The 144,179-nt window shown below is 42.8% G+C and overlaps 2 long non-coding RNA genes across 4 annotated transcripts; one reads left to right on the forward strand and one right to left on the reverse strand.

Annotated features, from left to right (window-relative positions):
• The first annotated feature begins 10,586 nt into the window (after positions 1–10,586).
• Positions 10,587–99,109, forward strand: LOC102450964 (uncharacterized). Of its 3 annotated transcripts, XR_016348039.1 has the most exons (4): positions 10,587–11,832; positions 34,604–34,829; positions 82,080–82,113; positions 91,868–99,109. It is a non-coding gene; the product is annotated as an uncharacterized LOC102450964 (long non-coding RNA). The 3 variants fall into 3 exon arrangements; XR_016348038.1 differs by lacking the exons at positions 82,080–82,113; positions 91,868–99,109 and adding an exon at positions 40,158–42,105; XR_012898096.2 differs by lacking the exons at positions 82,080–82,113; positions 91,868–99,109 and adding an exon at positions 41,679–42,105.
• Positions 30,056–32,733, reverse strand: LOC142821105 (uncharacterized). The gene is made up of 2 exons (XR_016348040.1): positions 32,074–32,733; positions 30,056–31,428 (listed from the first exon to the last, which is right to left on the reverse strand). It is a non-coding gene; the product is annotated as an uncharacterized LOC142821105 (long non-coding RNA).
• Positions 99,110–144,179: the final 45,070 nt, after the last annotated feature.

The following is a 144,179-nucleotide window of genomic DNA, read 5'->3' on the forward strand; positions in this document are numbered from 1 at the left end:
TAAGTTGTCAGTAACATGATGGATTCTTCCTGATTTGTCAGGATCTATATTCCATGCTGTTCAATGCAGCTCAGCCAATATGCAAACAGTTCATTCACAAGTATGTATGACATTAAGGAGCTAATGCTTTGACTGTTCTTCTGTGCTCCCTTTTATCTAACAGAATATTTAATAACTTTAATGTGCAGCAGAGTACAGTGCATCCAACATGTTAGTATGCCAGGCATACGGTACTAGGATCACTTGAATTAGCTCACTGTTTGACTAGAATATGGACAATTCTCCATGTTAACATAATATGAAGATCCTTTCCTGGAAATATTCATATAATTTACACTACAGGCAGTCCCCGACTTACGCGGATCCGACTTATGTCAGATCCGCACTTACGAACGGGGCTTTTCTCGCCCCGGAGCTCACGGGTGGCTTTGCTTGGGTGTCCCTGGTCTGCTGGGTGGGGGGGTCCAGCGGCTTTGCTGGACCCCCCCAGCAGACCAGGGGGACAGGAGCAAAGCCGCCCAGGTGGCGGCTTTGCTCGGGTGTCCCTGGTCTTCTGGGGGGATCCAGCGGCTTTGCCTGTGCGGCTTTGCTCGGGTCTCCCTGGTGTGCTGGGGGGGACTCCCCCCAGCACCCCAGGGAGACAGGAGCAAAGCTGCACGGGCAGCGGGGTCCCTCCGCCTGTGCGGCTTTGCTCGGGTCTCCCTGGTCTGCTGGGGGGGGGGGCCAGCTAGTGCCCCCCCCAGCAGACCAGGCTTTTGTTGCGGGACGCCTCGGGTAGAGCAGCTGAGGTGCTGCTGGGTTGGTCCTGTGGGAACCTACCCGGCAGCGCCCCATCTGTTCTGTCCCAGGCTCCAGACTCAGCAGCTGTTGAAACTGATCAGGCTGATTCCAGGAAGCTGGGGGCAGAGCAACTCTGCCTCAGGCTTCCTGTAATCAGCCCCTGGTCAGTTTCAGTGGCAGCAGCTGAATCTGGAGCCAGTTCTGACTTACATACAAATTCAACTTAAGAACAAACCTATAGTCCCTATCTTGTATGTAACCCGGGGACTGCCTGTATATTTCAGAGTGAATGAAATATCTAATTTGTTGCTTAGGGTTTAAAAGCCACTGATGTCAATAGAAAGACTGGTACTAACAGGGAATTTGTCAACCTATTTGGAGTTACTGTGTAATTTAATTTTCTATCTATCTATCTATCTATCTATCTATCTATCTATCTATCTATCTATCTATCTATCTATAGAAATAAGGTATTTAAAATTATAAAATGCAAAAATTTGTGATTCACTACTGACACATAAGATTAAGGAAAACCAAATTATTATTTTCCACCTTCTCTGAATAGATTTGCAAGCAGTCCCCTAACTCTATGGGTTTTTGTGTCAGGTGCAACTATTTGAAATCAATTATTTGGCATCTTTATTTAGAAGCATTAAATAAGAGATTTTCCCCAGCTTCATAAAACACATATGGAGAGATATATGAGTGGTTTATTCCTGGCAATATTTCATCTTGGAATTTAACTACTACTAATGACTTAGGGCCAAGTTCTACCCTCAGTAACTCCTGATGATTTCAGAGAGAGCTCTACATGCATATCTAAGGGCAGAATTTTGTCTTTTCAAAGGTTAATAATAATTAGGCAGCAGCTCTGGAACAAGTCAGCTAGGATACTATTTTTAGTTCATTCTTCGTGACTGTTGTGTGTTCAGACCATGAATTCATGAAAACAGAGCTCAAATGATACATTTGAATTTTTACACCCACAAGTATATTATCATATGTATATTATCTATCCTGTATATAGATGCAGGGAAATAAAGATATTTGTTGGGTGCATATGTGTGTGTATTCAAGCATCACAGCCCATTCAAGGCATTTTTCAATTGATGATTGCAATGTATTATTATACCCATTATTACAGCTATAGCAAAAGAAATAATTTTCCAGAATTGGCTGCTCAGAATATGTTTTTTTCCAGAAAAGGATTGTAATGGACAGAATGAAATCAGTTAATTCTGTTCAGTGTTTGGCTTGATATTTTAACATCTTGAATCCATGGAAAGCATTAATCTATAACTCATTTTTTCTACTAATTGCCTTTGGAATATAACTTGAGAAACACTCATGAATCAGCTTGATTGAGCAGTGATTGCTCACAGTGTTCTGTTTCATATAAACAGAGCTCTAGCAATTAAAGCGGTGCGCAGTGCTACTATATTTTTTCCTTTTTTCCTCCCCTAGTCTTAAATTCCCCTTATCGTGTAGGCAAAGCTTTCTGGTAGTCCCCAAGCTCCTGTTGTGCTGAAAAGCCTCTGCATTCTGTACTGTGAATAGCTGAAATACTGCAGTGAGAGTTTTTACATTGGAAAAGAGATTTTACCCGTTTCGCTTTTGTCAAAATCTTTATGAATGATATTTTTGTAATATCACTTGCTCCAGTTTGGATTTAAAATTATAATTAGAGATGATGTGTGTTATCTGAGTTGCATTCTTCTTGAACCTTAATATTTAGGCAGAGGGATTTTCACACTGAAAATCAGTAAAAGAGAGAATGTTTATAAAAAAAGCAATTTCCTCTTCCTTTCCCACACTATATCCTTGATGCTAATATTGAAACTTATCGTAAGCAGTGTTCTCCTTCACAGTACAGCAAGCTCTGCTACTTTAGTGTCCACTGAAGTCACACTGGTCACTTTGGAAAATTAATAAATGGAAGGGAAATGAGCTTATCATTACATATGATATATGTTAAAATTTTTCCCACCATGAAGTCAGCATTTGGATTTGTTTGGATCCCATATGCAGCACAGATACTCTTGGGATTATGTATTTTTTGGGTTAGAAGAAGGTAAAAATATTGGCTGAGATTCTGCTCTCATTTACATGTATGAAACCCACATAATGTTATTTCAAGTGAAACGGCATAATGAGGCTTCATGTACCTCGTGGGTAGCAAAATTTGGCACAATAAGTCATCATGTCTCACAATTTTCTTTCTTCAAGAAATAACAACTCAATCATAGAATAATCATAGAACTGAAGGGATCTTTTGAGAGGTCATCAAGCCCAGGGTCCCTACATTCATGGCAGGGCCAAGCACCAACCTTTGCATTCGTAGGCTTGGATTGTCAAAGGAGATAATAGACTTTCTTTCCCAATTCCCAGTCAGGCTCAGGTTATGTCTGATATATTGGAAAAAGGTATGCAAATTGTGTTTTTTTGGAAGAGGCTTTTCTGAAATTTTGCCTGTCTACACTGGACCAAATTTTGGAAAAGCCTCCTCTTTCGGAAGAGCCCTTGTTCCTCATGGGAGAAGGAAGACTGCGCTTCAGAAAGAGCGCGTCTGTTCTTCTGCAAAAAAAGCAGAAGAACAGACACGTTCCCTAGACGTGGCACAGTTTTTCTGGGATACTGGAGGTGTAAACATAGCCTCAGGAGGGACTGACACCTAACTTCTTTTTGCTCCTTTGACAATCCTGGCCATAAATGTTAATGGTAATTGTAGTAATTAAGAACTAGTGGTTATAATTGGGAATACTCATGTGACTCATGATGAGTATTTATGGGAGTAAAAGCTGTGGGGCTTGACCTTCATTATCTTTTCTCTGAAAGATAGGCCTTTAAAAGCATAAGAGAAAACTTGACAGAAGACAGAAATTTGTTGCCCTTGTAGTGTTTTGGACACTGTCAGACATGGCTAAAACAAAATGCTATTTATTTTGCTTAGTTGTATCTCCTTGTCTCAATATGAACATGATGATAGCTGCCATTAGTCCATATATTTATTACTCTTCGATTTTTAAGCCCAGAAGGGACCAAAATATCATCTAACCTGAATTCCTTTATAATTCGGGCCATAGAGTTTCACCCAGATTCTTCTCTACCGAACCAATAATTTATGTTTGACTAAAGCACAATTGCCAGAAAGGCACTAGGTCTTGATTTGAAAATGTCAATAGATGGAGAATCCATCTATTCCCTTAATAGATTCTTCCGATGGCTACTCACCCTCACTGTTAAAGAGCTTATTTAAAATGTAAAATTGTCTTTAAGTTCCCATCAGTGCTTTTTGTTATGTCTTAGCTAGATAAGAGCCCTTTGGCACCTGGTATTTTCTCCCCATGCAGATACTTACACACTGTAATCAAGTCACCTCTCAATCTTGTGTGTGTATGTGTGCAGGCGAGGGAGAGAGAGAAATTAGCTAAACAGATAGAAGTCTGTAAATCCCTCGTTGTAAGGCATTGCAGCCTTTGAATGCTTTTTTGGCTCTTCTCTGTATTCTGTCAATTTTTTTCAGCATTTTATAAAAATGTGGACACCAGAATTGGGTAAAGTATTTCAGTATTGGCCTCACCAGCACTGCATACAATTACCAGTAAGCTTCTGGAGCAGACTTGCCAGGCCCCATAGCAAGGTGGGTGGCGTGTGTGTGGGGGGACTCTGCACTCCTGGAAAGGGTGGGGCTGGTTAGCCAGCCCTCAGCACAGCCTGGACCACAGCGCCTTTCCTCCCCTCCCTCCCCCAGTCCTCCACACTGCTGGAGCACTAGGCAGTGCTCCAGCATTGATTTAAAGGGCAGGGGCTACAGGTGCAGCTGCTACCATTATAGCTGGAAGCCATGGGCCCTTTTGAATTGCTTGGGCTGGTTGGTCCCTCTCCTCTCCCTGTCCCCTCCTCCCCCATAGGCAGGCTTGCAAGTAACATACAAAATCGCCTCTCTGCTTTTATTTAAGGGTTTCATTAGCCCTTTTTGCAATAACACTGAGCTGGGGCCTCATATTGAATTGCTTGTTTGTTCTGACTACTATCTTTTTTCAGAGTCTCTGCCATCTATAACGACTTCCATCCAGTAGGTGTGGCTTGTGCTTTTGTTCCTAGACAAATGACCTTGTACTTGTCTGTATTAAAATGCATTTTGTTTTAAAGGGCCCAGCATAAAAAGTAATCCTGGTCACTCTGTAGTATCTGCCTTTGTCTTCATTATTTACCACTTTGCCAATATTTGTGTAACCCACACATTTTATGCACAATATTTTATATTTCTTCCACTCCCACTGGCATCAATGAGAGCTGATCATGCAGAAAGTAGTTTTCACAGAGCAAGATGTGCAATGATTCATTTGTATAGTTATCTAAATACTCATTCGCTATTTCCTTCTGCTAGTTTCCCAGCTTTTGCAATTCAGAGTTTTGTCCAGAATGCACTAATGAGACGTACATTACATTCTACAAGCAGAAAGCCAATTTAAGTTAGTCCAAATCCACTGCTTATTATCTGCTAAATTTCAGCAGTGCACCATATGGTGAGGAAACAGCAAGGGTGAATTATATGCAATACAATTATGATATGAAAACACAGTCGTTTTTGTTACTGAATAGATCCTAAGTGGAGATTTGTATATAAACTATATATTTTTTATTTTGCATATGAAAATGCACCTAGATATTTTACCATCTATGTCTTGTCAGAACAATGTACTTTAGTGTCATAAAAGACTGACCAAAGCATACAGCCTTTTCGATGGCATTCTTAACTTTGTCTTTTTTTCTTTAAGTTTTAGTTAATTCTATAAAAAAAGATCACTTACAACTGTATATTTTAAATCCATAGTGGAGTATCAATTCATACTACATGTATAATGAAACCTACAGAATCTTGCTGCAAGCAGAAGATATGCGCTAGATCAGGGGTGTCCAAACTTTTTTCAAAGAGGGCCAGATTTGAAGAAGTGAACATGCGTGAGGGCCGTCCCCGCACTCTCAGCCCCAAGGCGGAGGGCCCGCAGGGTCGGAGGCAGGCGGAGAGTGCAGGGCACGCCGGCCTCACGGCGGCCCGGGGGCAGGGCGAACCCGCAGCCGAGCGGGGGAGCGGGGCTGCGGACGTGCCCTACAGGGCAGGCTCTAGGACCGCGGAGGCCATGGGCGGCGGCGGCGGCAGCGCGGCCGGAAGCGGCGCGCTGGGCGCGCCAGTTCAAAAGAACGCCGGGGAGCCAGGAGAGGAAGCGGGGGCCGTATTAAATCGGAACACGGGCTGCAATTGGCCCGCGGGCCAGACGTTGGACATGCCTGCGCTAGATGGTCCATGATTTGTTAGATGTCATATGTAGGTGCCATAAGGAAACCCATTATCAAATTGCAGTAGCATAGGACTGAATTTAGCATTCTAGTCTGCTTACCCACAAAACCCACAGCAAAGCTGCTCCAGATAGTACTGTCAAGATAGGAGCATTGCACCACAGAAATGTGCAGAACTGGAAGGTGCCTTGAGAGGTAATGTAGTCTACTCTTCCCTTTACTGCTTTGAGGAAGGGCTAAGTAATACCTAGATCAACCCAGAGAGGTATTTTTCTAACATGTTTCGAACATCCAGTGATATGAATTCTACAGTCTCCCCTGGTAACATATTTCAGTTCTGAACTATCCTTATAGTTAGAAAATATTTCCTAATATCTAGCTCAAATCATCTTTGCTGCAGAGTTAGTCAATTACTTCTTGTCCTACTTTCAGTGGTCCTGGAGAAGAATTGATCTCTATCCTTTTATAACAGCCCTTCATATATTTGAAAACTGTTATCAGGATCACCATCGGTTTTCTTTTCTCAAGAGTACATATGCTCAGTTATTTTTAATCTTTCCCCACAGGACATGCTTGCTAACTTTTTAGCATTTTTGTTGCTCTCTTTTGAACTTTCTCCAGCTTGCCTTTATCTTTCTCAAAGTGTGGCATCCAAAACTGAATAATATATGCCCATGGAGGCTTTACCAACTGAACTGTGTGGAACAATTACCTTCCGTCACTTCCACATGACGTAACTGTTAATGCACTCCAGAATGACATTTGTCTTTAAGGGTACATCTACACGGCGACATTATGGATGTCTTACTCTGACTCCTGAAACCCTCATTGTATGAGGAGTAAGGGAAATTGGATGAAGAGCGCTTTATCTTAAAATAAGTGCTGTGTAGATGCTCCCAATTTCGAAATAAGCAATTTTATTGTATTTTGAGTTAAGTCCTGCGGTGTAGGCACACCCTAAGAGAGAGTTGGCCAGGGTGAGCGCATTCTCACTCCAGCCCTGGAGGGAGAAGGACCTAGCTGCCTTCTAGCTGAGGAACTATATACAGAGCACTACTGAGGAAAGGCAAGGTGAACCAGGGGAGCTCCAGCCTGAATAATCCCAGGCTGAGATCCATCAACAGAGGCCTGAGGGGCATTAGGGCTGAAGAGAGGCAGCTAGGGCAGCCAAAAAGGCAGCAGGTCCACACCCCTTTGCCTATGATGAGTGGCCATGTCAGACTGCACTTTGCCCCTGAGGTAAGGGGCTAGATGATGACTGGCAGTAGGGTCACTGAGGCAAGTTGGATATAGGGGGTTCCCTGAGGGGAAGGCCCCCAGAATGTGATCTGGGAGGGATGTGGGTTCTAATGAAAGGTGGCAGAGCCATTAATAGAAAACCGGGAATAGCAGGGGAGACACCAGCTGGAAAAGGGTGCTCTGATGCTGAGTGGAGCTAATTCACAGAGTGACAAGGAGGAGACTTCAGGTGAGTCACACCATGTTACAGTGTCTCATATACAGTCTGTGAGCCACTGTATCCACCAGATAGTTTTCTACCCAACTGCTGCCTAGCCAGTCCTTTCCCATTTTGTAATTATGTGTTTGATTTTTTCTTTTCTAAGTGCAATACTTTGTGCTTTATTGAATATCATCTTGCTGATTTTATGTCAATTAATCAATTTGTCAAAGTTGTTTTGAATTCTAACCCTGTTCTGTAAAGTGCTTGCAATACCTCCCATCTTTCGTACCATTTCCAAATTTTATAAGCATACTCTCAACTCCGTTATCCAAACCTGTAATGAAAATATTAAATAGTACTGGACTCATGACAGACTCCTGTAGAACATCAATAGATGCATCCTTCCAGTTTGACAACAAAACATTAATAACTATTCTTAAATGATCAATGTGATCTTTCAACCCATTGTACACACTTTATAGTAACAATGTAGACCACATTTCCCTAGTTTGTTTTTGAGAAAGTCATGTAGAACTTCAGCTTTACTAAAATCAAGATATGTCAGAACTAGTACTAGTCCCAACCACTAAGACAGTAACCCCATGAATGAAATTAGATTGGTTTGGAATGATTTGCTCTTGACAAATCCATCCTTGTTATTTATCACTCTGTTATCCTCTAGGTGCTTACAAATGAATTGTTTTGTAATTTGTTCCAGGTTTTTTTTTAAGATATCAAAGTTAGGATGACTGGCCTATAATTCATCAAGTCCTCTTTGTTCTCCTTCTTAAAGATACATACTATGATTGCTCTCTTTCAGTCTTCTGGGACCTCATCTATCCTTCATGAGCTCTTTTAGATAATCATTAATGGTACCAAGATTGATTCAGCTAGTTTTTAAAGTACCTTATGGTGATTTCTGTCAGGTCCTGCTGACTGAATACATTTAATTTATGTAAATATTTTAACACATTCTTTCTCTAGTCTGTGTTATGTTCCTTTTCCCTTGTTAATATTAATTGTGTTAAGCATCTGGTCACTATTAATTTTGTATTAAAGATTGATACAAAATAGGCATTAAACACATCAGGTATCCTGATGTCTTCTATCCTTAGCTCTCTCCTTAATAAGTAGTGGACTACACTTTCCTGCATCCTTTCTCTCCCTTCTAGTGTATTTATAGAATATATTTATAGGCATTCTGGAATGAAACCTAGAAGTCAGCATGAATGGTCTATATGTCTATGCAGGTCCTGACCCCTCTAATTCAGGTCAGGTCTAAACTAAAAGGAAAAGTTGAATCAAGATATGCAACTCTAGCTGTAGTTAATTAAATAGCTGGAGTCAATGTACCTTGTTTCAAATTTTCCCTTTGTCTCCACAATAAGAACAAATTATCCCATTGGCTTCCTTATTTCTCGCAGAGCAGGAGGCATCCTCTGAGTTTGATTTAGAGTCTTAACTAGACCCACTAAATTGAACTCTGGAAGATTGATCATGGAGCATCAATCATCCCTTTAGTGACGATATGGCCTTGGCCTTGACTTTTTACCCATATCCCCATGAACATGTAGTTTAAAGAATCTGCATGGGGATTTGTATTTTCAGGGTGTGCTTCTGCAGAGTAAGTGTGTGCCCACTTTGGAGGCCATCTTGCAGTTTCAAAATTTGTCTTGAAGATCATTAGGATGTGTATTTCCTGTAAAAATGATTGTTTCTAATATCCACAGATGCCATCAAAGCTCCAGCTGCACAAGGAGCAAGAAGCTAATGGAAAAATAGACTATCTGCATTGACAGAGTGAATGTGAATTTCTGAAAAATAGTGGCACCAATAATGGGCATGCTCTTCAGTTGCATAGTCATTCATGATAATATATGGCTGGTGAGTCATTTAATGTAAGAAATTGTATTCTGCTTTGTATTCCTCAGTAATCAAAGCATCAATGTACACTAATACTCATGCTGTGCACTGTAGGTTTCCTACATATTTGTCATCTCAAAATTGATATTTTAAAATAGCCCCCACAAGGTTTTTATCCTTGTTATTAAGAAACAGATATAGTTATTATACTCCTGATGGAGGTGTGGGAACCCATAGTTTTTAAAGGATTAGCATCAGCCAGTCAGAGCTCATGCATTCTGGACAGCTATGAACTGATATCTGTATGTCTATTCCCTTTTGTATGTGATTCCCTGTACTCTGACTTGGGGACGAGTTCGGAGATGCATGACAGCTATGTAGTTATTTCTCAATAATATGGAAATGCCTATGGTCTGTTTGGCCAATAATAGCTCCAAGTATCAAAGCACAATGGCTATTTTCAGTAGCATTATCAGTGGAGTTATAATTGGCTTTTCTCAGCAGGGTACCGTATCCATACCTACCACACGCATTGGTAGCCTCAGCTGTGGAGCCTCTTCCCACCTACTCACTCCACAGCAATAGATATAACATACAATTTTAAAAAACGAATTAATTTTCTTGGGAAGAATTTTCTTTGCCTTATTCTATTGGCATAAAGGAGAAATCAAGATGGCAGAAGTTACATGGGTGACAGTGCAGAGGGAGTAAAGCTGGAGTATTAAGAGTAAACATGAGTGTCATCAACAAATGAAAGAAACTGTTAGCTTATTAGAGCAGAGGTATTTACAGTAGCTTGTTAGGATCAATGTGAAGAACCTGCAGAGCATATTTTATTATAATAATGGTATTCTACTGCTATACCTTCTTTATGCTGTAATGATTATGCTGAACTAATAAACTCCTTGCTCCATTGGTCTAGGAATTTGCCTAGCCTCAGATATAGTTATCATATCAGAAACAAAAAGCATGTTACTCTTTAAATAATGCATACATTATATTTAATGACATTAAATATATGTAGAAACTGACATTGACAATGAAAAATCTGTGATGAAAACATGAAAATCTTATGAGTTACCATGCTTTTTAGCAATTGGTAGATATATGCTATTTGGGATCAAGATTTTAGAGAAGAGTAATACTATTTTGAAGGATATTGTGCCAGTTTTAATACATCCTAAATTTTATATTTCCGAATTTTAGGGTGGATTAACAAACAAAAGGCAGCTCAATAATTCTTTGTTGATGCATAGCTGTTCATCTTGAGAAAATGTACGTCGTGGAGTTCAAATGGATGTCAGATCCAGACTGCACTCTATACATAAGGATCCAAGAAATCATTGAGAGGCAATTAGATAGTAAGCCCCTCTCCAAACTTCTATAGAAACAATAATTATATATGTTCTTGTTATCCAATGAGAGCAAAAGCATTTATAAAAAGAGGCCACAGGGCAGTAAAATAATCCCTTAACAAAAAGCTAAATTTCCATAAAATTTTATCAGTTTTGTTAAAATCAAACTTGTTGGGCTACATGGACCAGAAGATTGCTAATGTACTACAGAACCTTTTGCCACTAAGTTGTTATTTCAAATTCAACCTACTAGTTGTCCTGTGCCGTCTTGCTGTGTAGATTTAGAACAGAAAACAATGTTATAGCCTGAAATACTATAAATAAATACTATGGTCCTGATCTTGCCATCCCATTCATGCAAAAACTCCACTGAATTATGCATACAGGGAATTGTAGGTTCTAGCCCTTGTATGCAAATTAATGATTAGTAAGTTTATATCACCTATTGTCTGGCATGTTCAATCCAGGTAACTTTTTTCAGAAACATTCTGGTTGCACTGTGTGTGCGAGAGAGTTTTTTGATGTGTAGGTTATGCTAATGTGCAATAGTTCTGATGAAATATCAGACCAAGAAATGAGAAATCTATGTATTTTCTCCTGTAGTCCTCTAATTTGAACAAAAACGCATACAGGGATAAGTATGCACAGATATTTATGATCCTAAATTTAACACAGGGGATAGATTCCGAAAAGCATTAGCAAGTTTTCTCAGTGTTCTCCATTAACGCACAAGTATGTTTGCATAAGCTAACTTGCAGTGTGGGAGATATACACCTTCAGGTGTTGTAGGAAAGGCCTGAAATTTCTCCCCTCATCATTTATTCACGCTTGCTCTACAAATTACACCTTGCTATAAATGAGAAATAATGTGCCTCTCCAGTTTACATATACATATTTTATAAAGCCAATGGGAAGTACAGAAAAGCCATAGTTTTATAAATTAGGCCTTCAGTATGTGGAGATTCTGTGCAGTGATAAATAACAGCTCTATATATTTAGCAGAGCAAGTTATGACATATCTGTTAACCTCCCTTTCAGCATTCTTTTTAGTGAGAAAATAGATTTCCACCAGGAGAGACTGGGAGAGTGCAGGTCAGTTTACACTTTTTAGTTAGCATTTACGTGGCTTATGGGTAAGTTTTCCTCTGTTCTTGTTATCTAATGAGAGCAAAAGCATTTGTATTAAATAAAGAAGAAAAAAGGACCTTTGTTTTCAGAAGCAAGAGGACATAGTATGTGAAGTGATTAGTTCTGCAGAGCAGTCTGAGTCTATGTGTTCTGCTTTTGTCCTCGCTGCTTCAGAGTGGCAATTTGATGATTTGGAAAGGAATGAGTGGATATGTAATTATCAGAAAATTAGGAACTAGGAGAGAAGACGAGAATGAGAATTTTCAGTAGAATATGAGGGAGCGATTTACAGTATGTATTAATTCTGTAAAAGAAACTTCATTGCTGTTAATATTGTGGACCATGCAAATGTATACAGATGGGCTGTTGTAACATAACTTTTATGTCTACTTGTGTTGCCTGCAAGACAATTGAAGGTATGCTAGTTATTTTTTCATAACTTGTGGCAAATTAGGACATATTCTTTTAGCATGTAAAACACACAGGTCCTCTGTCTGTTCTCTTATTCAAGTGGGCAATGTTTGTGAAGATGAATAAAACATGGAAACAAACAATTTAAATGGAAACCGGATTTTTTTTAAATGTTGCATGGGAATTTAGTGATTGTGAAAGTTTCAGGGTGGCCATCCCCAGAGACTTAAATCCTTTATTTAGCCATGGAGCATTTAAAGCATGGAGAGTGGTAGTGCAAGCTTTCTTACACTGTCAATGTGTCTCAACTCTCACTTGGAGAGCTCTCACTGATTTGACAGTTGAGATGGTAAGCCATTTTCTATAGTCACTTATTCCTTCACCTCTCTGCTGCAACTACCAATAAGTTTGCTAATTGATTCCATTTATGGTGGTAATTTGGATGATATGAACCTTTTTTCTCACACTTGGACTGAGACCATCAATTTATTTTATGTAGCCCATCCAATAACCAACCAGTAGCAACAACTTTCAGTCTCTGTTGGTCTCAACACTGCTGGCCCAGATGCAAAAGATTATATATCCCAGCAACACTACTCTAGGTCATCCAGTCCTCCAGGAATTGTATTTTGCAGGCAGACATTTTGCTTTGAATTTTGATAAGGTGTCAATCCTTCAGTAAGTTAGCAACGGCAAATAGACATGGAAATTAACAAAGCTTATCCCATTACTGTTGAGATATGTATTATTGATTTCTTCTGTGTCTCTTAATTAGATGGGCAGGGCTAATAATAAGTTTATTTAATATGATCTATAATTTGAGTTGGATATGAATGTTGAGATGTTAAGCATAGACTGATCCCTTTCTAGCTGTGGAATTTTGATAGCTGATTCAGGGTTTAGGCTAATTGGCATTAGCAAGAGTCTAATATTTACATCAGAGTTGACATGAAAAGATTCCTGTTTCTGCCAGCCAGGGATTTCAACGACTTTGTATTTAAAAGTTTAGAGCCCACAAGTACCAAGGCCAAAGGTAAGGCAATGCATTTACCATGGCACAGTTTCAGAGAACACTTAGTTTCAAGCATAGTGTACATTGTTGTTTATGGAACATCTGAGATATTTTGAAAATATGTTTTAGAGCTGACTAAGAGGAGCTGTTCAAAATGACTGCAGTTTGCTCTACAGTCTGAAAAAAGAAACAGACCCCTCTGTTTCAGTAGAGTCTGATGTTTGTAGGAATTTGAGCAGCAAAAATATTGGATACTGAGGATTTTTCCCTCAGATTTTAGTTAGATGTTTCCATTTTATTGTCTGCAGTTACACGATATTTATGCAATTGCCCAACAGAGTTAGAGCTGGGAGTGAAACCATCTAATTGACATATAAACATTAGTTATTTAAAAATCACTATTTGTCATACTGTGACCTCTGAATAGTTTTAAAATTCGGAAAGCTTCAAAGTATTCCTAGCACCAAGTACTATTTACAAAGGGTAGTTCAAATCGATTCTGGAAAATATTAATCAATTCGGATGCCCTAGGGTCAAACATTCTGAATGGTACAAATCTCTTTAAGGTGCAGTTTCTTTTAAATGCCCTTCAAGTTCGTTAGAGATCATGAAAAGCTTGATTTGACAGTTCAGCTATCATTGGTCCACTGAGGTATAAGACAAGCACTGACTGATGGAAGATGATCTACACTGTGGTAAAGTAGTGCAATCAAAATGGCAGTATTGATGAGTTTGCAGATAGTGAAAGAAGACGAGCATGAAAGAAAAAAGAAAAGTCCTGGGAGCACAATCAGAATGCTGGGAGCAGAAGTGGGACCTGGATGCGGAGAAAAGGAGGAAAGAGGCTTACCATAGGTTCTTGGGAGGCATGCGAGAGACTGAGAAGGGGTATAGGTAGACAAAGATGCAGCCTCAGAACTGCAGGTGAGGACCATATGTGCTTCAGTTCTGTAGTACTGAGGAAATTTTGGTGATAAAAGGGCTCTCTCTCTAACATTTCCTAAGATATCTGACCTTAAAATTTATGAGTGATATTCATTTTCCCAGTCTCATAATTTCTCCTTGAATATTTTTTATCTTAATTTTTTCTTTTAAAATATCTCACCTTTTTCTTTCTTTCAATCACCTGCTATTCACTGTCTAAAAGTACTTTTTACAAATTGGTAATTTAGGTGGCCTTAATTATTATTTACCACTTTCATTGCTTTAATGAGGATATTAAACAGGTAGTCTCAGGCAGAGGGAACTCTAATAATAAGGTCTTGAGAACTTCTATACTGTTCACTCAATGGGAAGTACAATACATCACAGCAATTTGTATCAGCTGGAACATGGAAAAGGCAAAGAGAAAGGGAACGAAATAAATGAGGTTGCAAACACAAATATCTGTTTAACATTCATGGTGGATAGCACTAGGGTTTTTTTTTCACCTTGCAACTATGGAGAGTTGGTTCAAAAGAATGTAAAAATACATTTGTGCATGTTCTGTCCAGGTTTAATGCTGGTTACAGATGCACTGCATGGCTCAAAGAGAACATAGGAGCAGACAGTCTTCCCCCAGATAAAACATTGGTGTGGGTGAGGAGAGTCCTCTCCCACATCCCCAGATTGTTCTGTTGAGAAATGGGGTATGCCTCACACTTTTCCTTGGTCTGGCCTCCATAAACCATGGATCCCATTAATATACTAGAGTCCTTGATTACCATTACCCACTACTGGCCCCACAGCCAATGGGCTGTCAAGGAGAAAGATGCATATAGCTCACCCTTGCTCTTCCCTTTCTTCTCCCTCTGCCTATGAGCTCATGCTCACACAGTCAGAGTGCCCTGCCTAGAACTGGTACACTCCATGATCAGAATGTCCCTTCTACATTAGATTTCACAGAGAATGGCATACACAGAAAACAGTATGGACAACAAATGCCGTAAGTGAAATCTTATGGATAGTGGTGGGGCTCTGGGCTAGCCCAGGGAATTTTCATTTGACTTCACTTTGGGTAGCACAGTTCAGGAGCAACTCTGCAATTCTCTTTTCTATATTAGCAAGGTCTTAGTCTCTTTCCTATAAAAGTGTGCTTAGTATGCTGGGAAAGGAGTCAGATACTATAAGGGGCAAGAGGAATGATAAAATGATGGGTAGGTTAGTAAAAACCAGCTGCTTTCTTAGATAAGTTCCTGTTACCAGTGTCCCCTATATCTTTTAGACAATGTCAGTGGAAGGGGAAAGGAGAAAGAACAAGGGGAAAGAATAATCTCTGTTGTAATTCCTGATGTCTTCTCATAATTAATATTGAATAAGAAAAATGTAATAATAAAAAGCAGCACAGGTTAAACAGCCTAAAATATTCATTGAGCTGAAGCTCTGGCCTAATGAAATACAAGAGAGAAAAACTCTTTTAATCAAATATAACTTTAACAGGGACAGCATTTGCCCCCTTAATAGCATTTTTCATTTTGTTTCTATCAACTGTCTGGGGGATGTGCTTTGTAGTGACACATTAGTGTACTCCAACTAATTATGTGCCTTATCAGGATGTCTAAACACAGGCATTTACAACACTGTATAACTGCTGAAAATATCAAAACATGACTGGTGTTTGCTTTAATTATGAGATTGCAAAGACTGGAATGGGTATTTTGGTCAAAGGTAGAAGACCCATTTTATGAACATGAGCTCAAAACCCTGTGTCTTCCAAGGATTCAATGTAAATTTCTAGTATTTTTAATAATGCTGAAGAACAGGCCTGGCTAGTAGGAGGCAAAGCACAGCAATTTATTAAATGATATTTGGGGAGATTAAAAATGGATATTTAAGAAAGTCAGCAGAGAGAGACAACTAATTTGATGCAGTCTGATGATGTGGAAACCTCAGATCAATCCAAGTGACATTTTAGCATATTGTTGAAAGACATCTCTGGATCATAAAAACAGATAAACTGAACTTTATTTCAAAACACTCCATCATAAGTACGTGTCAATAGCTAACATAAGCTGGTTGACCTTTAGGAGCTAAAACTGGGATTTGTTTTTGACATGCTTTTAACATGTACAATTTTACCAGGTTTACCAGCAGGCTTCATACAGCCAGACTTCAGAGGAAAGTCTATTCAGAAGAGGATTCTGGACAAAGGGGTTTAATTTATCTTGTACAGAAAAAAGATAATGTATTAAAATGTAAGTGGAGTAGAACCTTGCTAATCTGCATATTATGCTGTGTACCCATTAATATGCAGTTTTTGCCTACTTCTCAACAAAGATGTAATGGCAGTATGTTGTAGTGTGGTCTTACTGTTAAGATTTTGTGATTTTTTAAAAATAGTATTTACTACACTCAATATTCCAGTACAGTCTTCTGAATTATTAATATAAATTGGCAAACTAAATGACTGATATAAAAATAAATGAACAAAGAATATTATGTGATGCATTATGTCTGCTTATTTCTTGTCTTTGTTCACTTATTTATTAACTTGCAAATGATAGTAATTCATAGTTCATCTGTCAGCCAGTAGTGTGAATTAGTAAGGTTCTACTGCATGTCTTATGTTTGTTTACTGCACTAGTAAATAGGCAATGTATGTTCAGTCGTAGGATATATAACTGTATTTGTTGCTACAGGCAGTCCCCGGGTTACGTACAAGATAGGGACTGTAGGTTTGTTCTTAAGTTGAATTTGTATGTAAGTCGGAACTGGTACATATTGTAGGGGAAACTCTAGCCAAACATTTTTTTTAGTTTTGGATAGCATAGGGAAAGGTTAACTCCCCTCTAATGTTTGTTTTGCTGTCTGTTCCCCTGTTCAGAAGATTTCACATCTATTTCTGTCCCTGTGACAAACTCAGGACTAAAGGAGTAACTCATCAAATACCAAACAGCTCTGCACCATGCTTTGAGCTAATAGCTTTATTTCCACACACCACCCAGGGTTCTAGGAGGAGGGTCCTTTTTTTGCTAACACAATGAGGCCAGCACTTTGTTTGTTTTGGTGGAGTCTTTGTTTGCCCAGGGAGCCCAGCATGTATAGGGGGAGGAGGGGCGGAGAGGCTGCTTTTGTCTGCTGTTGGGCAGCCTGTTGCTCAGGGGAGGGGGCAGCCTGTTGCTGGCAGGGGGGAGGGGAGAGGCGTGCAGGATGCGAGGCCGCGGGGAGGGGGCAGCGGGCGTGGGGGGGGAATTTTCCTCTGCCCAGCAGCTCTGCGGGATCCCTGTCCCTGTGGCCAGCTGCTGCAGGCAGAGGCCAGTTGGAGCTGGTGGAAGAGGAGGAGGAGGTGGATTCTAGGACCCAGGTGAGCGAGCCCCGGGGACGCTGCTGCGCTCCGGGAGCCCGGCATGTATAGAGGGGAGGAGGGGCAGAGAGGCTGCTTTTGTCTGTTCGGCAGCCTGTTGCTCAGGGGAGGGGGCAGCCTGTTGCTGGCAGGAGGGTGGGGGGGGGGCAGCGGGCGTGGGGAGGCACTTTTCCTCTGCCCGGCAGCTCTGCGGGACCCCAGTCGGAGCCGGCCCGAGGAGGAGGAGGATCCTAGGACCCAGGTGAGCGAGCCCTGGGAATGCTGCTGCGCATGTGCGGGAGTTGCCTCACCCCGTTCGTATCTAGGGATCCGACGTAAGTCGGATCCACGTAAGTCGGGGACTGCCTGTATTTGTAATGATGATAAAATTGAGGTCTTTGCATGTCATTAGAACCTCAAGATGAAAGTAAAACTTAAGGATGCTCTCTGTATTTTGGATATACTTTAAAAATACTCATGAAACTAGGACTAGCCTTATGATTTGTGATGCTTAAAGAGAAACTGTGGCTGCGAGTTGCCTCCACGTTTTGAGCAACAATGTTTAAGTAGTACATTTCTCCACTTTCCAGTCCCTGTTATCAAGGAAGGGAGGGATTTTAAAAGAATGTGGATTTTCTCCTTCTCTGGCCCAGTCACAGGCTACGGCTACACTGTAGCCTTCTTGCAGAAAAGCTTGTGCAAATGAAGCATGGCGTGGAATATGACCGTACTTCATTTGCATAATTAATGAGCAGCCGCTTTTGTGCAAAAAGGAGCTGTGTAGACAGCTCCTTTTTGTGCAAAACCCCCCTCTTGCACAAGAGACATTCTTTCTCATTCCTTGAGAACAGCTCTTGCACAAGAGGAGGTTTTTGCACAAAAAGGAGCCGTCTACACAGCTCCTTTTTGCGCAAAAGCCTCTTGCGCAAAAGCGGCTGCTCATTAATTATGCAAATGAAGCGTGGTGATATTCCATGCCGAGCTTCATTTGCATAAGCTTTTCCGCAAGAAGGCTACAGTGTAGCCATAGCCACAGTGTACACACTTGACTTGTCAAGTGTATATACATCTACAAAAATACACGGCTCTGAGCAGTCATGTGCACTGTGTATGTTTAAGGCCAGCTGTGTGGATGACAAGAATGAATACATGCCTAATATCAACTAATGCCTGTCTGTATTCATTGGTTTAGATAAAATCCTAGGGTTGGAAGAGACCTCAGGATGTCATTGAATTCAACCCCCTGCTAAAAGCAGGACCAATCCCAACTAAATCATCCCAGCCAGGGCTTTGACAAGCTGAGATTTAAAAACCTCTAGGGATGGAGATTCCACCACTTATCTAGGTAACCCATTCCAGTACTTCACCACTCTCCTAGTGAAATAGTTTTTCCATTGCTCCATGTTCTGTCATCTGTCACCACTGAGAATAGCCTCTCTCCATCCTCTTTGGAACCTCCCTTTGGGTATTTAAAGGCTGCTATCATATCCCCCCTTGCTTTTCTCTTCTGTAGACTAAATAAGGCCAAATCCCTCAGCCTCTCCTCATAAGTCAAATCATGGGCAACTGGTATACTAGGCGGGGTCCAAGACAGGGGAGGTTGAGGCTGCATGCTGTCCACCTTCCCCATGCTCTTTGGTGCAGAAACTAGGGGTGTGTGGCACACTGCCCTGCCTTCCCGTGGCAATGGTGGGAAGGCAGTGTAGAAGCTGTAGAAACCATTTTTATATTTAGCTAGAAGCCATCTTGTATATCAGAAACCATTTCAGCTTTTCTCTCAAGCACGTAGACCAGAGTGAACTTTCTGTCACCCCGTGAGAAGAGGCCTACAGGATGGGCTATTGGTATGTGTTAATTGGGCTGGTTGGGACAGGAGATGTACTCCCTCGCACCTGTCCGCCATCTTGTTGATAAGGCTTTGTTTTTCCAAATTTAATTAAGGATTTCTGTAATTGGATGCCCTGACGTCAGACTGTTTGGTTAAGGGTATAAAGATACTAGAATTAATTGTATTAGCAGCCTTACTGGGTCTGGCTCTGCTGTGACCACGTTTGGCTCATGCTGTGCTTTATTAATTAATAAAGCTGTTTGTTAGCTGCCTAAACACAGAGGAGCGTGTTTTTGCTTCGACAATTTGGAGGTTCCACCGAGATTCCTAACGCGCCACTTGCCCGTATGGACGGACCGGCACTCCACTTCCAAACCTCTCAGAGCGCTCAAAAGAAGGTAAAGGGGATACCTGTTACGAAATCTCCTGGTTGAGGGCTTGGGATTTGGAGTAACGGCCGGCCATCGGAGTAAGGGGAGCTACGGAATTCAATTTTGTGGAGCGGCTAACATTTTTGTTTGTCTGTGTCTGTCTTTGTCTATTAGGCCTGTCTTATGTGTCACAGTTCCAAAAGGGCACACCGGTGTCTCTAGTGAGGCAGCCATGCGCTGGACCCTCTGTGTTCGGACGCTAAAAGCTGGTGTGGTGCCATTACTCTCTCTCGGCACACGGAACTGTGGGGAAGCTTTGTTGTCTCTCTCTGTTATTTGTGGGCGTAGTACTGACCTCTGAGGCTAACCCCAGGCCATAGTGCCCCATTCCGCCAGGCTGTCTCCAGGCGCCAGGACGTGGTGTTCTGCCGGGCTGGGGCAGGTGCCGGAAACCCCTGCAAGGCAGGTGGACCTTGAGTCCAGTGCTTCGCAACAAAAAGGGGGGGGACCAGTGCGAGCAGGTGAATTCTTGATTCGGTGACTCGCAGAGCAAGCAGGCGGATCCTAATTCAGTAACTCGCAGAGCGAGCAGGCGGATCCTAATTCGGTGACTTGCAAAATATGGTGTAAGCAGGCGGACTTTGGTTCGGTGTCTTACAGAATTAAGCGCGCGCAGAAAATGGGGGTAGGTCAGTCTACAGGAATTCCAGTGCCTTTATGATAAGTGTTTTCTGGTATAGAATCCTAATGAAGTCTAATATTAAGTGCCGGGTGTCTTAGGGCAGCGTCGCTTAATAGAAACCCATGGGAACAAGACAATAAATAAAAATGCATCTAGATGTGAAAACTATAGAAAAAATGTGAAAAAGAAGAAAAAAATGTGTGTAAAAAATAAGTATGAATGTAATAAGTAAAAAATAAATGCCGTTGCATAGGTCTGAGACTTAAGCTGATCCCAGCTGCACCAGGGCTCTCCCACAAGGGAGCTCTGAACGCAAGGGGGGGGGTCAGCTGAACCTCGAGACTCAGCGGATATGTAAGGGAGTAACGACTCCCCTTATTTCATGAGCTGCTAAGGTCTGACACTCTAGACCCGGCAGACTCTTTCTTTGAAGTGTGTAAAGTTAGTTTAAGTGGGGGTTAGTCTAAACACCCCCCACACTGCCAAAAGGCACCCCTGTATACTACTTGTAGATGCATAATGGTCCAAGGACCTGTAAGCATTTAACAAATTTGAAAAGAAAAAAAATTAAAGCCCTGAGGGATGAAAGTAAAGCTCAAAAAAGCAAAAATCCGCCCTGCAGTAAAATAGGTAACTTAAAAGTTGCTGCAGTGCCTCTGTGCCAAAATAATGCATAAGAAGTGGAAAAAAAAAAAAAAAAAATTCTCAGTTGGCACACCCATATCAACCAAGCTTGGGGGGAAAATCTGGCACAAAATCACCCCTCTATCCCTCTTTATAACGCATACACAAATAAAAAGGAAACATAAAAAATAACCAAAAGGAATTAGCTCTTCCCTTTGAAAACACGGGCTCCTGTAACAAACTTGCCCGATCCAAAGCAAAACACAAAGTTTAAAATAAGTTTAACAGTTTAAGGAAAGTGTTCCTCCAAATCCTAAAGGGGAGAAAAAAACAAACAAACAAACAAACCTGCTTTAAAAAATAACTCCTTGTTTCTTGCAGCCTCTTTTAATCATCTTAGCAATAAAACAATCAAGTTAAACATTTGGCTACAGACACTTTGTTAAATCTATTAAAAAAAAAATAAGAAATTCTACTAAAACTTAATTGGTTAACCGCATAAAAGAATAGAATCTTTACATTGTAAATTTGTAAAACCTGCACCCTAAGGGTTAAATGTGTCTTCCAAGAACCTAATTATTGTTTAAAAAAATCCAAGCCCAGAAACTTCACAGTGTTTCTGGTCAAGGCTGAGCTGATAGCACTTTTGGCTTGCTTTCAGATCCAAGGTTGTGTGTGTCTGCAAACTGCCTGTCTGTTCTGGAAGGGGGGGAGCACTGTCCCCCATAAGTAAGTCTGTAACATTGCATGTAATTCTTTTCAAAAAAGGAAAACCTTTTGCTTGCTGGAATAGTAACTAGCAAGCACCTTGTTCTAAAAGTTTCTGTGGCAGTAATAAAAAAAAAAAAAAAAGCCTGGTCTGCAGTACAAGAGGGAAACTAAGGCATGCCACCTTTAACTTAATAATTAAACAATAAAGTAATTTACTCAAACCCTCTGAAGCTAGTGTTCAAAATAAAAGCATACCATTGGGTAACAGCAGGCTGATCAAAAAGTAGCAAAAATCTGTAAAAAAAAAAGTGTTCTAAAATATAATGCACCACCCCAATGTGGGTAGAAATGTTTTCTTTGTCTTTCAGATCATCAAAAAGTGCTAATATCAGCTAAAAATTAACTAAAAAAACAAACAAACAAACAAACCATGGTTCCGTGTCATAACATAATAAGTTTGTGTTCTGTGTTCTGTCCAAATTTGTCTTGTGTGTGTCTTAATTGTAATATATGTATTTCAAACCTTGTGTGTACAATATTGTTGTTTTAATAAAAAAATAATTTAAGTCCCTTAAATAATCTTAACATTGTGCTTTATATAAATGGTTCTTGCCTTTATAATTTTAGTAAAGTTTTAGTAGCAGGCTATGCAGTTTGTACTGTCTGGAATGTAGCGAAATCTGCTCCTCTACCTGCTGTTTTTCCCTTCTCTCCTACCATCGTCAGCTCCTATGCCGTCTCTTTCAGAACTGGCCCTCCTGCAAAACCAAGCCCCAGAATCAGAAAAGCAGAAGTGGAAACTGGCAGGGTGCACCTTGCGCCCAGACCACTTGTGGTGCAGCTCTGATGGCCACATTGTTGCCCCAGTGGTCTTGCTACCTCACCTTGCCCCCGTGCTCCCTAAATTGTCGCACGTTGGCAAAAGGGGGGATGGTAGCAATCCTAAAACAAAATTGGTTTGCTCCCAAATTCTCCCAAGCAGCCAAAGATTACTGTCTGGCTTGCCCTGTCTGCCAAGCCCACAACGTGGGTAAACCTGTAAAGACAGTTCCGGTAACCAGACCTCCGCCTTTGGGACCATTTCTGAATTTACAAATGGACTTTATTCAATTGCTTAAATGTCAATCTTTTGAATAATGTGCTGGTTATTGTTTGCTTGTTTTTGGGATGGGTAAAAGCTTATCCCTGAAGGAAACATAATAACATCACAGTAGCTAAGAAACTTCTAAATTATTACATCCCATCATGGGGAATACACCTTGTGATCTCTAGTGATAAAGGTCTCCACTTTACTGGGCAAATTGTTCAAAAAAACTGGAAAAGTACTACTCTACCAAACAAGCACTGCACTGTGCACGACACCTGGAGAGCGCAGAAACAGTAGAAAAATAAAACAGGATTTTAAAGAACGAACTTGCTAAAATATGTGAGAACTCTGGCTTAACATAAATAGTAGCTCTCCCAATTGCCCTAATAAGCATGAAAGCCACTCCTAATCAGAAAACTGGACTCAGCCCACATAAAATTGCACGTGGCCAACCTATGAAACTGTTAAGCAGCCCAAAAATTAACCTGGCTGATGCCACACTTGTTAAAGGAAGCATAGTCAAGTATTGACAGGAACTTATGAGGTGTGTACAGTCTTATCATTTACAGGTTAAGAACGCCTTCCAGGAGGCCCCAACTGAGCTGTGCCTTAAACTACAACCAAGAAACTGGGTTTGCGTGAAAGTTCACCAGCGGAAGACTGCCCTGAAACCCAGTCCCTACAGAGGTTGTCCCCAACAAGGAGCACCGCAGACCTGGTACCAGAGACCCAGGTCCAGAAGCAGATGGGAATCACCACAAACCTGGTACCAGAAACCCAGGTCCAGAAGTAAACGAGGATCAGCACAGGCTTGGTACCGGCAATCCAGGCCCAGAAGCAGACGAGCCTAAGAAACCAAGGCTAAGGTACCAGCTGCGGCCCAGAAAAACCTGCCAGCAATAGTAAAGCAAACTACGAAGTCCTGAAGAACAGCCAGCATAAGGCTGGACAAACAATTAATGTTAAGCTTATGCTTAATCTTGTTTTTAATATTTAGTAGTTATAACCTATATGGTTCAAATGTGTTTATGCTTTTAATGAACCAAGTTTCCCAAGAATTTAATTCTACAGGTTGCTGAATATGTGCTCACAGTCCGGTATATTCAGAAGGAGGCACCCCAATGATTCCAGTCCCACTAAACAACACTCAAATAAACGGCACACTGTTTAGTAAACTAAGCCAAATAATACTTGGCAGGATAAAGGGTTTACTAACCCAGGGTATATCCGCCTAGCCTTGACCCCAATTGAAAAGTACTGCTGGACATGTAACGGTTCAGGAGCCAGGGTAAGAAAAAGCCAAAACCGAATGGCCCTAAACCATGTCCTAGCTAGTAAAAGCGGGGTTTGTGCCTTAGTAAAAAAAAAATGCTGTAAGTATATTTCTAACACCAAAAAAAAAGTAAAGAAAAATGCCTCAAAAATTAAAAGAACTGTAAAACGCCTAAGGCAGGGGGAAAACTGGACCCTCTGGGATTAGTTGGGAGGCTGGTTTGAACATGTAGAAACTTGAATTTTGCAAAAAATAGTTTTAGTATTGGCTATATTCTTTTGTGCCTATTTTTGTTTCTTGCTAATCAAATGCTGTATTTCTTGTATTCTGGAAAACACAAAACAAACCCTTACCAATGGAAATGTGAAACTCGTAATGTTAAAATAGGATAAGCAGAAAAAGAAACAAAAAATGTACATAAATACTTTAATAAAAAATGAAGGTATAAAATGGTTTCAAGGTTAGCCTTTAAAAGGCTAAAAGGGGGGAGTTGTAGAAGCTGTAGAAACCATTTTCATATTTAGCTAGAAGCCATCTTGTATATCAGAAACCATTTCAGCTTTTCTCTCAAGCACGTAGACCAGAGTGAACTTTCTGTCACCCCGTGAGAAGAGGCCTACAGGATGGGCTATTGGTATGTGTTAATTGGGCTGGTTGGGACAGGAGATGTACTCCCTCGCACCTGTCCGCCATCTTGTTGATAAGGCTTTGTTTTTCCAAATTTAATTAAGGATTTCTGTAATTGGATGCCCTGACGTCAGACTGTTTGGTTAAGGGTATAAAGATACTAGAATTAATTGTATTAGCAGCCTTACTGGGTCTGGCTCTGCTGTGACCACGTTTGGCTCATGCTGTGCTTTATTAATTAATAAAGCTGTTTGTTAGCTGCCTAAACACAGAGGAGCGTGTTTTTGCTTCGACAGCAGCTTGTCTTCTGTGGGAGGCATGGCCTCAGCAGAAGGGGTGGGGTTGGGGGTGGGGCTGGAGGCTTACCTTCCCCAGCCCTACTTTCACCGACCACTCATGAATCAAATCATCACCTATTTCCATTTGCAGCATGGTTGCATGATTGATAGTTCACACATTTTCTGTCTGATTTCCCAGTCCTGTAGTAAATTTTGGCAAGCAGAGGACACTTTACTACAGCATGGATACTGATATTCCTTCCCCTTTTGGAAGCTATACTCTTCTCTTCATTCACCACTGTACCATCCGCTGACACTAACAGCAAATGACAGAATAAATTAAGGCCCGGATTCAGCAAAGCACTGAAACACATGATTAGCTGTAAGGGCATGTTTACACTAGGAAATTATTTCAAAATAACTTATTTCAAAATAATAATTCCCAGAATTTGGGCCGGCATGTGTCCTTTCTCCACCAGGCTGGCAGCCATACACATCTGCCTCTTGGTGTGGAGATCCTGGAGGTTGGTCTTCTCCCCTCATATCTTGATGAGTCCAGGATCTCTGCACCAGTCCAAGCAGGAGCCCTCTTTCGTTCCTGGCCAGAGGCATCAGGAGGTGCTGCAGGAGTGCTGGCAGCTGTGAGGGGCACAGAGGGAATGCTGGGGTAGGCAATGGCTCCTACAAAGCATGCTGTGTGGCACAGGGCTGGCAAGGCTGTCCTGGTGCCACAAGCCTTTTCCCTTCTGTCTGCAGCTTTAAGCTCTGCAGGGAAATGGGAGCATTGGAGTTGTCAGGGGTATGTCCAGAGAGGCCACAAATGCAGCTGTGAGAGGCCTCTGGAGGCCAATTATTTCAAAATAGCAGCAGCTGAGCATCCACACTCATGCTATTTCGAAATAACTATTTCAAAATAAATGTTATTCCTCATGGAAAGCAGGAGTTATTACCTCACAATAACCAGCCTGTTATTTTGAAATAACAGGTTTGGTAGTGTGGACACTCTGCTTGTTATTTCAAAATAAGGGGAATTATTTTGAAATAACTCCCTAGTGTGGGCCAGTATGAGACTAGTTCCATTAACTTTATAAACCCATGTTTAAGTGCTCAATTGAGGCTTAAAAGAACAAATCCCTTTCTGTCATCATCTTCTAATACCCTGTATTTGTATCATACGGCTCACGTCACACTATAAACAAAAAGCTCTAAAAGCCTTACGTGGTAAAGCTGACATATAGTTCAGTATGTATTGGGTAGCAGGCACCATGCCAGCATTCAGCGTAATCGAGTTTACATGAAAACTTTAATCATAACCATTCTGCTCAGAACTTCACAAACTCTCAGGGTGGAACTGCTCTGCATGGAAACAGCTGGGTTGCTTGCACTTGATTACAGAGTAGAGAGAGTCTTTCTTGCTGTGAGGAGTTGTCATGCTACTTTAGGGTGAAAAATCACTTTGATCTGGATGAGCTGCTTTCTCCTATTGCAGAAAGCTTTTGCAGGTTCAGAACTCCAGGCTTCACTTGTAGGTATTAATTTTGTTCCTTTCACAGGGCCTGCTGAATTTCCAGAAAGTGCTGAGGAGGAGAGAAAAGGTAAATATAGCAACCAAGTCTCCTCTGGTGCGGGTGCCAGCTAGAGTCAAAAGGATTATTTGATATCAGTTGGAACTCATTGATCCAAACTCATTGATAGGTGATTAAAAAATACAAAGACTATGAACAGTGGCCTCAAGCTTCTAGTCCCTGCAGCAGTTAGTAAATGGATTTTAAATTCCAGAACAAGAGCTGAGATTTCCTCTCCTTGCATTGTTGTGTAATGTACCACACACCAGATTGTAGTTCCCCTCTATCCATGAATTTCAATTTTACCATAGGCATACCATTGTAAAACACTTCGGGAACTTTGCACTGAGAGGTATCCTCATTTCTGCAATGGATATTGTAAGCCATAATATCTCCTGGCATGTCTCCAAAACCCTGTGAGCTTTACTATCTCTGGAGTCCAACAATGAAAGAAACCAGATTTCAAATATCAGGTTCCCCCTTGAGAATGTCACCCCTCCATCTCCTTTAATCGAACAGTGGCAGGATGATCTGTCAGTGAGGAGTCCAGTCACAACACACTGATTCACACTCTGGCAGTGGGACCAGACTGCAGCATTGGTGGTGTAGTGGTTAGCTGGGCTGTTTTCCAAACAGTTGGTTTGGGTGTAATTCCCAGCCAATGCAGGCTGTGGTGCAGCACTTCTCTTCATAATAGCAGTTTTTAAGTACCTAAAAGGGTGTTACAAGGAGGAGGGAGAAAACATTGTTCTCCTTGGCCTCTGAGGATAGGACATGAAACAATGGGATTAAATTGCAGCAAGAGAGGTTTAAGTTGGACAGTAGGAAAAACTTCCTGTCAGGGTGGTTAAACACTGGAATAAGCTGCCTAGGGAGGTTGTGGAATCTCCAACTCTGGAGATATTTAAGAGCATGTTAGATAGACACTTATCAGGGATGATCTAGACAGTGCTTGGTCCTGCCGTGAGGGCAGGGGATTGGACTTGATCTGTCAAGGTCCCTTCCAGTTCTTGTATTCATGAGTCTATAGTCTGGTCTCCAGGGCTCCTTCCTACCACAGTCTGGGTGTAAGGTCCTGTGGTCCAAAGATTCCCCTCTCTGCTTGGAATACTCAGCCACCGGTAACTCTGGCAGCTAGCTCCTGGAGGGTCCTTATCTGCCTTCTCTGACAGCAAGGTGGCATCGGCTCTCTCTGAGGCTGGGCAGGGCTCTTGCAGAGGCATGTGCTACCCAGAAGAGGTGTCTGGTTTCCCTTGTGGTTCAGCAGCAACTGAGCTTGAGGGCTCTCTTCTTCTATTTCCTGCCTGCCCTGGCATTTCCAGTGAGGAAGGTGGGGTGGGCTTGGCTCCTCTCCCCCTGCAAGGGAGCATGGTGGTCCTTCACACTCCAGTGTGGAGAGAGGGACATTCAACCCTTCCTCAGGGCTGGAGCTGTGGCCCTGGTGTTGTGCGGGCTGCATGGCGGGCATCAGCTGCTCTGGAGGCCCTAGCTAGAGCTGCATGGCAGGCAGCGGCTGCACTGACTCTGTGCTGGGTACCGAGAGGTGACAGCTCCTCGCCTCCACTCGGGGATCTGCAGCCCCAGCCCAGCATAGGGGGCCCAGCCACACCCTGCTCTGCCTTGCCACCACCTGCTGCCTCCTCTCTGGGCTGCTCCTGCCACTGCCAGGTACTTTGCAGCCACCAGTCCACCCCCCACCTGTGGCACCCAGCCTGATTCCCTCCTACCCTGCTGCCAGTTTCCCTCCACCCATGGCACCCCTCAGTCCTCTCCCTGTGACTGGACCTTGGGGGAATGGCACCTGGCCAGGCTCCCCCCACCCATGCCTGGGACACCCATCCCAGCTGCAGTGGTGGGAGAGGGGGGCGCTCACTGCTCTCTGCCTGCTGGGGTGGGGGGCCCTGCAGATGCTGCCCTCCCCACCAGTGGCAGCTGGCCCCAGTTACCCCACATTGCCTTTGGGGAACTGGCAAGGTGAGGTGGGGCTGGAGCATGGCGCTGTCACCACCCCATAGGTTGGAGCCAAGGCCGACACAGGGCAGGGCAAGATCTAGACTTCCCCTTTCCTGGGGAGTTCAGGGGGTGCCTGGCTCCAGCTCTCTCATTGCCTGGACCCAATCCTGCCCTAAACACAGGGTTGTGGGTGATAAGCAAGTCACCTTGCTAAAGCCACCATGAGGCAGGACTAGGTCTGCAGAGGGAAAGGATCCCTTAGCCAGGGCTGTTCAGCCAAGCTCCCCCAGGGAGAACGGCTCTGGTCTGGGTGTTAATGCCTCTCCCTGCCATCCTTGGAATAGGTAAACTGCATTGATCAATAGCTTCCAAACTTCTTAGAGCTTTCCCAGTAACAGTCTCCACCTAGACCCATCTCAGATGAGGGATTGTAGGACCCTATGATTGGATTGTCCAGGCTTACTAAATAAAATGCAGTCAGGGAGCATTCAAGAAAAACCCTGCAATGCCAGACCGGAGCTTGCCTATCACAAGGGGGTGCGCATGCCTCATCTAGACCCTTCTGGCTGGGGCCAAGTCATAGATCTTCAAGCTATAGATATTGCTGCTTCTACTTTCTACCCCAGGGTGCTCTCCCCTGCTTCTTGCAACTCTTTTAGACTCTTTACAACATACATCAGTGAGTGCTGGACGAGACACTGCTACTCATGGAGCTGATTGGTGCCCTCTGATTGTTTCCTTGTACACCCCTGTTTGCTTCTTATCCCGTGTGCTCCCCGAGGCTGGGATTGTTCTCTGTCTACATCGCTGGAGCTGCATGGCGGGCAGCAGTTGCTCTGGTTTGGTTTGTCCCCAAATCCCTATTTTTGCTATAAATCTTCAGAATTGTAGCTGACTGTTTTATTATTATGCTGAACTAAATAAAATGCAGTCAGGGAGTACGCAAGAAAAACCCTGCAATGCCAGACCAGAGCTTGCCTTCCAAGTGGTGGCAGTTACGAAAATATAGCTACATGATTGATTCCACATCAAGTAAAATGTAAAAGTAATCTCAGTAAAAATGTCATTGTCAAGTAAAATGTAAAAGTAATCTCAGTTCCAAATAAAAGGAAAATACAGTTAAAACTAAAGTGCGCTAAGATCATCATTAACTTGAACTTTGTAACTTATGTGACGGCTAGAAACGGGAGCATGCCACAGATCAGGACATTTGCCTTTTGAAGGTCTTAAAAGAGCACCCAGTTTAGGCTCCTGTCTTTCAGCTGTCACCTCTTTTGGGCAGATATCTACATCTCTCCCACTGCTGACTGGAATATTAAGGCTTCCTATCTCCTTGGTTAGTGTGATATCCCCAAATGAAAAAGTCAGTGCTCTCACCAGAGGCTATGCCCAGTGTTTTGCCTACAGTCATAGGTTATAACACTCGAAGCAAGCAAATGTGTTGTGTAGCAGTGCAGCACAAGTCTTTAAAGAAAAACAGCTTATTGTTCAAACTTTGCAGGGGTGTGTGTGTGTGTGTGTGTGTGTGTGTGTGTGTGTGTGTGTGTGTGTGTGTGTGTGTGTGTGTGTGTGTGTGTGTGTATGTATGTATGTATAGGGAGGGTGTTGATGTCTTTTTACCTTATCTGTAATTGATGATATGATACAGTACATTGGCACTTAGGGTCAGCTATAATAATGAGGATGGTTGGGTGAAAGTTCAGATTTAACAGCTCTTTTTATTCTTTGTGGCTGGGAAAGAGTTGTTTTAGTATTTTTTCTTCCATAACATTTAAATTGTATTATATATGTAAGAATACTATAACTATAACTAATATATATATAATATAAATATGATATTTGTTTGTATCTGGTGTACCTGTTGGGTGCAACGGGTGCACACATCCATACAAGTGCACATGACCTCAATATTGGTGCACAAAACAAAACAAACTCTGGTCATCGATGGAAAATCTTAGAGGGAACACTGATGTCCAACCCAGTGAAATTGGTGCATGAGAATCATTGCTTCAGAGCTGGTGACATTAACTACAATGACAGTGCTGATGTTAGTGCAGCAATCTTTCCACTTGATGTGAAGGGTCTTTAGGAGGTATCATCGATGGTACCTCTCCAGACTCTTGAGGTGCTGTCAATAGGTCATTCAGGTTTTACATCCATAAAGGAGGGTAGAAATAACAATTGTCTTCTGGACCTGAATCTGTGTGTCTTATCATAGGTCACAGTCCTGAAAACATGTCAAAGCAATTTCCCAAAGGAAGCACTTGTACACTGGATCCTGTGCTGGATCTCACTGTCAATTTTTGCATGTTGAGAAAGTTGGCTACTGAGGTAGCAGAAGTGCCTGACCATCTCCAAAGTCTGTCCCATGATGGTGGTTTGTGGTGAGTCATGTGCAAGGACTAAAACAGGCTGATGGAGCACTTTAGTCTTCTAAATATGGAGTGAGGGTCCCAGGCTTTGATAAACTTGTGCAAAAAACTCTAGTGAGGACTGAAGGTCATTCTCAGGAGGCATGAGGATGGCACAGTCATCTGCATATTGAAGATCAGTACTGATTGCCCTATGGACTTTAGTCTTTGAGTGGAGACATAGAAGATTCAAAAGCTGCAAATCCATTTTGCAGTGAATGTCCACTGGGAAGGCGGTCTTTAACAAGGAACCAAATGACTGCTAAATAGATGGAGATCATGGCTGGGGCGATAATGTATCCTTGTTTAACCATAGTTTTGATGACAAAAGGGTTAATCTCCAGGACAATACAGAGAATGGTGGCAGTCTTCTGATCATGTAGAGGTGTTTGGATCTTAATTAATTTTGGAATGCTGCCAAATCTGGCCAGCATCTTCCACAGGCCTTTGTCAGATCCTGATTTTGCTACCAAGACAGTAAATAATATGTTAGTGATAGTATTGTTTCCCTAAAATTACTTGAATTTTCATTATCCAGGGACCCACACCAGCAAATATCCTTTAGGACTGCATTCATTTTTACTTTCTTGCCAGGAATCAATAGGCTTAAGTGCATTCTGGTTGTAGTAATAACAGACATTTCTATTTAAGCACATACCTGATACTTTCACCAAAGGGTAGGTCTACACAGAATTCTCAGACACACCATATCCCAAATACAGGTCTAGCTTCCATCCAGTCTAACCTGAATATGATGACACTTATTTGTCTGGGTAAGTAAGGAGTTTTGTGTTCTAGTTTGTCATTAAAGCAGAAAGAAAACCCTTTTCATATAGGATCCCAAACCATCACATTGCAGTAATTTTGGAAGTAGGTCACCAGATTCCTTCACAGGAAAAGGTACTTAAGCTTAATCCAGGCAAGTCTCAATTGTTAGTAGCAGCAAATCAGACCAGATATCCCTGGGTATGTCCGATAGATACACAATAACTAAGTAAACATGGACTACATGATACAGTCCATCCAATACACTGGATGTTTTATAGATGAATATATGATCTGAAAAACAGCAAGCTCTGTTCAGACCAAGTATTTTTCCATCAGCACTTACCAACATTGCTATAGAGTGAAGAAGAATCACTTCCCGCCCTTTACAGAAATAGAAGATAGCACAGAGAAGATATTTTTCCTTCTGTGGTTGTTTTGGAGAGAAAAGTTAAGAGTTTTGGTAAGCTGTTACATCTAACTCTGTTAAAAGGGACTTTGATCTACAGTATGTCAACATTGTGCAGAAGGCTTGTGCAAACTTCAAATATATCTTTGCTATTTTAGTCATCATCAGTGTTATTATTGATAAACATGTTTAGGCAGTATGTAAAGAGCAGTGTAGCAAAGTATCTGTATATATAGTCTAGCTGTCATATATTTACAGCACATACATCATTATCTGAGCTAAAGCACAGTGAATTTGTTCTCTTATAGATCCTCCATCTTAAATAAGGAAACTGGCATGTGAATGTTTGCAGGCTGATCAGCGTTAGTATATATATTGCTCTGCTACTACCACTGATGTTTCCCTTTGCATGCTATAACTATATAGCAAGCAACCATTTTTATATTTGATCTCTACAGTTCTTATGAAGATGAATGAGCAAAAGGTGTCCAATGATTGCTCTGCCCTGCAGTGAGTAGGAGACACTAGCAGATTCTTCTCTTGCTAGTGTCAACTGGATGTAGATTATATTTATTCATGCATGTAATATTTTATATAATGAGAACACAAGAACAAAAGAGAGTGAACCAGAAGAATCTCTACTTGTAACTTCATACACCTACTGACTGTCGCCCTCCCTGTCGGCCCAGCTGTCGTTTCTTTCTTTCTTTCTTTTTATTTTCAGAAGGCCCAAATTAACCTGTTCTAAAATGTGCTGAACATTTGTAGTCCTTAGTGAGTTCAATGCGCTTTTGAAAATCAAGTAAAAAAAATCTACTCCTCGTGTAAATAGGGGATAAATTGTGTATTCTCATCCAGTGATCTGTATGAGATAAATGTTTACGAACAACCTATTGTTGCATAATACCTTTAAAAAGATGACATCTTCAGTTTTTGTTCTAATTCTAAGTATTGTTTAACGTTAGTCGAAAGAGATGGCAAAGCCTTAACTATTTTTGGACTATTTCTAAGGAGTCTATGATAGCAGTGACCATAAATTCCCTTGTGTACAGGCAGTCCCTGGGTTACATACAAGATAGGGACTGTAGGTTTGTTCTTAAATTGAATTTGTATGTAAGTCGGAACTGGCGTCCAGATTCAGCCGCTGCTGAAACTGACCAGCGGCTGACTACAGGAAGCCCGAGGCAGAGTTGCTCTGCCCTGAGTTTCCTGGAATCAGCCGCTGGTCAGTTTCAGCAGCGGCTGACTTGGGGGCGCCTGGGGCAGAGCAGCTGGGGTGCTGCCGGGTTGGTCCAGTAGCGCCGAGGAGTGGCGCTGCGGGACCAACCCGGCAGCGCCTCAGCTGCTCTACCCCAGGCTGCGCGCCCCCCCCCCAGCAGACCAGGGAGACGCGGGTGGCGGGACCGCCGAGACGCGCCGTGGTCCCGCCCGCATCCTCCGCGGCTTTGCTCCGCGTCTCCCTGGTCTGCTGGGGGACTGCCCCCAGCAGACCAGGGAGACACGGAGCAGCTTTTCTCGCCCCGGAGGACGTGGGCGGCGGGACCGCGGCGCATCTGGGCATCCCGCCACTCCCGTTCTCCGGGGCGAGAAAAGCCCCATTCGTAACTGCATGAGTTATATACATACATGAGTCACTCTGTGTATCTTTCTTCCACCAAACAAGACTACAATAATTAATCTTGATCTGATGTTCATATTTGAAAGCAGCAGACTGTACAAGGCTATGATTATAGGCATACGGGTCATATTCCACCTTGAATAGTTTGGCTAGTCCTGTTGTTCTGGATAACATCTTCAGAAAGCTTTTCATATAGGCTATGGCTACACTACCTTTTTTTGCAGAAGAAGATATGCAAATCGTGCTCACATTTGCATATCTTCTTCCGATTCTTTTTGTGGAAGAGGTTTTGCTGAAAAAAAGCCCTGTGTAGATGGGGCCATTTGTCAGAAAAAAACTCCCTCTTTTGCAAGATCCTGTAAACCTCGATTTTTGAGGAATAAGGGATCTTTCGAAAGAGGGGTTTTTTTCCTGACAAATGGCCCCGTCTACATGGGGCTTTTGATTGGCAAAACGTCTTCCGCAAGAAAAATCAGAAGAAGATAAGCAAATGCGAGCACAATTTGCATATCCTCTTCCGCAAAAAAATGGCAGTGTAGCTGTAGCCATAATGATAACACTCATATGGTGTTTCACATGTTCAGAATAATATCCACATATCAGCTAATTAATCCTCACAACCCTGGGGGAGGTGAGTTGGAATGTATTAACACCAAGGGGTTAAAGTAAGGGAGAGTTGGAGGGAAGGAAAGCAAAGCTCCAGCTCTTTGGATAAAAGGCATGGGGAACTCCCTCTCTAGTTTGTATAAGCACTGCTCCCTCCCCACTTCCCTTCCTCATTCATTGTTGCAGTGGGGATTCTACCTCCTATTTCAGTCTTCTTTAACTCCTATTATCCCTGTTTTTCAGAGGAAGAAGCCAACTGAGAGATGAAGAGAATTGCCCATGGCCACTCAGTGAATCAGTGGCACTAACGGGCTTACAACTCAGGACTCTCATCCCTGTTCTCATTGCATTGCACGCATCTCAGTGTGTAGGTGGCTAAGGTGCAGGTACCAAATGTGAGTTGCACTGGATTAGCAACAATGATTTAATCATTTTTGGGACTCGGTTACATCCTATATATCAACCAATGGTAAGCCAGTCAAAATATATGTAAAGAATAAATCTACGTATGCCTTTTAAAATATAGATGATTACTTTAAAGAGAGTTTTGCATTCTGAGTACAAAAATATACTGGACTTTGTTTACATACAAGGACTTCTGTGGATATACAATGTGTCCTTTTAAATTTCAAAAGCAAGTTCTATAAAAACAAACTGTCCTCAATAATGTGTTCATACTGGGGCTCTCAGTGGTTAACTTTTGGACCTGAATATAAAAAGGCCAGGTTTTATGCTCTTATCAAAGAAGTATAAATGCTTTTCTACTTCTCGTGAAACATTGTGTGCTAACATCTACCCTTTCTCCACTGCTTGAAGTATCTCCTGGTGGCTAATGCATGAACATACAATATAAGTGTGAGTAAGGTAGAATATTGATTGGATGTATCCTGAAATAGCTGCCCTGCGTCTACACAGTGCGTTATTTTGCCAGCCTGGTAAACCTCGTTGCACGAGGGATAAGGGATGGCTCGAAATAACGCATTGTTTTGAAATTTGGCGCTGTGTAGATGCACCAAATGTCAAAATACACTATTTCAAAATAGTTTTGAAGTAAGATATGCAAGTTGCGTATCTTATTTCAAGGTAAGGGTGCTGTGTAGATGCACCCATAGTGTTAAATTCACCCCTGTTCAGAAGGCCAGTTAAGTAATCAAAATAGGGCCTTGTGCTGCTAATAATTACTGACTAATAGGCTTTTGGATTAAGCTCTATAGCAGGGGTACAGAACCTGTTTTGGGTTGGTGGTCTCTTATCCACAGAAAAATCAGTCAGGGGCCACACACAAGTGAAAAGCAAAAAAACAGAAAAACCCCAACCAAACCCTCACTGGCATGGCCCCTGACTAAGAAGGAGAAAAGACACTTCCCACATTCCCCTCACACACCAGAGCCTAGGGGTAGCCAGTTTAGTAGATTTTGTCTGCTCCAGCCCCGCAAGGGGACAGCAGGGGGGCTGGAGTGCTAGAGAGGGCTCCCCAGTGCTGTGGGGGGGGGAGGCCTGAGCCTCGAGGGCTGGATCCAGGCAAGCAGACAGCTGCATCTGGCCCCCAGGCCTTAGGTTCCCCAGCCCTGCTCTATAGCTTCAATCCAGAATACTGCTTAAACACATGGGCTATGTCTACACTATGTGCTTATTTCAAAATAATAATCCCCAAAATAATTATTTCAAAATAGTGTATCCACACTGAATATCTCCAGTGAAATAGTGCAGATTTCTATCGAAATAGCGTGTTCACACTGATTGGAGCTTGAATTGCATTTAAAGCCCCACCGGGAAGCACTCTGGGCAGGGCATCAGGACAGCAGTCACTTCCTGTAGCTGCTGCCTGAGGCTATCTGAGGCTTGCGTTTAAAGGGGCTCCTGTCTACCACCGTGTTACAGACCCTTCGCCATTGCCTACCTCCTTGAGGGACAGAAAACTCACACTGTGTGCTCTGGTTGCCCTTGTGGATGCTACAGCACTTCCACTACGGAGCTGGGCCTGCTGCAAAGCAGTGTCAGGCGCTTAGATCTCCTGCTGCAACTCCTGGCATAGTTTATGCAGGCTGACCAGCTCATAATGGGGCACCTCCTTACCCCAGCCCGGGTGCTCCTCATGCCCCACACCCCTTCCATTCTCCCCTGCACACCGTGCACTGCCACTTTTGACACCAGCACACCAGTTCTGACTGGTGGGGCCACATCATCATGGAGTGGTGGGATGACCAGCAGTGGCTCCAGAACTTCTGCATGCAGGAGGACAACTTGGAGCTCTGCGAGTGGCTCACCCCACCCTCCAGCAACAGGACACTTGCAAGTGACCCACCATTCCCCTTCAGAAGCATGTTTCCATCACCCTCTGGAAGCTCACCACACCGGACCCATTGGGAACCAGTTCAGCATGGAGAGAGCAACTGTTGGGACCGTGCTCATGCAGATTTGACTCTCTTACTATTATTCTAGGGGGGTGTTGAACAACTCAAATGGGTTGCCAGGGGGTGGGCAGTGGAATCTCCATTCCGGGGAGGGGAGGGGAGAGTTGCAAGGGGCGGTGTGCTCCTTGCTCGGCCTTCTCAGCTGAGGCTCGTGCATGTGGGTGCATGTGGCGTGCCAGTCTGGAGCACCCAGCCCCATGAGGCTGTTATACAGGAACCCGTCGCTCCTTCTCACAAGGTTCCAGGACAGGTTTGCCTTATTCCCGACTCCATGGTGGGACACCTTCTCATGACAAGCCACCACTAAGGAGGCCGGGGTCATGGAAATACACAGCAGTGTCGCACACTACATAGGCTCATGCCTGCACTCTCAGGCAGCATCTGCACCCAGTCAAGCGCAGTGAGGCAGAGGACACCGAACCCGTGCATGGGAGCCTGCCGGACAGAGGATGTGCAAGGGACTCCAGTACTACCCTTCCTGGCAACATCCACCATTCATCTATTAATCTCTATCTCTAGAACAATACCACTTCAGCATTTACTTTTTGAATGCTACAATCAGCTTCCACAATGGAACCCTACAGACAACCATGCAAAGAACCTTTGGATCACCACACTTACCTCCACAGACCCAGTAACTGCCCTAAAGCATCAAGAAATCTGTTATCTACAGATACCAGGCACTCAGATACCAAGAATATGCTCCAAGGAGAAAGTCTGATACATACTTCAGCACACCTAAAACTGCCTTCACCAGACAAGGACATACCATCAGAAAAGTAGATTGCATTATGGAATAAGTCATCCAAATACCCTGAGAGAACTTGCGTCAACACAGAACTCCCTCCCCACTACTGACCTTGCCTGTCTAGTTGTCACATACCAACCCACGCTATAACTCACAGAGTGTCATTACACAGTTACAACCCATACTCAAAGGGGCCCATATCATGAAAGAAATCTTTTCCAAATCCCTTCCTCTGGTCTTCACACAATGTCCCAACCTTGTCAAATTCACTATCAGAAGCAAGCACCACACAGATCAGGGCTCATCAACTCCAAGTGGCACCAAACCTCTCCAAAATGTCAGACACAAACCTTACAGACATATCTCCAGCTCCACGCTGAACAACTCCTCTCCCAACCATATACCTTTCAAGATCTATCAGTGCTACACATGCCTATCACAACATATGGTGCACCTCATCTAGTGCATCAAATGCCCCAATAACAGCTATGTGAGTGAAACCAGACACTCATTACACTCTTGAATGAACTCACAGGGTATGTCTACACTGCCACCCTAGTTCAAACTAGGGTGGCTAATGTAGGCATTCAAACTTGCAAATGAAGCCCAGGATTTAAATATCCTGGGCTTCATTTGCATGTTCCCGGGTGGGTGCCATTTTTAAATGCCCGTAGTTCGAACTACCTGCCTGTGGCTACACGCAGCACGGACTAGGTAGTTCGAATTAAAGCTCCTAATTTGAACTACCGTTATTCCTCCTGCAAGGAGGTTTAACGGTAATTCAAATTAGGAGCTTTAATTCGAACTACCTAGTCCGTTCCACGTGTAGCCACGGGCAGGTAGTTCGAGCTACCGGGCATTTAAAAATGTCACCCACCCGGGAACATGCAAATGAAGCCCAGGATAGTTAAATCCTGGGCTTCATTTGCAAGTTCGAATGCCTATATTAGCCACCCTAGTTTGAACTAGGGTGGCAGTGTAGACATACCCGCATAGAAAAAAATGATCAAAGAAACAACACCTTATCACTCAGAATGAAAACTTTTCACAAAGTGAGCACTTCAGATCTGACCCATCAGTCCTCATCCTCAAAGGAAACCTGCATAACATCTTCAAAAGACAAGGCTGAGAATGTGCATTCATAACTCTGCTAGACACTAAAAATTATGGTCTCAACAGAGACTGGTTTTATGGTTCATTGCAGAAATTTGAAATCTACTAATCCGTCTTTATCCTATAAATATAGAGGTGTTCATTGCCAATGTTAAGTGGTTTCTTGCAACATGTGTTGTTAACCCCCATGCTTAACAATCTGCACCCCCTCCCACCCTGTATTTAGCTGTGACGCTTGCATTGCATTTTCTAAACCAGAAGACAAGCTCCGTGAAACTCAAAAGCTTGCTCTTTCATCAACAGAAGTTGGTCCATTAATTGATACTGCTTTATCTACCTTTATCTCTCTAATTGTAAATCAAAAGTGGTTTTCAAACCTTATTTAAAGCTCTCACATTTCCAAACCAAATTATTCACCACACAATCTTTGTCATCCTGGCTAAAGAATAATTTTCTTTTGAAATTTATTTATCTTACCACACACCATCCACTTGCCACTGAAATCAATCCAGTAATTTATTTTTCTGATAGGGGAGTTACTGAACTCAGACCTCAATTGTAACCTGAGTTATATTTTGTTTCCTTTGTGGTTAAAGCTTTTCCTCCTGCACACATTTATAATATCATGCAACAGATTACGATAATGATTCTTAAATGGACAAAAGGAATCTATTCAACTACTTATAATTAGCACAGAGCTTCCAACAATTGCATGGATTTTGGCACTTGATACATTTTCAGATCTCTTTCATTAGGTCTGTTCTAGAACTGTGCTAACTTTAAAGTGGCAAGAGGAAATCATAGTGATTTCAGTTTGGAAAGAACATCCCCAAAAGGTTGTATCACCTCACGGTGCTTATTTTTATAATCCATGCTGTGGTGGCAGTGAGAAAAGGATCAGATTATTTTGAGGAAGAGGCTCTTATGCTATTTACCTATTGCTATTTATAGCCTCTAGGGCTACGTCCACACTGTGAGTTTTTGCAGCAGAAAATATGGACTCATTAGCATAAGTTGTGATACCTTTAGCATATTTTCTGCTGCTTCTTTTTGTGCAAGGGATTTTTGCATAAAAAGAAGCAGTGTAGCCACTTCCATTTTGCACAAAAAAACCCTGTTTTGCGCAAGCTCTTTATGCCTCTTCCGGAGGAGAGATCTTGCGCAAAACAAGGCATTTGCAGAAAACGGAAGCGGCTACACTCCTCCTTTTTGCACAAAAACCTCTTGCACAAAAATAAAAGGCAGAAAATATGCTAATGATATTGTGATTTAATGCTAATGAGTTCTTCATTGGCATATTTTCTGCCACAAAAACTCATAGGGTAGACGTAGCCTAGGACTACAGTGTTTGTGCTTTAAGACAAAAAGAAAATATAGAAGATTGTGAGAAACATTCTCCCATTTTTGGCATTTTTGTGATGTTAGTTAATGCTTGTAGGTTGCAACCCTTATGTAGTTACTTCTCTCCACTGTGAAAAACTGACAATTTATTTCTACCTTTTGTTTCCTATCTTTTTCCCAGTAACTAATCCATGAGAGGATCTTCCCCCCTTATCCCATGACAGCTTACTTTGCTTAAGAGCCTTTGTTGTGGCACCTAATCAAAGATGTTCTGAAAATCTAAGTACACTGTATCCACTGGATCACTGTTGTCTACACATATTTTGGCTCTTACAAAAAATTCTAATAGATTGGTGAGGTATGACTTCCCTTTACAAAAGTCATTGATTTTTCCCCAACATGTTGGGTTCATTTATGTGTCTGATAATACTGTTCTTTACTCTATTTTCAACTAATTTGTCTGGTATTGAAGTTAGACTCACCAGTGTGTAATTTTCATGATCACCTCTGGAGCCCTTATTTAAAAAATTGGCATTGCATTAGCTACCTAGACATTTTGTACAGAGTATAATTTAAGTGATAGGTTACACATTCCACTTAGTAGGTCTTTAATTTCATATTTGAGGTCTTTTAGAACTCTTGGAGGGAATACCATCTGGTCATGATGACTTATTACTGTTTAATTTATCCATTTGTTAAACAAGCAATGGAACAGAAAGCCCAACAGATTGCAAAGAAAGTGACCTATTTTGTGCATTGAAGACAAAAACATAGCAAAATGTGGGTTACTCTTATAGCTAGTGGAATAAGATGAATATTTCTGAATTATTTTTCCATTGAGCATGAGATAAATTGTATGTGACTATTTTTCCATTATTTCACACACACTAATTTTTATATCGCAATTATCCCAGATCTGCAATACAAAAGACAAACCAGAAAAGGTCATATGCAGCTCTTAATGACCAGACATGGGCCTTATGTTTGGACAAACAGAATTCATCATGGGTATGTGTAAATTAATGTGCAATGTCAGCAGCCCCCGGGAAAGAACTAGTATCATACCTCAAGCTGTTTCAGACCGTTGCCTAAGGGCACAACTTATTCAATCATTCATGAAGTAACACAAAGCGATTCCTCTACCCAGAGCAGGCTGTACTCTTCAGAGCTCTTTGCCCTTGCCTCTGTCAGCCCCATTAGAAGACACACCCATTTCTCATATCCCCCACTGAGTCATGTGACAAACAGGCTGCTCTGTTCTGACAATTGTTTATACATTTTGCTTGCTTAGGAATTTATCATGGAAAGTAGGTTAAGTTATTTTTATTAAAGAATGTTATAAACTGGTGCAAGGGAAGCAGACAGGAAAGAAGAGAAAGACTAAATTAGTCCAATCAAAAAAGCTACATTGATGTAATTCCAGGATTATGTTAAAATCATATTTGGTAAAAACAGAAGCTGTGGAGACAGAAATCAATGTTAAAATTGGTGTGTTGGATATTAGTCCTAATGGGAGGGAGGAGAATGAAGGGATGACCTATACTGCCTATTTACCCCTGCCTCCTCATTTGGGGGTCCTTAAAAAGGAGACTTTGAAAAAACATGGCAGCTGGCCTGTCGGCTTCACACCCCAGTTCAGTTCTTTGCATTCAGCTCCGCATTGCACTGCAGCTTAGCTGATCTCATCTTCCCCAACCTCCAGACGTAAGAACAGATGGACGCTATTGGAGTGAGCTTCATCATCATGCCTGACACTCCTGCTGTTCCATGGGACACTGAGACTTTATTATCGTGGTCCTGAGAGGTGTCCTGACTCGACCAATACAGAGAGAGGGACTCAAATGACATCACCATCGCTGGTGGCATTAGCTGAATCCCACACACCACCTGGGATGTGAGGTATAGCTGCTCTCTCTTTTCCTCTTTGTGTTCTTTTTGCCTTTGTGTTCTTTTTCTTCCCCACCTTATTTCTTTTCTTTCTCGTCTTTTCCCTTCTTTCTAACAGGAGTTTCTTAGCCAGCTGCAATAGTATATTCTGCAATGCTGCTGTGAGCCTATGACCAAAAAAAAGGCAGCTAGGTGTAATGCCCTAAGTAGCCTGCTGCTGGTATGAGTTTGTCAGGTCTGAGAGAAGTTACAAGACTGCATGCTGGGCCTATATTTTTCCAGGAGTGAGGTTGCAAATGTTAGTTTGCTCCAGAGACAAAAGTAGAACATTTTCTATTTTCCATATTCTTTACTCTCCCTTTGTGTACATGTCTGTCTTCCAGATTGTAATTCCGACCGACAGGGGGAGTCCATATAGAATTATTATTCCTTTGGTGTTGATAGGGGGAATCTGGTAGGTCGGATTGATGTTCATTGGTGGTTTGGAAATATTCTCGGAGGCAGAGGTGGCAAAAAAAAAGCCTCAAGGTCACCACAAAATTGTATCCAGTTTGTGGGTGATGTGGGGCAGAAAGAGAGACCCCGGGACAAGACAGACTCTCTGCTGGATTGAGTTTGTAGCTGGAGAGGTACATGTTTGTGTTGTTTTGTCTTGCTTTCTTCAGGACAGGACTTAAAAAAAACAAAAAAACACTAGCCCATTTGACCCAGCTTACCATTTTTAATAGCATCTAAGATCCTGTCAAACTAGGGGGGTTTTTCCTTTTAAAACTGACTTGAACCGCAACAGCATTGACAGTTCCAGCCCATCTCATTTAACTTCTTTTCTTGTCCTTTTGGGTACAGTTATCACATCTTTAATGCCATCTAAAATAGGGGGAAGAAGTTCCTTCTCAAATGCTCTCCAGCTAAAAGGAAAGGGAACAGGAAAGGTTAATAAAATAAAATTAAAAAACCCTGATTTAATACTTCGTATTTTACTGTAAATAAAAAAAAATACTTCTTTCCTGTATCTTTAATCAAAGGCTCAGAAGATACTAAATGGGATGTTTGCCATAGTACAAAGGAGGCTGAGGTCTCCATAAACCAAACTCTGAACTTTGTTTAACATCGTGTATTGGACACCTTTGGCTTGTATATTCCGTCTAAATTAACACAACAAATCTTAGCCCTTTCTTGCCCGTTTCACCTTTTGTCGCTGTGTGATTGTGTGCACATACCAGGCTGGTATATGGGGCCTGCTTATCTAATATCTTTTATACTTTGTATTGCCATGTACATTTGTGCACAGTGTTAGCTATTTATTACCAACTAGGGTTTTAGTAATGGTCATATCTAGTCAGATATTAAAGAGACCTCAGACTCGGTCAGCTTGATTGAATTTAATAATTAATTAGTTAATTAGCACATAACAGAAAGAGTATAATTACTGCAGTCTGTGAGAACCAATCCTGCAGTCAGTGACAGGTAGCTTGTACTCTTTAGTTCTAAATTTGGCTGAGGGCTTAATGTTTTTATAGAGGAGCTATGTACAAGTTAATACCTAGTATTTCCTCCTTTTCACAGACAGACATATTTTTAGCATATTTTCCAGTAAATTTCTACACAATCAGACATCTATTATTGACTTATACCTTTTCAGTACGTAAATGTCACTAATAAAAGCTTTTGTAATTGTTGTTAGTATAATGCTTTGCCAAAATGCACCTCTTAAGCTGATAAGTTCTAGCAGCCCAGCAAGTTCTCTTTTTAGCACGATTCCCAAAGTATTATGGAAAACCTGACTCATAGGAAAGCTATAGACTTTATAAAAATCTGGTTCATAAGTCAATAAAAGAGGGTTTACAATACTAACATGATCAAAATGATAGCATTTAGCCCCACTTTGCATAGATATAAATGACAATACAAAGTGTAAGGCAGTGGAAAATCAGTTCCACAGCATTCTCCAGATAGGATACTGAATACAACTATGGTTAGGAAAATTGTTTGTATGGAAACATCTGAAATGGCCTATCCATGGTTTGCAATTGCCTAACCAAAGCTGACCATTGCTTTTTTCCATTTGGCAAACATTTGCATCAAAATGCTATGAGGAATGTAACCATACTGAAATATTGCTGTGTAATACACCACAAACCGCAGCCCTACTCTCAGCATGGAATTAGTGTGGCAAGCATGCCAGGTAGATTGGAAAGCAGTCAGTACGGAATAGCATGCTGTTCAGGAGGACAGGCCAAGACTTGGGACTAAGTTGCTTCCCAGTGAGGACAGTCAAGATTTCAATGTTACAGGAATCTATCTCCAGATCAAAGTGAGATATTGGTTTTAATGGCTGATAATTCATACATGATGAACATGTGAAATACACATAGAATAGAATTATAGAATACTAGAACTAGAAGGGACCATGAGAGATCATCAAGTCCAGTCCCCTGCCTTCATTACAGGACTAAGCACCATCTAGATCATGCCTGATAGATGTCTAGCCAAACTTCTAAGAAGTATCTCTAGTGATGGAGATTCCACAAACTCCCAGCAATTTATTCCAGTGCTTAACCACTCTGATAGTTAAGACGTTTTCCCTAATGTCCAATCTAAATCTCCTTTGCTGCAATTTAAACCCATTGCTTCTTGTCCTATCATCAGAGGCCAAGTGACATGGAAGACACTGTTGCAAAACTTGCCTTTTTTTCTTGGAAGGTCAAGGTGTCAATGTCCCGCTATTTTCAACATCTTAAAGAACTGTAGAAACATCATAATGTCAGTGTGGCTGAGATTAGAATATACATGCAAGAACTTGCACCAGAATTTTCTGTCAGATTTCAAGATTTCCAACGTTCTAGCTCAATGTTTTCCTTTCTAATCAAACCAGACAACTTTGATACCAGCAACACAGATTTGACAGTGTTTCAATTATTACCTATCACCTTATTATCTTCCAGTTGATGGCAGATGAATGCCTTAAATATATGCTCCATTATCTTTTCTGGCATAGAAGTTAAACTGATTGGTCTATAGTTTCCCGGATTGTTCTTATTTCCCTTTTTATAGATGGCACTATATTTGCCCTTTTCTAGTCCTCTGGAATCTCTCTCAACTTCCATGACTTTTCAAAGATGATTGTTAAAGGCTCAGATGCCTCCTCTGTCAGCTCCTTGAGTATTCTAGAATGCATTTCATTGGGTCTTGGTGACCTGAAGACATCTAACTTTTCTAAGTAATTTTTAACTTTTTCTTTTTTATTTTAACTTCTAAACCTTCCTGGTTTCCACTAGCATTCACTATTTTAGGCATCCTGTCACCATCAATTTTCTTGACAAAAGCTGAAACAAAGAAGTCGTTAATCACCTCTGCCATTTCCAAGTTTCCTGTTATTGTTTCTCCCTCTTCACTGAGCAATGGGCCTTCCCAATCCTTGGTCATCCTCTTGCTTCTAGTATAGCAAATATAGAATGTTTTCTTGTACCCTTTAAATCTCTAGCTAGATTGAGCTCATTTTGTGCCTTCACCTTTCTAATCTTGTCCCTGCATCCTTGCAACTCCTTTTTGATTTTTAGATCATGTAAGATCTTCTGGTTAAGCCAAAATGGTCTCCTACCATACTTTCTATCTTTTCTACATAGTGGAATTTGTTTTTTCTCTTAATCTTGCTTCCCATGGCACTTTACCTACCATTTCTCTGACTATACTAAAATCAGCCTTCCTGAAATCCATTATCTCTATTTTGCTGTTCTCCCTTCTACCATTCCTTAGAATCATGAACTCTATGATTGCATTATCACTTCTACCTAAGCTGCCTTCCACTTTCAAATTCTCAACCAGTTTCTCCCTGTTTTTTAAATTCAAATCTAGAACAGCTTCCCCCCAGTAGCTTTCACAACCTTCTGAAATAAAAAATTGTCTCCAATGTAGTCCAACAACTTACTGGATAATCTGTGCCCTGCTTTATTAGTTTCCCAACAGATATCTGAATAGTTGAAGTCCCCCTTCACCACCAAATGCTGTGCTCTGGATGATTTTGTTAGTTGTTTAAAAAAAGCCTCATCCACCTCTTCTGCCTGGGTAGGTGGTCTGAAGTAGACACCTAGCATGACATCACCTTTGTTTTTTACCCCTTTTAATCTAACCCTGAGACTTTGATCAAGTCTGTGTCCTACGTCCATCTCCACCTCAGTCCAAGTATATACATTTTTTATATATAAGGCAACATCTTGATATATAAGGGTAGGACACATGTCTTGGAGGCCAAATTTAGGTTGCTAGGAAAGAGACTGAAATCCAGGACCTCTATGGTGGCATTCTCGGAAATGCTTCCAGTTCCACACGCAGGGCCAGGTAGGCAGGCAGAGCTTCAGAGTCTCAGGGTATGTCTACACTACCCTGCTAGTTCAAACTAGCGGGGTAATGTAGGCATACCGCACTTGCAAATGAAGCCCGAGATTTGAATTTCCTGGGCTTCATTTGCATAAGCGGGGCTCCGCCATTTTTAAATCCCTGCTCGTTCGAACCCTGTGCCGCACGGCTACACGCGGCACGAACTAGGTAGTTCGAACTAGGCTTCCTAGTTCGAACTATCATTACTCCTCGTAACGGTACGAGTAACTCCTCGTAATGTGGAATGAGGAATAACGGTAGTTCAAACTAGGAAGCCTAGTTCGAACTACCTAGTTCATGCCGCGTGTAGCCGTGCGGCACAGGGTTCGAACGAGCGGGATTTAAAAATGGTGGAGCCCCGCTTATGCAAATGAAGCCCGGGAAATTCAAATCCCGGGCTTCATTTGCAAGTGCGGTATGCCTACATTACCCTCCTAGTTCGAACTAGGAGGGTAGTGTAGACATACCCTCAATGAGTGGATGAGACGATGGTGTAGGGAAGAGGGGTTTGGATTTATTAGGAACTGGGGACACTTTTGGGAGAGGGGGAGCCTATACAGGAAGCATGTGCTCTACCTAAACCAGGGTGGAACAAGACTACTGGCACTACAGGAGCAGCTGAGAGGGAGTTCTCCAGGTAAAAGAGGAGTAAATACGGGACCCTTGTAGTAAATGGTTGTCTGTAGTGTGTGTTTGTGTGTGTGTGTGTGTGGGGGGGGGTTATTTGCTGTGTGCTGAGCCTGTGTTTGTCTGGTTGGTTGGTTGGTTGGTTTGAAGGAGCTTCTAAAAGGTTTGAAATCTAGAAGCCTCTGTTAATTGGCTGAGCCTCAGCCAGGGGGAGGGGCTACCAAAGCTTTATAAGCCTGTGAGTCAGTGACCAGGGAGCTTGCAACCAGCAGCAGCTAACAGGGAGTTTGGAGAGGGAGGTTAGAGGGCATTAGTGACTTCTGACCTTCTTTAAACATAATTTCTTAATAATCTATATTCCAGAGATTTAAAAAGAAGTCCAGTTTATACTTAAACTTATTCATAAGAAAAATGGAGACAGAAGCCCAGCAGCAGAGCGGGGGCGATCCTGTTTATTGCGTTGAGTGTAACATGTATGATTACCTGCCCTGTGGGCGGGTGGCATATGTGTGCACCCGTTGCAAGGAGCTCCTGACCCTCAGAGACTGAGTTCAGGCTTTGGAGGCCAGGGTGGCTGAACTGGAGAAGCTAAGGGAGGTAGAGAAATATGTTGATGAGACTTTCCGGGACATTGTTGTACTGTCCCACCTCCACTCTGAGAGCCCCAGTGCTCTTAAGGAGGATGCAAGTCTCAAGGGAACAGAGCATTCAATGGGAGCAGAGGGAAACCATCCCGTAGTTGGGACCCTCCTTTCAGAGGGTGTTGCGGTATCATCTCGCACTGAGGATACCTCTGAGGGGGAGGGAATACCAGTTGTTAGGAAGAGGCAGGTGTTAGTAGTGGGTGATTCGATCGTTAGAAACATAGACAGTTGGGTTTGTGATGACTGGGAGAACCGTATGGTCACTTGCCTGCCTGGTGTGAAGATTGCAGATCTCTCGAGGCATCTAGATAGACTTATATGTAGTGCTGGGGAGGAGCCGGTGGTCGTGGTACATGTAGGTACCAATGACGTAGGGAAGGGTAGGAGAAATGTCCTGGAGGCCAAATTTAGGCTGCTAGGAAAGAGACTGAAATCCAGGACCTCTATGGTGGCATTCTCGGAAATGCTTCCAGTTCCACGTGCAGGGCTAGGTAGGCAGGCAGAGCTTCAGAGTCTCAATGCGTGGATGAGACGATGGTGTAGGGAGGAAGGGTTTGGATTTATTAGGAACTGGGGACACTATTGGGAGAGGGGGAGCCTATACAGGAAGAATGGGCTCCACCTAAACCAGGGTGGAACCAGACTGCTGGTACTAAACATTAAAAAGGCCGTAGAGCAGTTTTTAAACTAAGAGATGGGGGAATGCCGATTGGTGCGGAGATGAACGTAAATCGGAGGGAGACTTCTCCTAGAGGAGAATCCATTGATAGAGATTCTCTAAACTATAGTCAGAAAGAGAGGAGGGGAGAGGACAAACCATGGGCCAGAGCAGACAAATAACCGCATATAAAGAAATCCAATGCATCAGGGAAGAGCAGACAAATACAGATCCTGGAAAAAATTTTGAAGGAGAAAGTAGTTAGAGACATTGAGGCTAATGGCAATTGGGACAAATTACAACATGGTTTTACAAAAGGTAGATCGTGCCAAACAAACCTGATCTCCTTTTATGAGAAAGTAACAGATTTTTTAGATAAAGGAAATGCAGTGGATCTAATCTACATCGACTTTAGCAAGGCATTTGATACAGTACCACATGGGGAATTATTGGTTAAATTGGAAAAGATAGGGATTAATATGAAAGTTGAGAGGTGGATAAGCAACTGGTTAAAGGGGAGACTACAGTGGGTCATATTGAAAGGTGAACTGTCAGGTTGGAGGAAGGTTAATAGCGGAGTTCCTCAGGTATCAGTTTTAGGGCCAATTTTATTTAATCTTTTTATTGCTGATCTTGGCACCAAAAGTGGAAGTGTCCTAATAAAATTTGCGGATGACACAAAGTTGGGAGCTATTGCCAATTCAGAAAAGGATCGGGATATCATACAGGAAGATCTGGATGACCTTGTAAATTGGAGTGATAGCAATAGGCTGAAATTTAATAGTGAGAAGTGTAAGGTTATGCATTTAGGGATTAATAACAAGAATTTTAGTTTTAAGCTGGGGACACATCAGTTGGAAGTAATGGAGGAGGAGAAGGACCTCGGAGTCCTGGTTGATTATAGAATGACAATGAGCCGCCATTGTGATATGGCCGTGAAAAAGGCTAATACGATCTTGGGATGTATTAGGCGAGGTATTTCCAGTAGGGATAAGGAGGTGTTAGTGCCATTATACAAGGCATTGGTGAGACCCCATTTGGAATACTGTGTGCAGTTCTGGTCTCCCATGTTTAAGAAGAATGAATTCAAACTGGAACAGGTACAAAGAAGGGCCACTAGGATGATCCGAGGAATGGAAAACCTGTCTTATGAAAGGAGACTCAAGAAGCTTGGCTTGTTTACTTTAACCAAAAGAAGGCTGAGGGGGAGACATGATTGCATTTTTTAAATATATTAGAGGGATAAATACCAGGGAGGAAGAGGAATTATTGAAGTTTAATACCAATGTGGGCACAAGAACAAATGGATATAAGCTGGCTAGTAGGAAGTTTAGACTTGAGATTAGATGAAGGTTTCTAAACATTAGAGGAGTGAGGTTCTAGAACAGCCTTCCAAGGGAAATAGTGGGGGCAAAAAATCTATCTGGTTTCAAGATTAAACTAGATGGGTTTATGAAGGGGATGGTTTGATGAGATAACATGATCTTGGTAACTAATTGACCATTCATTATCAGTGGGAAATAGGTCAATGGAGGGATGATAGGAGTTACTATAGAGAACTTTCTGGGTGTCTGGCTGATGAGTCTTGCCCACATGCTCAGGGTTTAGCTGATCGCCATATTTGGGGTCGGGAAGGAATTTTCCTTCAGGATAGATTGGCAGAGGCCCTGGAGGTTTTTTGCCTTCCCCTGTAGCATGGGGTACAGATCACAGCTAGAGGATTCTTTGCATCTTGGGGTCTTCAAAGTATTTGAAGGCTTCAATATCTGAGCTATAGGTGAGAGGATTATTCTAGGAGGGGTGGGTGTGATTTTGTGGCCTGCACTGTGCAGGGGGTCAGACTAGATGATCATAATGGTCCCTTCTGACCTTAAAGTCTATGACTCTATGAGTCTATAAATAAGCAGTGACAAATTTTTAAAGTGCTTCTACACAAATGCTAGGAGTCTGACTAATAAGATGGGTGAACTAGAGTACCTCGTATTAAAAGAGGAGATTGACATAATAGGCATCACTGAAACCTGGTGGAATGAGGAAAATCTATGGGACACAATCATACCAGGATATAAAATATATCTAAAGGATAGAGCAGGACAGGTGGGTGGCGGAGTGGCACTGTATGTGAAAGATAATGTAGAATCAAATGAAATAAAAATATTAAATGAATCAACATGTTCCATAGAATAACTATGGATAGTAATTCCATGCTCCAATAAGAAGACATTAGCAGTAGGGATATATTACTGACCATCTGACCGGGACAGCGATACTGACATTGAAATGCTGAGGGAGGTTAGAAAGGCTACCAAAATAAATAACTCTATAATAATGGGGGATTTTAATTATCCCCATATTGACTGGATACATGTCACCTCAGGAGGAGAAGCAGAGATAAAATTTCTCAATGGCTTAAATGACTGCTTCTTGGAGCAGCTGGTGCAGGAACCCACAAGGGGAGAGGCAATTCTCGATTTAGTCCTGAGTGGAGTGCAGGATCAGGTCCAGGAGATAACTGTTACAGGACCGCTTGGGAACAGTGACCATAATATAATAACATTTAACATTCCTGTGGTGGGAAGAAAACCTCAGCAGTCCAGCACCCTGGCATTTAATTTCAAAAAGGGGAATTACACAAAAATGAGGAGGTTAGTTAAACAGAAATTAAAAGGCACAATGACTAGAGCAAAATCCCTGCAAGCTGCTTGGAAACTTTTTAAAGACACCATAATAGAGGCCAAACTTAAATGTATACCCCAAATTAAAAAACATAGCAAGAGACCTAAAAAAGAGTCACCGTGGCTTAACCACCACGTAAAAGAAGCAGTGAGGGACAAAAAGGTATCTTTTAAGAAGTGGAAGTCCAATCATAGTGAGATAAATAGAAAGGAACATAAACAATGTCAAATCAAGTGTAAAAATGTAATAAGAAAAGCAAAAAAAGATTTTGAGGAACAGCTAGCCAAAACTCAAAAAGAAATAACAAAATGTTTTTTAAGTACATTAGAAGCAGGAAGCCTGCTAAAAAACCTGTGGGTCCCCTAGATGATCGAATTATAAAAGGAACAATCAAGGATGATAAAGCCATTGTGGAGAAATGAAATGATTTCTTTGCTTCAGTCTTCACAGCTGAGGACGTTGGGGAGATTCCTGAATCTGCACCGTCCTTTGTGGGTGATGAATCTGAGGAACTGTCCCGGATTGAAGTGTCATTAGAGGAGGTTTTGGTACAAATAGAAAAACGTAATGTTAACAAATCTCCGGGACCGGATGGCATTCATCCAAGGGTTCTAAAAGAACTCAAATGGGAAATTACTGAGCTATTATCTGTGGTTTGTAACCTATCCTTTAAATCGGCTTCCGTACCTAATGACTGGAAGGTAGCCAACGTGACACCAATATTTAAAAAGGGCTCTAGAGGCGATCCTGGCAATTACAGACCGGTAAGTCTAACTTCAGTACCAGGCAAATTAGCCGAAACAATAGTAAAGAATAAAATTGTGAGGCATGTAGAAGAACATAATTTGTTGGACAAAAGTCAACATGGTTTCTGTAAAGGGAAATCATGTTTTACTAATCTATTAGGGTATGTCTACACTACCCTCCTAATTCGAATTAGGAGGGTAATGTAGGCATACCGCACTTGCAAATGAAGCCCGGGATTTGAATTTCCCGGGCTTCATTTGCATGAAGCCGGCAGGCGCCATTTTTAAATGCCGGCAGTTCGAACCCCGTGCCACGCGGCTACACGCGGCACGGAGTAGCTAGTTCGGATTAGGCTTCCTAATCTGAACTAGCTGTACTCCTCGTGGAATGAGGAGTACAGCTAGTTCGGATTAGGAAGCCTAATCTGAACTAGTTATTCCGTGCTGCGTGTAGCCGCGCAGCACGGGGTTCGAACTGCCGGCATTTAAAAATGGCGCCAGCCAGCTTCATGCAAATTCAAATCCCGGGCTTCATTTGCAAGTGCGGTATGCCTATATTACCCTCCTAGTTCGAATTAGGAGGGTAGTGTAGACATACCCTTAGAGTTCTTTGAAGGGGTTAACAAACATGCGGACAAGGGGGATCCAGTAGATATAGTATACTTAGATTTTTAGAAAGCCTTTGACAAGATCCCTCACCAAAGGCTCTTATGTAAATTATATTGCCATGGGATAGGAGGAAAGGTCCTTTCATGGATTGAAAACTGGTTAAAAGACAGGAAACAAAGGGTAGGAATAAATGGTAAATTTTCAGAATGGACAGGGGAAACTAGTGGGGCTCGTCTACACTGGCCCCTTTTCCAGAAGGGGCATGTAAATTTCACCAGTCGTCGTAGGGAAATCCGCGGGGGATTTAAATATCCCCCGCGGCATTTAAATAAAAATGTCCGCCGCTTTTTTCCGGCTTTTAAAAAAGCCGGAAAAGAGCGTCTACACTGGCCCCGATCCTCCGGAAAAGGAAGTAGGAATAAGAGCCTCCGGAAAAGGGCACTTTTTCCGGAGGATCGGGGCCAGTGTAGACGCTCTTTTCCGGCTTTTTTAAAAGCCGGAAAAAAGCGGCGGACATTTTTATTTAAATGCCACGGGGGATATTTAAATCCCCCGCGGATTTCCCTACGACGACTGGTGAAATTTACATGCCCCTTCCGGAAAAGGGGCCAGTGTAGACGTAGCCGTGGTGTCCCCCAGGGGTCAGTCCTGGGACCAATCCTGTTCAACTTATTCATAAATGATCTGGAGAAAGGGATAAGCAGTGAGGTGGTAAAGTTTGCGGATTATACCAAACTGTTTAGGATAGTCAAGACAGAAGCAGACTGTGAGGGACTCCAAAAAAATCTCACCAAACTGAGTGATTGGGCAACAAAATGGCAAATGAAATTTAATGCGGATAAGTGTAAAGTAAAGTACATTGGAAAAAATAATCCCAACTATACGTACAGTATGATGGGGGCTAATTTGGCTATGACAAATCAGGAAAGTTCTTGGAGATATCGTGGATAGTTCTCTGAAAACTTCCACACAGTGTGCAGCGGCGGTCAAAAAGGCAAATAGGATGCTAGGAATTATTAAGAAAGGGACAGAAAATAAGACCCAGAATATCTTACTGCTTGGCTACATCTAGAGTGGCCCCTTCTCCAGAAGAAGCATGCAAAACACGCAAGTCAGAATAGGGAAATCCGCGAGGGATTTAAATATCCCCCGCGGGATTTAAATAAATATGGCTGCTGCTTTTTTTCCGGCTTGGGGAAAAGCCAGAAAAGAGCGTCTAGACTGGCGTGATCCTCCGGAATAAAGCCCTTTTCCGGAGGATCTCTTATTCCTACTTTCATGTTGCAAACTTTCAAGTTCTTTTCCCCAAGCCGGAAAAAAAGCGGCGGCCATGTTTATTTAAATCCCGCGGGGGATATTTAAATCCCCCACGGATTTCCCTATTCTGACTTGCCTGCTTTGCATGCCTCTTCCGGAGAAGGGGCCAGTCTAGACGTAGCCCCCCTGTTTAAAACTATGATACGCCCACATCTTGAATACTGTGTACAGATGTGTTTTCTTCACCTCAAAAAAGATATTTTGGCCTTGGAAAGGGTTCAGAAAAGGGCAACTAAAATGATTAGGGGTTTGGAATGGGTCCCATAAGAAGAGAGGTTAAAGCAACTGTGACTTTTCAGTTTAGAAAAGAGGAGACAGAGGGGGGATATGATAGAGGTATATAAAATCATGAGTGGTGTGGAGAGGGTGAATAAAGAAAAGTTATTTTTTAGTTCCCATAATAGAAGAATTAGAGGACACCAAATGAAGTTAATGGGTAGCAGGTTTAAAACTAAAAAAAGAAAGTTCTTCTTCACACAGCGTATAGTCAACCTGTGGAACTCCTTGCCAGAGGAGGCTGTGAAGGCTAGAACTATAACAGAGTTTAAAGAGAAGCTAGATAATTTCATGGAGATTAGTTCCATAAAAGGCTGTTAGACAGGGGATAGAAATGGTGTCCCTGGCCTCTAATTGTCAGAGGCTGGAGAAGGATGGCAGGAGACAAATTGCTTGATAATTGTCTTTGGTCCACCCTCTCTGGGGCATCTGGTCCTGGCCACTGTCGGCAGACAGGCTACTGGGCTAGATGGACCTTTGGTCTGACCCACTACGGCTGTTCTTATGTTATGTTCTTATCTCCTCCCTTTCCCCGCTTCTTATCCTTCCTGATCAAGCTGTACCCTTCTATACAAATATTCCAATCATGTGTATTATCCCACCAAGTCTCTGTGATGCCAGCTATGTCATAGTCATGTTGATTTATTAGAACTTCAAGTTCTTCCTGCTTATTTCTCATTCTCCTTGCATTTCTATACAGGCATCTAAGATATTGATTTTGTTTTTTATTTAACGTTACTCCTCATTTTTTTTGAGGAGTAACGTTAGTTCGGAGTAAGGGCTTTAGTCCGAACACACACATCCCGGCGCGCACTTCCTGGTTCGAATCAGCTGTGATTTGAACTAGCACGCCGGTGAGATCATGTTAATGAAGCGCGGGATATTTAAATCCCCGCTTCCTTAACTACTTCGGTCGTCTCCATTTGCATCCCTAGTCCGAACAAGGGATGCAGTGTAGACGTACCCTGGATTACCATATGAAGTAATTTGAAATTCCAGGTTTAGAATTTCCAAGCTAGATAGGGGGGATGCAAAAAGACATAGGGAGCATAGTAGTCAGTGTAGAACATACAGACTATTCAATTTCCTGCAAAAGAAACCCCAAATATTGCATTGTTGAAATGCTTGTGTAGCCTCTATTTACATGATGATGATGTTCTGATAATGAACTCTGTCACATTGTTAATATAAAAATTATCACCGATTGGAATACCAGAATGAGGGAAGACTTAAGACACCTGAAACAAGAGATGTATCATTCTGACAGGCTGGCTGGCTGAGAAGGACAGAAAAGAAAAAAGAGAATCATAGTATCATAGAATCATAGGACTGGAAGGGACCTCGAGAGGTCATCGAGTCCAGCCCCCCGCCCTCAAGGCAGGACCAAGCTCCGTCTACACCATCCCTGACAGATGTCTATCTAACCTGTTCTTAAATATCTCCAGAAAGGGAGATTCCACCACCTCCCTTGGCTATTTATTCCAATATTTGACCACCCTGACAGTTAGGAATTTTTTCCTAATGTCCAATCTAAACCTCCCTTGCTGCACTTTAAGCCCATTACTCCTTGTCCTGTCCTCAGAAACCAAGAGGAACAAATTTTCTCCTTCCTCCTTGTGACACCCTTTTAGATATTTGAAAACCGCTATCATGTCCCCCCTTAATCTTCTTTTTTCCAAACTAAACAAGCCCAGTACATGAAGCCTGGCTTCATAGGTCATGTTCTCCAGACCTTTAATCATTCTTGTAGCTCTTCTCTGTACCCTTTCCAATTTCTCCACTTCTTTCTTGAAATGTGGCGCCCAGAACTGGACACAGTACTCCAGCTGAGGCTTAACTAGTGCAGAGTAGAGCGGCAGAATGACTTCACGAGTTTTGCTTACAACACACCTGTTGATACAACCTAGAATCATATTTGCTTTTTTTGCAACAGCATCACACTGTTGACTCATATTCAACTTGTGGTCCACTATGACCCCTAGATCCCTTTCCGCCATGCTCCTTCCTAGACAGTTGCTTCCCATCTTGTATGTATGGAACTGATTGTTCCTTCCTAAGTGGAGCACTTTGCATTTCTCTTTATTAAACTTCATCCTGTTTACCTCTGACCATTTCTCTAACTTGCTAAGGTAATTTTGAATTATGTCCCTATCCTCCAAAGAAGTTGCAACCCCACCCAGTTTGGTATCATCTGCAAACTTAATAAGCGTACTCTCTATCCCAATATCTACATCATTGATGAAGATATTGAACAGTACGGGTCCCAAAACAGACCCTTGCGGAACTCCACTTGTTATCCCTTTCCAGCAGGATTTAGCACCGTTAACAACAACTCTCTGACTACGGTTATCCAGCCAATTATGCACCCACCTTATCGTGGCCCTATCTAAGTTATATTTGCCTAGTTTATCAATAAGAATATCATGCGAGACCGTATCAAATGCCTTACTAAAGTCTAGGTGTATGACATCCACCGCTTCTCCCTTAATGACTCCTTTTTTATTTTGAGATCATGCAAGACTCCTACCATGACATCACCCTCATTTTTTACCCCTTTTAGCTTAACCCAGAGACTCTCTACACAGCTATCTCCTACGTTCATCTCCACTTCAGTCCAAGTGTGTACATTTTTAATATACAAGGCATCCCCTCCTCCCTTTTTTCCCTGTCTGTCCTTCCTGAGGAAGCCGTACCCTTCCATACCAACATTCCAATCGTGCGTCCCATCCCACCAGGTTTCTGTAATACCAATGATATCATAGTTGTATTCATTTGTTAGCAATTCCAGTTCTTCTTGCTTATTACCCATACTTCTCGCATTTGTATATAGGCATCTAAGATACTGATTTGATCTTGCCTCCCTGTTGTGCCCTGACCCTCCTTTCTCCTTGCCATTATAGGCCGTAGTCCCCCCCATTTCCAACCCATCTCCCAGTCCCGCACATTCAGCACTTACCTGTGGGCTTTGCTCACCTGTCCCCGTCAAACCTAGTTTAAAGCTCTCCTCACAAGGTTAGCCAGTCTGTGTCCAAACAAGACCTTCCCGCTCCTGGAAAGGTGAACTCCATCTCTGCCAAGCAGTCCTTCCTGGAAGAGCACCCCGTGGTCAAGGAAGCCGAAGCCCTCCTGACGACACCATCCTCGCAGCCAGGCATTCACCTCCAGGATGCACCTCTTTCTGCCCAGGCCCCTACCTTTGACAGGAAGGATCAAAGAGAATACCACCTGCGCCCCAAAGCCCTGTAGTCATGCTTGATCTGCTCAGTGTCACACCTGGCAGTATCGTTTGTGCTCACATGGATGAGTAGCATAGGGTAGTAGTCAGAGGGTCAGATAATCCTCGACAATGCCTCCGTAACATCTCGGATACGGGCCCCTGGCAGACAGCATACCTCTCGAGATGAACTGTCAGGGCAACAGATGGGTGCCTCCGTTCCCCTCAGAAGAGAGTCTCCAACCACCACTACCCTACGTTTCTTCCTCGCAGTGGTGGCAGGAGACTGCTCAACCTTGGTGGTGCAAGGCCTGGTCTCCTCCACTGTGGGGGGTGACTCCTTGTCTCCTGCAGAAAGTATAGTGTAACGGTTATGTAACAACAGAGTGGGAGGGTTAGGAGCAAGGGTGGAACACTGCCTGCTGCCAGAAGTAACCAGCTGCCAGTGCTCACCCTGCACCACCTCCTCCTCCATAAGTGGTGGGTCAGCAGTCCCACATCCTAGGACAGTGACCTCAGTGGACTCCACAGGAATACTGTCCAGAAATTCCTTATGGCCTCGAATGCTCCTCAGCCTGGCCACCTCCTCCTGTAGCTCTCCCACCTGCTGCCTGAGAGATTCCACCAGCAGGCACCTTTTACAATGGTTGTCTCCCCCAGCCTAAATATCAGTCTGTGGGAATTGCAAGCCACAAATACTGCAACACCACAGCAGGACCTGGTTAGAGGCATCCATGCTCAGGTTCTCTGTCTGGATACAGGCACAGGTGAAGGAGACAGGAGAAGTACTGGCACAAGCGCTTCGGGTCCTCATCACCATCAGTCACTCCCTCTGCTCAACTCCCTCTTCAACTCCCCTGTCTGCAGTCTGTAAGGTTCAACTTTGATATTTTCCTCCCTTCCTTCAATCACAAAATCTCTCTCACCAATCTCCAGCCTTGCTCAAAATAATCTCTTCCTCCAGTCCTGTTTCCATGATCGTTCCAGCTTCTATTAAAAGATTATTATGCCCTGATCTCCCTCACAGAACTCTCTCTCCATTCCCACATCTCTGCCTGCTTCTCTGCTTTCCTAGATGTGTCAACATCAGCCTAAACTTATCACCAAAAGTGAACTAGTGATGTTTCCTCCAAAAACCTCTCTATTCAAACAATTCTCCATCTCTTTTGACTTCCACACCATCTTCCCTTTCAATCAAGCCCCTTTCTCCCTCTTCTCTTGCATATCTAGATCGTGTGCAAAAGCTTCTTTTGCCATGACATTTCCAAGATTTGTCTTTTTGTCCAGTTAGCCAAAACTCACACATAGGTCTTCATCTGTTGTCTTGATAATCATAAACTCTACTTCTCCAAACTCTCCAATACCCACATCCTATACTGCTCCCCAACACCAATCTATTCAGAATGCACCCTCTAAAACATTTCTTGTCTATCATTATGACTATATCACCATCCTCTTTCTTGTTCCTTTCCTGAGTCTCCTTTTTTTCCCACTGCATCGAGTTCAAGTGTCATGTCCTCAGCTCCAAAGCCTGTAGAACTACCGCAGTGAAGCAAAAAGAGAGCTTTGGCAGCAGTATTTCTAAGGCACTTTGCATCTATGCTCGCTGAGTGATGGACTATTTGTCACTCATTTAACTCTCAGATAGAAACTCGAGCAATAAGTTAATATTATCCTCCAACCTCACTTGCATTATCTTCTGGTATTGTTTTCAGCAAACTCTACAGCTGAGGTTGGAGTACTGTAATTTTATGACAGATTGTAACCTGTAAACTTATTTACTAGCGCATACCACAGATTCTTGCCAAGTTTCAAGGGTAATCAGCAATTCATCACTCCCAACATTCCAGTATCTCTAAATTCCATCTAACAATTTCTCATTCTGCTCTGTTTTATTAATCTATAAGAGTGCATCAAGAATTTGCTTTGGATCCCTTCCCAAAGAAGAGCACAGACTGCCAAAAGGAACCCCTCACATATGGGCCTCTAGTCTTCTTGTGCTCACACTTGCAGCTTCCCACACATTCAGTGAAGCAAAAAAATCACAGCCTGCGCGTGAGTAGTGTTCTGCCAGATTCTCCGGCGGTTACTGTACAAGACTGCACTTGCAGAAGGTTGAAGTGCAGGCTTAGTTAAAGAGTGCCCATGGTAAGATGCAAAATTAATTTCTCTGAGGAGCAAAGATATTTTTGATTTAGACTTGTACAATTTTTAACCTTTAAATCCTTTCTAGTAAAGAGCCTGGCTGTGAAGTGAAACTTCTTCCTCACCCTTACTGACCTCCCATTTCTCCTCCCCATGTCACATCCCCCTAGCTTTTCTTATATTCCTACCCTCATCACTCACCTCGTAGGCACGAGTGGGTGGAATTCTATAGTGGCTCCCTTTTTAGGGGTTGTTTATAAACAATCTCTGCAATGTTAATATCCAAAGAGAAGCTACTCTCCAAATCCCTTAGAACTTAAGGGAGCATGGTCCATACTTTCCATTCATTTTCAATCATACCATCTCCCAGACAGCTCCACTCCGTGCAGCTTACTCCTGCAATGGATAGATAGAAAGAAAGACTGCTGAGGACTATGCATGATTGCAGAGAAAAGGCTCTAATTAGTGTAATATTTGCAGCCCTAATGCAACCCTTCTTGTGGGACAGTTATACAAATTTCATTTCTGAAGGAAGTTTCTGACTCATGCCACTGTTGACCACAAATGGATTTTAGCAGGTCAAAGGTTAGTGTGTGTTGTACTCCTTCTGCTTACAGGTCAAGAGCAAATTGGTAGTAAGTCTCTTCACATTTTTATTCTGTTTTTTTTCTGAATGTTTTATGAAAGACCATCTAAGTCCCCAGTCCTGTATCCACTTATGTATGTACCAAACTTGATGCGTGTGAGTAGTTGTATTGACTTCAGTAGACCCAGAATCATAGGGTTGGAAGAGACCTCCAGGAGGTCATCAAGTCCAACCCCCTGCCCACAGAAGGACCAACCCCAACAAAATCATCCCAGCCTGGGCTTTTTCAAGCCATATATAGCTGGAGAGTCCACCACCTCTCTAAGTAACCCATTCCAGTGTTTCACTTAATAAAATAGTTTTTCCTAATATACAACCTAGACTTCCCCTACTGCAGTTTGAGACCATTGCTCCTTGTTCTGTCATCTGTCACAATTGAGAACAGCCTCTCTCCATCCTCTTTGGAACCCCCCTCAGGTAGTTAAAGGCTGCTACCAAATGCCCTCCTAAGTCTTCTCTTCCCTCAAATCCCTCAGCCTCTCCTCATAGGTCATGTGCTCCACCCCCCTGATAATTTTGGTTGCCCTCTGCTGGAACTCTCTCCAATGTTTCCATATCCTTTCTATAATGGCGGGGGATGGGGGACAGAATTGGATGCAGTACTCCAGATGTGGTCTCACCAGTGCCAAATAAAGGGGAATAATCACTGCAATGCTTCTCCTAATGCACCCTAATATGCCGTTAACCTTCTTGGCTGCAAGGGCACACTGTTGACTCATATCCAGCTTCTCATCCACTATAATCCCCAGGTCCTTTTATGCTGAGCTGATGCGTAGCCAGTCGGTCCCCAGTCTGTAGCAGTGCTTGGAATTCTTCTGTCACAAGTGCAGGACTTTGCACTTGTCCTTGTTGAACCTCATCAGATTTCTTTTGGCCCACTCCTCCAAATTGTGTAGGTCACTCTGGATCCTATTTCTACCCTCCAATGTATCTATCTCTCTCCCTAGATTAGTGTCATCTGCGAACTTGCTAAGGGTGCAATCCATCCCCTCATCCAAGTCATTAATAAAGATGTTGAATAAAACTGGCCCTAGAACTGACCCTTGGGACACTGTGCTTGATACCAACTGCCAATCAGCCATTGGACCATTGAGCCCAACAATCTAGCCAGCTTTCTATCCACCTTATAGTCCATTTATCCAATCTATACCTTCTTAACTTGCTGGCAAGAATATTGTGGGAGACCATATCAAAAGCTTTGCAAAAGTCAAGGTATATCACACCCGCCATCCTTCCCATATCCACAGAGCCAGTTACTGCATCATAGAAGGCAATCAGATTGGCCAGGCATGACTTGCCCTTGATGAATCCATGTTGATTGTTTCTGTTCACTTTCCTCTCTCCCAAGTGCTTCAAAATGGATTCCTTGAGGATCCCTGTAGAGGGGTGGACTAGGCCTGATGCCTTCTTGCTGGAAGCCTTGCTGTACCGTGTCCCAGGGAGAAGAACAGAAAAGAGGTCCTCCAAGTAGACTAGAGTGTCTGCTTCTCCTGCAGCCAATCAGGGCCCAGCAAGTGGATATAAAATAAGCTGTTGAGCCAGGGCCTGGCAGTTTCTTGCTGGAGCTTGACCCAGGCAGACCTAAGGGCTGACTAGGAGGAAGACAGCACTGTGGACAGCTTTGAGTGGGAGTTGGACTTCATACCTGGGCATAACCCAGGTGCAGAGGCTGAAGACTAGCCGATAACTGATACCAGCACCTTGCAGATCCCTGGATAGGGTCCAGGGAGAACTTGACAGCAAAGCCTGAGAGAAAGGGCTGGACAGAGCAGCTTTTCAGGGAAGTAGTCCATGAAATGTGACTGCAACAGACTCCATTGATATTCAGCGGGCAACTGCTACTTGTAGGGTCTCAGGGCTAGGACCCAGAGGAGTGAGCACGCCTGAGCCCTCCCAACACCCAGCAGCTGCAACGGGGGTAAGAAGAAGCCTGGTCCCAGGCAATGGACCGGAATGCCTTCTGGGACCCCTCCATCCCCAGAGAACAGCCAGGCAGAGTAATTGCAGACATGCCCTTGACCACAAAGGGGCTCTCACCAAAGGGTGAGCCCCTTCACAATCTCCTCCATGATTTTTCCATGGACTGACTGTTATAATTTACAGCAATGAAACTGCATTGTTTGGGATGATTATTGCAGGGTTCATTTGTTTGTGTTTTTAATATGGAATATTTTTTTCTATAGCATCTTTGATACTTGGGGCATCCCAAAGCACTGTATAGGTTTCCATGAATTTCTTGGTTTCAGTGAAGCTGCACTAATAAACTCCGAGACAACTGGAAATTGTGTGGCAATATTAACACAGCACAGACTCATTGCAGAAAATATTATTTTAATTAAATGTATCGAGCCATGCAGCACAGTGTCAAATTCCAAGTAGAAAACTTTGAAACACTTGCTTTTTGATCAAAATACAAGAACTGTTTCACAAACCCTTTTATTACTGGCATTGCAGCAAAGAAATACCACTCGGTATGGATGGCCTACAGAGAGCTCCCACTGCCACCTCCCAGTACAGGCATGCAGACTGCAAAATGCTTCCTTTATTCCTGGAACGTGACATGGCAATGTTAGATTTTTGCAGTCCATACACCAGGTGTGAACAAAGGCAGGCAAAACCATGGGAAATGAGTGTGTATCCCCAGGGAGAGAATATACAGTTTATAGCCAGATGGGGGAAGTGAACATGTTTATATGCCAGTAAACTATACATTGGCATAGCTTAGAAAACTAAAATTTCAAGTAAAACATAAAGTATTAAAGAGAAACATTTTCAATAGGAAGTTAAAGGAAAAACTATATAAACAGGATTTTTGTTTTTTAAAAAAATAGACTTCTAACATGGTGGCTCTCCACCGTATAGCTTTCTCTTTGACTCTTGTAGACTGCAAGCGAGGGTGTGATTTGTGGCATTGATAGGCAAACACATCTTAGTTTGAATCTAGCTAGCATGTGTAACAATACTAGTGAAAGTGCAATGGCATAGGCTTCAGCTTGGGGTAGCAATGCAAGTGTGTACCCAGGGATCCTAGTAAGCTTGCACTGGGACAGCTGTCCTGTGCCAAAACCCAGGCTACCATGCCTTCACTTCTTCTTTGTTACTCATGCTAGAATTGCAATGTTGCTTGCATTGCAGTAACATTCCGACACCACATAGCTAGGAAACAAACTTTGAACCCTGATAGTTTATAATTTGCTAAAATCCCCTTTGCTTGCTGACTGACTCTAAGTATCAACTAGCTGCTGAAACTACCACAAATTCCAAAAAGGAGTGCTGTGGCAGGAGATTTTCCACATCCGCTGAACTACAGAATAAATTCTGCTAAAGAATTCCATGCCTGTGGCCACAGTGGAATATTAGCTATTGCTATTTTCATATGTAGATTGAGTAGATTGTGAATAGGGATCATAGAAATACTCTAAATTAGAAAGGCTACATTAGATTAAGTAGCTGCAATTATAGGATTCTGAGGAGGAAACAGGTTTTACCAACGATTGTTAGTTTTTATATCCATTGGTCTGACAAAAGGAGGAACTGGCATGATCACCAAAGCACTGTATCATATTTTCGATGATTTGTGGGAAATTAGTTTGATGGTTTCAGTTTAAGTTCCTAGTAAACAGTTATCCACATCACAGTAAGCACCGACTGACAACCTTAAAGGCATCCTATATTGATTGCCTAGAACTTAGTAGGTAGCATAAGTCTATGCTACTAATAGAAATATGTTGGGCAACATAGTCACAGTGTTGCAGTGTAGCCTAACTACAAAAAGAGAACTCTAAAAGCAAAATGTGATCCATGTTTGTAACTGAAATATGGGGCAACCATCTCATTAGTAAGTTCCCTGTTGGCAGCGTCTTAACTATCTTCTTATTCCAGTGGTGGTTAATCCAGGTCAGTAAAGAAGCAGGTTGTGATGAGACATTTGTACTGGCTCGCTTTGTTGCATGTATTGTGTGGTTCAGTCCTCAGTTTTGCTAATCCAGCACTGCTCCCAGATTAAATTCACAACAAAAGGCATCAGTCATCTTCTGCAAAAGAGGTAGGTGGAACTAGAAGCTAGGTCTACACTACAGCTTTTTCCAATTTTTTTTTGAAGAAGCTTTTCTGAAATTTTCTATCACAATTTTATAGGGTGAACTGTTGGACCTTTGTCATAATTAAATGATTTCTTATTTCCTCTCATCTTGTTTATTGAAAAACTTTTCCAGCACAGATGTTCACTTGAATAAGTGTTAGCTAAAGTATCCTTCAAAGTGGTAAAAACAAATTAAACTGTTCACACAGAAGAGTTTACAAACTTGCGGATCGCAGGAATGGTTTTCACCTGCCAGCCTGCAATCTGTACTAATAAAAATGTGCAATAGAAAAAAAAGCAAATATGTAGAGTCTGCTCAAGTGTGTTAGGACAGGGTAGGAGACCTGCTAGAACTTACAAATTGTATGTGACAAGTGAACACAGCACCATGCTTGCATGGAAATAATGAATTGGACACTTGCCTGAGTTAGCAAAGAAATTGTCCTTATAATTTACATTTCGCCTATATTTTATCTGCCCTTTATTTTTATTTCTGATAAGATGGCATTAGATAGGACACTTTTTCCCACTTTCTCCAAAATTCATTTTAAAACATCTTTTAAATTAAGGATTTATTTATTTGTTTTCAAGAAAAAAAATCAGTTCAAGATGCTTATTTCTGATATCAAACAGTACTAAAGTATTGAATAAATGGGTATTATTGAAACAATGTACCTAATCAGTTGGTCTCCAGTTTGTCCCCAGAAACAGGTGAAAATTTACAATCTATGAAATGTCAGATAAAAAACTGGACTTTGAAGCACATGCCAGTATAGAGCTGTTTTGAAAGAAGTGCAATATCAACAACAAAACAAAAGGCATCAGTCATCCATTTAGGGTGTGTCTACACAGTACCCTAAACTTGAAATAAGATATGCCATTTGCACTACGCAAATTGTGTATCTTATTTCAAAACTATTTTGAAATTTGAAATTTGGCATGTCTCCACAGCACCAAATTTCAAAATAACATGCTATTTCAGGCCTTCCCTTATGCCTTGTGCAACAAGGTTTATTAGGATGGTGAAATAGTGCGCACATTATTTCAAATAATATTTCAAAATAACATGTGTCTTGTGTAGATGTGGGGTAGCTATTTCGGGATACCTCCGGTATCCCAAAATAGTCATATAGTGTCACCTTTAAAGACTAACAATATGATTTTTTGCTATAAGCTGAGAACATGTGTGTTGGATATTACAAGGGAACTGAAAGACCTGGGTGTATCAATTGATCACAGGATAATTATGAGCCATAAGTGTGATGCACTAGTGAAAAAGGCTAGTGTAGTCCTAGGATGGATGAGATGAAGTATTTCCAGTATAGAGGGAAATGTTATTAGTATTATACAAGGCACTAGTGTGATTGCATCTGGAATATTTTGTGCAGTTCTAGTCTCCCATGTTTAAAAAAGATGAATTCAGACTGGAACAGATGTAGAGAATGGCTACTAGAGTGATCCAAGGAATGGAAAACCTACCTTAAGAGAGGAGACTCAACGAGGTTGGTTTGTTTAGACCATCAAAATAAGGGTGAGGAGAGAAATGATTGCTCTCTATGACTATGTCTACACTTCAGAGTTATTATGGAATAAGCTATTCTGGATTAGTTATTCTGAAATAGCTTATTTCAAAATAGCATGTCTACACTGCAGTGAAGCCTCAAAATTAGTCCGAGGCAGGCTTCCCTAATGTAGATGTGCTATCTCGATTTAGAGCCCCAGGAGGAATAACTTAGAATGGCTCTGGTGAGGGAATATTTTGAAATAGCAGAAGTGGAGCATTTACACGCGCCTTATTTTGAAATAGCTATTTCGGAATATCAGAGGGGTAGCCGTGTTAGTCTGAATCTGCAAAAGCGGCGAGGAGTCCTGTGGCAAATTATAGTCTAACTGAAGTGTAGGAGCATAAGCTTTCGTGGTCAAAGACCCACTTCGTCAGATGCATGTGGTGACCATGCATCTGACGAAGTGGGTCTTTGCCCACGAAAGCTTATGCTTCTACACTTCAGTTAGTCTATAAGGTGCCACAGGACTTCTCGCCGCTATTTCGGAATAGGCGTTATTCTTCATAGAATGAGGTTTACAGAAGTTGGAATAAGCCATCCGTTATTTTGAAATTATTTCAAAATACTGGGATTGCTGTGTAGACATTCACATAGTTATTTTGGAATAATAGCTACTATTCCGAAATAACTTAGCTGTGTAGACACATCCTATGAGTATATCAAAGGGATAAGCACCAGAGAGGGAGAGAAGAGGTATTTAAGTTGAGCACCGGAACAAATGGATATAAACTGGCCATAGACAAGTTTAGGCTAGAAATTAGATGAAGGTTTCTAATCAACACAGTAGTGAAGTTCTGAAACAGCCTTGCAAGGGGAGCAGTAAGGGCAAAAATCTCACCTGAGACTGAGCATGATAAGTTTATTGAGAGAATCATGTGATGAGACTGCCTACAATAGCATGTAGCCGATCTGCTAGCAGCAAATATCTCAAATAGCTCGTTATCGGACACTAGATGGGGAGGTCTCTGAGTTTCCTTTTTTCATTTGCAGACCCCTAAAAAGACAGAGTCATTGGACCTGCTCAGGTCCACATATTAGGGATGTAATACTGTACTTGGTTAACTGATTAACCAATTAACCAGGTGCTTACTGGTTAACATTGTTGGGTACACGCAAACCCCTGGCCCCTCCCTACAGCTCTGCATTTGAGAGCTGGTGTGCAAGCATGCTGGCTCAGTCCCAGCTCCTGGTGGGTTCAACAGCTATCCCTGGTGCAGTTCTGCAGCAAGGGTAGCTGTTGGACCCAGTACGAGCCAGGACCGAGCAAGCATGCTTGTGTGCCTGCTCTCAAGCTCCTTAAATGCAGAGCCATTTACCAGTTAATTGTGTATCTGACAAAAATGTTGTCGGCTACACAATTATGGAATTAAATGCTTCCTAACATTCCTACTGCAGACCACAGATTGACAGCCACTGTTCTGTGGTAAGTACATGATTTTGTAGACCCCTTCGCCCTACTCTGCAGACCCCAGGTGTCTGCGAATAACAGGTTGAAATCTGCTCTTCTAAATGCACGGGGCCAGATTCACTGGTGCATTTCAGCTGCTATACACTACTCCAGGGTAGTGCTATTGTGGCAGTGGCAGCGTCTGGAGCCCCAGATCCCTCAAATCACCGCCAGAGCACTGCATGGCACACCCTTGGCAGCTCTGAGTACTGGGTGGGGGCGGGGGCGTGTGTATGCCGTGGGCCAAGCAATGCTTAGAGCTGGCTGCCCTGGCTCTTCCCCTTCCATCAGAGGCCCTGCCCTTTCCTGGCACACAGAGCTCCCCTCACCCACACACCTCGTCTAGGGTCCCAGTGTGGTGGTCAGTTCCTCTGAGCAGCCAAACTATTCAGGTGAATCTTGGCTCATAAACAGAAGGGTTTGTTTATTGATTTAGAATGCATGCATGGGTGTTAGATATAATATGTAAACCTCCTGCATGCCTATTGGCTAGACCAGCTTAGGAGGGATGGGCTACTTTTATTTCGGAAAAAGATACGCAAACTGCGCTCTGCAATTTACATACCTTTTTCCAATTTTTTTTTGGAAGAGGCTTTTCCGAAATTTGGCCCATCCACACTGGGCCAAATTTTGGGAAAAAACCCTCTTTCGGAAAAGCCCTTATTCCTTATAACATGAGGAATACCTGGCTTCTGAAAGAGTGCGTCTGCTGTTCCACAAAAAATGTCAGAACAGCAGATGCGTTCCCTGGACATGGCCGAGTTTTTCCGGGATACTTTTGGTATCCCAGAAAAACTCCATAGTCTAGACAATAGCCATAGAGACTCCAACTTGTATTAAAGTACATTTGTATCTTAAAAACAGTTTTACCTGTGGAAAAGGGGGCTGCTGTACAGTTGTCTGGTAGTTGAATAGAAACAGCCACACTATTTCTCTAATTCTTTGGTGAAATCTGCTATATTTAAAAAGCCAGTATGAATTACAAAAAGTGTGTGTTTCTAATTCTTCAGTATCTACCTGAGGATACAGAATTTGGAAATAATGTTGTGAAATTTAGTGAGGATTGATTTGGACTTGTTGAAAGATCCTAGAAAAATCATTGTGGAATAGATCCACAAGAAAAAAAAATATTAGGGCCCCAGCTTTCCAAAAAAATGTCAATGGCGGTATTTGGAGTAGAGGAGGGCTTTATTTCAATAAAAAGGAAAGACTTCAGCGCTAGTATTTACTCTTTTAAACCAGTATTTTATAGCTCAGGAAATTGTAACTGAGGAAAAATGTTGTGAAGTATTTTGAATTGCAGTAAGGAAAAAAAAGGTATGGAGCGCTGACAGATTTATCATCATCACATAGTGTAAGTGGTCAAATTCATTGATTTTTAAAGAGAGATGAGGTCTCCAGAAAAGAAATGGTTGAAAATATTACAAGCTACACTTGTAAAATCAGTTAGAAGGGGAAATAGTTTCAGAGTACCTAACAAATATTTTTAAAATGGCAATGAAGCATTACATGACAAATTTGTTTGTGAAAGGTGAAGCTCTAAACTAAGAGACTGCTTCCTGCAAATTGAAGATTCTGTAGAATTAAAAATTAGTAGCATTTGCTGGAATTTTTAATCAATGAAATGAAATGTGTACTAAGTAGAAAAATCTGCTCAGCAGAGGTCTGATCAAAACCCAATTGTAGTGAATTTATTGGGGTTAAGATCAGCAAAGGGTAAAAGGGTACCAGATCAGGCACCAGAGTTACCTGCATGGCCCCGCAATATGCCAATATCTTTATGGCTGACCTTGAGTAACATTTCCCCAGCTCTAGCCTCCTAGTACCCTTACTTTAGTTATGCTACATTGATGACATTTTCATCATATGGACCCAAGGAAAGGATACCCTTAAAGAATTCCACAGAGATTTCAACAACTTCCACCCTACCATCAACCTTAGTCTGGACCAGTCCACTAAAAAGATTCACTTCCTTGACACTACAGCACAGGTTGAACCTCTCTAATCCACAACTCTTTCATTCAGAAACATCCATCGTCCAGAATGATTTTAGTTAGCTGGCTGCCCACTTTTCATGGGTGTGGCCAAGTTTCCAACGGTTCCATAAAGTTTGTTTACAGTCACCAGTCCTAGCTCTCAGTGTTCTGTGCTGTTATTTAGCTCTAAGTTACCCCTAAATGTCCTCGAACAGCCCAGTAAGCAGTGGAAATATTGGTAATACTGCTAGACAATATTGACCTCCCATCGTCCAGAAAATTCTCTCATTCTCAAAGCTGAAATACTCACCCGGGGAAGTGAATAAACAGACTGACAGAGCCAGACAAGTACCCAGGCATCAGCTTCTTCAAGACAGGTTGTAGGGAATAATTTCTGGACTCACTGGGTGCAGGTGAAAACAAGCAGAGGATTTATTGGTTCACAGAGCTGGTGAAGTATTCATTAGAGGTTAACCTGGTGAGCACTAACTTAATCAAAACATACATTAGATTATATAGGTATCAGATGGACGGAAGAGAAGTGATTTGATAGGTCTAGCAGCGGAAGTGAGATATGCGCATAAGCCAATGGTCTACAATAGTTATACAGTATCTCCGCCCATTGCCAATTAAACATATTATCGCTAATACAGATAGTTATTCCTAACAGGCTAAATAAGCCAACATAAACAAAGGCATATTGATGGTCATTTTGTCAGCTGGAAATATAATGCGTTTCCTGTGGGGGTAGTATTGCTTTGGCGCAATCTTTGGGATCCAAGCTTATTTTCTAGGAACAAAGCAGACAATGAAAAACAATCCCGCGCGGTTGTTTGGTTGTTTGGTACCGGCCTTATCAAAATGAGGCCATTTTGGAATGTGGTTTCCAGGGGAACCAGGGTCACAGTAGCTGTTGCACTGTATGTTTCTCAGGCTTGGACTAATACTGTCAGATCTGAGTTTGTCAGTTCTCAGCAAGATACCATGGACAGCCTCAATTTACCCCTCACAGGTCCAGCAAACAAAATAACAGAACACCACTGGTCATCACGTACAGCTCTCAGTTTAAACTCCTCCAGCGCATCATTGATAGTCTACAACCTATCCTGGAAAATGACCCCTCACTATACAGGCTTTGGGGAACAGGCCAATCCTTGCCTACAGACAACTGTCTAACCTGAAACAAATTTTTTCCAGAAACCACACATCACACCTCAAACATACTCACCCAGGATCCCAACCCTACAATAAGCCCCGGTGCCAACTTTGTCCACACATCTACACACAGGAACTAACCACATAAGTCACCACATCAGAGGCTTAGACAACTGCCTCTAATGTGATATATGCCATCAAGTCCCAGCAATGACCCTCTGCCATGTATATTGGTCAGACTGGACAGTCTCTACGACAAAGGATTAATAGACACAAATCCGATATTCGAACTGGTATCACAGAAATCTATTAGAGAACAGATTTACTTGTGGGGGCACTTATTAATGGATTTAAAGGTGGCTATTCTCTTTCAAAACAATTTCAGGAGTCAGCTAGAGAGGGAATCTGCGGAACTAGCTTTCATATGCAAATTTGATACTAGCTCGCAAGGTTTGAACAAAGATATGAACTGGATGGACCATCATATTCAACACCCAAATGACATCAAAAGCTAAGTATCATGCACTTACAGCCTACTCTATTAGCCTCATTTAGCGCACACACTTTAATTGACAGTTTTTTCCTTTTCCTTCTCCTCCCTTATGTCTACATTACAGTTTTTTTCAGAAAAACGGCCTTTTTTTCTGAAAATCTCTGGTTATGTCCACACTGCAATTGCGCTCTTTCAAGGGGCGGGGGGGGGGGGGGAAGGAAAGAACAGAGGGGTTTTTCTGACAGTGGTAAATCTCTTTCTGTGAGGAAGAAGCCTTTTTCTGAAAGAGCTCTTTCAGAAAAAGGTGTGTGTGGATGGGGAAGAGGGAGTTCTGTCGAAGAAAGAGGAAAAAGCACAGGTGCCCTGGTGGCCACTCTATCCATAGTAATCACATCTTAAATGTGAGATAGCGTCCTTTCAGTGTGGACACTATCTTTCAAAAAAGCAGATTGCTTCTTCGGTGCTCTTTTGCTGTGTGGACGCTCTCTTCAGAAGAATTTTTTTTGGAAGATCTCTTCCTGAAAAGCTTCTTCCAAAAGAAGCCTGCAGTCTAGACATAGTTCCCCCCTCTCTTTTTCTGCTTTATAATTCAACCTCTGTGCCTCTTGCTCCATATGTGTCATCTGAAGAAGTGGATTGTGCCCACAAAACTCATGATACCATTTATATATTTTTGTTAGTGTCTAAGGTGCTACTGGACCATTGATGTTTTTAAAGTTTTTATTCACTTTTCCAATATATTAAATAATTCCCTCTTCACTGTAGAAAGCCTAAATTGCTAGTGCAGGGAAATCTTTATCAGTACTATTTTGAATCCAGACAGCTGACATTTTCTTAATCCCTCTGATCTCCCCAAGGTTGTTGTCTGTTTTGACTTCTAGGTTTGTTGCTGGTTTTTGTCACTTTCTGGTAGGAATATTTACTATCGGCTATACCTTGTCATTTTCTCAATCTCTCTTTCTAAAGCAGGGTTGGCAACTTTCTAATCACACAAAACCAAGTACCTTTGCCTCTTTCCTTCCCCAAGGCCCAACTCGCTTGCTCCATCCTCTCTTGCTCTATCACTAGCTCCCCCCCCCCACTCTCACGCACTTTCACTGGGCAGAGCTAGGGGATTAGGATACAGGAGGAGGGATGAGGGCTCCAGTTGGAGGTGTTGGCTCTGGGGTAGGGCTGGAGATGAGGTGCTTGGGTTTGCTGGGGAGGACTCCAGGTTGGATCAGGGGGTTGTGGTGTGGAGGTGAGGGCTTTGGTTGGGGCCAGAAATGAGGGTTTCAGGGTGTGGGAGAAGGCTCCAGGCTGGGGCAGAGGGTTGGGGTGTGTGATGTGCAGGTTCTAGGAGGGAGTTTGCATGCAGGAGGGGACTCTAGACAGGAGTTTGGCAAGTCAGAGGGACTGTGGGGTCCCAGTGGTGCTTACTTTGGCTCCCAGGAAGCAACCACCAGGTGCCTGTGGCCCCTAGACATGGGGGATCCACATGCTGTCTCCTCCATGGAAGAGAGAGAAAAATTATTCTCTTTAACCTCTGAGGATAGAACAAGAAGCAATGGGCTTAAATTGCAGCAAGGGAAGTTTAGGTTGGACGTTAGGAAAAAGTTCCTAACTGTCAGGGTAGTCAAACACTGGAATAAGTTGACTAGAGAGGTTGTGGAATCTCCATCTCTGGAGATATTTAAGAGCAGGTTAGACAAACACTTGTTAGGGATGATCCAGAGGGTGCTCAGTCCTGAGGTGAGGGCAGGGGACTGGGGTCCCTTCCAGTTCTTGTGTTCTATGATTCTTTGGTGCCCTTACACCTGCAGACACCATTCCCACAGCTCCCATTGGTCATGGTTCCTGGTTATTGTAGGCTATGGAGCTGGCACCTGGAGTGGCATCAGTGCATGGAGCGTCCCTGTGCCTAGGGAGCACAGGCACCTGGAAGCTGTTTCTGGGAGCTGTTCGGAACTAGGGCAGGTAGGGACCCTGCCTGAGCCCTGGGCCCTACTGTGTCACTAACTGGAATTTTAATGGCTTGGTTGGCAGAAGTCGTCAGGGTCCCTTTTCTACAAGGCCTCCCAGTCGAAAACCAGACCTCTACCTACCCAGTTAGTAATCTACCTTTGTTTGCTGCTCATTCAACTAGTAAATATCTTGTTGCATTTCACCTTTGCAGGCTCCTATTCTTCATATTGGCTACGTCTAGACTGGCATGATATTCCACAAATGCTTTTAACGGAAAAGTTTTTCCATTAAAAGCATTTGCGGAAAAGAGCATCTAGATTGGCACGGACGCTTTTCCGCAAAAGCACTTTTTGCGGAAAAGCGTCCGTGCCAATCTAGACATGGTTTTGCGCAAGAAAGCCCCGATCGCCATTTTCGCGTTCAGGGCTTTTTGGTGCAAAACAATACTGCATTGTCTACACTGGCCCTCTTGCACAAAAGAATTTGCGCAAGAGGGTTTTTGCCTGAATGGGAGTAGCATAGTATTTCCGCAAGAACACTTATAATCTTACATGAGATCGTCAGTGTTCTTGCGGAAATTCAAGCGGCCAGTGTAGACAGCTGGCAAGTTTTTCCGCAAAAGCAGTTGCTTTTGCGGAAAAGCTTGCCAGTCTAGACTCAGCCATTAAGTCACACAGCCCAAAGCAGTGAAAAGTTAGAAAATGCCCAAATTAAGGTGATCTGTGCTACCTTAATTCTGCTCCTTTGTGCACATACATTTTGACACATTCTAATCACATGATCACGAACTATTTTTGCCCCATTTAGTAAATAAGATTGTTGGCAATCACTAAATGGGTAGCTTCAATTTCTTTCTAGCCTCATCATTCAGCGTTACAACATTCCATTCAAACTCTGAACTAAATTCTGAATTAGCACTTTCTTCATAGATTTTTTATGGCAGTTATCACCATAGTAACTGAGTATCTCACAAACATTAATTAATGTATCTTTACAACACCCCTGGGAGGGGGGTTTATTGTTATCTTCCTTCACAGAAGGGGAACTGAGACAGAGAGAGATTAAAGACAAAATTATAAAAAAGTGTCTAATAATCCTCAGTGCACCAACAGGAGACATCCTGGAATGGGTTTTCCAGAACATAATATGTTTAGAGCACTTTCTATACCCAAAGCACAGCTCCAATCAACTTCAGTTGCAGCTTTGCATGCTCAGTACTTTGGCAAATCTGTTCCCATGTGTCTAAAATTTGTTTACTTAATTTTGCAATTTAGAGGAATGTTTATTTGTTGTCACAAATTCATTTTTCAGAAGATTGACAAGGTAGTGATTTTCCTTCAAAACGTCATGGAGAATTAATGGCACCAATGCCATCAAATAATGAGAGTGGTACATGTCTGACGTTCCGTGCACATTGTTTTGTCCTTTCCTCAGAGGTTAAGAAGAACCATTTTTCTTCCTTCTTGTTGTAACAACCCAATGTATACCCTAAAATTTGACCAAACTAATCCAAAGTCTAGGCTGTTTGACGGTCAGATAAAACCCACTCTCATTTGTTATTCAGTGTAATTAAGTCTTCAGCTGGTACAAACTGGAATAGTTGCATTTGAGGTGAATGGAGGTAGACACCAACTGAGGGTACGTCTACGCTACAGAGCTTTTTTGGGAAAATGGACCTTGGTGCATTTTCTGTTTTTCTCTTCCTCTTCCTCTTCCTCGTGTTCTGTGTGGATATGATAGATTTGGTTTTATTTTAATGTCTTTCATACTTAAAAGTCCTTTAAGCTACTTTACAAAATAAGAAGTTAAATGCTAATAGTTTAGTGATTGAAAAAGGCAGTGGTCGTTATGCACTTGGAAATAAATTATAGATAGTTTTGGACTCATTCAGCACTCCGGCGCTCCTCTGGCAATTCAAAAGGGCCCGGGGTTCCAGGTGCTGTCAATGCAGCAGTAGCAGCAACTGCGGCAGAGAGCTTCAAGCAATGGCCTCTTTTCCCCATCCCTTGCTCCCCGTTGGCATGCCTGATGGTAGCAGGGGCAGTAGCAAGTAGCATGGGCTTGCTACACCAAAGACAAATGTGCTCGGATACTGTGGCACATAATTGATGCTGCTCTCTCACTCTGCTGCTCACCACTGCCTGCACCACTGGACCCGCACTAACTATTGTCTGTAGGGGTATGTCTACACTACCACCCTAGTTTGAACTAGGGTGGTTAATGTAGGCAACCGAAGTTGCAAATGAAGCCCGGGATTTGAATTTCCCGGGCTTCATTTGCATCTTGCCGGGCGCCGCCATTTTTAAATGTCCGCTAGTTCGGACTTCGTGCCCGCGGCTACACGCGGCACGGACTAGGTAGTTCGGATAAGGCTTCCTATTCCGAACTACTGGTACACCTCATTCCAACGGTAGTTTGGAATAGGTAGTTTGGAATAGGAAGCCTAATCCGAACTACGTAGTCCGTGCCGCGTGTAGCCGCGGGCACGAAGTCCGAACTAGCGGACATTTAAAAATGGCAGCGCCCGGCAAGATGCAAATGAAGCCCGGGAAATTCAAATCCCGGGCTTCATTTGCAACTTCGGTTGCCTACATTAACCACCCTAGTTCGAACTAGGGTGGTAGTGTAGACATACCCTAGTAGACTAACTCAATGAGAGCTAATACCAGTATGTCTACTGGAAATGAGGATCACATCTATAGCTCTAAGTGTTGACATAGCCTTGTAGGTCTCCTCAAACATTGTATACATGCTGTTTCTAAAATTAGCAAATTGAATTCAACATATTTATGTCCATAAAAGGATTAGTTGTTTGTGTCCATTCTAATTCAGAAACGTGCCCATTTCATAATGGTACAATTCTTCTCAAATTAGGCTTTGAATATGTATACAGGTGGTAGAAAATCAGATTCATTCACCGGAAATTTTAAAAGTTTGAAGTTGTGTCTGTTTCACAAGGCATGAAATATACCCAGTTACGTGGGATTTTTTTTACGTTTCCATGACATTTTTATCATTTGTTAAAACATTTGTCCAAATAGTGTTCAAGATCACTACTGAACACACCTTGGCTGCATCTAGACTGGCATGATTTTGCGCAAAAACTTTTAACGGAGAAGTTTTTCCGTTAAAAGTATTTGCGCAAAAGCGCATCTAGATCGGTCCCGGAGTTATCGTTACAACTATGTGCTTTTGCACAAAAGCGCGTCTACATTCGCGAGACACTTTGGCGCAAAAGCAGAAGCCCGGAACCATTTTGAAGAGGGCAAAAGGGCACCAGCCCTTTTCGGGGGTTGGGGGCTGGAGCTTCTTTGAGACACGTGCTTAAAGGGATCTCCCCGGACAACCGTTTTTCTCCTGCTGCGTGCTATAGGATCTCTTGCAGTTTTTGTGGTTGCCTTCTGCCTTTTTGGACACCACTGCCTTTTTTCCTTTTAGTGCCTTTGCCTGTTTTTTTTTCATCTGCCTTGTTTTTTGTGCCATGTGCCTGCTCTGGCCCCTTCTGGCCATTTTGGAGTGCCTGCAGCTGGTGTTCCAGGCTACTGCCCTCCTCTTCCAGGACCTGGAAGTGCAAATTGCTCTGGACACCCTCACCAGGGAGGCCATGGCATTCCTGTGCCATCCACACCCAGCTTGGAGAGGCCACTGTGGAGACTGGACACCAGTACGGACTGGTGGGACCGGCTGGTCCCGGGCCAATGGGGCGACCAGCAATGGCTCCTGAACTTTCGCATGCAAAAGCGGATGTTCCTGGAGCTTTGTGCCTGGCTCACCCTTGCACTCCGGCTGACTCACTCTGACTTATGTGATGTGTGCCCCTGTGTTTCTCTGCACCCTTTTGCAGGTCGTTCATGCCATCAATGACGTCCTGCTCCCGAGAGTCATCCGCCTGCATGACGTGGACGCTATGGTAGCCGGCTTCGCTGCCCTCGGGTTCCCCAACTGCAGGGGAGCCCTGGATGCAACCCACATCCCCATCCGTGCCCCGGAGCATCGAGCGGCCCATTTTATGAACGTTTATGCGAGCTGGTCCAGCAGGGCACACGACTCCTGAATCCTACGCAACTCTGGCCTGTTTTGCAGGCTGGAGGCGGGCACTTAGTTCCCACAGCGGGAGTTTACTGTCGGGGACGTGCCTATGCCCATCTATGTCGTGGGGCACATGGCCTACCCCCTGCTGCCATGGCTAATGCGGCTCTACATGAGGTGGCCAGACCAGAACTGGGCCCGGTTCAACAACCGCCTCAACCAGGCCCACAACCAAGTAGAGTGCGCCTTCGGCTGCTTGAAAGCCCAGTTCCGTTGTTTGCTCACCCATCTCGAGATGGGTGAGCGGAATGTCCCGGAGGTAGTGGCTGCGTGCTGCGTGCTCCACAATCTTGTGGAGCGGAGGGGGGAGGCCTTCCTCCCGGCATGGATGGCAGGTGAGGGCCAGGCCTACGAACAGCCTTGCACAGCTGCCATCCACCAGGTGCACCAGGAGGGGGTGCGCATCCGGGAGGCCCTGACGGACATGTTCTCCCAGGCCCCATAATAGGGTTGCCTCGGTCTCCCTTTACAAATCTCTCCCAATTCTCCTTCCCCCTCCCCTCCCCTTACTTCCCAATAAACAACAAACACAGTTTTTTTTAACAAAAACTTGTAACTTTTTATTTACAATGCGGAGAGGGGAGATCTAGGATGGGAGGAGGAGGAGACCTTTAACTGGGAAGGGGAGGAGCTACTCCTGCGAGAGGTGGCCTCTGCAACTGCTTCTGTGGGGGCGGACCTGCACATGGGGGGCAGGCTGCATTGGGGCAGGCAGCATGGAGAGGTAGGAAGGAGGGGCAGGACCAGGGGCAGGAGGGGCGATTGCAGGAGGGGGCAGGGGCAGTGCTAGGGGAGGGATGGCGGGGGCATGGGGCAAGGCCATGCCATAGTGGATGGCATGGCCAATGTGTGCAGTGAGGATGGCTACTGAATCCATCATGCGGACGCACTGGGCCTGGAAGGAGCTCCAGGCCTCTTGGAGCTACTGCAGGTCCACCTCCACGTGCTGAGTGATGGCTGCCTCGATGCGCTCGACAGCCTGCATGTGGTGCCGAAGGAGCTGGTCCCGGTGGCGGACCAGCCGCCTTGGTGGTTGGGCGGCTGGGGGTGCTGCTGCTGCCGCTGCCGCTGCCACAGGGCTGGAGGGTCACCGGCTTGCTTGTGCTTTGTCCTGCTGCAGGGAACAGAAGAAAGGATGGGTAAGTCAGGAAGCTCAGCCACTGTCCCCACACCTCATGCCCTCCACCCCTGAGCCCAGGTGACACCACAGTAGTGTGGCTTGGGCCCACTCGGTTACTCCTCTCCCCCCCGTGTTGTATGTTTGCATACACCCCCGGAGTAGGGTCCTCCTCCATGTATTGTAACCACCAGTCTGTATCCTGGCCCCTTGGAGGGTGGGAGGGTGCTTGTGTTGTGTTAACCTGTGGAACTCCCTGCTGGTGGAGGCTGTGAGGCTTTGGGCTAATCAATGGTGTTTGACAGGGAGTGAGATGAATCCCCACACCATGCCTGGGAGCACATCTGGCAGACGTGGTCTGGGCTCTCAGATCCTCATCACGTGAGATGTCTCCTGGACGGAACCAAGGGGGTGACTGGGAAGTGTCCCATCCTCGCAGCAAAACTCAGGTGGCCCTAGGACCAGCCTGAGTGCTTCCCCTCTCCCCCTCCCTCTAGCCCTCACACATGTAGCCCAGGGACATGTGTGGCCGCAGTGGGGACTTCTCTCAGGGGACCAGCCAAGGCACCGGGAGCAGGCAAGGGGCTCAGTGGGGGCCACGCTCATGGGCTGTGACACTGCGGTTTTACCAGGAGCAGCTGGCTGTGCCTCACAGCCAGGCATGGGACAGTGTGCCATTCTGTGTGCTGCACTCTTGCGGAGGTGCGGGCTCTGGCCTGAGTCCCTGGGGCCCTGGCTGGTTCCAGCTGGCATCCACCCTTTCCCCCGGTCCTGCTGGATGTGTGTGAGCAACATGGTAACAGGCGTGCTCTGGAGCTGCCTGCTGCGGCCACATGGTTGCACATGCTGCATACTGCCTAATGCCACACAGCCCGTGCAGCTCACATGGCCTGAGTGACTTGCTCCCCCTCTCCCCTCTCCGGGCGCCTGGCTCCCCCCCGCCCTCGTGAGTGAAAAGTGCAACACTCACCGGTGGATCCTTCCCCAGCCTCCGAGGACGCATGGGAGACGTCGGGGCTGCTGGAGGGGGCCTGCAGGGTGGCAGTGCTGGCCTCGTCCTCCGACCCACTGCGGGTGTCTCCTTCCCCCGCCTTGGTGGTCCTGGTGATGGGGGGACGAACGCTGGTGTCCACAGGGACGTCCGGTCCCTGCAGTGCTGGTTGGTCCAAGATGCGGTAGAGCTGTCGGTAGCGGGGGCAGATGTCGGCTCCTGCCTGCTGGCCCGCACATAGCCCAGGCGCAGCTCTTTTACTTTTGCCCGGACTTGCGCCAGGGTCTGGGCTGGATGACCCTGGTGTGCGAGCACCTGGGCCATGCGGGCAAAAATGTCCTCATTGTGGCGACGGGAGCAGGTGTCATGCAGGGCCTCCTCCTCCTGCCACAGGTCCAGCAGTGCCTCCAGCTCCCCCGAGGACCAGGATGGGGCCCTTCTTTTTCGGCCCCTTGGGGCCTCCTGTGCTGAGGGTGCAGGTGGTTGCTTTCCACCTTGAGCTGCCATCCTGCTCTGGGTGGCGTTGGGGACGGCAGGGACCTTGTGGCAGAGCTCTGGCCAGAGGTCCCAGAAGGGCTTCTGCCTTGTGCGCTTAGCAGGCTGCGTCTGCCTTTAAGGGGTCTCGGGTTACCAGGAAGTCCGGGAGCTGCTTGCAGCTACGGAGCCTACAAACGGCCACAAGGGCTTTTTTCCGTTTAACCTGCTTTTGCAGAAAAGATCTTAGCTGCCTGTCTACACCGGCCCTCTTGTGCAAAAACATTTGTGCAAGTGGGCTTTTTCCTGAACGGGAGTGTCAGAGTATTTGCTCAAGAAGCACTGATTTCGTACAGTAGAACGTCAGTGCTCTTGCGCAAATGCTCGCGGCCAGTGTAGACAGGCGGCAAGTTTTTGTGCAAAAGCAGTTGCTTTTGCGCAAAATCTTACCAGTCTAGACGCACCCCTTATGTTTACCAAAACCTATGTTTTTGTTTCATACCTGAACACAATTGTAATAAATATTTTAGTTATAAAACATTGATAAAATGAGGCAGAAATATTAGCGTAAAATGAACTTTTTGAAAATTATATTTTTTTCACTAAAATTTATTTTTTTAATGAAAGCCTTTTGTGGTCAGAAAAACTGTATTTAAACAAATGACGAGCTCTGGTTGTGTATTATACACTCATGCACCAATGTACTACTTATTGTAAATAATGTGGTAAGTCTTGCAATTTGCAAATTGCTACTGATAATTGTGTCTCTGGTCCTGCACACACTTAGCATCATCACTAATTTACGGTCTGTGAGTAGTTTCATTAAAGTCAATGGGGCTACTCATGTGCCTAAATTTATTCATGTGTTTGTACGCTTAATGTTTTCTTCTAGTTAACTTCAGTATTTGCAGTATTCAAGGTATTTTATTGAGTAAGTATAGTGAAGTAGAAAGATAAAATGCATATATTGAAATAATCTTATTTATTAATTTGGTAAGATTTTAATAGTCACCTCAGTAGTGTTTTCTGGTGTTATATTTTTTTATGTTGAGATAATGTTTCCTGTTTCTGCAATATATTTCACAACCCCTGATACTTCCATTTTACTAGTTCAGTTTGCTGTCTTGTGTCATGTGACAAAAGTAATGCATGTTCTGATCAGGCTCTGACTACAGAGTTATTGTTAGATAAATCCAGTGATTTTCTTCGTCTGATTATTGCAGTTAAGCTGAGTTTATGACAGACTGTTTGACATATTAGGCATAATGAAGAGGCTAATAAACGGTATTATTGTAATCCATGTGGAAGATTACTCAAACCTTGGGAAAGAGGAAAAGAGTGTTAATTATAGAAAAAAGACTGTATTCTGAAAGTGCTGGAGGGTCAATTTTAAGGATGTTTATCTTCAATGCTTTATGAAAAAATCAAAAGAACCACACACACTCATCTAACCAAATATGCATATATTTATCAAAGATGAGCAGTTGCTAAATTGGTATCCCAAATATTTTCAAAAGCATGAAGAGGAAGGATCCACATGTTTTAGACTTGTGCCATCACTAGGAGCATTGTGACAGATGGAATCTGTCACACCCTACCCCAGGAGCGGGCAATATTTTTGACGGGGGGTCACTGCAAGGTTTTGGAAAGTGTTCGAGGGCCGCATTCTTCCAGGATATTAATGGAGGTATTCCGCGGTCTGGGATGAAGATTGGGTACAGAAGGGAACTTGGGGGAAGGGACTGGGGTGCAGGATTTTGGGATGTGACATAGGGTAGGAGCGGATTTGTGATCTGGGGCAGGGGATTGGGGTGTTAGATCTGGAAGGGGGTATGGGTGCAGGAGGGGGCAGAGAGTTGGGGAAGAGAGGCAGTGGGGTGCCAGAGGCAGGCTTCGGCTGGGAGGTGCTTACCAGCAGAAACTGAGGCAGACTGTCTGCTGCGGGCTGCTCATTGCTCTGTGTGGCTCTGCTCTGGGCATGAGAGGAAGGATGAGGGGATCAAGGAAGAAGGGAGAAGGCTTCCTACGCTGCCCCGGCTCCCAGCAACAATTCTCAGCTCCTATTGGCCAGAAACTGAGAGATTGGCCAATGGAAGCTAAAACATTTTTTTTGGAAGGTGGGATCAGCATGAGAAGTCTCCCTCCTCCCTCCCCAGCCATCCAGAACGGAGAACAGCTGGCTTTTTAAAGTGTAGGCTGTTCTCTGCCTGAGGATTCCTGCAAGGCGGCTGCAGGCCAATCCAGTGTTTAGTGGGCTGGATCTGGCCTGCTGGCAGCCTCTTGTCCATCCCATCCTACCCCAGTTGTGACATCTGTTATTTTGCTAAAAACTGTGCAATGGAGCGATGCTTGTATGGTTACTGCTCATGGTGTCTTTGGTAAAGTTCGATCCAGACAGGGATGTGTCTAGTCAGTTAGCAGCTGCCCATTCCACAGGTCACCTTGAAGATGGCATCTACAAGGAATGCACCAACATGCTTCCCTTGCTAGTCAATCACACACTGACCCAAACACGGAAAATTCCACAGGTGGCCTATTACTCTGAAAAAGGGCCTCAGTACTTTTGTCAATGTGATGTATTTGAGATGGATACTGTCCTGTGCTCACTACAGGGAGAGGAGCTGCAGAATCATTCATCATCATTGTGCCTTGCCAGGCTGACCAAATGAAAAACTGATGGTGAGGATGCCCTGGGATGGAGATGGCCAGTTTTGTGCGGCAACTAGCCAAAGAAAATAAAAGGGTCAGGCAACAGACCTTACAGATATTTAAACTTAATTCAATAAGGTCTCTTCAGGAAATTGCCATTTCTGTCACAAACATGTATAAATTAAATTTGGAAGTACATATCTGGTATACTCCTTTATCTCCTTTAACTCACTATCAAGATAAATGAGATGTTGTGAGTTAGGTTTACAACTTTAATGACAATGTTTTTCTGTTTTCTAGTTTTCTCTTCTTCCTCAAGCTTTTCCCATCACAGGTAAGCTGAAGTGATTTTTTTCCTTTTCTGAGCTCAGCTTAAATCAAATGAGTCTGTAAACAGTTTCCAATTTTCTACTGATCATTGCTACTTTATAGCTGTGTAATAAAGAAATTCCTCTGAGGTATAAATGAACATAATCTCCTACAGAACTCTAAATTCTCCTTAACGTCGTTTATTCTCCTTTGCCACAACTGGATTTCCTCTCTGCCCTAAAATAGTCCAGGCCTTTAAGAATCTTAAATGTTTTTTAAATGTTCTTCCTTTTAAAGATCTTGTAATAATTGTCTTTTTTTTTGATAGGGTGGCTGATTCTCTTCTTACTTTAGGGTTCAGCTTTATTTTAATTATCCTTTCTATAGCCCCACATAGATTATGATGATGGCTATATATATATATCGACTCCCCCCATCATTTAGCATCTTAATACTCAAATAGATCTATATCAGTATTTCTGTAACAGAAAGATTGACCGATCTACGAATATATAACTTGTAAGTTAGCTTTTATTAAGTGTTGTTTAAGTTTTGTTTTGCTTTGTGTTAGAAATGTCTGGTTTACTTCAAGCTTGGGAACAGCTTCATCATATTGTCCTTGCATTTAAAAATCCAACCCCAAAGTAATCCTTCTAAATAATGTTTTCCTTGCATTTCCTATTGACACTGTATCTTGGAAACAGCATCATGACTCTGCATATAGTTCAGTAGTAATCTACAAATGGAATGTATTTTTGAGCCATATGGTTATGTCTTACCGTAAAAGCACACAGAGGCTCCAGGTACATCTACACTGCATGAGTACCATAATTTAACGAATATACCCCACACCCGAATATACCCCGCACCCAAATATACCCCGTGTTTTTTTCTATTTGAGTAAAAAAAATCTTGTATACCCCACACACGAATATAACACACGGGGTATACAAAACTTTTCTGTGCCGGGGGTATATTTACTGGGGGTATATTTATGGTGTGTGTGGGGGAGATAAGCCACTCACCACCCCAGGTTTCAGTGCAGCCTCCAGCCTCCGGGCAGGGAAGTGCTCACCGCCTGGTTCCTACGCAGCTGCAGGAAGGGGCGGGGGAGAAGGACCCACCAGCCTCCAGGCGGGGGAGCACTCATCGCCTGGTTCCTGCACAGCTGCAGGAAGGGGAAGGGGGATGAGCACTCCCCTGCCCCTTCCTGCGGCTGCACAGTAATCGGGGAGTGAGCGCTCCCCTGCCCGGAGGCTGGAGGCTGGCGGCTGCGCAGCCACAGGAAGAGGCGACAGAGAGCTCACCACCTGCTGAGTAAAAAAAAATTCTGTATACCCTGCACCCAAGTATACCCCGTGGGGGGAAGGGGAGGGGAGGGAGTGCGGGGTTTGTAAAAACTAATATAACCTCCGGGTTATATTCACTAAATTACAGTATTTCGAGATACCAGAGGTATCCTAAAATAGCTACCTCGTGTCTACACAAGCCTCACATTATTTCAAAATATTTTTTTAAATAATGGGTGCGCTGTTTTGCCATCCCGGTAAACCTTGTTGCACGAGAGATAAGGGATGGCTTGAAATAACACATTATTTTGAAATTTGGTGCTGTGTAGATGCGCCAAATTTCAAAATGAGCTATTTCAAAATAGATTTGAGATAAGATACGCATTTTGTGTAGCTCAAATTGCTATCTTTTTTTGAATTTAGGGTGCTGTGTAGACATAGCCTATGTCTATATTGCAACGCTATTTTGGGATACTAGAATACTGCAAAATAGCTATCCCACGTCTTCACAGCAAGCCCGTTATTTCAGGCTCTCTATTCCAATGTCCATGTAAACCTCATTCTACAAGGAGTAAGGGATGTTTTGAAATAGCAATTTATTTTGAAATTTGGCACCGTGTAGACAATGCCAACTGCTGAAATAAGCTATGTTGATATAGCATAGAAATAAGATACGCAATTTGTGTAGCTCAAATTGCATATTTTATTTTGATTTATACTGCTGTGTAGATACACCCAGAGAGAACATATTCAAAAAAGATGCACAAGGAAAGAGGCAAGAAGGAGACAAAACATATAATCTCATTGAATGTGCTTGCAACCGATTTGTATTGAAGATGGTTAGCATGGCTAAAAACTATAGAAAACTCCACATGCCTTTGGTACCAAGATGGTATGTAGAAGATGGGTGGAGAATGCAAGTCATTTACAAGAAACTTGCAGGTCAGAGAAAATGGGATATGAAATGTTGAGGACAGAACTGTTTCTTGTATGTTTGAGAACTGGCCAAACCTGTAAGCTCTTTGGAAAGAAAGTGCAAACCCGGTGAATGAACATTATTGCTGCTCACGCTAGCAATAATGTGCAGTGCTAGCTGAACATGTGTAGGGCTGGCCCATAACATTTTGGCACCTGAGGCGGGGGGCTCAAATGATGTCCCCATTCCACTTCGCTGCACCAGCAGCAGACACAATTTTCTACACCCTGGATCCTAGAAAATTGTCTGGCATCTGAGGTGGCTGCTTCAGTTCGCCTCATGGTAAGGCCAGCCCTGCACATGTGTTGAGTGGTGGGGAAATAATGCTGAACTTCTCTCCCTACCCTCACTTTTTTCCTTTCAACTTTAGTAAGGATTTTGAGCCTGATCTACTGGAAATCAATGGACTTTGGATCATACCCTTCTGGGGGAACTGTTTGGATAACTTACATCTTTGTACGGCAATATGTCACTGAGCTAGTATTTTTTATTTGGCATCATGCTTTTGTCACAGCTTTTGCTTTTCTACCTTGCTCAACACGGTATACCTCATGGAAGAATATGGGGCATTTTGAGTGTAATAAGACTGAATCCATACTCAGGAGTGAAGATGTAGAAGGTTTATATTAGAAAAAGTCTTATGAGTTAATTTGCTTTTATATACTGTAGCCTTTTATAATAAGCTTTGGAATGGGACTGAAAGGCTCATCTAAAATCTATTAGAATTGACTGGCTTTTCTGCAGTGTCATGTGTTTTTATACTGACTGGGATGAAGGCCAAAGCACTCCTTTGAGCCTTTTCTCCTTCCCTCTGACAGGCAAATATATATTACAATGTATATGTTTTATGTATAAAGTGACTTACTGAAACCCACAAAGGTGTATTGGTGAGATAAAAAATTTCTTTCAGCTGACTTTGTATTAAGCATTGTTTTTTAGTTGAAGTTTGTGTGTGTCTGTGTGAGAGAGAAGGACAGTAGGACAGAGAGAAGAGGGGCAAATGAGATATCTTTGACTACATTCAAACTCTTTGCTTACTTCTTTCAAAAGAGGCCTGATCCTGGTTCCTCTGAGGTAAATGGCAAAACTCCAAATAAACTAGGCTATGTCTAGACAGCAGGCTTCTTTCGGAAGAAGTTTTTCTGGAAGAGATCTTCCAAAAAAAATTCTTCCACACGAGTGTCTACACAGCAAAAGCGCATCGAAAAAGCGATCTGCTTTTTTGAAAGATAGTGTCCACACTGAATGGATGCTATCTTGCATTTAAGCTCTGATTACTGTGGACAGTATGGCCACCAGGGCACCTGTGCTTTTTCCTCTTTCCTCTTTTTTCGAAAGAACTCTCTCTTCCCCGTCCACACACACCTTTTTCTGAAGGAGCTCTTTTGGAAAAAGGCTTCTTCCTCGTAGAAAGAGGTTTATCAATGTCGGAAAAACCCCTCTGTTCTTTCTCCCTTCCCACCCCCCGAAGAACGCAAATGCAGTGTGGATGTAATTGAAGTTTTTTTCAGAGAAACAGCCGTTTTTCTAAAAAACTCTGCATTGTAGACATACCCTCAGTGGGGACAAGTCCTGAATGACCATCATTCCTTTTTCTGTAGCTCTGGAATAAATTTGCTTTAAACATAAATATGCTTGAAATTTATATAGGAACAATAAAAACTTAATGACATTCAGATCTCCCAGAGAAAAAGGAAATGCAAAAACAACAACAAAAAAAGGAAAATCAAAAGAGAGGCAATAAATATTGATACTATATGAATATAATCCAATACAAAAGCTATGGAAAGACAAAGTTAAGGCTGAGAACACACATATGTATCCGCTTCCCTCCAGTTCTCTGAATTCCTCATTTCTTGCATCTCCCTATGTTCCCTGCTTTCAACCCACCTGAACTTATCACTCCTGTACCACACATTTCCCTCCACATGTGATAGTTTCCTTGTCCTCTTCCACCTCACATCCTTCTATATATGCACACCAGTTTGCCCTTCCTACCATTACTAGCACAAGCTAGTGCATAAAAATATTCCCCTTTAGAGAAATGCACAAAGGACCCGCTGTTTCAAAATTGCCATTGCTTCCTATTGTTTCCTGTGAAAATGAAGCCAGCAGCCATCTTTGCTAAGTTCAGTCTCCTGTCTCCACCCCACTGAGAGGAATGGAGGCATGCAGCCATTTTGAAAGAGTAGAATCTAATATATAAAGGAGAATGTTTGTAAGTTTGTGCACTAGTAACTTGGACACTATAAGAGCTACCACAACCAAACTTTGCATGGGATAACCTTTCCTCCAGGAGAAGGTTTTAAGATACTTTTGGACCTGATCGGGCCCGAGCTCAAGCTGTAAAAATCAAAAAGTAACCCACCGTGCTGCGCAGCAGGGGCCGCACCACACACCCTTGGTCCTGTGCCCACTGCATGCGGCCCCCAGCACCATCCGGGACTTGCCCCCTCCCGCCCTCAAGGTTACATTAGCAACCCTTCCCCCCCCACCGACATGCAGTGCCCTGACCCCCACACGCACAATGGCTCGGGCACCTGCCCACCCCTCCACGGCACCTGCAGCCCCGGGCACAATCTGGGGCGCTTCTCCTGCATGTAACCTCCCTTTCACCCGGGGTTGCACCCTCCCCCCCAGGGATGACACGGACCTATATTTTAATACCTATAGAAATCAGTGCAACTTTTCTACCATTCAAAAAAAGATAATGGACTACTGTTTTTCTACATTTTATTCCTCCGGTTTTCCGAGCAACGCTGGGTAACTCCAGCTAGTTCTCTATAGTGTGGCAGTTATGAACAGGGTTGGCCCACAACATTTTGGCATTTGAGGTGGGGAGCTCAAGTGACACCCCCATACCCCCTCACTTGGGTCAAAACTTTGAAAGGTCTCAATTCTCTGAGTCCTAGTGGCGCCCCACCACAGTCTGGCACCTGAGGCAGCCGCCTCAGTTCATCTCATGGTAAGGCCAGCCCTGGAAAAATCTTTAAATGTAGCTGGTGCATAAGATTTCAATGTGTATTAGCTATAAAAGAGGTTTGAATCATCTACATTATTTCATTATCAAGATATTTAGGAGAAAAAAACCCAGGATGATATTGAGTGCTAGATTTCATTGTATAGTTAGCTCTAACTAATGAATCAATGAACTTTTAAATTATTGAAAAATCCATGTTGTACTGAAAGAATAAGTGCTTTAATTTTGGGGAGGATACACAACAAATTGTTTGAATCCCTGCTGAAAGTGCAAAGCTTAACTATGGGAAGCATACGTATTACTTCCATAGTTATCATTGTCATCATCATCATATTTAGATTACCATGACACCTTTGAACCTCAGGACCCTACTGTACTGTGCATTGTATAAACACAGAACTAAAAGACTTTTTCTATCCTGCTAAATATGTCAGAAGCAATGAGTAAGTCTGTTTGAGAGCATACCATTAATTAAAAAGAAACATAAAGTGCTAAACAGAAAAATCAAAAGAAACATTACAAAGTCCAAGAAGGAACTCTCAGAATTCCAAAAAGGGGACCAGAAATCTGGAAAGATGTTTACCTCTAGCAATGTTTTGAAAAATAAACCATGATTGGGTGCTGAGGTCACTTAGAATATGAACTATTTAGAAAATATAATTATATGTCTACAGGTCTGCAAATATTTGTTCTTTTATATGCACATGATGCTTTAGGCTTAATATATTGGCATTGTTTCCCTTTTATTAAGCTATTTAAGTAACTGTGAATGTCCAGTTGATGTACTTTGTGATTTAAGCATATTGCAACAATGTCTCTTGGCTTGTCTGGAACATTTTTGTGGTTTTTTTTCTTGTATTCATTTGCATAATTGTTGATTTTTTGCCACGCAAGAGTTATAAAGCTGTTTCTTTTCTTCATTTTATTTTCTATTAGGTGCTGTTTGGGTTGAAGAAACTCCTAATTATGTGTTTTATTAGCTAATTTGTATACCCGTTTAACCTCATTGAGTCTGCAATGGGTTTTTTAATTTCAAGAGCATTTTCAATGTTCTGTCAGTACTTACAGAGCTTTATCAGAAGGTACCTTAACACACAGATGTTAACAACACATGTGCACTGACAGGAGATTTTCCTTTTATTTTTAGATAGTTTGAATAGTGCCATATAATTAATGTCTTAGGTGCAAGTAAAGCACCTATAGATGTGCCACTCCAAGTGTATCTATAATAAAATTCACTAATGTATTCAAGTGTAGGGAACATATCTGTTTCTGGGAGGTAATTTACATACACTGATTCTCTCTCTCTTCTCTTTTTATTTCTCTTTCCTCTATGGAAAAAAACCCCATTTACTATCGATTTTCAGGTATTTCTTCATACAGAAAAATACAGACTATGAGATTGACACAAAGTTATATGACTTCATATCACTAAAAACAGCACGGAATATTATTGTTGTTTGATATTTCCCATTATGAGATTCTGTTTTCATTTGTTTATAACTTTATTAAATTTTAACGGTTGGGCTGATTTTTCACAGGCCTGGAAACTGGCCACATTTGGGCAGATTTTCACAGGGATGGCAAAAGGCACGAACATGATGCAAAGGACACCCTCAGATCGGCTCAAATGTGGCCAATGGATGGGGCCTGTGAAAAAGCACATGCTCAGCAGAGACTTAGATTTTAACAGCTAATTGTTCAAAGATTCCATACACACTGAGTGGGCAGGCACCATTCCATGGCTGAACAGAACTGCAACTGCAATTATATATTTGGGCTTCTGTAGTCTGCAGCTACAAACACAAAGAGCAATGCCTTAATTGGTAACTGGAGAATTTTTGTAATTGGAAGTCCCATCTCTTTCTTAAGCTCCCACTTAATCCTAGTCCTCTCTGGTAACCATAGAGTATCAGGAACTTCGTCACATCTCCCTCTCTGTACAATAAAAGTGCTATATTTAGATTATAAACACACACATCTCACAATGAACTTCACACTCCTTAAAACTCTGTTTTCTTATCAATTAAATTTAAATAGTCTTGATCAGCATTATAAAGGTCAAGTTTTTGAGAGTGGATGATCAATCTTCAAAACTGTGTTCTCTCTTTCCTTAACTATTTACCACCTCCTTGCTCCCGGGATATCCAAAATCAAAATTCTGTGCAAATGCCAGAAATGTTTCAGGTGCAAACTGAGTTCCGTTATCTAATATGATGATGTCAGGAACTCCACCTCTAGGAAATACTATCTTTAGTGTCTGGATAGCTATGCTGATGAAGTCTGTGTAAGTATAAGCAAACAAATATCACTGGAGAATTAATTGACTATAATGATTATATGTGTCCTTTCTAGAAAATCAGATATTAATATCTGCATTGCCAAGATCTATCAAGTAGCTCTGTGGAGGGTAATGATTCTGGCTCCTTTATTTCTGGTTACATGTTTTGCAGCTTACTATGAAAATTTGAATTGCCAACTCAGATTGGGTTGATTGCTATGCTTGTGCGCTGCACTTGTTGATACATTGTTGACCTTCACGGAGTTTGAAGATCATCTCTTTCTGAAACACTGTAGGGATAAGAAAGTGCCATCCTTTTGGAAGCAGGCCACTAGCTATGTCAGGGGTGGGGAATGTTTTTCCTGTCAGGGCCAATGACCCCAGGAAAAAAAATTAGGCTACATCTAGACTGCAGGCTTCTTTCAGAAAAAGGCTTCTTCCTTGTAGAAAGAGGTTTACCAATGTTGAAAAAACCCCTCTGTTCTTTCGATTTTTTTTTTCAAAAGAACACGATTGCAGTGTGGATGTAAGTGAAGTTTTTTCAGAAAAATGACTGTTTTTCTGAAAAAAAACTCTGTGATTTAGACATAGCCTCAGTCATGGACAACACATAGCCTGGTGGGGGTACAGAAACTTGGGGCTTCCCTGGGCTCCAGCATGGGGCAAAAATGAGGAGTTTAAGATGCAGGATGGGACTCCAGGCTTGTACTTAGGGGTTTGGAGTGCAGAAGTGGGCTCAGGCTAGGGAGTTGGGGTATAGGAGGCAGTGCAGGCTCTAGGAGGGAGTTTGGGGATCATGAGGGGGCTCAGGGATGGGGCACTGGGATGGGTGTAGGAGGGTGTTTGGTCTCCTGGTTTGGGACAGGGGATGAGGGCATTGGCTGCAGGATGGGGCTTAGGGCTGGGGCGGAGGGTTGGGTTGTAGGAAGCTACCTCAGGATGCTCCCAGTTGGAGGCACAGTCAGGCTAAGGCAGGCTCTCTGTCTGTCCTGGCTTCATGTCACTTCATGTTTTGGTATGTCTCTGTGGCTCCTGGGGGAGGCAGGTGGCTCTGTGTGCTGTCCAGGCCTGCAGGCACTACCCTAGCAGCTCCCATTGGCTGCAGTTCCCAGTTAATGGGAGCTGTGGGGGCAGCATATGGAGCTTCCCCAATCACAGTGAGACAGAATTTGCAGCTCCAGTCCAGCAGAGGGTTTTAAGGCTCAGGGCATCCTGTTTGCAGCATAATGACTTGCTGTGGGACGCATGAAATTAAGCACGGGGTTACTCCAATAGTAATTCTATTGGAAGATAACACCTTCGACCCTACATTCTTTGACATAGGTGAGTAAGTTTCTGGTGAGTCTCTTCCTTTAGTTGCTCATCTCTAATGTGCTCATGTTGGCTGGCAGAGGCTGAAATTGCTGCCAGGAGAAGGTCAGTATAGACTTTGACATCTTTCTGTAAAGTCTTTTCTCCTTCCATTGGTGGCTGCTTTAATCAGGGCATGTGCTGCTATGCATGTTTTCCCCAGTATGTGTTCAGTGTTGAAAGAGAATCACACCAATTGTAGGCTCAATCTTTGAATCCTACGTGGAAGGTCAATAAGTAGGTGTGAATCCAATAATTCACATCTAAGGGCCTGTGGTCTGTTTCAGTGTTAAAATCCAAGCCAAACAAATATGCACAGACACAAATGACTGCTAGAGCTTCCTTTTCTACCTAAGCATATGTGGCTCACTTTTTGTGAGGCTTCTTGATATGAATGCAACAGATTTCTGGTGTCCTTTTGGTTGCTTTTGTGTGAACACTGCTCCTAAACCATTTGAGGCAGTGTCTGCTGCTGAGTATTTTGTCAAAACAGATAGAGGTGTCAGTAGATCTCTTAGCTAATTAAGTGGTTTTTGTTGTGTGTCCTCCTCCCCAGATCCACAGGTTGTGACCATGAAGAGGTTTTCTTAAAGATTTTGGTAGATAAGCTAAATTTGGTAAGATTTTTCCAAAATGATTTGTCATGCCTGTAAGGAATTTCCTTACAGCAGAAACATTTTGGGGGTCAGGTAAGGCAAATCGTACTTTCAGTTTGTGTGAATCTGGCCACATTCCCTGTATGCTAATTTTGTGTCATACAAATTTTATCTGCTTCTTTCCAAATTCACATTTCTCATGTAGAGTGAAGCCAGCTTGTTGGAAGTGCCTCAAAATTGTGTGTAGTCACTCATCGTGTTTATTTTTATCTCTGACATATACCAACACATCGTCTGCATGGGAAAGGACAACAGGCAAACTTGACACAAGCTGAGAGATTCTCTTTTGGATATGCTCTGATGCTGAAGATATGCTAAATGGAAGCTGATTAAAACAGGACCTTCAGAGGGAAGTGAAGGAGGTAAAGGTTTACATACGTTAGCAAGGGGCATTTGCCAGAAGTCTACCATAGCATCTAATTTTGAGAGCCCTTGGGCCACTGGTACTGAGCTAATGTTTGGTCACCCATGGGAAGCATTTGCATTTCTCGGCACATGGTTTTCTAAAGTAGCATAAGGTTTACTCAGATCCAGATTTTGCTGATGGGCTTTGGCACTACAATTGTCCCTTCACAGCAAACAGCAGGTTCTTGTTTCTGGAGAAACAACTCCCCATTGCTTCCACGCTCTTTAATTCTTCTTTGACTTCTAACAATGACCTAGGGAAGCAATTTGCAATTTCAAACATTTGTAAACATATGTAAAGGTTATTTGATCTGTTTAGTCACAGGTTTAGTATGATCCCTCTTTTTCTCCTTTTGGTAATTAGAAATTTGTCACTGTGTAATCACTTCTCCTGGGTCTATGCAGCTGCCTGTAAACAGCGAACCGAGTGTGTGTGGGAAACAGTATTCTATTTCCAGATCTAGTCCATTTCAGTTAGAGGTTTCCATGCAGTCTGCAAGTCACAAAATAATCTCCTCCTGTATAAGCCGGTTGTCAGTTGTTCTTCAGACTTATGTGGAGGTGGAAGAAAGTGGCAGATTTCAGTGTGTTTGCATGCAGTGATAACAGGTTATGCCATGTGTGAGCTAACACATCATCATATTAATTCCCTCATGGATTCTGACCCAATTCTGGTTGCTACTAGCTGCAAACTTTTCCTGAAGTAGGAAGACCTGATAGTCACGTTGCAGGGAAGAGCATATTTTATAGCTACCCTGTATAGCTGACTAGTCCACTACACTTACAAAGAAGCTCTTCGGTTGCTCTTTGTTGGAATATTTCAGCTGCAGATATTGCAATTTTTCTTCCAGACACTTGGAATAACATCTCCCCTGCCCACAGGAACATTATGTCTTCCAAAATAGGAAAAGCCTGAAATGAGAGAAAAGTCATTTGCAGCAAGGATACTATACCTGTCCCTCCTTCCTCCTGCAACATGGACATTAGTTTTGAAAGGTTTATGAAATAGGAAAAAATTAATTCTCATTTTAAATTATTTTAACTTACCATTGTCTCTGCATGACTGTAACAGTGATTAATAAGGCTGTGTCCAGAGGCAGCATAAGGACTGTGTGTCTCCACTTTAGAACCATTACGTTTTTTGACCTGGAGATTCCACAGCAGTTAATTCTGTGCTCCTCCACAGAGCTACTTATCACATTAAACCACTGTTTCTTGTCCTGTTTCTGGACTCTAAACCTATACTGTCTGCTGTTATTCAAGAACTCAATCCCTGGCCCAACAACACACCTTCACAGACCATTCCAAATGGAAGTGTTCCCATAATGACATTTTGGTTGATGTTCTCAAGAGGGCCACCCAGCAGGGTCAATACCAAAAGAGGAATGAAGTACTGGGACAAGGGCTTGCTAACTGGAAGGAGGACAAACTCAGGCTTACCGCCCAGGTGGAGGACAGTGTTTCAGTGATAGAGCAGGCACTTGCAAAGCAGTTCCTGTAACAGGAACAGCAGCTAAGGGAGGAGGACAGAGGTCAGCACAAAGAACTGGTTCAACAGCACTGCCTATGGTGGATGAAAGAGCACTGGCTCTGCCACACCATAGCATCATCGCCCTGCAGTGTCCCCTCAGTCCAGCAGTGGCGTGGACAGTTCCATGTCAGGGTGGCCCATGCATGCAGGACTCATGAACATCTGGGAAGGATAGATACAACACTCTGCAGTCTTCTTTCTTCCACCCCTTTCCAGCGGAAACCTCTATCCTACCCCTCAACTACCAAGTGAGGGGAAAATGTGTAAAGAAGAGAAAGGAGGATGTAGGGCCAGAGAACATGCAGCAAAAGGAGGAATGTGTTAGGTATTAATTATTTCCTGCCCTTTTTTGGGTGGTGGCGGTGGTGTTGTGGCCGCTAGCCTGCCCAAGGCTGTGTGAGTGCCTTACTCTTTTAAGACATGTTTATACATAAGGTGTGCTATGTTTTCAAGAAAGATTATTACATTGTGCAATCACAATTTGAGACAACACAGCTAAAAACATGGTCAGGAGCGACTAATCATTAGTAAGCTAACACTATTCCTCTGTCTAGCTAGGTAAAAGAATCCACATTACAATACATTCCATCTGTATAGTCATTGTGCCTTGTCCCCACCAGATTCAGTAATCAACATGTCAATCAGATTATGTTGCATACCCACTTCCCTCCCAAGTATTGCCCCAACTCCCCAAAAATAAATGAGCCCCCCCCCCCAACAAAAACATTTGTACAAGTACTATTCCCTCTCTTTCCTTGGGCCATGGAAGTCTATAATGTGAACACACAAAGCATTCCTGGCTTCTGTTGGGAGCAACCGCTCCTGCAGTGGGAAGTTCTGAGTTTCAGTTTCACTACTGGTAAGAAGGAGGATGATACATCTGCAGAAAGCTTAATGTTTATAAAGTGCTTTGAGAGCCTAGCAATGAAGATGCTATAAAATGAAATACTTATGCCATGTACTGAAAATACCTTATTTTTTCCATATAACTTTTTCATGCTATAAGCGAAACTAAATCACCTCAAATTATATTCAGATAATGTTGTCCACTAATCATTTGAAGCTTTGTGTGGGTGACTTAGTTACATGATTTCCCACTGACATTTATTGTAGTTGCCTCTCTAAATCACCTCATACGGCGTTGAAAATTTAATATAACTTTTCAGCGGGTGACTCTGCATTGTTTTTCAGAGTCTTACTGTATTGTTACTTGGCCTCAAAACTTCTGACACAGGCTTCATAGGAGATTGACTTTAATTTTAATTCATTAATTTCACTATTACCTGAAGGTAACTGGCCATTGAATTATTTAAGTGAAGTGAACATTATTCCAAGGGCCCTTATACTTTAAAATGCTTTACATGGAATTTATTTGTTCTCATGATCCATTCTTTTTGTATTCACTAAACTTTATGCCTGGCCAAGATTAATTTAGTCAATGTGATTATAGTGTATTTTGCAGTGCTGCAGAGCACAGTATGAAGATAAGCCTGGCCAAACGTTATTAAAAAATGCCTAATTATGATGGGGGTAATCATTTCTCATTGAAGTAATTGGAAAGATCCCCATTTACTATACACTCTCACATTCAGTAATTCCCAACATGCTCCCATTTTTAGGCATACAACTATATTGTATTTTTGTAGCAGATGCATTTGTCTCGGTTCTTTTGGGGCATGGAAGAAGTCTATGACAATAGCAGGAGGAGTGACATGATTAAAATCATATTAGATGTAAAAATAGACGACAGGAATGGAATATGAGGGTACTCAACATGAGTGATTATCAGTCTCTGTGCACTTTACCCTCAATTATTCCAGCAATAAATTGAGACTGGGTCTAACTTTACCTTACTGTCTTACATTGATGTGCAGAGTGTTCACTACAAGGAAACTACAACCTATTAATTTTCACCAAGTTTTTTGAGGCCATGGAAAGATTGTTTCTGGAGAAAGAGAAGCTTATTGTCTCCTTTAACAAATATCTGGCTCCAGCATCATGTGTGATTTGTTTAACAACTAGATTAAGCTCTCAAAGGCAAAGCCAAGGTCCTAAATTTAAGTTGTGTCACCAAGAAATAAACATGGAATTAGATTAACCACATTTTAAACCAGTGCATCTCTGACAGAAATTAATGCACAACAGGAAATCAGGTGGTATGTTTAGAACATATTGATTGATTTACAAGCCATGAACAAGGACTATTAGGCTAAAATATTATGTTAATGTACTAAATTAAGAATGTCCATATAAAATATATTCTTATCTGTAAATTTCATTAGATTTTGTCTTTTTCTTTTGACATTTTCAATTATTTTATCCAGCCAACTTAATTAAGTCTTCCAATTGCTAGGATTTTCTCAAAATAAGTTTTTGTTAAAGAGTCTGTCCCAGTTTGATTTTTGCCTGGAACATAAATATAGGTTGCTGTATCCAGAGATAGAGGGGGCTAGGAGTTACTGTAACCTTACTACCTCATCACTGATGGAAGTCTGATGCTAAAACTCTGAAAGTAAGGTGCAGACTGCTGGGGGAGTTGTGCTAATAAAACAATGTGCCCTGCCTTGATAATTTGCTAAGAAACCTTACTATCTCAGGGAAAATGTATGATGACTAGGACTGAGATTTGCATTCAACTCCTTTCCTCTACTTCTTGTCTATTTATTTATATTAAGCTCTCCTAGGCAGTTACTGTTTCTTAGCACCTTGCATAATAGGGAATGGATCAAAGCTGAGACCTCCAAGTGATACAATAATATAAACAAAACTAATAATGATGGTGGCAAGACATCCAAGGGATGCCAGAGTTGCAACACAGAATGAAAGAGGAGACCAGTGAGACAGATTTGAGTATTCTCCACATAAAGAGGGGGCTGAATTGATGGGACTGATGAGGTGGCTAACAGAGTGTGTAGGAGAGGTGTGGACTGAGGAGAAAACATTGAGGAATGGATTGTAGAGTTTGTATGCATGCTGTCAGCTATGCTGTGGGCCAGAATATTGATGTTGCTGTCTCCTTTAAAAAAAAATCACGTCTCCTGCTTTCATCTTTGCAGTGCTAAGAGGTATGTAAAATAGATGTCAATAGAATGTACAGTCACACAATATATATCACTACCTATCTCTATCATGTTTTATGTGATAGAGATAGGTAGTGATAGATATTGAACATACTACACAAAATAGCCACATTAGAAAAAAGCAGTTCGGCTATAGAATATTGACTGCTGTAAAAACAGCCATGTTAGAAAAAAGTTGTCCGTGTATGGCAATTTAAACAAAACATCTAATGTTATCCTCTAGTCCACAAATGTTCATAAAAGCAGTGTTTAATGCACTGGCCTGAAGTTGGATTGCTATGTTGCTTCTGCTTTCTGGTGGTGGTGGGGTTTTTTTCTTATGTTTAGAAAGAAAATACATTTCAGTGTTCACACAAATCAAGTTTTTGTATTCTAGGTTTCTTTATACAAGCAGATCTAATGGAATCTAGTTAGCAGAATTTGATTCAACAAAGCATGGAATAGTGGATATAAAAAGAAGATGATATAAAATAAGGGCTGTATTGCCAAAGAATGCACAGTAAACCTCTGTCAATTTCTTTTTAAAAGATTATTCCAATGGGGAAATATTTTAAAAGTACATGTTGTTTAGAATGACATGCTGAATTTTACATACAGTTATCAAAGGTGAATACACCTGAGAGACTAACCAGTTTGGCCAGTCTCTTAGGGCTCATCTACACTACAGAGAAGATCGAAACTGCCACAGTCGATCTTCTGGGGTTCAATTTAGCGGATCTAATGAAGGTGAAGGGTATGCATGTGTTCATTTTAAACAAAATGTGGTTTGGAAAGTAGATATGCATAAAGAAGCATGCTGTGGCTCACCAACCTAGCAACAGCCTAGAAAAGGCCAAGGGGAGGGGGGGAGGGGTGAACTCAACATGTGGAGTGGAGAAGTACAAGCATGTGACAAACAAAGCCATATATGGATTGGTTTAGAAGTTTGTGTTCTATAACTTGTTATGTAACATGTTATATAACTGCCATGGGCTATAAAACAGCAAGAGGAGGGGCTCCTTGCTCGAGGGGCTCTGGCTGATTTTAGTACCAGAGGCTCTCCCTTTGTGCACATTGAATAAAGTCTTGTTGAATTGAATTGAAGTATCGAAGACCCTTGATTCTGCCCAGCAGCTGACTCTCTGGGAACCACAGAATCCCAACAAAGGCATGCGAATTCAAAGTGAGAGGGCAGGGCTGGTAGTCTTGCTCCTCACAAGGAGTAAGGGAAGTCAGGATCGCGCCAAAACACAATTTAAGATACTTTGACTCCAGCTACGTAATTAATGTAGCTGGAGTTGTGTATCTTAAGTCAACTTTCCTCTTAGTGTAGACCAGGCCTGAGAGAGAATCCACTTGATTCTGAAAGAAGCACTTTTTATATGCTACTGAAGAGCAGAAAAAGTCAGTTTTATAGATCTGAGAAAATGGGATGAGATGGAGGGATAATGAAACTCATTGAAGTTTGCATCCAATGTGCAAATGAGGAAAAAAAAAGTTGTTGCCTTTCAGGCATATTTCTTCAATTGGACTAGCTTTTTATTGACAACTGTGGTTCAACCCATCAATCCCAGGAACCAGTGCAGCTAGTTGTTGTCTCATATAATGCTGTGAAAGTTTCTGTTGTGATAAGCTTGTGTGTGTATGTAAAGGGTACTGGGTTTTGTTCTAGCTTACTTGGAGGTATCTTCATTATGAAAGCCTTTAAAAACTATCCGAAAAATGCTTCTTCAAGATGCCATTTCCTATCAACAGCTCCCGCCCGCCCCCCAGTCTCCTTGCTGTTTAAGTATCTTAAATTAGAATAATCTCTCCTATCAGCACAGACTGGATGAGTCATGAAATAACTGAATCCCATCTGGGTGGTCCCAGCATGGATCTAGCACTTACTCTGCTCTTCAGTGTTAAGCGGGATTTGTATCTGTATAGACTTATATCTACTATATCAACATCCATGCATAGAGAATAAGATTTCTTGAACAAATATAAATGACTGAGGCCCACAGCACTGAACAACCATGATGTGAATAGCATCTAAGTCAGATCATCTGCTGAGCTGTTTGGTTATGGTTCATCACTTGCAATTAACAGAAATAATAGTGTGTCTGTAATGTGTCTGTATGTTTCTTACAGTTCTCTGCACTGAAGTTTGCTTGACTAATGGAAAATTGTTTTGCTCTAATTTCATTGTACAACATTTAAAAAAGTGAACAAAATATTTTCATTAGCTTTTCCTTCCATTGTCTATGTGTCAGAGATGAAGTAAAACCTCCTCTTAAATAAAATGGGTAAAAATTGTGATTTTTTTAAAATTCAGTGTTTAAAATTTAAATAATTCTTTTAAAAATTGAAATCAAATGTATATATGCCCATTGAAAGTATTTTACTTCATTTTGTAATATCAAATGGCAAAGGTTGACATTTTGTACTCCTTTCTTTAATTAGGTAGGGTACATCTAGACTACACCTCTCTGTCAACAGAAAGATGTGGATTAGGCACGTCAAAATTGCTAATGAAGCAGGGATTTAAATATCCCATGCTTCATTAGCATAACATGGCCTCCACTTTTTTTTCGAAATGGAGCTTTTATGAAAAAAACTGGCAGTCTAGATGCGGATCTATCGAAAAATAAACCCTTTTTTGAAAGATCCTGTAAACCTCATTTTTTGAGGAATATAGGATCTTTCAAAAAAGGATTTATTTTTCAACAGATCTGCGTCTAGACTGCTGGTTTTTTTTCTGAAAAAGCTCCATTTCGAAAAAAAGCGGTGGCCTTGTTTATGCTAACGAAGTGTGGGATATTTAAGTCCCTGCTTCATTAGCAATTTTGACATGCCTGATCTACATCTGTCGACAGAGAGGTGTAGTCTAGACACAGCCTTACTGAACAGTTAGTAGAACTTCAATTTTTATAAATCATTTTCTAGTGATAAATTTCACACTTAAAAATGTCCATCTATGTAAAAAGATAAGCCAAGGACCACACTCATGTTCTTTCAGTGAGAACAACACAAACATAAGCACAAAACTGATAATCAAATGCACCAGGCCATATTTGAAACCAGAGTCATTTTCAGATAATTGAACTTTCACAAGTCAAGAAAGCTGAAATGCTTTGACTGATCTGTAATCCTCCATCAGGGTTTGATATTTGAACTCAATGGGAGTTAGATGCTTTTGAAAATCACAGCCATAGTTGCCTAAATATGGGTTTTGAAGCCTAACTTTAGGGTCCAGTTTTAGACAATTGTGGCCTGTGTGTATTAAAATCACTTTGTTAATTTGTTGAAAACAGGGGGGCTGACAGACTTGCCAGCCTTCAGGGCAATGTATGTGTGAGGGCGGCTCACGCCTCAGGTGGAAGGGGCAAGGCTGAGGCAGCTAGCTCTCAGTGCTGCCCAGACTGTGCTGCATGGAATTCTGGCAGCAATGTAAAGGGTCCGGTGCTCCAGCCTCCACTGCAGTTGTGGCAGAGGTAGCTGGGACCCCTAAGTCCTTTAGGGACCAGTCCCCAGGGCACTTGCTCCCTTTGCCTTCTCTCTCAGTGGGCCTGATTGAAAGTCTATGAAATTTTTCAGTAACCCAGAAGCAATTTTGTTTTGACGTGATAAGGGTTCCATTCTGCTAAGAGAAATGTTATTCATAAAAATATGGAAAGCTACAAACAATCATACATGCACGCACATGCAATCACAGGCACTTTCTTCTTTTTGGGTGCGTGCTTTACCCCTGTTCCACCCTGAGGCCCCAGCTCACTCCACCATTTCCCTCAAAAATGCCACTCTGGCTTGTCTTTTTCTCACCACACCCCCTCCGGAAGGCCCCACTCTCTCTGTGCCTCTTTCTGCCGCCTTTCCCTGGCACCTCCTGCCCACTGTTGAGCAGCTGGTTGGCAGGGCCTAGAAAAAGCTGATTGGTAGGTAATTGGTGGGTGTTGAGCACCCATTATTTTTTTCCATGTGTGCTCCAGCCCCAGAGCACCCACAAAGTCAGCACCTATTCTATTAACTTCAAGGAAGGTAGGATCAGGGTCTTAATTGCTATTATTTTGTTTGCCTATAGCAATTTTATAAAACTCCAATATAATACCCAACTTGTAGTGGTATTAATACTTTTATGTCATCTATTCAGCTTCACATAGAAAAGGTGAAGGGGTAATGTGATTACAGTCTAAAAGTACCTACATGGGGAGCAGATATTTAATAATTAGGGTTTGGAATGGGTCCCTGTTACCCTGTTCCCTGGGGTCACCCCGAGTTCGGGTGAGCCATCGTCCCACAAGGGGAGTACTTGCCTTGTGACTGACCGCCCGACCGCGGTCTGAGGCTTATAGCTCCGGCGCCTTCCGGACCCACACAGATCCGAGGGGCCGGGAAGGGGGCTCGGGCCCTCCCACACTCCGAGCCCCGACCCAGGGCCCTAAGACGGGGACGCCTGTCCCTTGTCAGTGGAGAGGGTCGAGTTCCCCAAACCCTCCACTCGCGGGGTCCGCGACCCCGCCCTGGGTCTCTTCTTCCCGGCTCAATCCCAGTGGGCTCCCCAGCAGGGGGATAGACTCACCCTGAGTCCCTTCCTCTGGCGGGGGTCCGTGCGCAGGGGTTCTCCCGTGCTCCGCTCTCCTGGCAGGGTTCTGGCCTTCTCCCACCTCTTGGAGCTCCCCCCTTGGCTGTGGTTCTCGCCCTTTTGAATCGCCCGCCCTGCCACCCCCTGGACTGGTGTCCCCCCGGGTGATTCGATCGTTAGAAACAAAGATAGTTGGGTTTGTGATGACCGGGAGAACCGTATGGTCACTTGCCTGCCTGGTGCGAAGGTTGCGGATTTCTCAAGGCATCTAGACAGACTTAAGTGTAGTGCTGGGGAGGAGCCGGTGGTCGTGGTACATGTAGGTACCAATGACGTAGGGAAGAGTAGGAGAGATGTCCTGGAGGCCAAATTTAGGCTGCTAGGAAAGAGACTGAAATCCAGGACCTCTATGGTGGCATTCTCGGAAATGCTTCCAGTTCCACGCGCAGGGCCAGGTAGGCAGGCAGAGCTTCAGAGTCTCAATGTGTGGATGAGACAATGGTGTAGGGAAGAGGGGTCTGGATTTATTAGGAACTGGGGACACTTTTGGGAGAGGGGGAGCCTATACAGGAAGGATGGGCTCCACCTAAACCAGGGTGGAACCAGACTGCTGGCACTAAACATTAAAAAGGCTGTAGAGAAGTTTTTAAACTAAGAGATGGGGGAATGCCGATTGGTGCGGAGATGCACATAAATCGGATGGAGACTTCTCTTAGAGGAGAATCCATTGATAGAGATTCTCTAACCTGTAGTCAGAAAGAGAGGAGAGGAGAGGACAAACCATGGGCCAGAGCAAACACACAACCGCATACAAAGGAATCCAATGCACCAGGGAAGGGCAGACAAATAAGCAGTGGCAAATTTTTAAAGTGCTTGTACACAAATGCTAGGAGTCTGACTAATAAGATGGGTGAACTAGAGTACCTCGTATTAAATGAGGAGATTGACATAATAGGCATCTCTGAAACCTGGTGGAATGAGGAAAATCTGTGGGGGGATATGATAGAGGTATATAAAATCATGAGTGGTGTGGAGAGGGCCGATAAAGAAAAGTTATTTATTAGTTCCCTAAATAGAAGAACTAGAGGACACCAAATGAAATTAATGGGTAGCAGGTTTAAAACTAATAAAAGAAAGTTCTTCTTCACACGGCGTGTAGTCAACCTGTAGAACTCCTTGCCAGAGGAGGCTGTGAAGGCTAGGACTATAACAGAGTTTAAAGAGAAGCTAGATAATTTCATGGAGGTTAGGTCCATAAAAGGCTATTAGCCAGGGGATAAAATGGTGTCCTTGGCCTCTGTCTGTTAGAGGCTGGAGAGGGATGGCAGGAGACAAATCGCTTGATCATTGTCTTCGGTCCACCTTCTCTGGGGCACCTGGTGTTGGCCACTGTCGGTAGACAGGATACTGGGCTAGATGGACCTTTGGTCTGACCCAGTATGGCCGTTCTTATGTTATGTTCTTATGTTAAGAGTACCTGTCTTGATCCCTCCCTCTGGGGCATCTGGTATTAGCCACTGTCAGCAGACAGGCTACTGGACTAGATGGACCTCTGGTGTGACCCAGTATGGCCGTTCTTATGTTCTTAACCTACTGATTTTTCACTTTCCTATAGCCACAGAAATGTATGCCCTTCACGCTCATGTTCTTTTTAGAATTGATATCCTAGGCTCAGTTTGGCTCGTACCTTGCTTGGCTCGTACCTTGCTTGCCATACACATAAGAGATCCATGGGACTTATTTAGCAATAGTTTAATTTTTCTTTCCCACTCCGGACAAATAGACACAAATGAGGTAAGTTCCAGTTGAGTGAGCCCTAGTTAGCAACCCAGTATTCTAGAGGAACTCCGCTAGTAACCCTGACAGAGGTGTGTGCCTTTTATTTTGGAGGGATTAGCTAGAGATGTTGACTTGGTAACCTTCCTAATTCCTTTTTGAAAAGGGGGAGGTTTTTCACTGCTTATGTTTTTCCATTGTGTTTACTAACATATTTTCATCTTTAAATGTCCTTTTCCCTTTTCAAATCAGTTTAATAAATCATTTGCTGCCTTTCTTAAAATTATCATTTGTTTCTTAATTTAGGCTATTTGTTCATAAAAACACAAAGAAGCAAATGTTTATATATATTTTCAGCCTAATTTCATCAAAATCTCTGTAGTGTCTTGCCAAAGAATGGATCCCAAATACTACTGTAAACCCTTTACATTAAAACAGATTTTCAGGTATGCTGCTGTTGTGGATTCGGCTATACTGGAGGAATATTGGCAGGATTAAAAGGTAAATATATGAGGTTGTCAGTGAATTTGAGAGCCTTTCCAAGTATATCTTGGGGGAGGGGAACTTATTCATATATTTTGAATTTCTCTATTAATAATTGCAGACTTTTTAATAAGGTGACAGCTGGTGGAATAATTTAAATGGAATAGCCAGCAAGCTTTTTTTTTCTCCCAGAAACAAACTGTTCAAACTGCAAATAAACACTACTGGGTACAGAATCACACATTGCTAAGATGTTAATATAAGTTTTGCAATTTACATTGCCCATAAAGAATGGCTAAATTGGCATTTTAACCATTATAATTTTTCTTATTTCTATAGCCTCAAAATACTTTAGATAATAGTGTTTGTTGGGTTATGTATTTGTTACTTGTCATATGGCAAGGGACATTTGGAAACATTGGCACAGTTAAAGCCTATGAAGGTTTCCCATATAACATTTCACTCCAGGTTGTAAGTTTGCAGTTGATTTACCTTGGAAGCAATAGAAAATCTGCCAAAACCATGGTGTGAGAAAACTGAGTCAAGCAAATGTGAGGGCTCAGGTTTGAAATGCTAGCTAAACCAAATACATATCACATGCACTGAAATAAAACAAATACTGTTCTTCATAGTGCTCTCTGTGATCTGTTACAAGAAAGATAAGTATAACCTACAACAATTTAAAATCATACCAGAGCAATGAAAATCAAATATAACCCTCCTTCTCTCTGGGATCCCAATTCAGCAAAACATCTAAGCATGTGTTTATCTTCATTCCTGCTCAGCTAAGCACATAACCACATGAAGTCAATAGTTCTTAAAGCCGAGCATGTGCGTAAATGCTTTGCTGAACAAGCATAGATGCTGTATTGAGGTTGTGAGTCAACGAGAGCTGTGAGTCAGAGTTACAGTGTCTCAGGTAATCCAAAGCTCTGTACAATTTTATACTTTGAGCAAAACTTTTGCAAAACATGAACAGTGATTTTTACCAATGCTGTTGGTAAAGGAACGACAGCTGATCAGATTTCAGAGTTTTAACAAACAGGATAAGAGCATGAACATTGACTAAAATCACACTAAAATTGAATTAGTCTATTAGACATTAAACTGGACTCTGAGGCTATGTCTAGACTACAGGCTTCTTTTGCAAGAAGCTTTTTTCAGAAGAGATCTTCCAAGAAAACTTCTTGCGAAAGAGCATGTCCACGCACAAAAGCGCATCAAAAAAGTGATGCGCTTTTGCAAAAGAGAGTGTCCAAACTGATTAGATGCTCTCTTGCATAAAAAGCCACCCAGAAACACTTCAGGCTGGGCTTCAGGTCACCAATTGCTTCTGGGTGTTGGTACCGGAGGCTTGCAGAGACCTCCTTAAAGGGACCCCCCGGACAGCCTGTTTCTCTGCTTCTGCTGCGTTCTTGTCTACCTCTTCGATGGACAGCAAAGCTCTTGCAGTGCCTGCTGTGGTTGCCCTGAGCTTTTTTGGATGCCACAACCTTTTCTTTTGTGCCATGGAGCCGGAGCTGCCTCTGGGCAAGCGATGGCCCCACACAGCCATGCTGCAGGTTTTGCAGCATGTTCTGCCAGCTACCTTCCTGGTCTTGAACGACCTGGACCCCAAGCTTATTCTGGGGACCCACTGTGGCTACCACTTCCCACAATGGAGAGGCATTTCTGGAGGCTCAACATCAGTTCCGACTGGTGGGACTGGCTGGTCATGGCGTGGTGGGATGACCAGCAATGGCTCCAAAGCTTCTGCATGAAGAAGTCCACCTTTTTGGAGCTCTGTGCCTGGCTCGCCCCTGCCCTCCAGAGACACAACACCCACCTGTGGCCTGCCACCCCCCTGGAGAAGTGGGTCGCAATAGCCCTCTGGAAGCTCGCCACCCCCGACAGCTACCGTTCAGTGGGCAAACAGTTCGGCATGGGGAAGTCCACTGTCAGGGCCCTCCTCATGGAGGTAAGGAGCTCTCGGGCTGCAGTCCCTGCTGGGGGGAGGAGAGTGTTGCATAAGAGGGACCCTCGGGAAAGGGGAGCTAGGGCGGGTGGAATCAGGGTGGGAGGAGAAGCCCTGTGTGTTTCTTTGTCTCCTTCTGCAGGTTGTGAGGGCCATCAATTCCATCCTACTGTGGAAAGTCATCCATCTGAGAGACCTGGACGTGACCCTGGATGGCTTTGCTGCCCTGGGTTCCAGAACTGCGGGGGAGTGATCGATGGGCTCCTGATCCGTGCACTGCACCGTCGAGCAGCCCATTATATTAATCAAAAGGGCTACTTCTCCATGGTGCTGCAGGCCCTGGTTGACCACCAGGGACACTTTACAGACATATTTGTCGGGTGGTCGGGCAGTGCACACGATGCCCGCATTTTCAGAAACTGTTGCCTGTACCGCAAGGTGGAGGTGGCACATTTCCCTCCCACCATGAACTTGCCATTGGGGACATGTAGATGCCACTATGCATCGTAGGGGACGCGGCTTGCCCTCTGATGCCGGGGCTTATGAAGTCGTACACCGGCCACCTGGATTCTAGAAGGGACCAATTCAATGCCCTCCAGAACCACGCCCGGATGCAGGTGGAGTACACATTCAGCCACCTCAAGGCACATTTCCGGTGCCTCCTCAGGTGCCTGGACATGGGGAAACACAACATTCCCGAGGTGGTGGTGGCATGTTGTGTCCGCCACAACATTGTGGAGAGGAAGGGGGAGACCTTCCAGCTTAGGTGAGGGGCAGAGGCCAGACATGAGGGGTGAGCCTTCCAGCAGCCCTGGACAGCTGCCATCCATCAGGCCCATGAGGCCAGGGTGCACATCCAGGAGACCCTGAAGGAGAGGTTCTCTCAAGGACCCCAGTAACTCTCCCCAGGGCCTTCTCCCTAGAGGCCTATGTTTTGCAGCTCTATCCCTTCCTCTTCACCACCCCCTTTGCCTTTGCCCTTTCCCTGACCTCTCAATAAACACACCTGTTTGGCTTTTTAAAAAATGTGGTCTGTGTTGATTATTCAGAAAAGTTGGGCAGGGGCAACAGGGCTCAAGACTGGGAGGATGGGGGGGAGATGGCTTGATGTGCCACCTCGGGTGCAGGGACCTCATCGAGGCTGTGAGGGTTCGAGGAGCACAGAGGGGTGGGCAAGAGGGGGGGCTGGAGAGGGGTCAGCGTTGGCAGGGGGAGGGGCCTTAGGCATCACTTGGGGAGGGAGCAGAGGCATAGCGGGGGGCCCAGCAGAGGGGGAATGGGCACAGCAGTGGGGACAGGAGGGTAGAAGCCAGGAGCATCGGCATCAGGCGCGTGTTCCATCATGCGCGACATGACGGCACACATGGTATCACACTGCTGCATCAGGCGGAGTCCCGCCACTCCAGGTCAGCGCGCACCTCGTGCGTCAGGATCTGGGGGGATGTCACGGAGGACACTGATGTGCTGCCACATCAGGTCCTCGTGCACTGTGATGCGCCTTTGGGTTCTCTGGGCTCTGGCAGGTGGCTGCAGTGGTGTGGCTCGGCCCTCAGTCCCAGCTGGTCTGACTGTGCAGAACACACAAAAGGGACAGGCGGTCAGTCATCCCTGCAGACACTGTCTGCAGCAGATAATTTTCATCATTCAGATGGACTCTTGAGATTTGTCTACACTTTTGCTATCACCGGTTCAGCTCTGAGGGTCCTAAGAGACCATAGTGTAGACAGGTTCTTGGCTGCCACCACCATTTGAAGCACCACCTCCTCCCACCCTGCAGAGCACAGGTCTAAACTGACAGTGGTTGAAATTGAGAGAAGGTAGCATGTCTGCCACAAAGATCTCAGCTTTAGTACCACCCAGGGAGCTGCACACGTGTTAGCAACCATGGATATTTTTTGGGAAAAATTCCTTAATATAGACAAGGCCTTGAGCTGCTGGGCAGCTGTGGCACTTAGACGCTGTGTACACTAAGCTTACAAAGGTGAAATCATGTCCTGAAGCTGGAGATGATGCTGTCATGACATCCATCCAGGGGTGGACACTGGAAATCACCCCCGGAGATACCCCGAGGTCTTTTGCCCCAGAAGAGCTTGTAAAAAGGAGAGAGACAAACAAGCTGCAGCCTCTGGTTGATGAAAGTCATGTGAAAGTCTTTCATTCTACAAAATGGAATAAGATTAATTACATAATAAATACAATTATGTTAGTCCAGTATTAACATGGTATGTAGGACATTCAAGAGTTAGAAAATGTCTGAATGAAGGTAATGTCCTAGTGACAGATATTAGTCCCACGGAGGATAGCTGGGGTGTAAGTATCTGATTCAGAGCTCACTGAAGTCAAGTGGAAAGGCATCTGTTGATGTCAATGGACTTTGGATCAGGCCCTAAATCTGCAAGTGCAAAATGCACTGGGAACATGGTTTCCAGAGAGTGACGCATTGGTCAGTTTGCTCTAAGTGTCCCTTTGTAATCAGCATTGCTGAGAACCATAAATGGGTGCCCCTGGGCTGAACTCTGAGTCATGCTGCCCACACAGTAATTACAGAACAGGTGGCAACAGGAATCCTTTGACAATGTTCTGCCCTGAGAAAAATGAACTGGTGGCGCAGTGGTTGTTCTGCTTCTTCTCACATTGACATGAGCTACAGATCATGCAGATGTCTGGTGGCGTATGTGCTGAGCCTGTCTTGTGTTATGGTGGTTCTGCTTTCCTTTGAGACGACTGGCTATGGGATCTTATGTGAAATGATGCCTCCTTCCTTCCCCTGCCATGTTAGTGTGCTCCGTCACTCTCCTGCTTACCCCTGCCCCCTCTAGATGTGGTTTTGCTTTTGTGATCCTTGGGTGACACATCCTTGCCGCAATTATGATACTCATGTACTATTCTGATATTTATCAGCTCTTTTATTTATCAGGGGAAAGTGAGAGGTTGCAGCGAATGCCCTTTCACTCTTGGCCAGAAACATTGCGTGAATACGCCTGTTATGGTTCCTCAGGGTGTGTCTACAATACAGGTTTTTTTTTAAAAAAAAATGTACCTGTGTCTAGACTGCTGCCTCATTCTTTCGAAAGTAAATTTAAGGAACGTGGCAGTTTTCTCGACTGCAGTAAACCTCGTTTTCCGAGGAAGAACGCCTTTTTTCGAAAGTGCTCTTTTGAAAAAAGGCGCTATGTAATGCAAACTGTGCTTTTTTGAAAGAGAGCATCCAGACTGCCTGGGTGCTCTCTTTTGAAAAAGCGGCTTGCTTTTTCGAAAGTACTGGTTGCAGTCTAGATGGTCTTTTTCAAAAGAGGATTTTTCAAAAGAATCTTTCGAAAAAGCCTCTTTTGAAAGAGACTTGCAGTCTAGACGTAGCCTGGATGACACCATCTGTCTGCCAGGCATTTGCTGGTATGGGCACTTTCTGGGATTCTGCTGTGGCCTCAATGAATAGTTCAATCCACATGCTGTTGCTGATGGCTCACAGTCTGGATCTCCATGACCCACCAAGTGCAGTTTTGGGGCTTGCAGTGGTTTCCTCTCCGGGCTCTTTGTGGTGGCAATGACAGCAGCTGAGTGCAGGCCATGATACTGTTCTGACTGGCAGCATGGTCAGCAGTGTGGCGGAGCACAGGGATTGGCTGCTCACAAAGCCGAATGTGGCCCTAGGGTTGCTCTACCTTGTCCTTACACTTGTAGCACATATTGTGGCTCAAGGTGCAGAGTGTAGCATTTACAACTGCTGGAACAGGGGTATGCAGAGGCTTCAATGTTAGGTTACAATCTAGCCCGGGGTTACTGAGTCAAGCGGAGCAGTGCTGTAAACATAGTAAAAGAATCTTTGAGTCAACAATAAATCTGCTAAGATAGGGCCTCTTGTGATATCTTTCCTTGTGGTGGGTGGGTAGCACATTGCTCCTCTAATAGCTAAAAGGGATCAGTCATGGAGTAAAGTGCTATTTGGTGTAAGGATGGCAGAATTTGGTCCATGAAGTAAAGAATAAAAGATACAAAAAAGGGGGGAAAGTGTAATGACCTGTTTTTGAGCTGTGAAATGCATGAAGCCTTTCTAAAATAAATGGTTAATAAATGAACATTGTTTGCATGACTTAAAAAAATAGATCTATGCTGTAGAGCCCTTTCCCCCTATTTATGGGCACCAAAGGATGCAATGTATATGCTGGAGTGGCTGATAGTCATTAACCTTCCATCTTTTCTTTTCCTAACTCTTACTCATTTCAATCTAAAATAAAATGCCATACAATAGAAAAAAACAAACAAAAATAAAAGAGTGCTGAAATCCTTCTTCCTAAACAAGATAAAACTGTAAAACACAGCCCCTTTTTCAGCAAGCTTACAGAAATTAAAGCCTCTTCTTCAAATATCCTTTACATTTCCCTTCAACCCATTGTCAAGAATGTTAAATCAACCCCCTAAGTCGAAGAGTGAGTTAAGTGGAGGAATCATTTTCTCTTTGTGGGACTCTAACCACATTTCCCACATCATCACAACTGTTATCATGCTGCTGATATGATAAATCCCAGTAAATACATTTTCCCCATGACTCATCTGTATTTAGCCATCCATTAAATCCTTATTACCACATTGCATCTACCCAAAATGGAATTGAAGGAGCGCCTTTCACAGGACAAACGTTGAAAAAGTCCATTCTGGGACATAGCTGAACTGGAATACATATTGTTGGTTGCAGTGGCACTGCAGGAGTGGGTAAATCCCGACTAAGTTGAAAATGGAATTAATAATAACAAACACGTAACATTAAAGAAAAATAAGCATATGCAAAAACAAAACAAACAAACAAAAAAACAGGTGTCAACATGTCTCAAAGCCTAAGAATTTCCATACGGGTGCTTGCCTGACAAATTATGTAGTTTATTGCATAGGTTACTTTGAATAGATAGTCACACACTCAAGGCTTGTCTGCAAGGGGAATTAGTGCACAGCAAGCCAAGGTATATAGTCAATGAACAGCCAATGTACAGCCAGCTGTGCACTGACTGGCTATATGGACTCTTCTGCTATGCATTTAGAAGTTCCTGAGTGCACTTCAGCATACTCCTATTTGGAATACATTAAAGTTCACTGTGGAAAATTCAGAGTGCAGCAATAGGATCCATCTGGCCAGCTAGTGCTTGGATAGAGTATTATAGATTTATATCCATGCTCAGTTCACTATACTCCAAGGGTACATCTACACAGCAACATTAGTTTGAAATAACTAGCGTTATTTCGAAATAACTTAGTCCGTGTCTACCCAGCAGGCAGTTATTTCAAAATAGTGTCAAAATACTGTCAAGCTGGAAGACTTCTTACTCCGACTCCTTTAACCCTCATTGTATGAGGAATAAGGAAAGTCGGAGGAAGAGTTCTTTATTTCAAAATAAATGCTGTGTAGATGCTCCCAATTTCGAAATAAGCTACACAATTGATGTCGCTCAATTTGCGTAGCTTATTTCAAGTTAAGCCCTGAGGTATAGATGCACCCTAAGTCTCTATGTAAACAAGCCTCCCCTCAATGAGGCAAATTCATTCACTGGAAGCTTGTGTGAGTCTGTTACTGAAGTCTATGAGAGCTTCCTACGTGCATCATCAGACTTTGAGCCTGTAAAGATAGAAGTGGTGGCCACATTGAACACAACAGACAAATGGAGTTTTACACAGGGCAGAATTTAATTCAGAGATTGCAGAGAAGAAACTAAACCCATTGCTCAAGTTTAAAAGGTTCCACCTGGTGACATGTACATTGGGTAGCCAATGGTCTGGGAATGTTAAGAAAATTCCATCACTGAGAATTACATTGTCAGGGCTGCCAGTCTGAATTTCTCCGTTAATCCCTCAGAACATACTATGCTAAGGGAAAAGAATTCACGTATATATGTAGTATCATAAGCTTTCATGGGCAAAACTCACTTCCTCAGATGAGCAGAGGCACATATTTTTGTTGGTCTCTAAGGTGCTACAGGACTACTCATGGTTTTTTAAGTTACAGAATAATATGGCTACCCCTCTGAGACTTTTATCTAAGGAAAGTCAGAATTGTCTTTTTTATAGAGTCAGGTTGTTGCTTTGATGCTCCTGTGCTAATGATCACCCCTTCTAAGAGGAGGAATTGGCAGTGAGTTGAGGTATAAGGAATGCTCTTGTCCAGGTAGTGGCTATTGATGGAGATCTCAGATTTCATAAGCCTTAGCATTGCTGGCAGTGTAAAAGAACTAATCTTTTGTACAGCAAGGCAGGTTGGCCTGTATTTTCACCAGTGTCAAAGTGCAAAAGAATTACACAGCCTTTTGTGGAGAGATGGTTTGTTGTGGGAAGGACTGATAAAGTTCCTCTCCATTGGTAGCAAGGTGGGGGAGGAAGCGAGTGAATGGGGGTGGACTCTAAAATGGAACATGAGAGTAAAGAACAGTTGGGACCCAAATGTAAAAGCTAAAATGTGGCCTTTACAAAAGTACTCAGCATTGGCCTTAGTCTGCTCTCCCAGGAGCTAATGTTTGTACACAGAGAAGACAGAGTAGGCCAGCAATGAGCACTTTAGGTAACCTTTTTGAGTTAAAATGAGTGAGATTCTCTCTGACCCCTTTAAAAGCTGCCTTTGCACCCTCCCAATTCTAAAGCGTATGTCTACACTACAGCGCTAATTCGAACTAAGCTAATTCGAACTAACGAATCCAGACTAAAAAACTAGTTCGAATTAGCGTTTTACTAATTCGAACTAGCATGTCCACACAGAGTGGACCCTGAACCAGGCTTAAGGATGGCCGGAAGCAGTGCCAGCAGGGCATCAGATGAGGACTTAGAGCATGGAGCTGCTGCCTCAGGCTAGCCGAGGGCTGTGCTTAAGGGGACCCGACTCCCACCCCGGACAGACAGTTCTCAGGATGCCCCGCTTGCAAAGCAGTCCTGGCTTGGATTGCCCCGAGTACCCACACTGGGCACATCACAGCACTCGGCCATCAGACCGGCTGCACTTGCCGCAGGCTGCCATCTGGGGAGAGGGGGCAATTGGGGGGCTGCAGGAGAGGTTCCACCCCAGAAGCCCGCAGAGCCAGCCCAGTCCTCCCCATCGGGGGCTCGTACCCCATTCCTCCCTCACCTCCTTCCACTTACCCCTCCCTAGCCCCCCTTCCTGATGTACAAAATAAAGGACAATTTTGTTCAAAAATAGAATCTCTCTTTATTGAACAAAACTGGGGGAGACTAGAAAAAGAAGGTGGGAGAGGGGAAGAGAGAGGGTGGGAGAGGGGAGGGCAACTACAACGATGAGGGGTTTGGAACAGGTCCCATATGAAGAGAGGCTAAAGAGACTGGGACTTTTCAGCTTAGAAAAGAGGAGATGGAGGGGGGATACGATAGAGGTCTAGAAAAGCACGAGTGGGATGGAGAGGATGCATACAGAAAAGTTCTTCATTAATTCCCATAATAGAAGGACTAAAGGACACCAAAGGAAAGGAATGGGTAGCAGGGTTCAAACTAATAACAGAAAGTTCTTCTTCACAAAGCAAAGAGTCAACCTGTGGAACTCCTTGCTGCAGGAGGCTGTGAAGGCTAGAACTAGAACAGAGTTTAAAGAGAAGTGACATCAATTCATGGAGGTTGGGTCTATGGAGTGGTATTAGCCAGGGGGTAGGAGTGGTGTCCCTGCCCAAAGTTTGTGGAAGGCTGGAGAGGGATGGCACGAGACAAATGGCTTGGTCACTGTCTTTGGTCCATCCCCTCCAGGGTCCCTAGGGTTGGCCGCTGTCAGCAGACAGGCTACTGGGCTAGATGGACCTTTGGTCTGACCCAGTACGGCTATTCTAAGCTCAGGGCTCAGGGTTGGGGTCTCAGTGGACCACCTTGATTTTCATGCAAACCTGCTCCTGGGTGGCCAGGCTGGCAGCTCTCCTGCCCTAGACGGCCGCTTTCCTGTGCCTAGTGCGGAGGTCGTGGACGAGGTCCACGATGTCTGCACTGGACCAGGCGGGTGCCCGCCTCTTGCGGTCCTGAGCAAGCTCCCGGGAACCGCCAGCCTGGTCCTGGGAAGAGGGGGAGGGCTGGGGGGCATCGGGTGGCTGGCTCAAGCCGTGCCAGGTGCAGGGTCTGCTGGCTGGGTGCTGGCAGGCTTGCACCTGGCACCGGCACCGTAGCCAGCCCGTTCCCCTTTAAGGGGTCCGGGGCCGGGAGGGGGGCAATAGAGTTTCCCTGGTGTTAGTCAGAGTGGCCACCAGGGAAAGCTGGGGAGGTCTAGCCTCCCACTAGTTCGAATTAAGGGGCTACACAGCCCTTAATTCGAACTAGTAAGTTCGAACTAGGCTTAGTCCTCATACAATGAGGTTTACCTAGTTCGAACTAAGCGCTCCGCTAGTTCGAATTAAGTTCGAACTAGGGGAGCGCTAGTGTAGCGCCTATCAAAGTTAATTCGAACTAACAGACGTTAGTTCAAATTAACTTTGTAGTGTAGACATACCCAAACTGTTCTAGGGGCCGGGGAAGGACCCAGAACAATGTACACAGCCTGGGACAGCTGCCTTAGTTGCAGCAGTCTGCCTTTGACTGCCTAGATTCTAGAGCCTCTCAGTGCTACATGCTGCTGCTCCACCCCTTCTGCTCAAAGCTCTGAACTTTGCCTGCCCCCTATGCCAGGCTTTGCAAAAGAATCCCTAGAAGACACCCGATGGCTGGGTTCCTCTGTTTTTGCACCCTGGGATTTTTCGTCTAGTCTCCCTCTATGGCTGCTGCATGGGCAGCACAACAAAATGTTGTTCTTATTTTGGGCTGCCTCACAAACTGAAAATCTAACCTCAGGTAGGGGCTGAATGGGCCTTGAATGAATTTATTTTATGACATTGTGCTGCTTCCATTTAGTATGATTATGAAGTACAAAGGTTAAGCAAGCACTGTCGTGTAATATTACAGCATGGCATACATAAGCAGATACCTCTTAAAAAGACTTTTTGATAGAAAAGTCGAAAGTGAGGAAAGAAGAGGAAAAAGATGTGCTCAAAATCACCAGATAGTTAATGTTACAACTATCAGAGCTGACTGCTATAATGTGCAGTCCTGTAGCACCTTAGAGACTAACAAAAATATATAGTATCATGAGCTTTTGTGGGTAAAACCCACTTCCTCAGATGGGCAATATGATGATGTTGCTCTGTATTTGAGGAGTGTATAAAGCATATAATGTGAGCAAGCTAATTGCATCATATTATGAGCACTCAGCCACTATGAATGAAGGAAATAGAACACCACGTAGTGAAGGGTTAATTTGGAGACAGGCGTTCAGAAGCAAGGTCATAACTACTGGCAGTCTTGCTAATCATTATTGGAGGTGGAAAGGAAAAAGTAAACAACTGAGAATGGAGGAAGATATGTGGTTAGCCAGCCTTGAGTCTAGACGCCTGATAGTAAAAGTTTATTGCAAGTTAGAAAAGCGATGATTTAGTAGGGCCCATTGTGACCTATGTGTTTTGTAGAAGTGAATTATAAAAAGTTCAGATAATAGAGTGTATTTATGAGCAGCTCTCTGAAGCCATTCAGGGAGAGATGTTTTCCTGACATCTTTACTCCCCAGCAGGGAGATGTTTGGCCAGCACTGCTTTTGTTGAGTCCTTGATTACATCTCAGAATATAGGTAAATATTGGGGATGTTCTAAGCCTATTGCTTATGTCCGTGTGTGCTTGAATTTAATAAACTGCAGTGCCAGACAAGAAAATGCTTTCTTGCATTACTACTTAATCAGACAGAATTGCTGATTTCCTGTTGATTTATTCCTTACACCACTTGGAGTAAAATAATTAAGTTGCCCCTGTTGGGGGTTCTGACAACTCTGAATAACAGTTACTTCTACCTTAAGAGATACCTTTATTCTACAAACATCATCACTGGCTTAAATGGGACTACTCAATGAATAAGCTACTCTTGGAGGAGTGAAATCATGGCCCTGCTGACTCCCATTGCCTTCAGCAGATCCAGGGTTTCCCGCAGAGTGAATAAAGATATCAAAATCTGTTCTCTAGAGAGGGAGGTTGCCCAGTCTTCAAAGATGAATTAGAAAATCCTTACAGAACTTTTACTTCAGCTCTTTACTGTGTCTGAGTTGTTCTGAAATTTTGGACACCTGAAATATGCTGCTCCATCAACTGGCAACTTCTCTTGTTTTTCAGGCTAATAATATTTACAATTGCTTACCTCACAGAGATGTTTTGAGGATTAATTTATGTCTGTGAAGCACATGTAGCATGGGTTGGTAATATTATATCCTTTTCCATGCTTCTCTGCACTATAGACAGTAATGAGAATTATTTGCCTGCATTGTAGATCTCAGAACTGAGCTTTCATGTAATGCCACAATCTCTTTTGTTGTTGCTGTTTTCAGCAAAAATCTGGCAAATGTGAAAAATGCCATTTACACCTAGAACTTGGAATAACAGAATTTCTTTAATGTTAAAGACATTGAAATGTGCAATATGAGAGAGTTACCCAGTACATGCCTTCGTTTCTGGTTAATTAGTCTAAGAGAAGGCATAACTCAAGGGGAAGGCCCTGCAATCCTGGAGCCAGCCACAAGAAAGCAGCAGTGAGTAAGTCACTTCTGTGCAGCTGGGGTTGTGTTGGGTTGGGTCCCTATAATATATGTCTTTGAAGTGTTGGTTAGTTAATAAGAATCCCTTTCCCTCCCTTTTCCTATATGATAGAAGGGGGCATTAACAACAATAACATGAGATGTCAGGTAAGTGTTGCTTTTCCAAAGCATCAGAATGAAAAAATATAAGACAAGATAAACGAAACATCTTTATGGCTTTCTTAATGATTTAAGCAATAATGCAGACAAGGGAAACAAAACTAAATTCATATTAAATTGAAATGCTTCCATTCTGAGTGGACATGGGACAGATCTATTTCTCAAAGTCTGTCCTGGAGAGGGACTTTTATAGCTCTCTCTCCCTCCTCCTCCTCTCTCTCCTCCTGCAAACAGTCATCAGTGAAAATCATAGGAGTAATGAAGCATAACACCTGATAAGTAGTATGAGCACTAGCACTATGAGGAAGGAATGTGTTGAAGTCTCTCCTAAAATCTTACAGAATTTTAAAAAAAATTACTTTAACACATATGTTTGTCCTATAAAGCAACCTACAGAGAAGTGTGTGGCAATGCTCTCTTGGGCTTTTTAGCCTCACCATAATATCACAGTAGCGTCCCTCAGTACAGTCCCAGATCACCTTCTGGCTCCCTGCTGTTACATGACATATGAGCATACAGAATCACAAATCCTTGGCCCACTGGGAAAGAGAAACTGGGTGCACATGTTGGCACAGGCTCTGGGAAACAGATCTCTCTATATCCACTAAACATGGAAGTAGTTCCCTGTAGCCTCGCATATTTTGTGCAAGGTATGACACACCACAGCGCTCTGAACTGCATTGACCGTAGTGGCATCCAGATGGATCTGGAGGCATCACCAATGGGCATCACCAATAGCCACCCAAAGGACCACTTCCTCACCATTCTTCAGTGACTCACATTGTTTCTGAAATCCCCTTTTCTTGGTCTGTGATGTTGGGGTATGGCTTCATGATCCAGAATAGGGGTAGTAAACAGGAACCCCCCAAAATAAATTTTAGCACAGGAACACTATACATAATCTTATCATTACAGGGGGAAAATGACCCTCTCCCATGACATGGAGGACTCACCCCCCTGTAGTGCCTCCCACTGGACACACTGGGAATTAGCTCCATCCTCATATTGGATGCCCTCCTCTGTTAGTGTCTCACCATCATCACTTCACTTCTGGGCCCGCGTCTCTCCCTGGACCATGGTGTCCCTTTTCTGGCGCTGCCCCTCTGTCTGTGCTATGTTCTGTGTTCTCTCTCTCTAATGTGGGACTAGCAGTTCACTCTCCTAGCACTTGCATCAGTGGCCCACTGCAGTCATCTGTCTAGCCCCTTGCTCAAAGGGAAAACTGCAGTCTCACTTGGCCACCTCATCCTTGGCAAGTATAAGAAGAAAGGGTGGAGCCCAGGTCTTCCTGCTAACCTGTTCCCCAACCAAGGAACCCTCTACTAGCAGCCCCCCTCTAACTTTCCCCTCCTTCCTGCTTCCCTGAGCCATTTCCTTGTCATAGCCCACTGAATCTTCCCTGTCCTTGCCTCAGGGCTTTTGTCTGATAGTCCTCTAACTGCACAGCACTTTTCTCTTTCCATGGTGCTAATGGTTCCCTTCCTGCACTGGGACCCAGCTCCTTCTCCCTGGAAGGAACTGAACTCTTCCATCCCTCACTCTTTTATATAGAACTTGCTCTGCTCTGACTGGCTGTTCTTCAATTGTCTGTCTTCTGATCCTCCCACCTATTGGTTGTCTGTGGTGCAGACTCTCTGGAGCTGCATTTAGCACTTTCAGGGTATGTCTACACTGCCACCCTAGTTCGAACTAGGGTGGCTAATGTAGGCATTCGAACTTGCAAATGAAGCCCAGGATTTAAATATCCCAGACTTCATTTGCATGTTCCCGGGCGGGTGCAATTTTTAAATGACCGTAGTTCGAACTACCTGCCCACGGCTACACGCAGCACGGACTAGGTAGTTTGAATTAAAGCTCCTAATTAGAACAACTGTTAAACCTCCTTGCAGGAGGAATAATGGTAGTTCGAATTAGGAGCTTTAATTTGAACTACCTAGTCCATGCCGCGTGTAGCCACGGGCAGGTAGTTCGAACTACGGGCATTTAAAAATGGCACCCGCACGGGAACATGCAAATGAAGCCTGGGATATTTAAATCCCGGGCTTCATTTGCAAGTTCAAATGCCTACATTAGCCACCCTAATTTGAACTAGGGTGGCAGTGTAGACATACCCTCAGAGAGCCAATGTGGGGAAGGCACCCTATTATCTCCCCATCCCCCAAAAATATGGCTCCAAACTTCCTGAAAACCCTGGCATCACAGAACTCTCCCATGTATTCATGAATGAACCGCAATGGTCCACAAAGCCTTGGAGAACCAGTAAATAGTAATCTTTGCAGTTCGTGTATTCACCAATCCCTCTCAGTGAGCAGAGTTTAAGGGGTGTATTCCATCAATGACCCCTGTACAATTAGGAAACCACATCCTCTAAAATCCTGTAATAATTTAAGGTACTTGAGTTATGGCCACAATCATTGGGTAGATCTCACTACTAACAGCCTGACAAACCTGTACAACCACCACTTTGACAGCTGACTTCCAAACCCTGAGCTGGTTTGCAGCTGACCAATAGTTGTCACATATTTTCAGTTTCCAAATTGTGATAGGTTGCTGCTTCTGCACTCATCTGGGTTTCTGAAATCAAACGGTTTGGTGCTGGAGAAAGCTCCTTGCAAATGCAATGAAAGCCTACTTCCTCATGCTGATGTGATACAGTCTCTGGTCATCAGCCCAGGTTTCCAAGCGAATGTAGTCCCAACACACTGTGCTAGGTCTTTGGGACAAGAAATAGTGGTCCACCAATAGGCATACTTTTGCAATTCCAGCACTCAACACATCTGCTCCTTGGGACCACAGTGGATTTTCATTCCCCCTCTGGATTAGCTTTTTTTGCCATTCAAATGTTTCTGGTGCAGTTTCATCCAGTATCTGGTGTTGCACTATGTGAACATTTCTAGCAAGCAGCAGATAGAGCAGAAACACATTGTCATATGCTTGCTCTATGTCTCCTGTATAGATTGGAGGGAAATGTGATTGGGAGCTGCCATCACCAAATGTGTGAAGGTGTCATATAGTACCGGCAATACACAGCAAGGCAGTTCCTAGAATGTCTCCTGTGACACTCCATGGCATATGAAATGGTGCCTTACCAAAGGGGGCTGTGGTTATATACGCACGCGGATAAATATCCAAGAAAACGTGTAAGTGTAGATGTAGTCTAAAACACTGAGACTTTATTGCTTGAGTTTTGTTAACTCAAAGGCTGCTGAAGATGCACAAATGTTGTGTGATACAGCCATAGTGGCAGGGATGGGTGCAGTACACCACCCTGTAATTTGGGATGTTCTTCGTGAGTCCCCCCATTTTGATTTTAGAGTGGAGTAAAGACGTCCTTTGAGAACAGAGCAGTGGGGATCCAAATTCCTCGCCATACAATGTCTTTCTCTTTGAAAGTTGCAAAGTTCCCCTCAATAATATTTCATTGAAGTAGTCAGCACAAATATCATCTGGTAATAGTATCCTCTTTCATTTTATGATTCACCAGGGAATTAAGCTTTTTTAGGTGGTTTAATGTATTCAGCTTTTTTATTGTACCAAGTCAAAAAATGTATTGCCAACATAGATAATTTCAACAGTCTATTTTACAGCCCAGGCAACATCATTCAGCATTTAGTTTTAAAAAGATACCTGATACTGAGAATTGGGGCAACTGTTGTCCAGGATCAAATTTTCTGAGTTTGGATCCTGAGATGAGGGTGATGAGGCAGTTTTCTGAGCAGCCAGATAATATCTCTTTGCTCCGTGTTAGACAGGATGCAAAGTTGGGTATTTGCAGGGACTGCATTGGTTACTTTGGCCAATAGTCTTCTGCTGGGAATGGCAAGTAGGCAGGGATTTGTACTGATGCTGTTAGATCTACCACTTGCCTTTGATACCATTGATCATGATGTACTGCGACTTGCTTGAGAACTCAAGCAGAAGCAGAAGGGGCAGGCTGCCCTTCATTGACTTCATTTCTGTCTCTCAGAGAAATCCCAGACAGTGATTTGGGCCAATTGCTCATCAGGCCTGAAGGTTTTTCCTGGGGGTTTTGCAGGGTTGCATCTGACTTAATGGGAACATTAGTAGAAGGGTTAATAAAGAGGCATGTACGGCATGTTCATGGCATCCAGCTATATATCAGTATTTTATCTGACCCTGCCAATGGTGTCAAATTCTTATGCGGTGTTTGGTAGAGATTGGGCTATGGATAAGATAGATAAGTCTGGATACGACAAAATTGATGATTGGATGGGGGAAGCAACAATGTTGCCCGCCTCTTTAACTGAGAGCAAGTCTCTATCCGGTATTGCTAGAAATTTCAGTCTAAGGGTATTGTTGGACTGATAGCTGCTGTTAGACAATCACATCTCATCAGGGAGCACAGTGGTCTTTTTCATCTGTGGATGGCAATAACGTGGGGCCTGTTTTTTTCTGGTTCTAATTTTTGCTACTAGCCTCCTCACATTTGTCACTTTGAGGTCATATTATTGCAATGGGCTCCCCAGGGGAGAGGGAAGATTCCAAAAGCTTGTGTGCAACCATGGGACCTGTGCCCCTGTGGATTCCGGGGAACAAAACCCTTGCGTAAGGCTGACAGAATAAAAGTAGCAGGGCTGGCCCACAAAATTTTGGCACCTGAGGTGGGGAGCTCAAATGACACCCTCGTGCCCCTTTGCTTGGGCCAAAATTTTGAAAGGTCTCAATTTTGCCTTCTTCCTGTTCTACTCCTCTCATGGTAGTGCAGAGAGAATACATATGCACCAGCAGCAGACACAATTTTCTACATTCTGAGTCCTAGCGGTGCTCCTCCCCCACAGTCTGGCACCTGAGCCGGCTGCCTCAGTTTGCCTCATGCTAAAGCCAGCCCTGAAGAGTAGCCAGTTTCAGTCTATGTACCAGTACAATGACTGTGGAGGGACTGTACTGCAGCCCAAAGTCCTGTCCTGGGATTGAGGGTATGGATGCCTTCCCCCAAACACTTCTTAGAACCCTTCAGAAAATCTGATTCCTCCAATTTTTGGAGACACGGGTAAATTTCACACTAAGCTTTTAAGCCTACTAATGCCAGTTAGAATTGCTGCATTAATAAAACATGCCAGAAGGTTCATTTACCATCCGCTGCATTTGATGGTTGAGAATCTTCTAATATTATAGTGTTTTGATTGATAAATAAACTTTGGTACACGTAGTACAAAGAGTGGTCTTTGTTAGGTTTTCTTTGAAATGAAAAGATTTTGGTTTTGCTTGTTTGTTCTGGAGTGGATTATTTATAAGCATGTTAAGTTCTAAATCACGTATGTAACAATTTAGCTTAAAAGTTATAATTAAAAGATCAGTTTAACTGTCTGTTCAATTCATGATCCATGACAGCCACTATTTGATAAACAGTACAACTGTTAATAATATAATGACTATAAATAGGAGCTAGGAAAATGACAGCATGGTATATTTGCTTGCATGCTAATGAACACGGATTGTGTGAGTAACTGGGTTATTTTGGAGATCGAGTACGAAGGGGAGAATTCAGTTTTCTGAAACCAAATGCCTCGTTAATGTTGAAGCTGCGAAGATATAAATGGCAGAAACTCAGTGAAACATTGACCTGATAATGGCCTGTGGAGCTTAGAGTGCCAGCTGAGGACAGGCTGTCAGATGATTTGTATCTTTTTTTTTTTGGCCAGCAATCTGTAGTGCAGATTATAAATCTGTAGTTGCTAATGTGCTAGACTGATGATGGGGCCTATTCTCACAAATATATTTAGATACAAGCTGATGTAACCACAAACTCTGCTCTGTTGCTTTGGTGTAAATACAAAATAAGCCCCATGAAACTAATGGATCAGCTCCAGATTTATACAAGAGGAACTGAGAGCATGATGTGTCCCAGAAGCTTCCCTATTATTGGCTCGTTCTTTTACTTTGGATGGGGGAGTTAACAGCAACATGCAAGTGGGGGTTGGGTGTCAGTCAAAGAAATACAAACATTTCATCGGGCTGTTCTCAGTTTATATTTAGATTAACATGAATATCTTTAAATATATTTCCACATGGAATGTTTCCTTAAAATAACTCCACTCTCCTCGTCACCTGGGAGATGACAGTGGCACTACTCCAAAATTAACGGGAAAAGGCACGGGGAGGTGGATTGGCTTTAAATTCATTAATACCTAGAATAAAGCGAGGGCTTAGTTCTGAGTCTAATCTGACAGATTTTAAAAAACTTTGCTCCTAGATTCATGGTGCAGTGCTAGTCTGCTTGCACATGAAGAACAAGTTTAATATTTTTTTACTAGAGTAGCTGATTAGAGGGACAGAAGGACAGAATTTCAAACAATATGTCCAAAGTATTCTGACCTGAAGCTTATGGGTTTAACCCTGAAACAAGTGGGATCTAAATGGTACATAGAACTCGTGCTGGCCCTCTACATTGGAGTGAATTTCATCCTATCCAAAGTAGGCATGTTTGCCAAGAGTGATGGGAATTTGTCCATTGGCTTTGGTGGGAGAGATAAGGCCCAAACTCAGCAGCACAACTGGGAATTTACATTTACCGAATCTATCTACCTACGTACTTGTAGGGCTCCCACCATATAAAAATCAGAGTGCCTCCAGACAATACATATTGATTGACAGTGCTGTGAGATTAGACTGTGCCCCCGTCATTACACCTATTTAAAAATCAGACTTGCTAAGTGTTCCTTGGCTGGGTGCACCAGCTATATTTGACATGATTTTACTTTCAGCTTTTTTGTCTTGTAACAATAACAACATTATAATGAGGAATCTAAAAGTTGTTCCACCCGCAGCAATTGCCAAAGAGCAAAGACAGCTGGTTGTCACGGCAACCGTAAGAGCACACTGTGAGTTACCTTAAAAAGTCTTTTGCTGACTTTTGCCTTGCTGATTTTTAATGGGTCATTGATGCTCTAAGTTAATTATCAGGGGCTAGATAAAATGTCTTAGCTGGTTTAGTACTTTTATTTGGGAAAAAAATTAAACATATAAACTCTCATGCAACTCCAGCTTTGAGGCTACATTTGCTATTTTCCTGCTAAATCTCATTCCAATAAGCAACGCAAGTCTTCAGCTGGAAAACATTTTTGTGGCATGCCAGAAGCATAAAAAGAGCCAAAATCAGTGTTGTTCCCTCTTCCTTGCAAATTGAATTTACTAAGTTACATACCAGCATTTTTAGTTATTACATTCACCTTTCTTTATTCCTATTTACAGGCATGCTATGTGAAATTGTCATTCTCTTTTTCCTTTTTCTGAGCCTCTCTGGGTACGTCTAGACTACAGGCTTTTGTCGACAGAGGTTTTGTTGACAAATAGGGTATGTCTAGACTGCAGAAGGATGCAGATTAGGCAGGTCAACATTGCAAATGAGGCAAGGTTTAAGTATCCTGCACCTAATTTGCATAAAAATGGCCATTGCACTTTGCCAACTCAGTACTTTGTCAGCATAAAGTGGTAGTCTAGAGGGGGATCTGTCAAGAAAGAAAGCCTTTTTAGACAGATCCTGTAAACCTCCTTGCAGGAGCCATAAGGGATCCGTCAAAAAAGGCTTTCTTTCTCAACAGATCCCCCTCTAGACTGCCACTTTTTGCCGACAAAGTGCTGAGTCGGCAAAGTGCGGTGGCCATTTTTATGCAAATTAGGCACGGGGTATTTAAATTCCTGCCTCATTTACAATGTCGACCTGCCTAATCTGCATCCCTCTGCCAACAGAGGGATGCAGTCTAGACATACCCATACTGTCAACAAAGCTTCTGTCGACAAAGAGCATCTAGACTAAATTCAAACTCTGTCGACAAAAGGCATTATTCCTCGTACATTATTCCTCGATGTTATGTTGACAGAACTTGGCGGTAGTATAGACGCAGGTATAGTTTTGTCAACAAAAGTCCACTTTTGTCAACAAAACCCTGTAGTCTAGACACATCCTCTCTCTTCTCTCATATTTCAATTGCATAGTAAGAGATTAGTGAGTCGATTTTAATGCTGTTGTGCCGTAGCTGTTAGCTTTCAACTATGACCTTTGAAAAGAGGGTGGCATGGGATGATACTTGCCAGGAGACTTCTAGGGCAGTAGTTTCCAAATTTTTTAACCACAAGCTCTGCCCCTGCTCCACAACTTCTCCGAGGCCTCACTCTGCTCACTCCATCCCCCTTCCTTCCCCTTCCTCACTCACTTTCACCAGACTGGGATAGGGGTTTGGGGTGCAGGATCTGGTCTTAGGCCAAGGAGTTTGGAGTGTGGGAGGGGCTCCGGGCTTGACCCAGGGTGAGGGACTGGGGTCTAGGAAGGGTTTCAGGGTGATTCACATCAGGGGCAGGAGGAGGTTCAGGGCCAGGAAGCAGGCTCTGACTGGGCACTGCTTAACTGAGACAGCTTTCGGGTGGTGGAGCAGTGGGGTTAAGGCAGGCTGTTTTTGTATTAATGGAGATTACCTATCTCCAAGAACTGGAAGGGACCTTGAAAGGTCATCGAGTCCAGTCCCCTGCCTTCACAGCAGGACCAAGCACCATCCTTAACAAATTTTTGTCCCAAATCCCTAAAAGCAGCCTCTGCAAGGCTTGAACTTACAACCCTGGTTTTAACAGGCCAATGCTCAAGCCACAGAGCTATCCCTCCCCCCCTTAGATTTACTTCTGGGCTTACTCCTTCCCTGGCCCTGCACCACTCCTCAAAGCAGCTGGCATGATTAGCTATGGCTCTATGGCACTATGTGCTGCTCCTCATCTACAGGCACTAAACCCACAGCTTCTACTGGCCACAATTCCCCATTATTGATCAATGGGAGCTGCAGGAGTGGTGGCTGCAGGCAAGGACAGCATGTGGAGAGTCCCTGCTCTGCCTTTCTCAAGGCTGTAGGAACATGCCAGCCACTTCCAGCAATTACCACAGGGTTAATGACTCCAGACACACCAGCTTAAGCAAAATGCAGGACAATGTAGCACTTTAAAGACTAACAAGATGGTTTATTAGATGATGAGCTTTCGTGGGCCAGACCCACTTGCTCAGATCAAATAGTGGAAGAAAATAGTCACAACCATATATACCAAAGGATACAATTAAAAAAAATGAACACATATGAAAAGGACAAATCACATTTCAGAACAGGAGGGGGATGTGGGGGGAGGGGTGGAAAGGAAGGAAGGTAAGTGTCTGTGAATTGATGATATTAGAGGTGGGGAGAGTGGGATGTCTGTGAGCTAATGGTATTAGAGGTGATAATTGGGGAAGCTATCTTGGTAATGGGTAAGATAGTTTGAGTGTTTGTTCATTCCTTCCCGGAGAGTGTCGAATTTTAACATGAATGACAGTTCAGAGGATTCCCTTTCAAGTGCAGATGTAAAAGGTCTTTGTAGAAGAATGCAGGTGGTTAAGTCATTGAGAGAGTGTCCTTTCTGGTTAAAATGGCAAGAAACTGTTTTTTCTTTGTGATCTTGTTTGAGATCTGTCTGATATCAGCTTAAGCATTTTAGAGCTCACTAATCAAATAATTAAATTTAAGCATAAGAGAGAAATGCAAATTATGAAATGCACAGACCAGTTAAAAACCAGAAATAACACACTTTGCAAGCCGTAATAGAAGTAACAACAACAACCCACATGTGTGTTGTCTCGGGAGATGAGAGTGAAGGACAGTGCGTGTTTGTGAGAAGGACAGAGACACACACTGTGTGTAGGATAGTAATAGAAATGTAGCCGTGTTAGTCTGGTGTAGCTGAAGCAAAATGCAGGACTATGTAGCACTTTAAAGACTAACAAGATGGTTTATTAGATGATGAGCTTTCGTGGGCCAGACCCACTTCCTCAGATCAAATAGTGGAAGAAAATAGTCACAGCCATATATACCAAAGGATACAATTAAAAAAAATGAACACATATGAAAAGGACAAATCACATTTCAGAACAGAAGGGGGATGTTCTGTTCTGAAATGTGATTTGTCCTTTTCATATGTGTTCATTTTTTTTAATTGTATCCTTAGGTATATATGCTTGTGACTATTTTCTTCCACTATTTGATCTGAGGAAGTGGGTCTGGCCCACGAAAGCTCATCATCTAATAAACCACACTGTGTGTGTGTGACAGGGTATGTCTACACTACCCCGCTAGTTCGAACTAGCGGGGTAATGTAGGCATAACGCACTTGCAAATGAAGCCCGGGATTTGACTTTCCCGGGCTTCATTTGCATAAGCCGGCCGGCGCCATTTTTAAATGCCGGCTTGTTCGAACCCCGTGCCACGTGTAGCGGGGTGTACAGATAGTGCGGAATGGCTTGCTAGTCCGAACTATCTAGCCCATGCCGCGTGTAGCCGCGCGGCATGGGGTTCGAACAAGCTGGCATTTAAAAATGGCGCCGGCCGGCTTATGCAAATGAAGCCCGGGAAATTCAAATCCCGGGCTTCATTTGCAAGTGCGGTATGCCTACATTACCACCCTAATTCGAACTAGGGTGGTAGTGTAGACATACCCACAGAGATTTGCATTGCCAAGCTTCTTCCATCCCCTTCTCTTTGTGTGGATATTGGGTACAGAAGGGGGAGATGGAGGGACACCGTAACATCAGAACCCCCCCTTCTCTCTACCACACCCTGCACAGCAAGCAGGAGGCTCCTGGAGGGGCAGCTCCAAGGCAGAAGGCAGGAGCAGCATGAGAGTGGGTGGAGGGGCAACTGAAGTGCCAGTGCTTGATAGCTTCTCGGCCAAACCAGTCATGATCACCTGTCAGAGGCTCCAAGATCTACTGGTAGATCCCAATCTACTAGTTGGTGAGCACTGGTCTAGGGAATAGCACAGGTACTGCAGGAATCAGCATGAATGAGTCACTAGGTGGCACCATTCTGTCACTTTTTTCAGAGTCAGTAGAGAAACAAGGCCCTAAAGAGGATGTATGGGGCACTGTGCTGGTGGAGGAAACTTATAGCAGCGCACCTACTTAAGGAAAGTTCAAATCATATGACTTAATCTCCATGAACTGATCTGAAAAGTTGCTCTCATGGCCTGCTGATGCTCCAAATGAATTTTTATCACTGAAATTAAATTTGTGCTAATAAAGGAAGTACTAACAGAACCTTAGTTATGGTACACTTGTGTGAACAGTTCTGTTGCCATGCTGTTGAGTACACTTGACAGTCAATACTTGGAATGTATAGCTTTCATTATAGGTTAAAATCCATTTCCGTGTTTCATCTTCTGGCCAGTTTGGACTAGATTCTAATGACCAATGTACCAGCCATGTTCATTTTTCATATGCTAGTGCTGTCAAAGAAGCTAGTCACCTTATACACAATGTTCATCTGAATTTGTACAGGCCCTCAGATTAACCTGAAACAGTCCCAGAGATGAAAACCATTAAACTATCCAGGAGCAAAATTAGATGTATCACAAATGTTTGTTCACCTTGGAAATTGAGAAATAGGTAGCCTATATGTACAAAGTCTTAATTACCACTCTGAGAATATTACTCACTTGTGAATCCTTACATAGGAGCAAAATAATATTAAGGGTAACCTGCAATGAATGGATTTTTGAAAAATGAGGATTGTGTATTTTTGTTTCTTTATAATAGTTAAAGAAGTCCTGAATGGGTTTAAAGTTTTTTTCTGGGTTGTTGGTTTTTTTTAATCCTTAGAAATGTAATTAATGTTAACAACGATTTTCCCTGCCTCTTTTGAGAACCATTTTGGGGGTGGCTGGGGGATGTTTATTGTGGGTTCCTAACATCTTACTTGAAGGAGGGAAAATGATATTCTTTTTAAAAAAAGGTTTCTTTCTCCAAAATGATTTGCCATTTAAGTTGAATGGATGTAACAGAAAATAAAAAAAAAAATTGTAAACAAATATCAAAATTGATTCCTCCTTTTCTTGTACTGAGGTTGTTAGTGGCTCTGCTGAAATAAGTTTAATCATAGTGATGCAGCAAGACTGTCAGATTACTATTTATTTAATGTTTGTTTTGGTGGGGTGCCTAAAAAGCCTTGATAAGATGCAAAATCTTAAATATTATTTTTAACCAAGATGTTGGTGGCTACTATAACTACCTGAAAATAATCTTCTCACAATTTCTTCTAATAAACTTTTAGATTTTTTTTTTAAATCCCAACTGTGGCACCCTTCCCACTCCCCTTAATCCCCACACCAAAAAACTAACAAAAACAAATTTCCAGTAGTGCAGTAGCTAACTTTTCCTTGCTTTTTCTTGAGGCCCATTTCAGAAATCTTGTTCAAATGTACATGGAATAAGGTAAAGATTCCATCCAATATTCTTAACTTGTGGAAAATGAAAATCTTACAAAATTATTGGTACATGACTATTTCATCCTGACCTATACATACCAGTTATTTGGAATCAGGAATCATTTTATCAGCTTTCCACCTACTGATTTTTTTTAAACTTCCTGACCACAGTCCTCATCTTGCTCAACTCCCCCAACAAGAAGACCGAAACGAGAAAAATAGGAGTATCATGCAAACTGTGCTTCCTTTGACCTAAAAATAGATTGTTTATTCATACTAATAATTGAACCAGATCCTGGATCCTTCTGCAGCCTCTCTACATTGGTTGGTAGCTCAAAGGGACAATGAAGCTATTGTAAGTGGCTACCTGGACTTTCCCCCAGTACTGGCCGATGCTGATTCTTTGCCATCCACATGACTCCTTTTCACACAAACTCTCTCCCAGATGCCACACCCCTTCCTGCACCCCAATAACTTAACCTGAACTCCCTCCTGCACCCAGCCTCCTCCCAGACCCCGCATCTCCTCCATTAACATCAAGAGTGCAGCCCTTGACCATTTACCAAATTCTTGGAGTGGTCCCCCATCAAAAATTATTGCCCACCACTCATCTACTAGGTACTAGGACTGTGTTTTGCTAACTATAAACTTGGCAAAGCACCTTCACCACTCAACCTAGTAAGTGGTTTTCTTGGACAGTTTGATATATACTCTATAGTATGTGCTAGCTGGGCAGAGCCAGTGCGGAATGCGGAGAAAATACACAGCCAACAACTGACAACAATCTGGCTTACCTTTTGTAGTCATGGGGAGACATTCTGACTGAATTTCCCCAAAGATAGGTGTTAGTTTGTTCTGGAAGAGATTAAAAATCAAAAAGTTATGGCCTTGAGATTGCATGTATTCATGTGTGTGAGCATCTTTATGCACAAGAAAACTCTGAGTTCAGTTATCTCCTCATATCTGTAAAGTTACTCTCACACTTGAATGTTTCAGGATCAAGGCCTTCATCTGTACTTGTTTGTTTTGCAATCAAATAAAAAATTGGCACCCTATGTAGATTTGTTTTACGGTTGAGTTGTTTTCCCCACCAGTGCTACAAAATAGACTGCTTGTGCCATTATTCTAAGTCTCTGACGTTAAATGTACAATGGCCTTTATCTCCTAGTAACTGAAATTTAGGTGTCATTTGGTCTCCATTTTAAAGTTATTTTATGCCCACTTAATTTTTACATTTCAAAAGCACACTATCTGTGTATGTCCTTGTCCTAAGGACAAATAATCTCTGTGACTGAACACATCCCAGTATTCATACCCTACACATCATTGTAACACAATTCTTTTTACAAAATATATCTTGTGATGTGCCTTTTAAAAACTAATAACCTGCTGGTCAGTAATATCATGATGAAATATATATGCTAATATTAGGTATAACGTTATGAACGTGAGCTGAAATTATGACTGAAATGTGGTTACCAGACAAATCTGGGGAGGAATAAATCTTTTCCTCAAAGACAAAGAACAAGTTGATGCTTCTAGGTGAGAGTCACCAAAGATGATTGGAGACCACTGGTGAATTGGCCATTCTTTGAAAGCTAAGAGAGGCAGGAACAGATCAATCTGCATTTTAACAAACAACAACAAGGAACCTCTTTTACCATGAACCTCCCACTTTGATTCCTTTCTAGTTTAGCTGTGTTGCTATTGAAAGCCCCAGGGTTAGAAGCATTCCTTTTAAGACACTAGCAGCACTTTCTTTATATGCATTCCTGTGGTAGTTTGAATTAGACAAAAAGTTTAAGGGACAGATTATGTTAAATAGTACCTTACTCCACTGAAGCAATACTGAGTACTTGCACTTTCAACATGACTACGGGTACAGCAATCTGTCCCTTTATTAATCAATATCGAATTTATGAATTTAACTTCTTAAACTAATGTTACTAGTCCATTTGATGTTATTAACATTTCTGAAGAGCTCCAAATCAGTGCTTATGTTTTGAAAAGCCCTTAGCCACCCTTGATTGGCCAAGACAGAGCATTGCAGCGTAGAAATCACAGTAATTTAGGGCTGGAATGGACATCTTGAGAGAGATTATCTAGAATACATCCTCTGCCCTAAAGTAGGACCAAGTATAGACTATTCATATCAGGTGTTTGTCTAACCAGTTCTTAAACCTTCAGTGATGGTGATTCTGTGACCTCCCTTGATAAAGAATTCCGATATGTAACTGTCCTGGTTAAGAAAAACTTTTTAACTATATACAACCTAAATCTGCCTTGCTGCAGATTAAGCCCATTACATCTTGTTCTTTGGTGGACATGGAGACCACCAACCTCTTTATAATGGCCTTGAAAATTGTTTTCTGATCCCCCTTTAGTCTTCTTTTCTTTAGGCTAAATATGCCCAGTTTTTTTTAAAAAATGTCTTAATAAAACATGTTTTCTTAACCTGTTATCATTTTTGTTTCTTTCTTCTGGACTCTCTAGTTTGTTCACATCTTTTATGGTGCCCAAAACTAGACACAGTACTCCAGCCGAGATTCAGTAGTGCAGAGTAGAGTAGGACATTTACCTCTCATATCTAACATGCGATACTCCTGTTAATACACCCCAGAATATTAGGTCAATTTCTGCAGTATTACTAACTGCCTACCCATTCATGTTTTGTATTTTTCCTTCCTAAGTGTAGTACTTTGCATTTTATCGTATTTCATCTCATTGGGTTCAGATGAATTCTGTACTTTATCAAGGTCCTTTTGAATTCTACTCCTGTTCTCCAAAGTGTTTGCAATGGGGTGAAGTGTCTGAGCAATTGCTTTAGGATTTGTAGGGTTTTGAATGCTTTGCCTAATGCTAAACTAATCTGTTGAAAACAATCAGAAACTAATTATTGGTCAGCTTCTTTAAAATTACTGCAACTATTTGAAAATAATTACTAGTGTTTTTTTCTCATTCTGGGCCAGTTCTTCAGATCAGCTCTGCTTACTTACTGCAAATATGGTATGTGGGTAAAAAGGTGGCTATCTCCTTCCTCGCCTTCTCCTGTTGCAGTACCCAACAAAGCTGACCACAGAAGCAGTTCACATATAGATGGTTAACAAAGCTGCATGCCTGTCTGGACTTGGTGTCTCATATGGTCTCAAAAATATTCCACTTATATGCAAGACCACATGTTCTGGCCTTGGAGCCATCCCTAGACTCACCTCAAGCAGCATGCAGCCTTCAGGCAAAGAAGAGAATGAGCGGGGAAAGTGAAAATATCACAGGAAAAGTGCAAAAATGAACAAAAAATAGAAAACTGGGTAACAGGATGCAGTGAGAAGGATGGAGAGGAGAAAACAATAAGTAGCAAAAAGAGCTTAGCAAAATTGTACAGGTTGAACCTCTCTAGTCTGGCACCCTTGGGACCTGGCCAGTGCCAAACCAGAGAATTTGCTGAACCACGGGAAGCCAATATTATCTAACAGCATTACCAACACTTCTGCTGCTTACTGGGCTCTTAGAAGACATATAAGAGTAAATTAGAGCTAAACAACAGCACAGGGAGCCTGTACTGTTGACTGTAAAGAAACTTATGGGACTGCAGGAAACTTGGCCACACCCATGATTAGCGGACAGACTGCTAACTAAAATCATGGCAGACCATGGACATTGCTAAACCAAGGCGTGCTGGACTAGAGAGTTTCAACCTGTAAGCTGCTCTTGATCAGGCATGAGAGGATATGTTCAAGGAAGGGAGCTATCTGGGGGAAAAGATTTGGAACCAAGGCATTTGGAAGGATTTGGAAGAATTTTAATGAAAAAAGCAATAGATTACTTACATTTTAAGAATATACCCATCTGCAAATATTGAATGGACTTTGCTTGATAATCAGAAAATAGGTTTGGGATCCTAATCATTTGGGACCCATATAATTAGATGGGATGCAACTAATAGATTCTCTAACGTATGAGAATGCTGTGGCTCTAGCAATGTCATAGGGATGAACTTCTCTGCTTTAGAAAATAATTACATGCATCCAATACTGTAGAACTTGTTCAAATGGGCACCCCAGATTGTGTTAACCAGAGATGGGGTTAAGAGATGGAAGGTAGTCAAGGTTTCTTTTTATTCTGAATGCTTTTCATACACAATAGTCCAGTATTTTGGCATAAACCAAGTTGCGGTTTTGTTATAAAGCAGGATCCCATTTTACTTGATTGTGCTTTTAATCAGCCTTCTTCTGAGCTTTGAAAGAAAATGACCATTTCGGTTCAGTTCCCATAAGATATCAAAACAGTTGTATATTTTATACAATTTTTGGCAGATTATTGTTTATCACTTTGCCACATGGAAAAATGTTTGTGCCTTGATCTGCTGAGTAGCTGAGATATGCAGTGGAATACATTTTTAATTTATCTCACTAAGACATTAGCGAGTAGACATTAGCTCAGACGTGGGCTAACTCAGGGCTGTGGGCTGGATCTGGCCCTCTGGGTATTTCTCGTGGCTTGCCCAGCTGATTAGTAGAGATGCATTACAGCTGGCAGTGTGTGTGCAGCTGCACCTCACTCCACCTTGCTTTGTTCTGCAGTCACACTGCTCCCAGGATTCTCCTGCTAGCTGCTCAGAGTAAGGAGAAAAGAGGGGAATACTGAAGTCAGGGTGTCCCCCTTCCCCTGTACCCCATCTCTGTAGAGCAGAGCTTGGGGAGAGAGACACACACATCAGAGCTGCTCCAATCTGAAGCATGGATGGTAAGAGACTCAGAGGAGTACCTGTCTTAAGAGGCAGTGCAGTGTTTCTAAGATTTCACACTCACTTCTCTCCCATACTTCTTCTCCACAGAGCAGGGAGGGAACAGACAACAGAGCAGGACAGCTTTCCCTGTCTTAAACTTATCCAGCAGCAGCCAGCAAATGCACTCTGTGCCACACACACACTCAATCTGTACCACAAAGTCTGTCTTTCACACACAGAATACCTCTCTTACTCTCTCTCTCTCTCTCTCTCTCTCTCTCTTTCTCTCTGTAACCCCCAACCTCATACCTTCTGTCTGAGACCCTGCCCCTTCCAGAAGGGCCCGGAGCCAACCTGTGACCATATACCAAAATTCATGAAGTGGTCCCCTTGCAAAAATTATTGCCTGACCCTGCATTAGCTAGTCTATGGGAAAGGAGATAAAAGCTTTGGCTTCACTTTAGTATTGACATTCAATTGCTTTGTTAATTTTAAATGACAGACTGATGACCCATTATGATGCTAGTTCTCTTCCAGTGATCAACATTTCTGCAAACTTGTTCAACATTTTCTATCAATAAAGTGATTACAGGAGTTAATTCAGTTTACTCGGCAGTAATATCCTTGGCTCTTTAAAAATAAAAACAAATACATAGTTATAACCTCACAAGAATCGAATCTGAACCTGATCCTCCACCCCCACTCTTTACATAAGCATGTCTCTTCAAACTATTCTTTTACTCCTCCATAAACATGCTATTTATTGTATCACTTTGTAGACATGATTATTATAGATTTCGTACATTTTCCCACACACGGGTTTGAACCGTCAGCTAGGTAGTTTGAATAGAAAGAAGGAAATGATGAGGTTAATAACATTAAGGCTATACTGGCTTAATAAAAATTGCATTAAAGTACCCTGAGATATAAAAATGTATCAATATTTTGTGTGAGGTGAACAGAAATGGTGATGTTTTCAAAGCTATTGTCTTTATAACTAAAAGACCTTTTCATGTAGTCAATGCATTAATCTCTACTCACGTATTAGTCCTTTTTAGAAGTGTCTGGTGTTTTCTGGTGTATAACGCAATGGGACTTTAATGTTTTCTCCTAAAATAATCAAATTATGTTTAAGACCTAGAAGCAAAATTTTCAACCCTGTGTGCCAAAATTTAGGCACCCAAATAAAAGATTTTTCAAAGATATTATATGGATAAGTGTACAGGTAGGAGTGGGCTGCCAGATTTGAAAATTTAGGCACCCAAGGTTGAAAAATGAGGCCTCAGTACAAAACCTGAACATGAAAAATGTGTTTCCTGTTTTATTAAAGATGGTGTTGTGTTCAATAACGGCAAAAAGATTTTGCATAGCTCATGCTGTTCTGCTACCCTTGATTACAATACAGACCTAGCTGAGCTGAGGAATACAATTTCATTCTTAAATTATCTGCTTGAATACCTGACACTAATATCTTCAGAAATAATGAGAATTGTTAATGATTTGGGAGTGGTTAGGTCTGTCTAGGATTTTCAGAAGTAGACTACAGCCCATCTTTTAGTAAAGAAGCTATTATCTGTGCTGTTTTTTCCCTTTCTTTTTTTTAAAGACACTTTTCAGAAATTGGCAGGTTTTCCTCAATTACTATATATATAAATGAAGAGAAAATTAATACTGTATGGATTAAGTATGGGGATGAACCATTAAGCAGTTAAATTGATGTGACCATATTTTCTTTGATATGTTTCTCCTTTTTTAATCAAATTGAGATACATATTGTGCTATAGCATTGTATTTTTTCATGCTGATCCTCTGTTAACATAGTTATTTTCATGCTGATTCTCCCTTTGTTGTAGTTTTATTGCTCTAGAACGTACAAACTAAAACAAAAAAGGATAAATTTTATTTTAAAACAATTTGTCTAATAGTTAGATAATACTTGTGTGGTCTCCCGAAGCATTTATGATGCTGATTGCTCAGTAAGCTAATTTGTAGGAAAGAGAAATGCACTGTTTTACTAACCCTTATTTTCCAAAATATCCTGACAAAAATTACTAGAAAATAGACATATATGCCTTGAAAAAGGTCTTCCTGCCTGTGGTGCTTAATTTCAGGATTTTGATATGCTGTTTGCAAAATGTCTCTTTTGTCCATCCACCATTCTGTGCACACTTTCATCAAATATTTAGGGGGCATTTTGCCCTCAACTAGAAATAATCTTTGATTTCTGACTTGCTGTTAAATATTTTTGACTGACAGGTATTTGCGTATTTTAAACTAATTTCCAGTAGTCTGTCTACACATAGAACATGGAGAAGGAAAAACAAAAGAGTTTATTTTATACATACTTAATCAGTATCTGAAGCTACATGCAAATACTATTTCAATAGAGTGTGTGTTCTGGTACAACCAGAGACATTACTTTTATCATGATTGTCAATATTCGGCATGGCTCTAGCATCTCCAAACAGACATCTGTGTGAAGGGTCCAGAAGTGTGGGGCATACAATCCCTGGATGGAGCTGGATGGCCATGGTACTAACTGGCTAGGGCTTAGAGCTGGATGGTCGTGGAGAAATAAGATTTCTTCAAATCACCAGGGCCTAATGAAATGCACCCTAAAATACTCAAGGAGCTGATAAAGGATATATCTTAGCTCTTAGCTAACATCTTTGAAAAGTCATGGAAGTCCAGAGAGATTCCAGAAGATTGGAAAAGGACAAATATAGTGCCCATCTATAAAAAGGGAAATAAGAACAACCCAGGACAAGTCAACTTAACTTTTGTGCCAGGAAAGATAATGGAGCAGGTAATTAAGGAACTCATCTGCAAACATCTGGAAGCTAATAAGGTGATAGTCAGAATGGATTTGTAAAAGAATAAATCATGTCAAACCAATCTGATAGCTTTTGTTGTTAGGATAACGAGTCTTGTGGATAAGGGAGAATCAATGGATGTGCTATACCTAGACTTTAGTAAAGCATTTGATACGGTCTCTCATGACCTACTTATCAATAAATTAGGGAAATGCAACCTAGACCGGGCTACTATAAGGTGGGTACATAACAGGCTGAATACCAGTTCTCAGAGAGTAATTATTAATGGTTCACAGTCATGCTAGACGAGGATAACAGGTGGGGTTCCGTAGGGGTCTGTTTGGGACCACTTCTGTTCGATATCTTCATCAATGATTTATTTGATGGCACAGAGAGTACAGTTATTAAGTTTGCAGATGATACCAACCTGAGAGGGGTTGCAATTACTTTGGAGGGTAAGGTCATAATTCAAAATGATCTGGGTAAACTGGAGAAATGGTCTGAGATAAATAGGATAAAGTTTAATAAGGACAAATGCAAAGTACTCCACTTAGGAAGGAACAATCAGTTTCACACCTACAGAATGGGAAGTGACTGTCTAGGAAGGAGTACTACTGAAATGGATTTAGGGTCATAGTGGACTGCAAGATAATTATGATTCAACTGTGTGACACTGTTGCAAAAAAACCCCATAATTTTGGGATTCCCTAACAGGAGTATTGTGAGCAAGACACGAGAAGTCATTCTTCTGCTCTATTCTGCGTTGATTAGGCCTCATTTGGAGTTTTGCATCCAGTTCTGGGCACCAGACTTCAAGAAAGATGTGGAGAAATTGGAGAAGGTCCAGAGAAGAGCAACAAAAATTATTAAAGTCTAGAAAACATGAGCTATGGGGGAAGGCTAAAACAATTGGGTTTGTTTAGTTTAGAAAAGAGAAGACTGAGAGACGACATGATAGCAGTTTTCAAGTATCTAAAAGAGCGTTATAAGAAGGAGGGTGAAGAATTGTTCTCCTTGGCCTCTGATGATAGGACAAGAAGCAATGGTCTTAAATTGCAGCAAGGAAGGTTTAGGTTGGACATTAGAAAAAACTTCCTAACAGTCAGGGTGGTTAAACACTGAAATAAATAGGCTAGGTAGGCTGTGGAATCTCCATCACTGGAGATATTTAAGAGCAGGTTGGATAGACATCTATCAGGGATGATCTAGACTGTGCCTGGTCCTGCCAGGAGCGCAGGGGACTAGACTTGCTGACCCCTCATGGTCCCTTACAGTTCTAGTGTTCTATGATTCTATAATATCTTAGCCTGTGTGAATGTATGTGTTTACATGTCGTAGTCTCTAAGCAATTTGTGATGGATGTTTTCAGTGCCTCCTGCATAGACATGCTTCAGTGGTGTCAAGAGTATCTGTCCTCCTACTGATGCTTATGCACTTGTCCCAGGTCTGTGCCTGATGACATCTGCTGAGCAGTAACAATATTGTGGTCACTCACTACATGTTGCTCAGTTTCCCAGATGCTGTAGAATGTATGGCTTTAAACAATTGGACAATGGAGAAGGAGCTGGCTAAGGAGATTGGTACTGTATCCCAAAGCCAGTTTCTTCCCCTTTCTTGACTGTAGGGGTCAGTGGTGGCTTTTATGGATGTATAATAGCATACATGCTTCATGAAGCTGACCATCTGGTTCCATCAGCATATTATTGATGCTATATTTGTCCATATCAAAAGGATGTAGCTATGAAGAGGAGCAAATCTGGAATGTGAATTCACCATGGTAGAAACAGTGCCATTTATGTTCTCCAGTTCAGTCTGTGGCAGCTAGTACAATTGTTACTCACAGCAAGGACAATGGGACCTATGTAACCTGTCTCTGCTGATGTGATCCCTTCCACCATAAGTGCCTTACTGGTGTTGGCATGTATTCTGTGCCTGGCCTGAGGTATAATGATGGCTTTCATTTGGTGCTGAGATGGACCACACTTTCTTCTGAGGAGTTTCCATGGAGTGAATTTGCCTTAACTTAGAGCTGTGCTCATTCAAACATTTGGACAGGGTTTTGAGTTTGATAGGGTGTGATTCCAAAGGTTTCTCAAGAATTTATTTTCCTCTCCTCCTCTTTTGATCGTACCTCGATCACTATTGTGGATTTCCTGTTCCTGGCTCTATTGCCATTGGTATGATGCCACATATTGAATGGGACAGCTGCTATATATTTCTCTTCCTTATAAGCATAGTTGGCTACCTTTCTCCTTCATTCCTTCCCATAAATCTCAAGGCGACATTTGGCCTCTGCTTAGCTAGTTGTTTGGAAACCATAATGAAAAGTGCAGCATAGAACTGCCTCAGGAATAAAGCAGTGTCTACTCTGGGAACATGTCTTCCCAGATTTTAAAGTTGTTAGAGGTTTTGTAGGCTATGCACCTCTTTTATTTGGAGCATCTACTGTGTGAATGGCTGAAACAGAAATTTGAATATGAGTGTTAGTGTTGTGCAGATAGCAAAACTCTCACTGATCCCCGTTTTTCCCACAGTATTGTGTTTTGTCTCATGGTATAACTGTGTTATACAGCATTGTATTTCGCCTGGTGCCTTATTTAATAGGGTTAAACGAGAAATTAAAACTCAGGTAGCTTTCAAATTGAAAAATATATTAACAATTTGCACACTGTGAAGCTGAGGTGTCTATTTTTTCAACAAACGATATTTGGCTTTTCCATAGCACTTAATTTTTTGAAGCTACCTAGTTTCCTCTACCGGGCCCAACAGGGATCCAAACTCTGTCATCTTTTATCCAGCAAAGTTTCCATTGACTTCAGTTAAGGCTTGCAGAACTGTTGGTCTTAATGATGCACATTTTATAACTCTCAGGACTGTACTTCTTAATCACGCAATAATATGGCAATTTGCCTGACTGAAGCAGCCTCAAAGGAAACACTAGCCACCCATCTGGTTCCCACCAGTCTAGCAGAATATTAGAAACAGTAGTGTCACCAAAGATATAGTTGCTTGCATATGTTAATGTTCCTGCCAGGTCTTGACTTAATGAGTGACTGTGAAGGGGTTGTTGGTATCCAAGGGTATGTCTACACTACCACCCTAGTTCGAACTAGGGTGGTAATGTAGGCATACCGCACTTGCAAATGAAGCCCGGGATTTGAATTTCCCAGGCTTCATTTGCATAAGCCGGCCGGCGCCATTTTTAAATGCCGGCTTGTTCGAACCCCGTGCCGTGCGGCTACACGCGGCACGGGCTAGATAGTTCGAACTAGCAAGCCATTCCGAACTATCTGTACACCTCGTTCCACGAGGCATACAGATAGTTCGGAATGGCTTGCTAGTTCGAACTATCTAGCCCGTGCCGCGTGTAGCCGCACGGCACGGGGTTCGAACAAGCCGGCATTTAAAAATGGCGGCTCCCCGCTTATGCAAATGAAGCCCGGGAAATTCAAATCCCAGGCTTCGTTTGCAAGTGCAGTATGCCTACATTACCCCGCTAGTTCGAACTAGCGGGGTAGTGTAGACATACCCCAAATGGCAGCATCAATGGCAATATTTACCTTGAAATAAAGGGCGGTGTGGCATAGCACAGTATAATATGAAGCTGCATTATTATAACATTCAGGGACACCAACAGGCATTCAGGAAGAGTTTAAACACTTCTGTGAAAGGAGCAGTGGACCAAGGAGGCTAGAGGGGTATTCGTAAGTAGTTAAATGTGTGTCATATACAGGAAATTAAATGCTTTGGTATAAAGTGCACATTTAATGTCACAGTACCAGTAAAAAGCAGGAGGAAGCCCGGTTTTACTACTGTAGTAACTGGCAGGAACATGTTATTATTTACATTAGATGAACAGCATTTCCAGAGTAAACTATGTAAAAGTCATACATCAAAATAGAGCTCTGTTTTTATAATTGAAGGTGTATGTGACATCAGCCCGTCTGCTACAAGCAGTGCAGAGGAAAAGCTGCTGCTGCCATAAGGATGGTGGCTTCCTGGGTTCTCCCTGCTTTGTTTTTCTGGCTTTGTTTCTCACCTAGGCTACATCTACACTGCAGGCTTTTTGTGCAAGAATGGCCATTCTTGTGCGAAAACTTGCAGAGCATCTACACTGCACGCGTGTTCTTGCGCAAGTAAATTTACAGTAAAGCATCTGAACAGAGAGCTTTTTGCACAAGAGTTATTCCTCTCCCCATGAGGAATAAGCCCTCTTGCGCAAGAGCTCTTGAGGAAGAAGGCAGTGTGGACGGGCAACAGGGGTTTCTTGCTCAAGTAGCCCATATGGCTAAAATGGCCATCAGAGCTTTCTTATGCAAGAGAGCGTCCACACTGCCATGGACACTCAAGCATATGGCAGTGTGGATGCGCTTTTACGCAAGAATTTTTGTGCAAGAACTCTTGTGCAAAACAGTTCTTACGCAAGAAGCCTGCAGTGTAGATGTAGCCCCATTGTTTAGCTGTGGATTTGAGAGGGAACCAGTCCACTCCTCTGCCTCAATTCAATGTAGCACTTTGCAAGACTTTCTGTAGTTCTGTGCCAGTCATAAAGAATGGGGACTCATTGAAAGACATTCTAGGACGATGAGCATAAGAGAAGGAAGAAGAGAGAACCACAAGCAAAGATGATAGGCAAGAAGAAGTGCAGGAGAAGAGATGTGAGAGAAAGAAATGAGGATAAAAGCTAGAGATGTGTACCTTAGGCTTGTACTCAACTTACAATTCAGCCAGCTATGTCTTAGCCCTGGCCTAACACTTTATTTATGTATTTATTTATTTGCACCATTTAACTATCTTCTGTAGAGGGTGTTATTTTTATACTAAACTAGTAAAACCTGGTGTGGACACAGTTCTATCACTACAGCTAATTTCACAGGCTGTACAGGTATTGGTACCCTTATTGTTGTATAATTGCCAATAGTACAACTTTAAACAACTGTAACCTGTACTGTTTCTAGACTGATAGAAAGTGGTACAGAAACTGTGTGTAAGTTAAAGGAAAATGCAGGACTATGTAGCACTTTAAAGACTAACAAGATGGTTTATTAGATGATGAGCTTTCGTGGGCCAGACCCACTTCCTCAGATCAAAGAGTGGAAGAAAATAGTCATAACCATATATACCAAAGGATACAATTAAAAAAATGAACACATATGAAAAGGACAAATCACATTTCAGAACAGAAAAGGGATGCGGGGGGGAGGGAGGTGAAGGAAGGTAAGTGACTGTGAGTTAATAATATTAGAGGTGGGGAAAGGTAGATGTCTGTGAGCTAATGGTATTAGAGGTGATAATTGGGGAAGCTATCTTTGTAATGGGTAAGGTAGTTGGGGGTCTTTGTTCAATCCCCCCCAGAGAGTGTCGAATTTTAGCATGAATGACAGTTCAGAGGATTCCCTTTCAAGTGCAGATGTAAAAGGTCTTTGTAGCAGAATGCAGGTAGTTAAGTCGTTGAGACAGTGTCCTTTCTGGTTGAAATGGCAAAAATTGTTTTTTCTTTGTGATCTTGTCTGATATCTGTTTTGTGGGCATTAATCCTTTGGCAAAGTGTCTGAGACGTTTGTCCAATGTACATAGCAGACGGACACTTTCTGCACATGATAGCATAAATTATATTTCTGGATACGCAGGAATATGTGTTCTTGATCTTATAACTCACTTGATTAGGTCCAATAATGGTATCAGCAGAATGAATATGTGGACAAAGCTGGCAACGGGGTTTGTTGCAAGGGAAGGTACCAGGGTTGGTATTAGTGTGGTATGTCCTGTGGTTGTTGTTAAGAATCATCTTGAGGTTAGGTGGTTGTCTATAGGAGACTATGGATCTGTCTCCCAGAGCCTCTTGGAGTATGGTATCCTGTTCCAGTATAGGCTGTAGTTTATTGATAATGTTTTGGACAGGTTTAAGTTGGGGGTTGTAGGTGATGACAAGTGGTGTTCTATTGTTGGTTTTCTTGGGTCTGTCTTGAAGTAGATGGCTTCTAGGTATTTGTCTGGCTCTTTCAGTTTGCTTTTTTTATTTCTCCGGGTGGGTAGTTGAGATTTATAAATGCTTGGTAGAGATCCTGAAGCTTCTGGTCTCTGTCAGTGGGATTAGAGCAGATGCGGTTGTATGGAAGGGCTTGGCTATAGACGATGGATCGTATGGTGTGTTCTGGATAGGAGCTGGAAGCATGTAGGTAACTGTATGAGTCAGTGGGTTTTCTGTAGAGAGTGGTGTCTAATTTTCCATTGTTGATTTGTACTCTGGTGTCCAGGAAGTGGACCTCTCGTGTAGAATGGTCCAGGCTGAGGGTGATGGTGGGGTGTAGGTTGTTGAAATCTCTGTGGAATATATGTGTAAATTAAAGGAGTCCACATTGGAGTGTCATATCAAGCTGACTCTCGGTATAGGAAATACACATTTCTTATTCTGGTTTTAAAGATCACCAATATTCATAATTGTAAACATGTAAGAATGTTGACCACCAGCAAAAATTAGAATTTTTTCCTTACCCAGGACACTTTCTTCTACTCTTTCCAAACCACTCTGGGGACAATTCACCACTGTGCAGACGTACAGCATGAGACTTATGTAGAGTGTAAGTCCTACTTACTCCCTGTTTTGATGGTCTCAGTGTGGCAGAGATTGGGTGTTAACCATCTGCCGAAGGCTGAATTTCACGCTTCTTTCATTAAACTATTTCTTGATGTTCAGTTCTCCCATCAATTTCCAGTGTTAAACTAATTGAAAATTGAGTGTGTACCTGCTTGATTTCCGTTAATTTATTAAATGCCAGTTTTGGCCATATTGTCTACAGAAACAGCTTTCAAAACCCATAAGCATTTTTCAGTGGTAAGAATGCAAAAATCCCACTTCATCTTTTCCTCTAGCTTTTCATACTGTAAAAACACAGAATGCTTGATTCTGTCTGTCCCTTTGCATTGGTACAAAGGAAAAGGGATGGAGTGCCAGAAGACTTCTCTTTATTGCTTCCCTTGTTCACAGCTCAAATTGGAAAGGGGAAAGAAGCAGTTGTACTTTTCCAAGTTGTGCCTACCCAAGCGCCACTCACTTAAGATGCCCAGATGGGACACCAGTCTCAGTAGATTGTGCAGATGTTCCAAGTATTCTGATTTTATCAGGCTTGGATTCCCCTCTCTGGGATTCAAATGCCCTGCTGAGCTTTGCTTCTTCTTAGTTAGGATGGGAAATAAGTGGTGTTAGCTCCCAAATTTACCCATTGGTAGTACCATAACAAATGGTCATTGCAAGCTTCTTCAGTTATCCTCTCCTCCATGTTTGTGCCATGAAATAGTTCACAATGGGGACATTTTAAAGTGTCATCAGTATCCTCTGAGTTAACCTGACCTGAAGTAAATGGGACAATTTACACTTATTCTTTCAGGCTCTCTGCAAACTCAGGCTGCTGTTGCTGCAGGGGTTAACATATATTAGAGGTATTTTCTTTGCAACCAATCAAACCTTTTTAAAAATAGAAAGCAGAGACTGTGGAAAACAAGGAAGCAAGCTGAGAGAGATGCTGATTCACTGTATTTATCCTGTTCGATCTCTGTCTGTGTAGTGTCAAGCATTAGCTCAAGGTTCATGCTCCTGGCGCAAAAGGATGAAAAGGACTGCAACACTGCTAACTCTTAAGATTTTTTTAAGTTGAAATAAATGAGATGTTGACCCCTGCTGTAGGGAAAGATGTGCTGAAAGAAGCCCTGGCCATCATGTCATGTTTCAGACCTCATAAAAAATCTCTTCTCTGATTAGCTGTCAGCCTCAGTCATTAGCTACATTTTGGGGAAGAACAGCCAATCAGAGCTGCTGAGGTTGGCAGGGAGTGCTCCCTCTCCCTATAAGCGCTGACACATTTTACCATATCAGGTTAGCAGCTGATGTCATTTTCACATGTGGAGGGGGGAGAGTAGAAAGTTTGAAAGCTCATGATGCGTCTTCCCTTCTGACCCTGCAGTAGCAGGCTATGAAGAGTAAGTAGAGGATCCTCTTTGGAATTGCCAAGAGGAGGAGGAGGAGACAGAGAAAGAATCTCTATCACTGTGGAAGGGTCAGAGAGAGGTGCAGGGGAGCAAGAGACAGATCTGGGTCTGGGGGAAGGGCACAGAAGTAATTAACATGCAGTAAAGGAGCACAGCATTGATGTGAGATTGGAGGATACATAACTGTTGTACGGCTGGGTCAGTGAAAGAAGGTGGGTGACAGAATTCATTAATTGGTTTGGGGGAGGGGTTCAGGAGAAGCTGAAAGCTGTGCACACTTTGTATAAGTTGGTGTCATTTA

Source organism: Pelodiscus sinensis, chromosome 1 (genome assembly GCF_052426305.1).
Source record: "Pelodiscus sinensis isolate ZL-2025 chromosome 1, ASM5242630v1, whole genome shotgun sequence".
Taxonomy (NCBI): domain Eukaryota; kingdom Metazoa; phylum Chordata; order Testudines; family Trionychidae; genus Pelodiscus; species Pelodiscus sinensis.